General features: G+C 44.4%; 2 protein-coding genes across 4 annotated transcripts; one reads left to right on the forward strand and one right to left on the reverse strand.

Annotated features, from left to right (window-relative positions):
- The first annotated feature begins 18,185 nt into the window (after window positions 1-18,185).
- LIN9 (lin-9 DREAM MuvB core complex component) lies at window positions 18,186-89,007 on the forward strand. Of its 3 annotated transcripts, XM_054508117.2 has the most exons (16): window positions 18,187-18,302; window positions 23,697-23,792; window positions 24,890-24,922; window positions 26,981-27,075; window positions 28,355-28,459; window positions 39,035-39,168; window positions 40,484-40,609; window positions 46,135-46,292; window positions 59,320-59,453; window positions 62,005-62,124; window positions 62,417-62,518; window positions 66,279-66,359; window positions 82,144-82,269; window positions 86,616-86,795; window positions 86,950-87,047; window positions 87,528-89,007. In XM_054508117.2, the coding sequence occupies exons 4-16, from the start codon at window positions 27,073-27,075 to the stop codon at window positions 87,631-87,633; spliced, it is 1,473 nt and encodes a 490-aa protein (XP_054364092.1). In that variant the 5' UTR covers window positions 18,187-18,302; window positions 23,697-23,792; window positions 24,890-24,922; window positions 26,981-27,072; the 3' UTR covers window positions 87,634-89,007. The 3 variants fall into 3 exon arrangements, with proteins under 3 accessions (XP_045733582.1, XP_064450531.1, XP_054364092.1); XM_045877626.2 differs by lacking the exon at window positions 23,697-23,792 and having other exon boundaries at window positions 18,186-18,302; XM_064594461.1 differs by lacking the exons at window positions 23,697-23,792; window positions 66,279-66,359 and having other exon boundaries at window positions 18,186-18,302.
- A 3,216-nt stretch (window positions 89,008-92,223) lies between these two features.
- MIXL1 (Mix paired-like homeobox) lies at window positions 92,224-94,194 on the reverse strand. Its single transcript, XM_045879159.1, has 3 exons — window positions 93,847-94,194; window positions 92,471-92,765; window positions 92,224-92,255 (listed from the first exon to the last, which is right to left on the reverse strand). The coding sequence occupies exons 1-3, from the start codon at window positions 94,192-94,194 to the stop codon at window positions 92,224-92,226; spliced, it is 675 nt and encodes a 224-aa protein (XP_045735115.1).
- Window positions 94,195-119,735: the final 25,541 nt, after the last annotated feature.

The raw sequence follows: 119,735 nt of genomic DNA on the forward strand, positions 1-119,735 counted from the left end.
TCGTGTGGCCCCTGACCTTGATATGCCCTCAATAAATCTCAGCCATTACCGCTAAAGTCCCAGAAAACATTTAGCTGGGGTATAAGTCCAAAGATGAAGCCCCAGATGAAAAAGGGGAGACCCAAGAACCGGGACAAAGACACCAATCTTGTGCTTGGGACAGGGGAGCTGGATGGTCTCTGGAGGAAGAGTCCAAGGCTGAAAAGGGGCCACATACTCCCTGCAATCCCTCATGAGACCTCGCCAGGACACCAGCCTTCCCGCTCAGTGTGGCCTCGTCCTCCCATGCCCTCCCCCCTGCCCTGTCATCTGTTTGTCCCAAAGGGACCAGACTCCAGCGCTGCCCCCGCCAAGGCCCGGCCCCACTTCCAGGAGGGCCTGCTGGGGCTCAGAATAGCCCAGCTGCTGCCTCAGCAGATGGCCGGGCTAATTTTAGCCACGCGGTGCTCACCCAGGGACCAGGCTGGGCCTTTTAGATTTGAATAAGCCAGTGTGCAGCTTTGGTTTGGAGCCAACAACAAAGCTCTGAGCTATTGTGATCTGTGTGTCTGCCTAGCACGTTACAGGCATTCCAGAAACACACTGCTTAGACGATTTCGTTTCTCTGAACCAGCAAGAGCCCAAACTACGGAGCTAGCAGGTGGTGAAGCCTGTGGGGGTGCCGGGGATGAACCGGAACACCGAGTGCTGACAGGCAAGTGGCAGGTCCTCGGTGTTCCCGGGCACCCTGGCTCTCTTGCTGTCTTGGCCAAAATGAAAGAAGCAAGCCAGCTTCTTAGCTCCCCGGCTCCTTGTCGGGACCACTCCTGCATTTTGATGCTGGGGGAGGACAGATTCGGAAGTCATCAGCCACACGTGCCAGCAAGGACCTGGGGACAACCCAGTGTGAAGTCGGCAGATGTGGGACCTGAGGCTCACGGAAGCAGCAGACTCCACCCAGGGGCCCGACACAGGTTAACATTGAGCTGGTCTGGGGACGCCTGGGTGGCTCAGTCGGTGAAGCGTCTGCCTTCGGCTCAGGTCATGATCCCAGGGTCCTGGGATCGAGCCCCGCATTGGGCTCCCTGCTTGGCAGGAAGCCTGCTTCTCCCTCTCCCACTCCCCCTGCTTGCATTCCCTCTCTTGCTGTGTCCTGTCAAAAAAAATAATAAAAAATTAAATTAAATTAAAATTAAAAAATAAATAGTTCAGCGAGGGCATCTTTCTCCTGCACCCATTAGAACATCCTGTAGGCAGGCCCTGTGCCTCTTCCATAAAGACAGATGGCCTTTCACACCCCACGATGACTCAGAGATTCACACAGTTTCAACTTCTCTCCACGCACTGATCCCGGACATGGGGAGGTTCTAAGAGTCATAGAACTCTTCTCAGACTGTTTCCTCTGCATGCCCGTAGTGTTGTGAAGTCTCCCTTGTAACTTCAATCCGACTGCACACCATTTAATTTTACACTCGCACCAATCCTGGGAAACTGAGGCACAGTGTGGTGGAGTGACTTGCCCAAGGCCGTACAGCTAAGTACATGACTCAGCGAAGTTCTAGACATGACTTTCGTTGCCTGACCCCTACACAGATCCTGCTGGGTGGGGGACGAAGGGAGAACCCTCCTCACCCAACCCAAGGTCAGCAACGGATGACCACTGCTCAGTCACTTGTACAAAGAATATCACACCTGCAAGGAAGCTTCTGGGGGTGATGGAGACGCTACGGATCCTGGTTGTGGCATCATAATCACTGAGTTGCACACTTTATTTTTTTTTAAAAGATTTTATTTATCTATTTGACAGAGAGACAGAAGAGCACAAGCAGAGGGAATAGCAGAGGCAGAGGGAGAAGCAGGCTCCACACCGAGCAGGGAGCCCAAGGCGGGACTTGATCCCGGGACCCTGGGATCATGACCTGAGCCGAAGGCAGACATTCAACCATCCGAGCCCACCCAGGCGCCCCTGAATTGCACACTTTAAATAGATGCAGTTCATCGTAATTAAGTGACCCTTCAATACAGTTGATTTTTAATCTTTTTGATTTTTTTTTAAGTAGGCTCCACACCCAGCATGGAGCCCAACGTGGGACTTGAACTCAGGACCCTGGGATCAAGACCTGAGTTCAGATCAAGAGTCAGATGCTCAATGGGCTGAGCACCCCCAGGTGCCCCTACAGTTGATTTTTAAATACCAGTGGGTTAAGTAGTCATAATGGCCTCTGTCCTCAGTGGCAAAACCAGAGCGGCATCGGCGGCTGGACTGGACTCTGCGTGATGAGCTCGTGGGAGTCACCAAAGGGGACAGAGGTGTCTGGCAGATTTCCAGAGAAGCCACGTGACCCTTCCCAAGGGGGAGAGAAGCCCAGCTCCTGACACTGCCTCCCCCTTCCTGTTTCCCACAGAGCCCGAGCCCCTCTGTTTCCTTCCCGGTGAACTCCCACACACTGGCTATGAGCCCCCAGGCCGACGCCTGGGGCTGAGCGTGGTCCCCGCTGGCTGCCAGGGCTCAAATCCTGGCCCGACCATCTGTGAGCCCCAGGGCTGCTCACTGACCTCTGCGCACTCCCTCTTCTTCATCTGGAAAGTGGGGCCTACGGCACCTGCTCACGGGGCTGTTCCAAGGACGGTTGGGTCTTTTTTATCTCGTTTTCGCGAGTTAATGGGCGTGAAGTTCTTAGATTGGTGCCTGGTACACGCTTGTTGGCGTGTGGCCACGGCAGCGAGGACCACGTCCCCCCACACTCAGTGGCCATGGCACGATTCTGCCCCCCCCCCAGAGGGGGTTCAAACATTTCTTTTTTTTTTTTTAAACATTTTATTTATTTATTCGACAGAGAGAGAGACACAGCGAGAGAGGGAACACAAGCAGGGGGAGTGGGAGAGAGAGAAGCAGGCTTCCCGCTGAGCGGGGAGCCCGATGCAGGGCTCGATCCCAGGACCCTGAGGTCACAACCTGAGCCGAGGGCAGACGCCCAACCGACTGAGCCACCCAGGCGCTCTGGGTTCAAACATTTCAACCATTGCACTTGCTTATCACCCCATCGACATGTATTAGTTTTATTAAAATTGAAATTTGTTTTAAAATTTCTTCGATGCTGTGTCTTACATTTTCGAAACCTGTATCATGCAGCATAATGCAATTCTGTGAGGGAAAAAAATTAAAAGATACACGCCTAGAAAAAATGCTTAAGAAGAAAACCGCGAGATGTAAAAGTAGTAGTGTCTCTAGGTGGTTGGCTCACGGGGGATTTTTCTCTTTTGGGTTTTTCACTTTTTTTTTTTTCCCCCATAAGAAGCCTTTACAATCAGGTCCTAGAAACGAATGTCTTTAATACGGTTGGGGAGTCTCTGCTTTCTGGCCGCACTCTCCTTATCCCTGCTGCGGACCACAGATGAGCCCTGGTCCCGGGTGCACCCCACCCCTTATCTTTCCCGACTTTTCCCCGGGGGGGCCGGCCCCAGAGAACTCACTGTTGGGGGGGCCCGCGGGCACCATGGCGGCTCTCTGCCGGGGTCCCCGGGCCTGGCCTCCACCTGCTGGCCCCTCAGGCACCTCCGCACCGGTCAGGGCTCCCTGACTCCCCAGAGCACGTGCCTGAAGGCTGGCCGCCAAGCTCGGCGCCCCCAGAACACTTCCTCCGGGCCTCACTGCCCACTGGGCAGATTTTCCCGCACTTCCACAGGACGGGTTGGCTTTTCTGACTGGGAAGTTGGGTGGACCCCGAGGGGAGGGAATCGGTGAGCTCTTCGGCTGATTTGGGCCTAGGGACAGCTGAGCAGGGGCGGGGGCCCTGCTGTAAGACCTGGAGAGCTTCTGGGGCCGAGGGGACTTCCCCACATAGGCCCTGGCTGTCAACAGGGACCGCTCCCATAAGGATCAGCAGGACACTCGTGTGATGAAGAAGAAAGAGGGGAGCAGGCATGTCTGGGCTGACTCCTCTGCCCCCAAGGGGCCCTAGAGGAGTGGAGACAGGTGGAGGGCCCCAGCCTGGCCAAGGGTGTGCTGGGCCTGAGCAGTAGGGCATCCAGGATGGGGGGTCCCCAGCAGAGTCCCCGTCCTAAGTGCCCCCCGAGAAGGTGGTTTAAATCCCAGGCCATCCCCCTTTAGGGGTGCTGCGTGTCCAGTGAGGCTGCCGGGCACGGGGTGCACGCAGGGAGCGGTGGCTGAGCCCTGCAGTGAGGACACGGGTTTGGCTTCTGCTGTGAGAGACAGTATGGCACCTGCATCCCAGCGGTGGGCTCCTTGTCCGTTTTCCGCCGAAGAGGGAGGCCCGGCCACAGCCACACGGCTTTGCCAGTCCTCACGTGGATGCCGGCTTGCTGGGCGGTGCCTGAGCCCGTCCCTTCTCTCCACAGCCCCTGCTGGAGACAAAGGTGACCTGGCGGGCGGCAGACGGTCACCCTGGCACCATCTCCGGGCCAGGAAAGACACCGGGCCCAGTGTGCTTAAACACCTCTGCTCCATGGGTATCTTGCCCCAGGTGCTCAGCTGAGGCGTTCCAAGGCAGGTAACCAACTCTCTTGGAGGGCTTTCCCCTTGGATCTCTCAAGCCACCAGACTGACAAAGCCTTGTTACCTCTGAAGCCTCGAAGCACCTGCCTCTCGGTTTTCAAGAGAAAATCGTTAGTAAGAGGTAATTTTGGATGCACCCAGCTGCCTCAGTCGGTGGAGCGCGCGACTCTTGATCTCAGGGCCGTGAGTTCGAGCCCCCTGTCGGGTGTGGAGATGACTGAAAAAATCTTTGAAAGAAGTAAAGAAATGATTTTGTAGAAAATCTTGAGGGGCGCCTGGGTGGCTCCGTCGGTTAAACGTCTGTCTTCGGCTCAGGTCATGATCCCAGGGTCCTGGGATCGAGCCCCATGTCGGGCTCCCTGCTCTGCAGGGACTCTGCTTCTGCCTTTCCCACACCCCCTGCTCGTGTCCTCTCTCTTTTCTCAACTAAATAAATAAAATCTTTTTAAAAAATCTTGAAAAACACCTGAGTCAAATATTTAAATATATTCTGTTCTTTGTTATTCCAAGAAACCCTCTTGGAATCATCACTTTGGAAATAGTTGGTATTTAATGGAAAGCAAATCAGTTACTGGGCTGAAATGAAATAAGGCGTCAGAGGATGGGTGAGTGGCTCTGGGCCCAGACCCTGAGAACCGCCTCCTAGCCATAGGGGCAGGCCTGCTGGCCCCGTGTCAGCCTGGAGGGCTGTCTGGAAGCCTCAGCCCTCCATCCACAAACGTCAGGGGCTCAGCGCCTCTGCTCTGCTTTAGAAAGAAACTGAGCCATATGGTGAATGGCATGGATCTTGGATGGAAAACACAGAAGGCAGGGAGGGAAGGGAGGCGTGGAAGCCGGGGCCCCAGCTAAGGCTGGAGCCAAGCCCTCAGGTGTTGGTTTTGGTGGTGTTACCTGTCCCTGCAGATTTCCTGATCACAGGTGGTAAGAGCCCATCTGTTACTGGAGCTGGATGGGGCCTCGGGGTACTTAACACAGGGATCCCGGGCCATCTCAACTTTAACATGGAAACTTCTGTTGTATGTGGGAGTGTTGGTTTTAAAAGGCGTCCACAAATTCGTTGTGGATTTTCCCCTCGAACGAGAGCTAACTTGTCTTCCCTTCAACGTAGGCGGTATTCGGTGAATTGCTTCTAGAAAAATAGGGCCTAAAAGGCAGTGTGGCTGCCTCCTTGCTTTCTCTCTTAATTCGCTCTGGGGGAAGCCAGCTGCCAGGTTGTGAGGACACAGGCAGCCTCGGCGGCTGCATGAGAGAACCTCTGAGAAGGAGATCCTCCGGACCCAGGCAGGCCTGTGGATCAGGGTTCTCAGCCTTGGCACTATAAACATTGGGGCTGGATACTTTTTCTATGGGACAGAGGGTGGCTCTCCTGGGCCCTGCAGGGGGCTGAACAGCACTCCTGGCCTCCACTCACTGATGCCAAGAGCACCTATACACACCCCTCAGTGACAATCACAAATGTCCCCGGCGGGACAAAGTCACCCCCTGTTGAAAGCCACTGCAGCCCTGGTCAAGATCATGACTTCCTGCTCCGTGAATCACCCAGAATCATGAGCCAGAAGCACCCAGCTAACCTGCCCCACAGAAACTGCGAGGTAAGATACTATGTATAATACATAAAATATGTAATACATAATCTATACAATATATAGCATATATATAATATATAAAGTTCTTGGGGGTGGTTTATTGTGCCGCCATAAATAACCAACGGACATAGGAGTTTTTCAGAGGAAAAGAAGGGTCTTTACCTTTCTTCGGGTTCTCAGGGGGCCCCTGACCCCAAAAGGTTTAAGGATCCCAGCTCTAGTCCAGCCTCCCCGCCGGTGTAAAAATCCTCTTCACTGCATGCCTTGAGCGCTGGTCAAACTTGGACTGCTCGAATGGTCCCAGTTCTCCTACCTCCTAAGGTCACTCAGCCCGTTGTTAACAAATCTGGCTGTGGCGTACCAAGCCAAAACCTGCTGCCTGAGCTCCGGCCTGGGAGGCTGGCCTGTTTATTCAGGTTTCCTCACCAGCTCCTCAATCCCTGTCAAAACGTAGCTTCTCTGTGCCCTTCTATTCCTCCTCCTCCTCCTCCTCTCTCTCTTCAGACTCTTGTTAACTAGCGAACTAATTCTTGCTACTCGGAAAAGATCAGCTAGCAAAAGAGCGTGCATATCCTGTTTAGCACTCCTGGAAAGAAGAGTGTCAGACCAATCATTTCTGGGAGTGCTCCCTGCTGGGGGAGGTCCCCACTTGTGTTCAGGGCTGCAATTGCTGGGCCTTTCTCTTCACATCCCCTGAGATCATGGACGTGCGGCAAACAGTTCCTTCCTGCCTGCAGACTTGGGCTGCGGCAACGTTTATGATCTCCTTCGCTGAGTCCGAGGACTCCGGCAGGCATTACTCCCGGACGGCCACCTTGAGGGCCCCTTTAGTCTCTGTTGCAATCCAACAGGATACTTCCCCTTTGTCACAGGTCCACCCCCATGACTTCTAAAGCCAGCCGTTGTGGGTCAGAACCACTTGCCAGAAACAAAACAGATGCAGAAAGAGAAACCACAGAGCAGTGAACCTCTTTCCAGAACGCATCCTGCTAAGGAGAATGCAGGATTTTCACTGGCTGAGAGCTCATGCCCGTGCTCATTGGCTCAGGGGGCACAGCACGGCCGGCTCTGCTTGGCTAAAAATGCACGCAGGAAGGGGACTCTCGGAGCAGGGGAGAGAAAGTAATGCAATACCGTGAAAATGTGGGTGTGTGTTTGTAAAAGAAAAACATTTCTAAAGACAAGTAACTTTATATTGAGTGCTAGCGGGATGGCATTATGTACGAATATGCACATATATCTGCTCTCCTACTTAGACAATAGACTAACCAAATTAAAAGCATTTGTCTCCTGAAAAGCCGTAACAATTTATTCTAATGGTAGAACTTTCAGATGCCCTGTTTTTACTTTGGCCACCTTGGATAAACTTGACAGACTCTCAAAAGCAGTTGGTATGCTTGCCTGTCTCTGTCTCTTTTATTTATTTTTAAGATTTTATTATTTGACAGAGAGATAGAGAGCACAAGTAGGCAGAGTGGCAGGCAGAGGGAGAGGGAGAAGCAGACCCCCCTGCCGAGCAGGGAGCCCAACGCGGGACTCGATCCCAGGACCCTGGGGTCATGACCTGAGCCGAAGGCAGACGCTTAAGCGACTGAGCCATCCAGGCGCCCCTCTCTGTCTCTTTTAGACTGCGATCCTAGCAGGCAGGACCCATGTTCTGTTTGTATTCCTCAGTCGTCCATGTACAGTTAATGAGTTTGTACACTGCACAAGGATGCCCAGCCAGGGCTGAAATCCAGCCTGCTTCTCTAATCAAGCTCCACAACTTGGGGTTGTGTCTGCCCAGAGGACTGTACTTCTCCTATTTTATCTGACCTATAGGTTTTCCTTATTACCTAATAGTGCCCTTTGATTTCTCATCTCCTTAACATTGTGGGAACCCGATAAATGTTTGCAGAAAGAGGAAATGAATCAAAAAAATAAAAAATTTAAAAAATTAAAAAATTAAAAAAAAAAAGAGGAAATGAATCAATGAAAGAATGAGTGGACATACTCTGCTTTCAGGGAGGTGATTTTTTTTTTTTTTTTTGACCAGTCCAACAATCATCCCCCACTTTCCCTGCCCCACTTTTTTCCCTGCTATCCACCCCTTTCCCATTCCTCTACCCCCATCCCGTACTCAGGGTGAATCCTGAGGAGTCTAAGGCAGTGGTACTGAATCTTGGCTATGCATTAGGGATTTTTACAATCCCTATGCCCAGGGCCCAGCCCAGCCCAGTTGAAGCGGACCGTGAGGAGGTGGGCATCAGGCCTCAGTGGTTTTAAAGCTCCCCAGGTGATTCCATGCACACGAGGCAGACACCACTGATCTAAGCCAGTCATGGTGGTCCCATTCCCCTCGCTGACATGCAGGTAGGACAAAGCATGTGGCCCAATTCTGGCCCATGAGGCTTGAGGGGAGGCTGCCAGGGGCTTTCAGAAAAGAGGTCCTCACTGTGGTGGGCTGGAAGAAGTGGCTCCTTCCCTTGGGCTTTCTGCTGTCCGGGTGTGTAGACGTGGTAACCATCAGTCACGGTAAGAAGAGCTCTCTCATTCTCCAGGACAAGCCAATGTGCTGAGGAAGGCGGGCTGAGGAGACGGGAGGGGCCCAGGTCCCTGGTTATGGCCCCAAACTGCACGACCCCCAGCCTGAAGACACGCCATTTCTTTACCATTCAAAATCATTTGAGTGAGGTTGTTTGTTACTTAGAAAGGTACAACTGAGACAGTTAAGAGCTCTCAATATATAAAGGATTTTATTTTATTTTTTTAAAGATTTTATTTATTTATTTGACAGAGAGAGATACAGCGAGAGAGAGAACACAAGTAGGGGTAGTGGGAGAGGGAGAAGCAGGCTTCCTGCCAAGCTGGGAGCCCAGTGTGGGGCTCAATCCCAGGACCCTGGGATCATGACCTGAGCTAAAGGCAGACACTTAACAACTGAGCCACCCAGGCGCCCCTATATAAAGGACTTTTTTTTTTTTTTTAAGATTTTATTTATTTATTTGACAGAGAGAGAGAGAAAGCACAAGTAGGCAGAGAGGCAGGCAGAGGGAGAGGGAGAAGCAGGCTCTCCACTGAGCAGGGAGCCCGATGTGGGGCTCGATCCCAGGACTCTGGGATCACGACCCGAGCCGAAGGCAGCCGCTCAACCGACTGAGCCACCCAGGCGCCCCTATATAAAGGACTTTAAAAGATTTATTTCATTGGAAGAAAAGTCCAATGAGAGTGCGTGTGTCTATGAGAAACAATGCAGAAGAGAAAGAGAGAGAGACAGAGGGAGAGATTGTGTGTGTGTGTGTGTGTGTGTTTCGCCCCTGAGGAGAGCACAGGTGAGGAGCAATTGAGACACAACATGAAAGCAGAGCGGGGAGGGAATAAAAAGCCAAGAGCTAAGGGCACCCGGCTGGCTCAGTTGGCATGGGACTCTTGATATCGGGGATGTGAGTTCAGGCCCCAAGTTGGGTGTAGAGATTACTTAAAAATAAAATCTTTAGAGGCGCCTGGGTGGTTGCATCGGTTAAGGGTCTGCCTTCGGCTCAGGTCATGATCCTGGGGTCCTGGGTTTGAGCCCCGAGTCGGGTTCCCACCTGGCGGGGGGGTCTGCTTCTCCCTCTCTCTCTGCTTTTCCCCCAGCTCGTGCTCTCTCTCTCAAATAAATAAATAAAATCTTAAAAAAAAAAAAGAAAGCCAAAAGCTATATATAGACAAAAACCCATATACACAGTTTGGGAGGAAATTAAGCTTTAAAAGAGGAACTAGAGGGATGCCTGGGTGGCTCAGTTAGTGAAGCTCTGCCTTCGGCTCAGGTCATGATCCCAGGGTCCTGGGATCAAGCCCCACGTCAGGCTCCCTGCTTGGTGGGAAGCCTGCTTCTCCCTCTCCCACTCCCCCTGCTTGTGTTCCCTCTCTTGCTGTGTCTGTCTCTCTCTCTGTCGAATAAATAAATAAAATATTAAAAAAAAAAAAAAAAAGAAGAGGAACTAGAATCATAGACGAAGAAGCTGGAGGAGGCGCTAAACAACATGAGGACGTAAAAATGCTGGTGATCGATACAGTCGCAAAATGGTTGCTGAATACATAGGTCCAGGGGGAGGGTTAGAGCCCAGGAGCTAAGGTTGTAGGAGAAAGAACGAGTTCCGGGACCGGGGGTGGGAGCCAGGGAATGCACCAACAGTTAGTTATTAACACCCACTCTGTGTACTCACGCAGCTGACACCACGAATCCAAGAACACTTGCAACCAACATGCAAGGTTTCCTCTCAAGAAGCTCCTGGAGAGCACTCCATCCTGCACATAAGATGCATGTAGTAAATATTAGTTGGGACACCTGGCCCCAGTGGGTTGAGCACCCAGCGCTTGGTTTTGGCTCAGGTCATGATCTCAGGGTCGTGAGATTGAGCCCCAGGTTGGGCTCCCTGCTGGGTGGGGAGTCTGCTTGAGATTCTCTTTCCCCCTGCTCTCTCTCCTCCCCACTCTCTCTCCCTCTAAAATAAATAAATCTTAAATAAATATATATGGGTTGAATCAACCAGAGACAATATATGATCAAGCAGCAAATTGTTGGTTCGAGGCTATTGTGTCTTTGGGATGCAGAGGAAGGGAAATTGGCAGACTCGCTGGAGTGATTCTGGAAAGAACCATGGAACATAGGAGCCCGGTCTTGACATGTACAGAGGATTTACACGGGCAGAGAAAATGGGCAGAGGCTCAATGACATGAATTCTCAATCACGGATTCCTGGCAGTTGCTACAGGCCAAGTAATTCCTATCATTATGATCCAGAGACAAGTACACTATCGAGGCAATCGAATTTGATGTGTGACTAATTGTTTTTTTTAAAGATTTTATTTATTTGAGGGAGAAAGAATGAGACAGAGAGAGAGCATGAGAGGGGGAGGGTCAGAGGGAGAAGCAGACTCCCTGCTGAGCAGGGAGCCCAATGGAGGACTCAATCCTGGGACTCCAGGATCATGACCCGAGCTGAAGGCAGTCACCCAACCGAGCCACCCAGGAGCCCTAATTGTTTTTAATTTGAAAAAGGCAAAGTATTCCATTCAAACAGAAAACTGTATGAAAAAGCTGGGAGTAATTAATAAAATCCTTATGCCGCTCTTTTCAATGTTAGCAGTTTTTACATTTTTACATGAACAAACGGGCACATGTAGAAGCTGTGCTGAAAGAGCCTTTGTGAAGCTTGGTTCTCCTTCTGTTGACAGACTGGACCCGCCACTGTCACTCTGGGCCAAGGGACACCAGCTTACTGGCTGTGAGATCCTGGAAAGTTTCCTAAACTCCTGGAACATCAGTAAAATGAGGGATAATCATGGTGCTTCTCTCAACAGGTTGTGAGATTAAGGGAGAAAATTGCAGGTAGTGTTACCTAGTGACTAATATGTTGTGGGTATTCTGTAAATGGTAACTACAAGCTATCATATAAATGCAAAATAACCACTACCATGAGCATGCAGGTAGTCTAAGGCTTAAAATCGAAGGAAAAAAAATAACCAATAATTACCAAATAATCACCAAATAACCAAAGCGAGCAGCTATTAACATTTTAGCACATTTCCTTCTGGTCTGTTTTCTAGCTAAAATGTTTTGGTTGTAACCCTACAGTAAGGATAATTTTGCATCCTACTCTTCTGAAAGAAATTAAAATAAATAAAATCTTAAGAAAAAAACTAACCCAAAGGTTTTCAATTGAGACAAAACCCCAAAAGTCTGAAAATACAGTTTTTCTTCTAACAGGTTTATTGAGATATAATTCATATACCATGCATGTCACCTATTTAAAATGTACAATTCAGGGGTGCCTGGGTGGCTCAGTCGGTTAAGCGTCTGCCTTTGGCTCAGGTCGTGATCCCAGGGTCCTGGGATCGAGCCCCGCATCGGGCTCCCTGCTCAGCAGGAAGCCTGCTTCTCCCTCTACCACTCCCCCTGCTTGTGTTCCCTCTCTCGCTATTTCTCTGTCAAATAAATAAAATAAAATCTTTTAAAATAAATAAATAAATAAATAAATAAAATGTACAATTCAATGGCTTTAGTAGAGTTGTGCAAACATCACTGCAGTCAGGCAATTTTAGAACATTTTCATCCCTCCCAAAAGAAACCTTGTACTCTTCAGCAATCCCACACACCCGCCACACCCCAGCCAACCGATGGTCTACTTTCTGTCTCTATTTGCTTATTCTGGACATTTCTTATAAATGGAATCATACAATATGTGGTCTTTTGTGACTGGCTTCTTTCACTTAGCATGTTTTCAAGGTTATCTCTGTTGTAGTATGTATTAGTACTTAATTTCTGAAGAATATTCTGTTATGTGGACATCGCTTTTTATTATTTTTTTAAGGTTTTATTTATTTATTTGACAGAGGGGGGTGGATATCACAAGTAAGCAGACAGGCAGGCAGAGGGAGAGGGAGAAGCAGGCTCCCCGCTGAGCAGGGAGCCCGATGCAGGGCTCGATCCCAGGACCCTGAGATCATGACCTGAGCTAAAGGCAGATGCTTAACCGACTGAGCCACCCAGGAGTCCCTGGACATTGCTTTTTAAGAAATAGCTCCTTTTAGGGGCACCTGGGTGGCTCAGTCGGTTGGGCGTCCGACTCTTGGTTTTGGTCAGGGTTGTGAGATCAAGCCCTACATCGGGCTCCACACTAAGTGCAGAGTCTGCTTGAGATCCTCTCTCTCCCTCTGCCCCCTCCCGTTCATGCTCACTCTCTCTAAAATAAATAAATCTCTCTAAAATAATAAATCTTTTTTTTTAAAGATTTTATTTATTTATTTGACAGAGAGAGACACAGTGAGAGAGGGAAACACAGCAGGGGCAGAGGGAGAGGGAGAAGCAGGCTTCCCGCGGAGAAAGGAGCCTGATGTGGGGTTCGATCCCAGGACCCTGGGATCATGACCCGAGCCAAAGGCAGACGCTTAACCGACTGAGCCACCCAGGTGCCCCATTTTAGCCATTTTTACAAAAGACTTTAAGTCATCTCTACACCAAACATGGGGCTTGAACTTACAACCCGCGAGGCCACGAGTTGCACATCCCACTGACTGAGCCAGCGGATGCCCCCATTTTAAGCATTTTTAAGGGTGGTTTTGGGTGGCATTATGTACATTCGCACTGCTGTGCAGCCATGACCGCCATCCGTCTCCAGAACTGCTCCGTCGTTCTAAACTGAGACTCAGCACCCACTACACACTGACTTCCCCAGGACCCCTGTTCTATTTTCTGTCTCCATGAATGCGACCACTCTATGTACCTCATACAAGTGAAATCCTTACAATATTTGTCTTTTTGTAACTGGCTTATTTTATTCAGCATAATGTCTTCAAAGTTCATCCACGTTTGGGTGCATATTTCAGAGAATTTCCCTCCCCACTCCTTTTTTTTTTTTTTTTTTAAAGATTTTATTTATTTATTTGAGAGAGAATGAGAGACAGAGAGCTCAAGAGGGAAGAGGGCAGAGGGGGGAGAAGCAGACCCCCCGCTGAGCAGGGAGCCCGATGCGGGACTCGATCCCGGGACTCCAGGATCATGACCCGAGCCAAAGGCAGTCGCCCAATCAACTGAGCCACCCAGGCGCCCCCCCCCCTTTTTTTTTTGAGAGTGAGGGAGCACGAGAGTGGTGGGGGGAGGGGGAGGGAGAGAGAGAATCTCAAGCAGGCTCCACGCTCAGCTCGAAGCCTGACACAGGGCTCGATCTCACAACACAGATCACAATCTGAGCCGAGACCGAGAGTCAGATGCTTAACCAACTGAGCCACCCAGGTGCCCCTCTTATATGTCATTTTAAATTGGAATACACAATTAGGGCCTGTGATGGATGTGTTATTGTCATACCACAGAGGGAGAAACTGAGGCAGGGAGAGGGGGCCAGGTTCCTGATTCTCTCACCTGGTCGATGTTGTCTTTGAACAAGTTTCCAGGTTGTTGGGAGAATCAAGTAAGCCAATGACTTAAACTCTCTCTCATAAATATCCAATAAAGAACCTCACTGAAGAGAATAGTTTAGTGCCCTGTTTGCATTCCCACAGTTAATACATGGTCGATATGGGGCTGGGAGACAGCTTCAGGCTTCAGAGTGTGAGAAGTCTCACATTTAGGGTTTTTGTTTAAAATGCAGATTATCAACTATCTATTAGAAAACCTGAAAGACTCCACCCCAAAATGCTTCAATTGATATATTCAGCAAAGTCACAGGATAAAAAATCAATGTGCAGAAATCTGTTGCATTTCTGGACACTAACAAAGAAGCAGCATAAAGAGAAAGTAAGAAAACAATCCCATTTACAAACGCACCAAAAATAATAAAACACCTAGGAATAAACCTAACCAAAGAGGTGAAAGACCTGTGCTCTGAAAACTATAGAACACTGATGAAAGAAATTGAAGATGACACAAAGCAATGGAAAGACATCCCATGCTCATGGATTGGAAGAACAAATAGTTAAAATGTCTCTACTACCCAAAGCAATCCACACATTAATGCAATCCCTATCAGAATACCAGAGTATTTTTCACAGAAATAGAAGAAACAATCCTAAAATTTGTTTGGAACCACAAAAGACCCCAAAGAGTGAAAGCAATCTTGGAAAAGCAAAGCTGGAGGCATCACAATTCCGGACTTCATGTTATATTACAGAGCTGTCATCATCAAGACAGCATGGTGCTGGCACAGAAACAGACACATAGATCAATGGAACAGAACAGAAAACCCAGAAATGAACCCACAACTCTATGGTCAACTAATCTTCGACAAAGCAGAAAAGAACATCCAGTGGGGAAAAGACAGTCTCTTCAGTAAATGGTGTTGAGAAAACTGGGCAGCAACGTGCAGAAGAATGAGTCTGGACCACTTTCTTACACCATACTCAAAATGGATTCAAGACCTAAATGTGAGACCTGAAACCATAAAACTCCTAGAAGAGAACACATGGAGGAATGTCTCTGATGTGGACCATAGCAACTTCTTTCTAGATATGTCTCCTGAGGCAAGGGAAATAAAAGCAAAATAAACTGGGGCACCTGGGTTGCTCAGTGGGTTAAGCGTCTGCCTTTGGCTCGGGTCATGATCCCTGGATCCTGGGATCGAGCCCCACATCCGGCTCCCTGCTCGGTGGAGAGCCTGCTTCTCCCTCTCTCTCTGCCTGCTGCTCTGCCTACTTGTGCTTTCTCTCTCTGTGTCAAATAAATAAATAAAATCTTTATAAAAAAAAAAAGCAAAATAAACTATTGGGACTTCATCAAAATAAAAAGCTTCTGCACAGCAAAGGAAATAACCAACAAAACTAAAAGACAACCTACTAAATGGGAGAAGAGATTTGCAAATAACATATCTATTAAAGGGCTAGTAACCAAAATATATAAAGAACTCACAGAACTCAACACCCCAAACCCAAATAATCCTATTAAAATGGGCAGAAGACATTAACAGACATTTCTCCAAAGATGGTCAACAGACACATGAAAATATGCTCAATATCATTCACCATCAGGGAAATGCAAATCAAAACCACAATGAGATATCACCCTACACCTGTCAGAATGGCTAAAATCAACAACAGGTGTTGGCGAGGATGTGGAGAAAGGGGAACCCTCGTGCACTGTTGCTAGGAATGCAAGCTGGTGCAGCCACTCTGGAAAACGGTATGGAGGTTCCTCAAAAAGTTAAAATAGAGGGGAAAAAAAAGTTAAAATAGAACTAGCCTGCAATCCAGTAATTGCACTCCTGGGTATTTACCCAAAGAATATAAGAACACTAATTCAAAGGGACACATGCACTCCAATATTTACAGCAGCATCTACAATAGCCAAGATATGGAAGCAGCCCACATAATATATCTATTCCGATGTGTGATACATATACACGATGGATTATTATTCAGCCATAACAAAGAATGAAATCTTGCCATTTGCAACAACATAGATGGACCTAGAGCGTATTATGTTAAGTGAAATAAGTCAGTCAGAGAAAGACAAATACCATATGATTTCACTCATATGTGGACTTTAAGAAACAAAACAAACAAAGGAAAAAAGAAAAAAAGACAAACGAAGAAACAGATTCTTAACTCTAGAGAACACACTGATGGTCACCACAGGGGAGGTTGATGGGAGGATGGGAGAAACAGGTGATGGGGATGAAGGAGGGCACCTGTCCTGATGAGCACCGGATGATGTATGGAAGTGCTGAATCACTCTATTGAACACCTGAAACTAATATTACACGGTGCTAACTATACTGGAATTTTTTAAAAAAATAATAAAGTTTAAAAAAACAACAAAAAATAAAAGGCAGATTATCAGAAGAAGAGCCTAAAATTACTTAAACAGCAGACCTGCTGTTATGTGTGAAATCTGCGTTCAGATAAAAGCTGGTTTGCTTTGGCCTAATGATACTTTGACCATGGGCTACTTTGCCACACTTGACTTACCCCAGTCCTCTATTCTTCCATTCTCAGAGTTGACCTTTTCTGGAACTCTCCATATTGGTATGACTTACCCCCACCTGCTGACAGCAGCAGGGATGAGTTGTTTTCGGCTCCTTAGAAGGTAGATCAGGATATGTCTAGAAGGCACAGTGAAGCAAGGGTTACTTTGTAAAACTGAAGTTTCCACCACACTGTTCCCCTTCCTACCTCAGCAAGTGGCACCTAGTTTCCAAGACAGAAGCTGGTGGCACCAGGGAGACCCCCTATTGCAAAGTGGTGGCAGCAATAGCTAACAGTTGAGCCCAATTGTGTGAGCAACTATTTTTTTTTAAGTTTTTTTTTAAAATTTATTTATTTGACAAACAGAGAGAGACAGCGAGATAGGGAACATAAGCAGGGGGAGTGGGAGAGGGAGAAGTAGGCTTCCCGCCGAGCAGGGAGCCCGATGCGGGTCTCATCCCAGGACCCTGGGATCATGAACTGAGCGGAAGGCAGACACTTAACGACTGAGCCACCCAGGCACCCCATGTGAGCAGCTATTACAAAACCTGTACATCTACCAACTCATCGCATCCTCAAAATCCTCTGTGATTATTTGCACTTTCCACGTGAGAATGTGAGGCACAGAGATTTAAGAAACAAACCTGAGAGGGGCCTTGGGTGGCCCAGTAAGTTAAGCGCCCCGACTCTCTCTCCTTTTCTGATCAGGCGGTGATCTCCTGGTGGTGAGATCGAGCCCCTAAACCCGCCCCACACTGGGCTTCTCGCTCAGCGCAGAGTCTGCTTGAGATTCTTTCTCCCTCTGCCCCTCCCGCTGGTGCTCTCTCTCTAAAATAAATAAACCTTTTAAAAAAAGGAGAAACAAACCTGCATTATAGATTATACAATGGCAGCCAGAACGGCAACCAGGCCTTAGGGCCGTAGAGCGCGCCCTCCGACAGGTGCAGACGTCTCTCCCTTCTTTGGCCTGCCCGCCCTGAGGAGCTTCCCCGCCACCAACCATACGTGTTTCCAGGGCCCATGGCACCGCAATCCACTGCCCACATTTTTGTTCTGGAGCACAGATGCAAGCAGGCCACCCTGTTATCAGAATTCGCCTTCTGCATCGCGCTCAGCAAGTCCCAGTGCTGAGCCCGGCCTCGGCTGCCTGCCCCGTCCGCGCTTCCAGTCCCTGGAATTCACCTGTGTTGTCCTGTCCTTGCCTCACTCTCCCCCCGACCCCCTAAATTCCCGGACAGGAAGGCTCGGGGCTCAATAACGTCTGTTACATGAACTGCTGACAGCCACGGCGGCTTTATCACGGGACAGGGCCATCTCTCCCGCAGCGGGACGAGCTGTCATCGCTGTTCCCGGAACACCTGGGGCAGGGGACCTGCCGCCCCGCCGCTGACTCCGGTCGCCGGGCCGGCAGTGCCCCCGTCCCGCCGTCGCAGCCGCAGCCGCAGCGCCGGCGGCGAGCCCCGGACGGCCGGGCGGGCCTCGGCCGCTCCCCGCGCGCTCCGGCGCCGGGCCTGGCGGCGCGGCCTCCTCCGCCTCGCTCCGGCCCGCGGCCGGCCGGAGGCCGGGGCGGGGGGAGCGGCGCCGGGCCCGCTCGGCCGCACCCCTACCCGGCGGCCGCGGGCGGAGCCGGCCCGCCTCAGCCGGCCGCAGCGGGAGCGGAGCCGCGCCGCGGGCAGCGAGCTCCGCATTCGAACCTCCCTCGCAAAGACAGTCTCCGCCCCACAATGCACCGCGGCGGGCAGCCTTTGAAAAAGCGGCGCGGCTCGTTCAAGATGGCGGAGCTCGACCAGTTGCCTGACGAGAGTGAGTAGCACCTCAAAGCGCCCCCCGCCTGCCGCCGGCCGCCCGACCCCGGGCTGCGCCGGCCGGGACGGGCAGCCGTGCTCTCCGCCGGGCGAGCGGGCCGGCTGCCAGCCCCGCCGCGCTCCCACGGTGCTCCCACTCCGGGGTTGCCGCCGCGTCGCCGCCTTTGTTATGGTGTCTGTGTGTTGGTTTCTGGGGTGGTGTGAGCGCCGGGGCCGGAAACCGAAAGCCCGGGGGCCCGGCGCGCGCCCGGCTGAGGCGGGGGCCGCTGTCCCGGCCCGACTCGGGCCCCCGGCCGGGTGGGGGAGGAGCGGCCCCGGGACCGCGGGGGCCGTACGCGCCGCCTGCCCCGCTCGCCCGGCGCCGAGGGACGCCCGGCGGGGTTATGTAACCCGCCCGGCCGGGGCCGCGCGGGGTGGGGGTCGGGGAGGGGCTGCCCGGGCCCGGCGTCGCGTCCTGTCGCGGCTCCTGCCTCTGCAGACGCTCGGGATCCCCGCTGTCCTCCCCCCACCCCCCCTCCGGTGTGTCCACCCCTGGAAGTGTTTCCGTGTCAAAGGGCTGGCCCCTTCTCCTGGGACCACAGGTGGCTGTGGACCTTTCCGGGGGGATCCAGGCTGGGCGCCCCAGTGTGCAGGTAGCCCCTAGCCCGCAGACTTCCTGGTGTGCGTTGGTGCCTTCAGAATCATGGGGGTACCTTTCTGCATGGCTGAGAGTATCAGAGCATGCACACACAGTGCCCTGCCTGACACCCACCCCTGCGATCATCTGCCTTGACGGTGTTTGCTCACCCTGCCGCCTCTGACCTGCACACTCACCCGTGTTTAGTAAGTGCAAGCACCAATTCCGTAGTTTAAGCACGACAGGGCGGAATTTTGTAATTTACAGTGTTGTATGAAGTATGGAAGAAGGCAGGTATTTGAGTTAATTACAGAAGGGTCCTGATCCACACTCACTATTCGGTTTATATGTGCCTATCGTTTGTGAGAGTCTTAGTGTAGCAAAAACAAAAGTCTCAATCACCGCGAAATCCCAACTGTGCAAGCTGGAGGCAAATAGACACTTTTAAAATGAGAGCTACATACAGCCAACTCTGTTTTCTTTGTGGGGTCATGTATCCTTAATGTGTTACAAAGTGGAAAGTTCAAGTTACCAAACTGGTGAAAAGAGTTTGTGTTTTAAATTTGTTCTAGACCAGAGCGAGGTTCCAGTAGAATTTTCTGGTTGATGGAAATACTCGATTTTGTAATGTCCAGGAGGGTAGCCACGAGGCACCCGGGGCTATGGAACTCTCCAGGTGTGGCTAGAGTGACGGAAGAACAGAATTTTAAATTTTATTTTCATTAGTTGAAATTTACGGGGTCACAGGTGGCTAGTGGCTACTGCATTGGACTGGGCACATCCTTGGACCATCCATGAGTTTTGTTGTTTCTTGTTTGGAGAACACAGTTGTGATTTCAGATGCCCCCAAATAAGGGTGGGCCTACTAAACACAACATGCTTGTCATCTGAAAATCTGTGCTATCTTTAGAATTAAGATGTTTTATCGCAGCTTAGAAGTCACACCCACTAGACCTGTTATTTTGATTACTGTGGTCATTCTGTTGAGATGACAGGCATTTTAAGTGGCTTTCTTTTAACTGTCATTTGGAATATTTGCTTGTCATTGTTAAACATTTATTGAGGACTTACTTTGGTTCTTTGTAGAGACTTGGGACTCACAGTAGGGTGCAAATTCCAGCTACATTCTCAAACTATATAACTGACATTTATATTACTTTGTGACATCTGTGGTCCATTGGGGTGTATATGGGCATACACCTGTGTTTGTGTGGTGTAGGTCTTGTTTAGCTAGACCACAACTTGTTGAAAGCAGGAATTGCCTTACTTCGTTGGTCACACAGAGCTACATATTGGGTATATATAAAAACTTGATTTATATGGAATCGAAGGTAGGATAAGAGGCATTCCTTATGAACCTGGAGCAGAGTCTTGGAAAGGAAAAGTGATTTCAGTTTGGTACTGGAAATAGCTGTATGTTCCTCTGCCAATTTTAGTCAAAGGGGCTATCTCATGCATTAGCCAATAGCCGGTATAACATTATCAATGATAAAAGTTACCATCTGAGTACTTACTGTGAACCAGATGCTGTGCAAAGCGTATGATACGCATTTGCTCACTGAGTGCTCATTTCAGTCGACTAAGTACTCTTACAAGCTGGATTGTGTGTATGAGGAATCGGAGGCTCTCTTCTGCCCAGGCCTTTCCTCTGAACTCCCAGACTCAGTATCCCTTGCCTGTTTCACATCTCCTCTTAGATGCCTCAGCAGCCCCTCAGACTTCACAGGTTCAAGACCTACGTCATAATCCAGTGGTTCCTGTCTTAATGAACGGCTCCACTGTGCGTTGATTGAAACCTGAAGGCTAGCTTTGGCCCTTCCCTGTCTTCCATTGTCCCATATTGAAGCCTTTACTACATCTTGTAACTTTTACCTTCTCCATGTCTCGATCTGCCTACTTCTCACCATCTCCTGCCCCAGCCAGGGTGACGCTCCTGTGCACCAGTCACCATTAACCCACGGCCCGCCCCCACCCCCCAGCCTACATTCGGCCTGAGCCGTCCTTCCAGAATGTGTACATGTTATCCTGCTGCTTGGAACAGTTTAGTAGCCACAAGAGCCTTTGGACTCTGGCCACACTCCACCTCTCCAGCTTCAGTTTGTACCACTCTTCCTCTCATCCTGTCCCTTTGGGCTAAATTTGGCCTTTTTGATTCCCTGTACTCCCCAGGCTTTCTTCTTCTTCTTCTTTTTTTTTTTTTTTGCAAGGCCTTTGCACATGCTGCTCTCATTATCTGGAGTGCGCTTCCTTCCCCTCACTTGCAGTTGACAGCTACTTACCCTTCAGATCCCATTTTAAGCTTCTTTAGAAAGTTATTTTCTGTCCATGACAAAGATTACATCTTCTTATTAAATCTTTTCCTACCACCATGGAACTCCTTGGTGGCACCTGTCACAGTTGCAGCTTTACATTTGTTCACGTGATTGGCTAGAAGCCTCCTGGAGAAAATACCATTTCTGTTTTGCTTCATGCTTGCATTTCTTGTTCCATGCATAACACCTGGCTCGCTTCTCTGACCCTTTTCCATGGCCCTCTTCGTTTGCTAGCTACTCCCTAAGCACAGTGCCCTTTCTCCCTGTTCCTTGAATGTTCTAACTGTTCTATCTCAGGTTTTTTTTTTTTTACCTGTTAATTCTTCTGCCCAGACTCGTTGCTTTGACCTCCTGCTCCCTCAAGACTAGTCCTTTTTAGATGTTACCTCCTCAGAGAAGCCTTCCCTCACTCCCCTGTGTAAAATAACCACTTCCCCCACTGAGATCCCCTCATTTTTTTCCTTTATGACAACTGCCATGCATCATTGTCATTTCATGTACTTGTTTCTTGTGTGTCTCCTCCCACGGGAGTGTAAACTCTCAGAGAGCAGAGGCCTTTGTCTCTCTTGGCCTTCAGGTAATCCCAGCCCCTAGAATAGTGCAGTGGCAGGCGTTCAGTGGAGACTTTGTTGTTGTTGATTGATCAAAGTAATGGTAGCAATAAGCATGATCTAAAAGTTAGCCATGTGCTATGTGTATTGTTCTCGAAGCACTTTAACATATGGTAACTTGTCTAATCCCCATTTTACAGATGAAGAATCAGCAGCACAGAGAAGTGAAGTAAATTTCTTAAGTAACTCAGCAAAAAGTGGCCGAACCGGGATTCAAACACAGCTAGTCTCCATGTGTGCTTTTGACCGCTATGCTATACAGCCTCTCAGAGAAAGGGTTAAAAGTGGTGGGTCAAAATCCCCAGGACAGAGTCTGGCCTTCATGGAGCAGGAATGGAGATCCTTGTGGCTCACACCTCTTCCTTCAGATCTCTGCTCAAATATCACCTTCAGAGAAACTACTCATGAGTACCTCTTAGAAAAATAGTCTTCCCTCTCCCAACCCCGGCCTAGATTCCTGTTATCCTGCTTTACCCCCCCCCCCCCCCCCCCCGTGCCCCATAATCACTTGATGGGTGCCTTTGTTTGTCTCCCTTCCCTAGAATGTAAACTCCATGGGTGTGGGGACTTCGGCTCTTTTGCATGCTGTTGTCTCCCCCGTGCCTACAGCAGAGACTGGGGGTGCGGTCGGCACTCCACATATTCACTGGATGAGTGGATGCTACCACTTTTTCTAAAGTGAGCCATATTTCTCTGGTAACTACGTGGCCATGTGCCCTGTCCACTAGCTGCTTCCCAGTTGTGTTCTATGTGAGGCCTTTTAGCTAGACTTTATGGCCTCTCTCCCCACTTCACCCCCACAGTTCTACTTCCACTGGTCATTAAACCACTGTGCCATTTGGAGGCTGGTCAGATGTCCTGTTACCCAGTCTCCCACATCTATGCAAGAGTAGAGTGAGAGCAAGGGTGGCTTTGGTGTTGATGGCTTGTCTGTTCTATAAGCGTCTTGTCCTGCCCTGCAGAGGAAAAGTCAGCTGAAGTTTAGGGATCGGAATGGTATAAAAATATTTCATAGCCAGAACCGCAGTACATTTTCGTTTCTCCTTTAAAGTCTGTTGTCCATTTGTAGGAGTTGTAAATCATGGCTGCTTTTGTTGAACACCAAGGAGAACTAATCTGTCTTCTCTGATTTTTTACCTGGTTCATATTCTTCTTTATTACTTTATTTCCTGGAATCATCATTTACTTATATTTGTGTTTTTATGAAATGCCATGATGGATTGGCTCCTTAGAGTTACTTGCACACATTTTGAACTTGCCATTTAAAAATTTGTCTTTTCTCAGTGCAGGTAAATGACCAGCCTTTCAGATAACAACTACTGCCTGATCTTAGATTATATTCTGTCAAACATAAATGGATGTCACAGTAACTGAGATGAGAACTAACTGGTTCTAAAATAAAGCAAATTACTTTATTTATTTATTTATTTTAAAGATTTTATTTATTTATTTATTTGACACAGAGAGACACAGCAAGAGAGGGAACACAAGCAGGGGGAGTGGGAGAGGGAGAAGCAGGCTTCCCGAGGAGCAGGGAGCCCGACTTGGGGCTCGATCCTAGGACTCTGGGATATGACCTGAGCCAAAGACAGACGCTTAATGACTGAGCCACCCAGGTGCCCCTAAAATAAAGCAAATTTAAAAAATGAGGAATGATACGTAATAATTTGACTATAATAAAAGAAAAAAGTGTTCTAAACTGTTTGGTTTTTTTTCTAAGTTAAAGAGGGAGATTTCACTCAGGTAGAAATCTGTGAATAATTTCCATTTTGAAGCGTAGAAAGGATTTTTTTTTCTGTTAATTTTTGTTGTTGTTGAGCTATAATTGACATTTAACATTGTATTCGTTTTAGGTGTACAGCATAATGATTTGATGTGTGTGAAATGATTGCCTCACCTGGGTTAGTTAACACCCATCACCACACATGGTTACAATTTTTTTTCCTATGGTGAGCACTTTTAAGATCTACTTTCTTAGCACCTTTCATGTATACAATACAGTATTGTTAACTGTGGTCTCTGTGCTCTGTGGCACATCTCCGGGATTTATTTATCTTGTAACTGGAAGTTTGTACCTTTTCACTGCTTTTACCCATTTTGTCCACGCCCCCAGCCTCCACCTCTGGCAACACCAGTCCATTCTCTGTATCTAGGAGTTCAGGTTTTGGGTTTTTGTTTTTGTTTTAAGATGCCACATGTAAATGAGAGACATCATCCTTGATTATTTTTCAAATGACTTGGACTTCTTTGCAATATACATTTTCAATTCTGAGATTTTCAATTTAGTGCTCTCCCTGTCTCATAAAAATGTATTTTCCTGTATTTTCTCCTGCTTCCCCTCACCCCTAGATCCCATCCTTTATTCACACCAGAGCCTGTAGCCCAGTGTGTCTTCAGAGTGGGCCTGAGGGCTACCTGCAATGGAACCCCCGAGGACCTTTATTAATAATACAGCTTCTGCATGCGTGAGGTGCTTCCTGGTTATTCTAATATACACTAAGGCTTGTTTTAGGCAGTGAACCCCTCCATCAGTATGCTAGCCCCTCTGGCTCTTCTGAACTCCCTTTTCCAGCTTGGGTCTTGAAGGGTTGCACACATCTGCATTCTAGACTTTCCGAGGCACTTTGTTGCCTGATACCCACAGCGCCCCTGGATGATTTTCACTTTCTCTTCTCTCTGCTCTATTACTGCTTCCGACCTTTGCTTCAGTAAACATCAGTCCCTGTCTCTTTTCCTTCTCCAGCACCCGAATACTTCTGGATGTGGATGCAAAATCTCTCTGTGCCTACTCTCCCCCTTCCCTCTCTTGGAGAGGCCTCTGGTTCTCGCTTCAACAGGACTCCCGGGTCTCTCTCTCCAGCTCTTCCTTACCTTATGGGACCTCTGGCCGATAGCTTGAACGGCCCTCTAGTTATCTCTGATTGCACATCCCACCGTCACTTCAGCCTCAGCACCACTAAAACCAGACAGGTCACTCTCACCTGGTAGCCAAGTTCTTTTTTTCTCACACTGATTATGAAATAATATTGATTTGTTTTAATTGCAGGCTCTTCAGCAAAAGCCCTTGTCAGTTTAAAAGGTAAGATCATAGCACAATTCTGTAGGTATGGCATAAGCTAGAAATTTAATTCATTAAATTGATTTGGGTATAGTCTTTTCTAAGTTAGGATTCAGTATAGCTTTTAAGTATTCGTTTTCACTGATGATAATTTTAAATTCATGGGCTGTTTTAGGAGAATTGGTCCTTGGTTGTTGGAAATTATTAAGAAAATTTTTCCCCGAGAATTATTGATTACAGAACTTTTAAAAAATTTTTTTAAGTAAGCTCTTTGCCCAGTGTGGGGCTTGAACTCATCACCTGGAGATCAAGAGTCGCACACTCCACCAACTGAGCCAGCCAGGTGCCCCAAGAACTTTTTGTTTTTTTTTTTTTAAGATTTTAAGTAATCGCCACACTGAATGTGGGGCTTGAACTCCCCACCCTGAGATCAAGAGTTATACGTTCCCCATGAGCCAGCCAGGTGCCCCAAACCCCAGGAACTTTTTAATTTTTTTAAAGATTTTATTTATCTGTCAGAGAGAGAGAGTACCAGCGGGGAGAGCGGCAGGCAGAGCAGGCAGAGGGAGAAGCAGGTTCCCCGCTGAGCAAGGACCCCGATGTGGGACTCGATCCCAGGGCCCTGGGATCATGACCTGAGCCGCCGAAGGCAGATGCTTCACTGACTGAGCCACCCAGGTGTCCCCCTCCAGGAACTTTTTAACTAAAAATTGCAAACATCTTACTAGAGTGAAAGCATTTATTGAACAGCTGTGCTCAGCTGTATTTTTGCTTAGGAGTTTATATTTTTAGCGGGGCACCTGGGTGGCTCAGTCAGTTAAGGGGCTGGCTCTTGACCTCAGCTCAGGTCTTAACCTCAGGGTCCTGAGTTTGAGCCCCGCATTGGGTTTCATGCTGGGTGTGGATCCTACTTTAAAAAAAAAAAAAAAGAGTTTATATTTTTGGGAATTCTGCTTTCTAAGTAATAATGCAAGTCTCTTGATATGAAAGAATGACAGTACTTTTTTTTTCCTGAGAACAGGGTTATACATATTCCTTGATCTTGCTCTTTCTTTCTGCAAGTACATTAGACCAAGCCTCTTACTGTAGTTTGTTTTGATTTTTTGCTTGAGCAGGGTTCTGCTAAGTAAGTTAAGTCTGGAACCAAGCTATGCTCAAAAGTTCACTAGTACTTTTAGTTTTTAAAGCTACTGTGTTGTGCTTTGGATTGGTGATTTACCAAATCAAGTTCTGGCTTAAGAACACTTACCTTCCAGGACTACCCTAATTTATTTGCCTAGCAGAATCAACCCTGGTCCAACTCTTTTCTTTTGTACTTAAAACGTACATCTGAAAACGTATTCCATTATTCTTTTCCTCCCAGTATAAAAACTCTTTTTTTTTTAAAAAAAGACTTACACAAGTGATACATTTCTTACAGAAAAAAATTAGGAAATGCTGATGAGCAGCTAGAAGAAATGAAAATAGCTATCTTGTGTGTATTCATCCCAGCTTTCTATGTCTTTCTCTACATAAACATACCCTTTTTATAAAAATTAAACTCACCGTTCTGTATTTTTATAATATGTCTAATCAGTTACTTGATTGGATTTTTTCTGGTTGCATACAACTCTGAAGATATTTCTTTGAATCAAGGAAAACAGAAACACCCACACATTTTATTTTTGTATATCCACAGCTTCACTTATTGAAGCAGGAAACATTTAGAAATATACTCTAAATTCAAGGTTAGAAGCTTTTTCCATTTTTCCACTGCACTGTTTTCAATCAGATTGTACTTAAGCTCCTTAGCAAATTAGAATAAAGGAATTACTAAAAACACAAAGAAACCACACATATTTTAATATGAGAATTTAATACTTTCACGATGCAGTGCCTTGTCAAATTATGTAGAGTTTGACCAAAAAAAATACAGAAGAGATTTTTCATTTGTAATAAACCAAAATTACTGTGGCCAGTATATTTTTTCCATATTCGTAAATATTTCAGATATATTGCTATAAATAAAAAGACAATGTTCATTGTATAAAATCCTTTGAACTAAACTTAAATCTTACTAGTAATAATTACTTATTACAGAGGGAAGCTTATCTAACACATGGAATGAAAAATACAGCTCTTTACAAAAAACACCTGTTTGGAAAGGCCGGAATACGGGCTCCGCTGTGGAGATGGTAAGGAATTAGTTTTTCTTACTCTTTAGAATATGATAGCTAAATTGTTTGTATGATTGTCACGTGCGCAGCTCTTACAGGACAGTAAGAGTTTCCCAAGGTTCTCCCCAACTACAAGCATTTGAATCTTTTACGTGTCACTGAGTGTAGTATACGATCATACTTAGTCTGTAGCCTTTGATAATCTGGTCACCAGTAAGCATTTGTTAAGTAATTGCAATTTCTTTAAATAGACAGGATAAAAAAAACTCTAACAACCCCAAATCATGCTTTATTTAGAATATAAAAAATTTCATATGGTTCTGGTCCCTGCAGAAAGATACATAAATAAGTGGTAAGATAATAAAATCTTGTATAGGTCAAGGGTAAGTACATGTAGGGTAGAAGGGTAGAAGGGACTTCTTTCAGGGCTGTGGAGTATTAAGACCCTTGGTTGGTTTAATTTCAAGGGTCAGTACCTCTAGCCTTACCCGATTGGATGCTGCCCATATGTTGTTAGCCCTCTGTACCTACCACCCTTCCAACTGGGCACGCAAGTCTGTCTGCAGTGATGGAGAAGGATTTGAAACAGGATGTTGGTATGATTGGGATATTATTTCTGTTGTTCTTCTGCCTGAATGAGGCCTCTGAACCTAGGGTGGACTGTAAAATTGTTCATATTACAGACCCTTTAGTGAACAATGTCCTTTGGGTACTTCAACAAAAGTTAGTTCTGGTTCTGCAGCCTAGTTTAGGCTACAGTCACTTACCAAATACCTGTGCCAGGTGTCTTGTACTTTTATTCACAGATAGAAATTCAGTTAACAATTTTTGACAGGGCATCTAGTGCATTATTATACATTGAGATTGACTCTCTAGAGTGATCTAGTAACTTTGTCCAGCCCAGCCCCATGTGGCCAACACAGCATGTGATACACCCAAGTACTATTAATCCAAGCACTAACATAATGAGAACTGGAATTTCCAGAACTTGTTTTCCTCTCGTCCCCATTCAAGGATGCTAAGGAGACTTGGGTTCCAGTTTTAATCATCAGCTAGGTGTTTCATTTAGTCATCAGCTAGATGTTTTGATTGTAAACAAATTGCATAAATATGTACTACTTTGTAAATCTAAGATTCTTTGTATTCGACGTGTTCTGTACTTTGTATTACCCATCCTTATCCTTCCAGGCTGCTGATAGTCCAGCGTTAGCTGTGTCTCCCAAGTATAGAATTGTATTTTGGAATAAAAATGGGAAGTGTTCAGTCTTTTTATTAACTAAACAAATTTCTACCATAGCCTTTCAGAAATTCAAAACGAAGTCGACTCTTTTCTGATGAAGATGACAGACAGATAAATACAAGGTCACCCAAAAGAAACCAGAGAGTTGCAATGGTCCCACAGGTATGTGTGTCACCAGCATTTTGTTCCATGTGAAAGGAAGTGAAAAATTGCTCAACATAATAAGGTTTATTTTTTATTTTTCTGTTACATTTTGAGTAACAAGTTCTTTTTCTTGAGTCAGTGCTCCAATTCAGCTCCTATATTAGTTACCTAGAAAGGCCATTATTTTATTGATGGACTTTTTCCGGGAGTAGAAAGCCGGTCCTCAGTCTTACAAATGCACACTTTTAAGCACGGAGAGGAGAGTGGACTTTAAGCAGATGGATTTGGCAATAGGGAATCAGTTTGGAGTTTTTCATGGAAATGAGACGGGGGGAAAAACATTTTACTTTATCACTGAGGAAAGTGTGTTGAAGACTTCTTATCCAAAAGAAGAAACTATATAGCATGAAGTCATACCTTCTTTTTCATTTTTGGCATTTTTTTTTTCAGTAAAAGATTAATTTATTTGATTTCCTCTCATTAGTTTTTTAACTTTTTTTTAAATTGAAGTATAATTAACAGACAGGGTTATGTTAGTTTCAGTTGTATGGTACAATGATTGAACAATTCTCAGTGCTCATCATGATAAGTGCACTCTTTTTTTTTTTAAGATTTATGTATTCATTTGAGAGAGAGAGAGCAGGGTGGGTAGGGACAGAGGGAGAGGGAGAATCTCAAGCAGACTCTGAGCTTAACATGGAGCCCAACACGGGGGCTCAATCTCACAACCCTGAGATCATGACCTGAGCTGAAACCAAGAGTTGGACTCTTAACTTAGTGTGCCACCCAGGCGCCCCATGATAAGTGTACTCTTAATTCCCTTCGCCTATTTCACCTATTCCCCCACCCACCTTCCTGGTGAACACCTTTGTGTTCAAGAGTCTGGGTTTTTTTTGGGTTTTTTTGGTCTATTTTTTTTCTTTGTTTTGTTTCTTAACATCCATGTATGAGTGAAATCATATGGTGTTTTTCTGACTAATTTCATTTAGCATTATATTCTGTGCCATTACCAATGGCAAGATTTCATTCTTTTTTATGGCTGAATCATATTCCATTGTATATATACGCCACATCTTCTTTATCCATTCATCTATGGATGGACACTTGGGCTGCTTCCATATCTTGTCTGTTGTAAATAATGTTGCAGTAAACATAGGTATCTATCTTTTCGAATTAGTGTTTTTGTTTTCTTTGGGTAAATACCCAGTAGTAGGAATTTATTTATTTGTCAGAGAGAGAGAGTGTGCAAGCAGGGGGAGCGGCAGGCAGAGGGAGAAGCAGAATCCCCGCTGAGCAGGGAGCTCAATGCGGGGCTCAATCACAGGACCCTGGGATCATGACCTGAGCTGAAGGCAGACGCTTAACTGACTGAGCCACCCAGGAGCGCCTCCCCTCCAACTATTTATTAGGAAAATTTTCAAACCTACAGAAAACTTGTCTCTATGACTGTGAAACCATCCTGCCCCATCTCTGTCCATTCTCCTTCCCCCAGGCACGTCGTTCCTTCTAGAGCTAGTTTACAAAGTGCTTTCTGCTTCTGAGCCATATGGAGCAGATATAAATAAGACAAACATGATATGAGACTCCTTCAAATATGTGAAAAGTCTTTATATCCTATGAGTTTTCTCTTTTCTTCTTTTAATATACCTATTTCTTTCCATTTTTCATTTATGCGACATGGCTTGTTCTGTTCCCCTTCTAGTCTCAATCTGTTGGATTCTCTGGGTTTCTTTAAGGAGCCCTGTCCTGAACTGACTAATTGTAAAAACAACTTTTACTGAGTACTTAGTGTGTGCCAGATTCTGTTTTAAGCACTGTGTATACATGGCTTTGATTTGGTCTTCAGCAACCCTGATGACCTAGGCTACTGTCCTCTCCCGTTTTTCAGCTGAAGAAGCAGACACAGGGAAGTATCCTGCTCGCAATCCCAAAGATAGCAAGTGAAGGCTGCACACAAATGACCTGCAGCCTGTCTCTGGGGCCTCCTTTTTTCTGTTGTCCTAACAGCTTTATTTTTATTTATTTTAAGATTTATTTATTATAGAGCATGCGGGGGGTGGGGAGAGGCAAAGGGAGAGGGGAAGCAGACACCCCGCTGAGCATGGAGCCTGCTGCGGGGCCTCCCTCTCACAACCCTGAGATCATGACCCCAGCCGAAAGCAAGAGACACCCAACTGATTGAGCCACCCAGGCATCCCCTAACAGCTTTATTGAGATATGATTCACATGCCATATGATTCAACTATTTAAAGCGTACCATTCAGTGGTTTTAATATATGTACAGACTTGTGCAACCAATTTTAGGACCTCTTCATCACCCCAAAAGAAACCCTGTACCAGTGACTCTCTGTTTTCCGTCTGTTGAAGAAACCCCTAAAGTGTGATTGCTACAAGGATATTTACATTTAAACTTTGGAAGATACTACTATATATTCATAGAAGGGGATCTTTAACACAGTTATATAGCCAATGAGCCACTAATACCCTATTTAAATAAAATCTGGGTCAGTAACTCAATAGAAAGAAAAATAGCACTTTTTTCTGATAATAATATTTTATAATAATTTGGTTATTTATGCTACACAACTCCCAGCATACAAACTTTTTTTTTTTTTTTTACATTAAAAAGTTAATTTTTTAAAGTGGCATGTGCTATCCTGAATTGTATTCTGGGACAGAAAAAGCACATTAATGGAACAACTGAAGAAATGCACATAAAGTCTGTAATTTAGTTAATAGTATTGTACCAGTGTTAGTTTCTTAGTTTTGACAAACCATGGTTTTTTAAGATGTTCGCATTAGGGAAAGCTGGGTGAAGGACATATGGGAACTCAGTACTATCTTTGCAACTTTACTATAAATTTAAAATTTTCCGAAGTTAAAGGCTTTTAATAAAAAAATAAAAAGTTAATTTTTACCTCTACCAATTCTCCACATCTACCTCCCTCATTAACTGGTAACTACTGGAATTAGTTTGATTAGCCTTTTAGATCTTTATAGACCTTTCTTAAAATTTTATATGTGTATTCATAGATATCATCATTCTGTAATTCAGTTTTTCATTTAAAAGTCTGGTTTTGAGATTTGGCCATTCTGATTGATTCAGATCGATGACAGATAGACTTCAATATTTTGTTTCTCAACAAAATTATATATATTATTCAGCCTTATGGTACTGTAGTTTATACATTCTTCTACTTATGGGCATTTAAGTGGTGTCTAAGTTGTTACTATTACAGACAATGCTGTAGTGAACACCCCAAGCATGTTTATATAAATTTGCAAGTGTTTTTCTAGGACAAATGCCTGAAGTGTGGAATTGCTGGATCATAGGATATACACATTTAAACATTTTAAATTATTCTCCAAGGACATTGTACTGGTCTATATTTTCTTCCTTTTTTTTTTTTTTTTTAAAGATTTTGTTTATTTATTTGTCAGAGAGAGGGAACACAAGCAGGGAAAGCGGCAGGCAGAGGGAGAAGCGGGCTCCCTGCTAAGCATGAAGCCCGATTCAGGACTTGATCCCAGGATCCTGGGATCATCACCTGAGCCAAAGGCAGACGACTAACCGACTGAGCCACCCAGGCATCCCTGGTCTATATTTTCTACCAGCATTACATCATAGTGCCTGTTTTCCCAAATGCTTGCCAGCTCAGTATATTAACAAACATCTAGATTGTTGCCAATCTGATAATAGCATCACGCTGGTTCTGGGTGGCATTTCATTTATGAGTGACGTCGAGGTACTTTTCATGTATAAAAACGATTTCTTTCCTGTAAACTGTTTGTCTTTTTTTCTTATTTTCTGTTAGATTCTTGGTCATTTTCTTATTCATTTGTAAGAATTTTATAATATTCTATAATTAAGAATATTAGCCCTTTGACTACTTAAATTGGTTGTTATTTTTTTCAGTTTGTAGTTTGTCTTTTGACTTTGTTTCTGTATTTTTACTATGTAGGATTGAAAAGAAATTAAGGGTCAGATAAAACTGTCTTTCCTTTTATGACTTCTTGGGTTTATACTTACTCAGAGAGATCTTCCCTAGTCTAAAATTTATACTTTTTGAATTCACTCAAATTTATTTCTTAATACTTAAATTTTCAATCCATACTGAATTTATTCTGGAATAAGGACTGAGGTAATACTGCAACCTTGTGTCTCCCCCACCCCCCGAAGACTATTTAGTTGTCCTGATAACATTGAGTGAGTAATCCATTTTTTTTTTTAAAGATTTTATTTATTTATTTGACAGAGAGAGAGATCACAAGTAGGCAGACAGGCAGGCAGAGGGAGAGGGAGAAGCAGGCTCCCCGCCGAGCCAGGAGCCCGATCTGGGGCTCGGTCCCAGGACCCTGGGATCATGACCTGAGCCGAAGGCAGATGCTTAACCATCTGAGCCACCCAGGCGTCCCGAGTAATCCATCTTTTATACATTGATTTAAAATGCTACCTGTATCACAAGCTAAATTCCTGTGCATATTTGGGGTTATTTCTAGACTTTCTATCTATCTATGTCTAATATGTCTCTGTATGTGCTAGTGCCAAATTGTTTTAACATGGCTTTATACAATGTTTTAATGTCTAGTAAGACATTATTACATATCCTTTTTTTAGGTTTTCCTAAGTATTCTTGCACATTTGTTTTTCCGTGGGTACTTTAGAATCAACGACTAGGAAAAAAATCCTGTTGGGATTTTTCTTGGCATTGCACTAATATTATGAATTAATTTATGCTATGTGACATGTTTGTAACATTGAGACTCTCTATCCAAGAACTGGTTTTAGTTCCACTTATTCAAGCCTCAGTGTCCCTCTGTAGACTTTAAAATATTTTCCCATGTTGATCTTGAACATTTGTTAAGTGTATTCCTGGGTATTTAATACTTTTGTGCTTGTCACTTTTGCTTTCATAAATAAACAGGATATTTCTTCTGCTTTATTGTCTGTAACTAGTTCCCACTTATACAGAGAAAAGTAGTGATTTTTTGGGCGCCTGGGTGGCTCAGTTGGTTAAGCGACTGCCTTCGGCTCAGGTCATGATCCTGGAGTCCCGGGATCGAGTCCCACATCAGGCTCCCTGCTCAGCTGGGAGTCTTCTTCTTCCTCTGACCCTCCTCCCTCTCATGCTCTCGGTCTCTCATCCTCTCTCTCGCAATTAAATAAAATCTTAAAAAAAAAAAAAAAGAAAAGAAAAATAGTGATTTTTTAAGATACTGATTTGTATGTTAACTTTGTATTTGCCCACTTTATTAAATTCTGTACTATTTTAAATGGTTATAGTTGTTTTCTTGAGTTTTCGAGGATAATCATATCACCTTCAAATAATGGTTTTGTTTCCTCCTTTACAGTTTTTATTCCTCTTATTGGATAATTCCATCAAAACGACGTTAAAAAATTGTGGTGATAGTCAACATCTTGGTCACATTCTTCACTTTAATAACAATGTTTTTAGTATTTTAACATTGAATATGATAATGACTTGGATTAGAATGAGGAGAAATAAATTTTACAGGTTAAGAAAGTATCCATCTAGGGGCGCCTGGGTGGCTCAGTCATTAAGCGTCTGCCTTTGGCTCAGGTCATGATCCCAGCCTGCTTCTCCCTCTCCCACTCCCCCTGCTTGTGTTCCTGCTCTCGCTATCTCTCTCTGTGAAATAAATAAATTTTAAAACTCTTTAAAAAAAAAAAAGAAAAGAAAGTATCCATCTATTTTTGTTTTCTTGGTCAGTAGAGCTAAAGGTCCATCAATTGATATTTGCAAAGAACTTTTGGGGGTGCCTGGGTGGCTCAGTCGGTTAAGCATCTGCCTTCAGCTCAGGTCATGATCCCAGGATCCTGGGATCAAGCCCCGTGTCAGGTTCCCTGCTCAGCGGGGAGTCTGCTTCTCCCTCTCCCTTTGCCCCTCCCCCTCCCCCTGCTCTCTCTCTCGTGCACTCTCGCTCTCTCAAATAAATAAAATCTTTTAAAAAAAGAACTTTTGGTTTCATCATTTTGTCTCTTATTTTTCTGTTTCACTTATTTCTGCTTTAATTTTTATTTTCTTCTTTCTGCTTGCTTTGGGTTTTCTTTGCTCTTCTTTTTCAAGCTTAAGGTGGAGGAATAGGTTATTTATTTGAGATCTTTGTCCTTTCCTAATATAGGCATTTACCTTATAAATTAACCCCTCTCCTGCCTCCCCTGCCCCAAACACTGCTTTAACTGTATCATTTAACTTTTGGTATATTGTGTACTTTCATTCTGTCTAATTCTATTGAGAGTTTTTGTTAATGAATATTGAATTTTATCCAGTATCTTTAGCACCAGTAGAGGTGACTACATGATTTTTATTCATTAATAATGACAGACTATATTAATAGTTTTCTTTTTTTTTTAAGATTTTATTTATTTATTTGACAGAGAGAGAGCACAAGCAGGGGGAGCAGCAGGCAGAGGGAGAGGGAGAAGCAGACTCCCCGCCGGAGCAGGGAGCCCGATACGGAGCTCGATCCCAGGACCCTGGGATCATGACCTGAGCCGAAGGCAGACACTTAACGACTGAGCCACCCAGGCGCCCCTATATTAACAGTTTTTTAATACTGGACCACCCTTGCATTCTTGACACACATTCCACTTGATTGGGTGGTATTCTTTTGATGGTCCAATGATGTTTATCTGGTACCTTTTTTTTTTTTTTAAAGATTTTATTTACTTATTTGAGGGAGAGAGGGAGAGAGTGTACACGAGAGGAGGTAGGGTCAGAGGGAGAAGTAGACTCCCCACTGAGCAGGGAGCCTGATGTGGGACTTGATCCCAGAACTCCAGGATCATGACCTGAGCCGAAGGCTTAGATGCTTAGCTGACTGAGCCCCACAGGTGCCCTGGTACCTTTTTTTAAGCTTTTAAAAAATTGAGATAATATTGACATATAACATTATATAAGTTTCAGGTGCACAACCTAATGATTTGATATTTGTGTACATGGTGAAATGATCACCACATTAAGTATATAGTTAGCATCTGTCACCACAGTTACAAATTTTTTTTCTTGTGATAAGAACTTTTAAAATCTATTCTGAAAAAAATAAAAAATAAAAAATAAAATCTAGGGGCACCTGGGTGGCTCAGTCAGTTAAGCGGCTGCCTTCGGCTCGGGTCGTGATCCCAGGGTCCTGGGACCGAGCCCCGCATCGGACTCCCTGCTTGGCGGAGAGCCTGCTTCTCCCTCTCCCTCTGTCTGCCGCTCTGCCTACTTGTGCTCTCTCTCTCTGTTAAATAAATAAATAAAAATCTTTTTTAAAAAGAATTCTTTAAAAAAAAAAAAAAATAGGGCACCTGGGTGGCTCAGTTGGTTGAGCGACTGCCTTCGGCTCAGGTCATGATCCTGGAGTCCCTGGATCGAGTCCCGCATCGGGCTTCCTGCTTGGCAGGGAGCCTGCTTCTCCCTCTGACCCTCCCCCCTCTCATGTGCTCACTCTCTCTCATTCTCTCTGTCTCAAATAAATAAATAAAATCTTTAAAAATAAATAAATAAATAAAATAAATAAAATAAAATCTATTCTGTTAGCAACTTTTAAATATGCAATACAATATATACTATAGTCACCATGCTGTACATTACATCCCCACGACATACTGATTTTATAACTGTAAGTCTGTACCTTTTGACCCCTTTCAACCCATTTCACTCCCCCCTTCCCAGCAACCACCAGTCTGCTCTCTGTATTTATGAGTTTGGTTTGTGTATGGGTTTTTTTTTTTTTTTTTTTGGTCTGTTTTGTTTTTCAGGGGAGTTTTTTTAGATTTCACATTTAGGTGAGATCATTTGGTGTTTGACTTTCTCTGACTTATTTCACTTACCATAATGCCCTCAAGGCCTATCCATGTTATCACAAATGGCAAGATTTCATTCTTTTTTTATAGCTGAATGATATTCCTGTGTGTGTGTGTGTGTGTGTGTGAGTGAATGTATATATATGTATATATACACCACATTTTCTTTATCCATTCGTCCATTGATGAACACTTAGGTTGCTTCCATGTCTTGGCTATTATAAATTATACTTCAATGAACTTTGGGGTGCAGATATCTTTTCAAGTTAGTGTTTTTGTTTGCTTCAGATAAATACCCAGCAGTGGAATTATTGAATTATAAGGTAGTTCTATTTTAAAAATTTTTTTGAAAAACCTCCATACTGTTGTCCACAGTGGCTGCACCAATTTACATTCCCACCAGTAGTGCATAGGGCTCCCTTTTTTCCACATTTGCACCAACACTTGTTATTTCTTATCTTTTTGATTCTAGTCATTCTAAAAGGTATGAGGTGATAATCCTATTGTGAATTTGCATTTCCCTGATGATGAGTGATGTTGAGCACCTTTTCATGCACCTGTTGGCTATCTGTAGGTCTTTGGGAAGATGTCTCTTCAGATCCTCTGCCCATTTTTTAATTGGGTTAGTTTTTTGCCATTCAGTTGCATGAGTTTTTATATATTTTGGGTATTAACTCTTTATCAAATATATAGTTTGCAAATATTTTCACCTATTCTGTAGATTGCCTTTTCATTTTGTTGATTTCCTTTGCTGTGCAGAAGGTTTTTAGTTTGATGTAGCCCCACTTGTTAATTGTTTCTCTCTTTTTTTGATGCCTTTGCTTTTGGTGTCAAATTCGAAAACATCATCACCAAGACCAGTGTCTAGGAGCTTACCACTTACATTTTTTCCTAGGAATTTTATGGTTTCAGGTCTTACATTTGAGTCTTTAATCTATTTTTTTAAATTTATTCTTTTATTATGTTTTTTTAGAGAGGGGGAGGAGCAGAGGGAGAGAGAGAATCTTGTCTTAAGCAGGCTCTGTGCCCAGCATGGAGCCTGATGCGGCACTCGATCTCAACGCCTTGAGATCATGATCTGAGCCAGAATCAAGAGTTGGATGCTTAAGTGACTGATCCACCCAGGGGCCCCAAGTCTTTAATCTATTTTGAGCTAGTTTTCATGTATGGTGTAAGATAGTGGTCCAGTTCATTCTTTTGTATGTGACTGTCCAGTTTTCCCAACACCATTTTTTTTTAAAAATGCTGAGGTTTTTTCTTTTAATTTTATTTATTTGAGAGAGAGAGTGAGAGAGAGAGAGCACAAGAAGGGGGGAGGGTCAGAGGGAGAAGCAGACTCCCTGCTGAGCAGGGAGCCCGATGCGGGACTCGATCCCGGTACTCCGGGATCATGACCTGAGCCGAAGGCAGTCACTTAACTGACTGAGCTACTCAGGCACCCAACACCATTTTTTGAAGAGACTGTCCTTTCTCCATTGTATATTCTTGCCTCCTTTGTTGTAAATTAATTGACCATATATGCATGCATTTATTTCTGGGCTCTCTATTCTGTTTTATTGACCTGTGTTTCTGTTTTTATGCCAATATGATACTATTTTGATTACTATAGTTTATAATATAGTTTGAAATTAGGGAGCTTGATGCCTCCAGCTTTGTTCTTCTTTCTCAACATTCTTTGGCTATTCAGGATCTTTAGTGATTCCATACAAATTTTAGGATTGTTCTACTTCTGTGAAAAATGCCACTGGAATTTTCATAGGGATTGCATTGAATTTTAGATTGTTTTAGATAGTATGGATTTTTTTTTTTTTTTAAAGATTTTATTTATTTGACAGAGAGAGAGCACAAGTAGGCAGAACAGCAGGGAAAGGGAGAGGAAGAAACAAGCTCTCCACTGAGCAGGGAGCCTGACGTGGGGCTCGATCCCAGAACCCTGGGATCACGACCTGAGCCAAAGGCAGCCGCTTAACCGACTGAGCCACCCAGGCGCCCCTAGATAGTATGGATATTTTTAACAGTATTAATTCTTACAATCCATGAGCACGGAGAATCTTTCCAAGCATTTTCTAAAATTCATGCAGCAGGGCCTGGGTGTGAGGTTCAGTCGGTTAAGTGTCTGACTTCAGCTCAGATCACGACCTCGGGGTCCTGGGATTGAGCCTCTTGTTGGGCTCCTTGCTCAGCAGGGAGTCTGCTTCTCCCTCTCCCTCTGCCCCTACCCCCACTCATGGGCGCTCTCGCTCTCTTTCAAACAAACAAAATCTTTAAAAAATAAAAAATAAAATTAATGCAATTGAGTGTTTTTTTGAGATTTTCTTTTATTATACTTTGGTAGATTTTATCTGCTTATGCTGTCTTGATAAAAATAATTGTGAAGCTCTTTTTTTTCATTGAATTAAAACATTTTAATAGCATTGGTGCTGTGATTGATACAGAATTCACTGGTGAAACCTTCTGGGCCTAGTGCTTGTTTGCTTGCATTTTCTCTGTCTCTTGTTTTCTTCCTACATACCTAAATTGAAATTGGACCTCAGTACAAACATGGTGGAGGCAAATGTTTTCACTTTCCTTGTCAGAATATCTTATGAAACTGGAGACTTTAACTTCGTAAGAAATAATCAGAATGTTTATTTTGTTAAATAATGACAAAAAAATTTTGTGGTACTGAATCTTTTTGAGTACTTAACCATAATCTACCTTTTTACAAATGTATTCGATGTTATAGATGTTCATTTTTGCATGATGGACCTGTAATTAATCTCTATTTTTTTATTGTATAGAAATTTACGGCAACAATGTCTACACCAGATAAGAAAGCCTCACAGAAGATTGGTTTTCGATTACGTAACCTACTCAAGCTTCCCAAAGCACATAAATGGTGCATATACGAATGGTTCTACTCAAATATAGATAAGTATGTATCATGGCTTACATTGTGGATATCACTTGAGCCAGAAATTTAAGTTTTTCAAACGTTATAAGCTATTTTCTTTTCTGTAGGTCTGTTTTGATTCTTTTTTTTCCTGATTTCTTTTTTCTGTTCTTCATTCTACTTTGATCCATTTCCATTCCTCATAGTTTGCTTTTCCCCTTCCTCCTTTCAAAAGTGGTTATACATTTTTGTGAAAACTCAAATGAAAGTATAATCTGTATTATAATTTACAAAGACCGTGGAGTGGAGATGCCCTAGAACAAAGCTCCCTTATTTGTAATAAAAGAGACATGTTTTTCTCTTTTATTTTTTTTAAGATTTTTATTTATTTATTTTAGAGATAGCATGAGCAGGGAGAGAGGGAGAGGAGAAGTAGACTTGGAGAAGTAGACTCCCCGCTGAGCAGGGAGCCCGATGCCGGGACCCTGGGATCATGACCTAACGCTCTAGAGTCTTCCAATTTTCTTTTTTCTTTTTTTTTTTTTTTTAAGATTTTATTTATTTATTTGACAGAGAGAGAGATAGAGCAGGAACACAAGCAGGGGGAATGGGAGAGGGGGAAGCAGCCTTCCCGCTGAGCAGGGGCCCCAACGCGGGACTCGATCCCAGGACCCTGAGATCATGATCTGAGCCGAAGGCAGCCGCTTAACCGGCTGAGCCACCCAGGCGCCCCGAGTCTTCCAGTTTTCTAAAACTGATTTAATCTGAGGGCACCTGGGTAGCTCAGTTGGTTAAGCGACTGCCTTCGGCTCAGGTCATGATCCTGGAGGCCCGGGATCGAGTCCTGCATCAGGCTCCCTGCTCGGCAGGGTGTCTGCTTCTCCCTCTGACCCTCCCCCCTCTCATGTGCTCTCTCTCTCAAATAAATAAATAAATAAAATCTTTAAAAATAAAAAAATAAAAATAAATAAAACTGATTTAATCTGAAAGAGGACTCCTTGGTGTTGGGACAAAGATACATTGTAGCTAACATTGTTCATCCTCACTGGATACAATGACAGTGCTAGGATATACTAGGATATACTCATACATGAGATTTAACAAAAATCAGTGTCTCCTTGAATCTCTAGCACAGACAATATTTCTTGAGTAACTTATATACATTGGTTGTTTCACAAATGCCACTTTTAGTTTTAGCACTTTGAATTTGTGCCTCTTTTGTATATGTTCTGGGTAGAAGTGAAAGAACATTTGATGATTAGTATAATGTTGAAAATTGGAAAGCATATTTTGAAATTTATGCCTCTGAAGTAACTCATTGTATCTTAACCATTAAAATACCATTTCTGTTTTACAGACCACTTTTTGAAGGCGATAATGACTTCTGTGTATGTCTGAAGGAATCCTTTCCTAATTTAAAAACAAGAAAGTTAACAAGAGTAGAATGGGGAAAAATCAGGCGACTTATGGGAAAACCACGGAGGTAAAAATAATATTTTTATTTAAAATAAAATCAGTCAGTTAATTGTATAATTACCACATTGATTCTTTTTCATCTTCACAAAGACTAGTCCTGAAAGATAACTTTTCAGAATAGTTATATGTTAAATATATCTGGTTAACTAGCGTTAATGTAGGTCCTTTTTATACCTATGCATCTTACAATTAAATGTACAGTTCCATTTTTGTTCAAATTACAGGCTTTGCGTATAATTTTCTTACATTCTCTATGCCCCACTATGTTCCAAAAAATATTTAAGAATGCACTAGAAAATATAGCTGATCCTTTAACAACATGGGGGTTAGGGACACCAACCCTGCAGAAAAATCTACATATAACTTTTGACACCCCCAAAACCTAACTACTAGTAGTTTACTATTGACTGGAAGCCTTACTGATAACAGAAACCATCAATAACACATATTTTGTATGTCATGTGTATTATATACTATGTTCTTACAATAAAGTAAGCTAGAGAATAGAAAATGGTATTGAGAAAATCATAAGGAATGGAAGATATGTTTACAGTACCGTACTGCATTTGTCAAAAAAAAAAAACATGTACAAGTGGATGTGGGTGGTCATATCCATGTTTTTCAGGAATCAGCTGTATTTAATGAAGCTCTCAGGAGCTTCATTAAAAAGTTAGGGATAACTTTTAATCCCTAAAAGTTATTATCTTTTAAAAAGCCGTTTAGTACTGCAAAAGCCTTCTTAGAAGTGCGTATTTTACTTTATATAAAAATGGGATAAGGGGGTAGGTGAAATGGGTGAAGGGCATCAAAAGGTACAAACTTGCATTTATAAAGTAAGTCCTGGCGTGTTGCGGATAGTGTAATGACTATAGTTAATAATACTATAGTTGCTGACAGTGGATCTTAAAAGTTCTCATCCCAAGGAAAAAAATGTTTTATCTATATATGGTGTCAGATGTTAACTAGACTTAGTGTGGTAGTCATTTCACAATATATACAAATATTGAATCACACTGTTGTACACCTGAGGGTTACAAAGTGTGTTATATGTCTATTATACTTCAATAAAATAAAAACACATGCTATCTCAGAAAAACAAAACCCCAGAAGGAAAAATCAAGTGAATCTATCCAATGTGTTGTTTTCTGAAAATTACTTTTCATGTGAAATGACTTTTCCTTTTGCAGTGTTATCTTGCTTTCTAACACATTGGAAAACCTTATATTACTCTTGAGTGAAGTTTTGAAATCTGTTAGATTATTTTCATATTATGTCTCTGCCTAGTAAAAGCATATACAAAAATTTTTCAATTTAGATGGTGGGAATATCCAGGAAAGGCATGGAAATATAGTGACTTGGGCAAGTAGAAACAGAATTTAATTTTAATGATTTCTGTAGACAGTGATGAAATGCAAGGAGAACTTTTAATTGAACTGGTAATATTTTATTTCTCTATTAAAAGATGATGTTGCTGATGATGTTTTTAATATTTCCCTCATTTATAAGAACACTTGCACACACGCACATGCACACACACACACAATGGAATACTACTCAGCCATAAAAAAGAGTGAAATCTTGCCATTTGCAACAACATGGATGGACCTCGAGCATATTATGCTAAGTGAAATCAATCAGACAAAGAAAGACAAATACCATATGATTCACTCATGTATGGAAACTGAAAAAAGAAAAAAAAGAGGCACATGGGTGGCTCAGTTGGTTGAGCGTCTGCCTTCGACTCAGATCCTGGGGTCCTGGGATCAAGCCCTGCATCGGGCTCCCTGCTCAACGGGGAGCCTGCTTCTCCCTCTCCCTCTGCTGTTCCCCCTGCTTGTGCTCTCTCACTCTCTCTCTGTCAAATAGGTAGATAAAATCTTTAAAAAAAAAAAAAAAGGACAAAAACCCAAAAAAACTCTTAAATACAGAGAACAAACTGGTGGTTACCAGAGGGGAGGTGGGTGAAATAAGTATAGTGAATTAAGAGGTACAGATTTCTAGTTATAAAAAGAACAAGTCATGGAGATGAAAAAAAAAAAGTACAGAATAGGGAATATAGTCAATGATATTGTAGTAACGTGGTGACAGGTGTTGACTGCACTTATTGTGGTCAACATTGAATAGTGTATACAATTGTCAGCTCATTATGTTGTACACCTGAAACTAATATAACACTGTATGTCATTTTCATGTCAATGAAAAAAATGCAAAAAAAAACCCAATTAATAAATTGCTAGATGATTTCAATAGATGCTTCACCAAAGATACAAGGATGTCAAAGAAATACTAGAGAAGATATTCAACATATTAGTCAATAGAAAAATGCAAATGAACCCATAGTGTCTAGAATTTACAAGATTAAGCATACCAAGTATTGGTGAGGCTATGGGGAAACTTGGAATCCTATGTGCTGCTGAGGGGAATTATAAAATGGTGTAACTGCTTTGGAAAACTGATGATTTCTTGCTCTCTTTTTTTTAAGACTTTTTTTTTTTTTTTTTTTAGAGAATTTTAGGTTTAGAGCAAAATTGAGAGGAAGATAGATTTCCCATATACTCCCTCCCCCAACAGATACACAGTGTTCCCCGTAACAATATCTCGTTAAGATAGCGATACATTGTGGTGAGTCTATATCAACACATCATAATCCCCCAAGTCCATAGTTTACATTAGGGTTTACTCTGTGGGTTTTGAAAAATGTGTAATGACATATATTTATCATTATAATGTCATACACAGTATTTTTACTGCTCTAGTAATCTTTTGCGCTCCACTTATTCCTTCCTCTCCTCATGGCCCCAATTCGTGGCAACTGCTGATCTTTTTACTGTCTCCAGAGTTTTGCATTTTCCAGAATGTCATATGTTGGAATCATACCATATGTAGCCTTTTCAGATTGGCTTCTTTCACTTAGTAATATGCATTTCAGGTTCCCCTGTATCTTTTCATGGTTCAATAGTTCATCCTTTTAATGCTGAATAATATTCCATTGTCTGAATATACTACTATTTTTTTTATCCTTTCACTTACTAAGGGACATCTTGGTTGCTTCCAAGTTTTGGCAATTATGAGTAAAACTGATGTAAACATCCATGTTAAGGTTTTGGTGTGGACATAAGTTTTCAGCTCATCTGGGTAAATACCAAGGAGTGTGGTTGCTGGATTGTATGATAAGACTTGTTTAGTTTTATAAGAAACCACCAAACTATCTTCCAAAGCGTCCATGCCATTTTTACATTCCCACCAGAATGAACGAGAGTTTCTGTTGTTCCACATCTTGCCAGCATTTGGTGTTGTCTGTGTTCTAGATTTTGGTCATTCTAATAGATGTTAGTAGTGTCTCAATTTGCATTTCCCTGATGACATATGATGTGGAGCATCAAAGTGGCTTATTTGTCATCTGTATATCTTCTTTGGTAATATTTGGCTTCTTTGGTTTCTTAAAAGGTTAAACATACACTGATCATATGCCCCAGCCATTCTATTCCTAAGTATTTAGTGAAGAGAAATTAAAGCATAGATTATATGAAAACATTTCTATACAGAAATGTTCGTATCAACTTTGTTGTAATAACCCCAAACTGGAAACAGTGCAAATGTCCACCAATAGGTGAATGGATAAACAAATTACAACACATTCAAAGAAAAGGATACTGTTCTCCAATAAAAAGAATGATCCATTGAGGGACGCCTGGTGGCTCAGTCAGTTAAGCATCTGCCTTCAGCTCAGGTCATGATCCCAGGGTCCTGGAGTTGAGTCCTGCATTGGGCTCCCTGTTTAGTGGGGAGTCTGCTTCCCCCTCTCCTTCCCACTTGTGCTCTCTCTCACTGTCTCACTATCTCATTCTTAAATACATTATTCAAGAGAAAGAGGAAAAGAGGGAACGGTGAGATGGATGGTCTGATTTCAAGTTTTTTTTTTTTTTAATGTTTATTTGAGAGAGAGAGCATGAGCAGGGGAGGAGCAGAGGGAAAGAGAGAAGCAGACGCCCCACTGAGCAGGGAGCCAGACGTGGGCCTCAATCCTCTGTCACTATCTCTGTCTCTCTCTCTCAAATAAATAAATAAAATCTTAAAAAAAAAAAAAAAGAACCATTGATACATGTAACAACATGGATTAATCTTGGCATAATTATGCTGAGTGAAAGAAGCCTGACAGAAGAATTCATACTAGATGATCTCGTTTATATAAAATTTTAGAAGATAGAAACTATAATGACAGAAAGCAACTTAGTGATCGCTTGAGAAGTGGGGGTACAGAAGTGGGAGGGATGCAAAGGAGGGATAATCGAGTGCCACAAGGAAACTCTGGGGAGTGATTGATGTCTTCAGATGTTCATTATCTTGTCTGTGATGGTGGTTTTATGGATATATATTTTATGGCATGAAAGCTATGTTTAAGTTACTTTGGTTCATCCCAGTATTTGAAAATAGAAGTAAGATAGGCCCTAAAGATAAGGGTAAATTCAGTATTTATGCTTTAAGGCAGGAAGTATGATTAAACATTTACACAGTGGTAAGCCTTGTCTTTAGTTCTATATTGGCGTGCTCTCTGGGTCATAGGGAAAATATCATGTTCTTCTAAATAGAATATTATAGTTGAACTTTTTCCCAGGAGGAGACCTGGCATCCAGATGCAGTGTTGTCAAAGGATGGTGAACAAATCCTCCTGCTTTGTAGGGAAGGATAATGTAGACTTGCTTATAACCCTTTAAGTCTTGCAAAGCCCTATTTTTAAAAAGATATAATTTACTTTGAAGAGAAACAATTATTATTTCTAAGAACTCAAATACATTATTCAAGAGAAAGAGGAAAAGAGGGAATGGTGAGATAGATGGTCTGATTTCAAGGTTTTTTTTAAATTTATTTTTTAAAAATGTTTTATTTATTTATTTGAGAGAGAGAGCATGAGCCGGGGGAGAGAGAGAAGCAGACTCCCCACTGAGCAGGGAGCCAGACGTGGGGCTCAATCCTGGGACTCCAGGATCACGACCTGAGCCAAAGGCAGACGCTCAACCGACTGAGCCACCCAGGCACCCCTGTTTGTTTTGATTTTAAAGATTTATTCACTTGAGGGGCGCCTGGGTGGCTCAGTTGGTTAAGTGACTGCCTTCGGCTCAGGTCATGATCCTGGAGTCCCGGGATCGAGTCCCACATTGGGCTCCCTGCTCGGCAGGGGGTCTGCTTCTCCTTCTGACCCTCTTCCCTCTCGTGCTCTCTGTCTCTCATTCTCTCTCTCTCAAATAAATAAATAAAATCTTTAAAAAAAAGAAAAAAGAAAAAAGATTTATTCACTTGAGAGAGAGAGTGTGAGCATCAGATAGGGCAGAGGGAGAGGGAGAGAGAAACTTTAGCAGACTCCTCGCTGAGCTTAAGCGCGACCTGGGCCTTGATCTCACGACCCTGAGATCATGACCTGAGCCGAAACTAAAAGTCAGATGCTCAACCGACTGTGCCACCTAGGGGCCCCATGATTTCAAGTTTTTGTATAGGATAGTTATCAGTTTATATGATTTTTATAATTTATTCTAGATGTTCTTCTGCATTTTTTGAGGAAGAGAGATCAGCATTAAAACAGAAACGACAGAAAATAAGGCTCTTACAACAAAGGAAAGTTGCAGACGTTTCCCAGTTCAAAGATCTCCCAGATGAAATTCCTTTGCCCCTGGTTATTGGAACCAAAGTTACAGGTAAGTAAGTGAACATAAGCTCATTCATTTTGCTTTATAATTTTTCACCAAGATAACTACTAGGTAACCACTAGACAAATGGCTTTTAAATTTTAAAAGCTTAAACTCTAGTTCTATAGCAATGTACTACAGAAGTTATTATTTCTTCTTCTGTGGCATTTGGTTTTTAAACTACTTGGGAAAAAGTGTGGTGGTTCAAAGCAATGTCTACTACAACATAAACTAAAGCAAACTGCCACAAAGATGAAATTTAAAATTCACTGGAATAAGCATAGCTAGACATTGTTTAAATTTCTAAAATTTTAAATTGTTCTGTCTTTTGGTTTCACATCATTTATTTTCCTTCCTAACCAATCTTAAATGGTTAGTTCACAAGTACCATTGTTTTTGTGCTCTTTGGGTTTGGGATAGTCCATTTCTAATGACTGAATAGTAGGTAGTTTGCTCAGAATTTTATTTTAAGGGTGTAAATTCTGTCAACTCGTAGATGTGAGTCTGTGTGTTCTGTTCAGTTATGACATGGAAGGAAAGTACCACCAAAACCTCAAGTTTAAATTAATCCTTAATAACTTGGTAAACTAAAATTACAATTTATATAACACAGGAAATAACAAGGTGTTAAGTGAGTAGGTAAATTAGTAACTATTGGAAGGGATTAAAAAATGGTTGGATTAAAAAAATGGATTTATCGAAGAATATTTTCTGGAGGAAAGGTAACCTTGAGTTACATATTAATATCACTTTTTCTGGTTATAAAAGTGGTACATGTTTCCATTATATTATAAAAAATGGGTAATTAAATGGAAAGGTAGATTAGAGAGAGGAGACTGTATCATGCGTATAAAATGCAGGTAGAAAAGAGAAGAATTGATTTGGTCATAACTTACCATGACAACTTAACCATGTACAGAGTTATAGATGATCTCTCTCTCAACAAAATTAGTCTGCGGGTGAGATTGGAGATGAAGTGAGGGAGAGATTGTAGTCTTGAAAAAATACATTAGTTCTAAAACACCATATAAATAAGTACAGATATAAAGTCTGCAGTACCACTACAAATCAGAGAAGTTTGGAATGCATAGAGTGACATAAAAGTTAATTGTTTCAGAATTTTAAGAACTGGCAGTTTTATGGAGGGTCTATAAGTAGGTTATTCTTGTTACAATGGAGAATAGGTTGGACAGGATGTATCAAGATATGAGAAAAGGGGGTGCCTGGGTGGCTCAGTAGGTTAAGCATCTGCCTTTGGCTCAGGTCATGATCCTGGAGTCCCAGGATCGAGCCCTGCGTCTGGCTCCCCACTCGGTGGAGAGCCTGCTTCTTCCTCTGCCCCTTACCTGGCTTGTTGCGCTCTCTCTCTCTCGTGCTCTCTCAAATAAATAAATAAAATCTTTAAAAAAAAAATATGAGAAAAGTTTGGGGCGCCTGGGTGGCTCAGTCGGTTAAGCGTCTGCCTTTGGCTCAGGTCATGCTCTCAGGGTCCTGAGATTGAGCCTCACATTGGGCTCCCTGCTCAGTGGGGAGCCTGCTTCTCCCTCTCCCTCTGCCCCTCCCCCTGCTCATGCACACACACACTCTCTCAAATAAATAAATAAAATCTTTAAAAAAAAAGAATGATTTTTACATTTTAATTTTTATTTTAAAGATTTTATTTATTTATTTAGAGAGAGAGCACGAGCAGGGAGGAGAGGGAGAAGCAGGTTCCCTGCGAGCAGGGAGCCCAACTCGGGCCTCGATCCCAGGACCCTGAGATCATGACCTGAGCCGAAGGCAGACGCTTAACCAACTGAGCCACCGAGGCACCCTGAGTTTTACATCTTTAAATGGCTGAAAAAAATCCCAGTAATAATATTTTGTGACACATGAAAATTATATGAAATTCAAAGACTTCATTAAGGAGGAAAGATGGTTCATAACTGAAACAGACTAATAAGAGGAAGCAGGGCAGGGCCAAAAAAAGTCTGCCAATAATTTTTTGTTTACCATACTGTCCAGTATGCAATACAAAATTACTAAACCTATGAAGAAACATGAAGACCGGTTCTGTAGTCAAAAGAAAAAGCCATCAGTAGAATTAGCTGAGATGGCTTAGATACTGGAATTAGCAGTGGCTTCAAAATGTTTGTTATAAACTTAATGTAAGTGTCGTCATAATGAGTGGGGAAATCTGAGAGATAAAGAGGAATTATTTAGGTCTAACAAATTTAGAAGTAAAAAGTACAGTATCTGAAAAGAAAAAAAATTTTTTTTTTTTAGAGATTTTATTTATTTATTTGACAGAGAGTGAGCATGAGCAGCAGAGGGAGAGGGAGAAGCAGGCTCTCTGCTAAGCAAGGAGCCCAATGCGGGACTCGATCCCAGGGCCCTGGGATTATGAACTGAGCTGAAGGCAGATGCTTAACTGACTGAGCCACCAGGCGCCCCAATAATGAACTTTTTATAGAAAATGGCAAATATGGGGGCGCCTGGGTGGCTCAGTCGTTGGGCATCTGCCTTCGGCTCGTGTCATGGTCCCGGGGCCTGGGATCGAGCCCCGCATCGGGCTCCCTGCTCCGCGGGAAGCCTGCTTCTCCCTCTCCCACTCCCTCTGCTTGTGTTCTCTCTCTCGCTGTGTCTCTCTCTGTCAAATAAATAAATAAAATCTTAAAAAAAAAAAAAAAAGAAAATGGCAAATATGTGTAAAATGGAACAATCATGTTGCAAGCTTCTTGAATTTGTTATGAGAGCATACGATGTTGACTATGAGTAGATTGTAGTAAGTAAAGCTTGGGTATTCTGATCTGTAGAGTATTGAGGTTCAAAACCTTCCGGGTGCATCAGAATTACCTGGAGGTTCTGGATGAAACAAATTGCCCTTCCACCCTCCGAGTTCTGATTCAGAAGGTCAGGGGTAGGGCCTAAGAATTTGCATTTTAACAAGATTCCAAGTGATGTTAGGGCGCCTGGGTGGCTCAGTCATTAAGCGTCTGCCTTCATTTAGTGGTTAAGCGTCTGCCTTTAGCTCAGGTCATGATCCCAGGGTCCCTCCTCTGCGGGAAGCCTGCTTCTCCCCCCTCCCACTCCCCCTGATTGTGTTCCTGCTCTCACTGTCTCTTTGTCAAATAAATAAATAAAATCTTAAAAAAAAAAAAAAGATTACAAGTGATGATGCTGCTAGTGTGGGGCTATACTTTGAGAACTAGTAGAAGGACCTACTTTTTTTTTTTAGAGAGAGAGAGAGTGGGGCGGGGAGGGGCAGAGGGAGAGGAAGAAACAGACTCCTTGCTGAGGGCAGAGCCTGAGGCAGGGCTGGATCTCACAACCCTGAGATCATGACCTGAGCCAAAATCAAGAGTCTGACGCTTAACCGACTGAGCCATCCAGGCACACCAGGACCTACTTTTTAAAAAATGCTGAGAGGCGCATACCTAAAAAGCCAACAGAGAAGTTAATTTTGAAATTCTAGCAAATAATTAAGTGAAAAGATGATGGGAAATAAAGGACGGGAACAAAAACCATGGGATAAATAGAAAATAAACAGCAAGATGGTAGACTCAAGTCTGGTCCTGTTTTCATTATATTAAATGTCAATGAACTAAGCACAATACTGAAAAAGTAGAGATTATCAGACTGGATTAAAAAAAAAAAAAGAAATGTCTGGTGCGTCCGGGTGGCTCAGTCTGTTAAGCATCTGCCTTTGGCACAGGTCATGATCCCGGGGTCCTGGGATCCAGTCCTGCATCAGGTTCTCTGTTCAGCAGGGAGTCTGCTTCTCCCTCTCCCTGCCGCTCCCCCAGCTTATGCTCTCTCTCTCTCTGTTAAATAAGTAAATAAAATCTTTTTTAAAAAATGCCTAACAGTATGCTATCTTTAAGAATTATACTTAAAATATAAAATCACCAATAGATTAAAAGCAAAAGGGTGAAAAAGATATGCCATGCAGCTATTGACCATAGAGAGTTGAAGTGGCTGTATTAACATTAGACAAAATAGATTTCAAGACAAGGAGTATTACCAGAGAGAGAGAGAGGAATGTTTGATAATGATAAAAAGGTCAATTCAGCAGAAGAATGCAACAATCCTAATATACATTCATTAATAAGTCCTTCATAACAGAACTTTAAAATACTTAAAGCAGGGCACCTGGGTGGCGCAGTCGTTAAGCGTCTGCCTTCGGCTCAGGTCATGATCCCAGGGTCCTGGGATCAAGTCCCACATCGGGCTCCCTGCTCGGCAGGAAGCCTGCTTCTCGCTCTCCCACTCCCCCTGCTTGTGTTCCTGCTCTCGCTATCTCTCTCTCTGTCAAATAAATAAATAAAATCTTTAAAAATAATAATAATAAAAATAAATAAAAAAAAATACTTAAAGCAAACACTGAGACAACTAAAGGAAGCCATATACAAATCAACAGTCATAGCTATAGATTTTAACACCTCTCTACCAGTAACTGAGAAGAAAAAAATCAGTACAAATATAGAGAATCTGAAAAACACTGTCAATTATGATGATTCAATTGATAAATTTTTTAAAGATTTTATTTATTTGAGAGAGAGAGAGAGGAGGGACAGAGGGACCATGAGATCATGACCCGAGTTGAAGTCAGAAGCTTAACCAACTGAGTCATCCAGGTGCCCAGATCCAACTGATATTTTTGAACGCTAAGCCCCAAAACTATAGAATACATATTCCTTGCACATGCACATGATTTGTTTGTCGAAATAGACCATCTGATGGCAATGTCAATAAATTTTAAGAGATTGAAATCATACATAGAATGTCTCTGAACACAACAGAATTTAATTAGAAAGCAAAACAATAAGATCCTGAAGACATTCAAATATTTAGGAATTAAATATTCTACTTGTAAGTAACTCCTAAGTAAAAAGAGAAAGTTCAAGGGAAAATAGCAAATACTTCTAATATAAAAATAATAAAAATATGACATAAAAATTTGTGGGGTACAGCTAAAGCAGTAGTTACAGGAAAATTTACAGTTTTAAATGCTTATATCAGAAAAAAATGCTTATATATTTTTAAAAACTGTTTAAATTTGCATTTTAAGAAACCAGAGAATAAACCCACAGCAAACATCATACTCAACAGGGAGTTGAACTAATAAAAACTACTGGAACTAATAAATTCAGTAAAACTGCAACGATATAAAATCAATATACAAAAATTGTTGCATTTCTGTATGCTAATGTTCAAAATACTTGAAAAAGAAAATAAGAAAACAATCCCGTTTATGATGGCATCAAAAACACTAAAATACTTAGGAATAAAGTTAACCAAAGAAGTGAAAAATCTATACACTGAAAACTGTAAGACATTGATGAAACAAACTGAAGACACAAATAAATGGAAAGATATCTCAGGCTCATGGATTGGAATACTCAATATTGTTAAACTGTCCATGCTTCCCAAAGCCATCTATAGACTCAGTGCAGTCCCTGTGAAAATTCCAGTGGTAGGTGCCTGGGTGGCTCAGTCAGTTAAACGTCTGCCTTCAGCGCAGGTCATGATCCTGGGGTCCTGGGATCAAGTCCCGAGTTGGGCTTCCTGCTCAGTGGGGAGTCTCCTTCTCCTTCTCCCTCTGCCGCTCCCCCTGCTTGTGCTCTCTCTCTCTCTCTCTCTGTCAAATAAATAAATAAAATCTAAAAAAAAAGTTCTGCCAAGATTAATCTGTTGAGTCCAAATCACAGCAGACATTCTTTTTTTTAATTGAAATTGATATGCTTATTCTAATATTTATGTGGAAATGGGAAGGGTAGCCTAACTCAGAAGTGGATCCACACATATGTGCAGTTGACTTCCTAAAGGCATCAAAGCATTTCAATGGAAAGGAAGGGCATTCCAACAATGCTGGAGCGATTAGATATCCATATGAACCTTGATGCTTCCTCACACCTCACAAGAAAACTTTATCTAAGATGGACCAAAGGGCTAAACATAAAAGCTAAAATTATAAAGCTTCTATAAGTAAATATAGGAAAATAGCCTTGTGATTTGTAAGTAGGCAGATATTTCTTGGATCTGACAAAATAACAAAAGAAGATGATTTTTAGGTTTAACTTAAAAACTTTTGCTCATTAAAAGTGACCATTAAGGAAATAAACAGGCAGGCCACATATTGGGAATAAATATTTCCAAAATGTATATCTGAAAAAAGACCTGTATCTAGAAAATATAAAGAACTCTGTAAGTTAGTAATAAAAAGATAGTCTGGTTCAAATAACTAGATAAAACACTTGAGTAGACACTTCCCAAAGGAAGATATATGAATGGCGAATAAGCACATGAGAAAGTACTCAACATCATCAGTCATCAGGAAAATGCAAATTAAAAGCACAATGAAGTACCACTACACATGCCCCAGAATGGCTAACCCTGAAACAACTAGTAACACCAAGTGTTGCCAAGGATGTGGAGCTACCATAATTCCTGGACTTTTTTGGTGGCGTTGTGAAATGGTCTACTACTTTGGAGAAAAGTGTGCCAGTGTTTTACAAAACTAAACTTATGCCTGCCCTATGATCCAGCTCTTCTCCTCCAAAGTATTTCCTTAAGAGAAGTGAAAACAGCTGTCCCAGAAGGATAGCTATGTATAGAATGTTCATAATTTTAAAGCCAAACCTGGAATCAACAACAGGAAAATGGATAGACATAATATTTTCTTATGATGGAATACAAATTAGCAATTAAGAGAAACTACTGACATATAGATTAACTTCAGACAATATGCTGAGCAAAAGAAGCTGAAAGCTATAGAATGCATATCGTTAGGTTTTCATTTCTATGAAGTAGAACGAGCAAAATTAATTCATGGCAGAAAAATATCAGAAAAGTGGTTCTGCTGAAGAAGAGATTGATTGGGAAGGGGGAACTTTCTGGAATGATAGGAATATTCTGTGACTTGATAAAGGTTTGTTCTACATGGATATTTGCCATAATTTATAGAATTATACACTCACATTTAGATTTCACTATATGTAAATTTTACCTAAAAAAAAGTGCTATAAACAAAATTCCACATTCCTTACTGTGAAAAATTTTTTAGTAAACAAGTAGTAGTAGACCAGTTCTTCCCCCAAAACAATGACAAAATGGATTTTATTTTATTATTTTTAAAGATTTATTTATTTGACAGAGAGACACAGCGAGAGAGGGAACACAAGCAGGGGGAGTGGAGAGGGAGAAGCAGGCTTCCCGCTGAGCAGGGAGCCCGACACGGGGCTCGATCCCAGGACCCTGGAATCATGACCTGAGCCGAAGGCAGACACTTAACAACTGAGCCACCCAGGCGCCCTGACAAAATGAATTCTAAACTATTGAATTCTAAACAATTGGGGGTTTTGCAGTAAGAGCAGAGCAGGCAGGTAAAAAGTGACTGGGCTTTGTAAATGGTTCGTCGTGCAGTGGGAAGAGCAGAGGAGTTCTGACAAACACCAGGGTGCTCAAAGTGATGGGAAGTCTGAGTAGTGGAGAAGTTTGGGGGAAATGTCTAGAGAGCACAGTGTAGCCACACTGTACAGGAAAGTGTTCATTAGGTGTCCATTACTCCAAAGGGCTCTAGAGCTAGAACTCTGTGTAGTCAGAGAACTCAGGGTATGAAAAAAGATTTTGAAATCATTTGTTTGTTAGGAAATTGTAAGAATCTGAAGTGTCCCAAAGGTAATGTAGTTTGTCTAAGTCAAAGGGGTAAAGGGAAAGAGACCGCCACGAAGATAGGGAAGATGTGATTTATAGAAATAAATAGAGTTAAGATTTGACAGCTTCTTGTTAACCCAAACTCGAGTGCTAGCCCATAGCCGAGGCTCTGACCCATAATCTTTAAAGCTGTCCCTTGATGGCTAATGAAATTACTTTCTAGACTTTCAGGATGCCATTGGGTATATTCACCACATTACCAGCAAACCATCTGCTGTGCTTAAAGAACTGCCTCTTGGGGTGACTGGGTGGCTCAGTCGGTTGAGCATCTGCCTTCAGCTTAGGTCATGATCCCCCAGGGCATTGGGATCCAGCCCAGCATCGGGCTCTCTGCTCTGCAGGGAGTCTGCTTCTCCCTCTCCCTCTCCCTCTCCCCCTCCTCCCACTTGTGTGGTCGCTCACTCTTTTTTAAAGATTTTATTTTTTTGAGAGAGAGAGGTGAGGGACAGAGGGACAAGCTGAGCAGGGAGCCAATGTGGGGATCCGTCCTGAGACACCGAGATCATGATCTGAGCCAAAGGCAGATGCTTAACCAACTAAGCCACCCAGGCACCCCTTTCTCTTAAATAAATAAATAAAATCTTAAAAAACAAAAACAAAAAACCCTACATTTGGCCGTACACAAATCCAAAGGAGCAGAGTGACCATGTAATTTATTACCCGAATGGGCATACTTCTGAATGTTGTTAATAACTGAACTAGAATAACAGGTGTGAATGAACATTGTTCTGGGCTAACCAGCTAATAGGGTCATTCTCCTTAAAGGATGTATTTGAAAATTTTTCTTATTATTAAATAATCTCAGAAGCCGTAGGATAATGCTGATAATCACAATAACGTGTTTTTTCTTATATTCCTGAACTTGGCATTCTGACCTAGAGTCTACTTTTTCCCCTGAGTGATCATGTATACTAATGTAGGTTGCTGCTCTTGTTTTTTAATTTTTTAGCTTTACATTGTCAGCACAGTGATCCCATACAGAAATGACTGTTAGGGGGCCCCTGGGTGGCTCAGTCGGTTAAGTGTCCAACTCTTGGTTTCGGCTCAGGTCGTGATCGCATGGTGGTGGGATCGAACCCCGAGTCAGGCTGTGTACTCACTGCAGAGTCTGCTTGAGATTCTCTCTCCCTCTCTCTTGTTTGTGTGTGTGTGCTCTTTCTCTCTAAAATAAATAAATCTTAAATAAGAAATGACTGTTAAGGAGAAAGCTACATTAGAGACAAAGAAGTTTATTTATTTTTTAAAGATTTTATCTATTTTTTGACAGAGAGAGACAGCGAGAGAGGGAACACAAGCAAGGGGAGTGGGAGAGGGAGAAGCAGGCTTCCTGCCGAGCAGGGAGCCCGATGCAGGGCTCAATCCTAGGACCCCGGGATCATGACCTGAGCCGAAGGCAGATGCTTAACCATCTGAGCCACCCAGGCGCCCCGAGACAGAGAAGTTTAAACCAAAATATTTTTTAAAGTTTTTGAACCAGTTAAGTAGAACTGAATAGAAGTTATCCATCGCTTGAACAGGTAAGTACTCCTGTAATAATAGGGGAACCTGACTTGCACTTCAGATATAGATCTGTGGAAGAGGGGCATAAAGTTCATCTGCAGGGCACCTGGGTGGCTCAGTCGGTTAAGCATCTGCTTTAGGCTCAGGCCATGATCTCAGGGTCCTGGGATCGAGTCCCGCATTGGGCTCCCTGCTCAGTGGGGAGTCTGCTTCTTCTCTTTCCTCCCTGCTCGTGCTCTCTCTCACTACCTCTGTCTCTCTCAGATAAATAAATAAAATCTTAAAAAAAATAAAATAAATGTTATCTTCAGATAATATATTAAAAATGTGGCAATATTGTTTTTCTTGATTTATGAAAGTAATACATACTCAAAAAAAAAAAAAAATCCCCAGAAGTGCAGAAGTGATACCCTCTTCCCCCAGTTTTATATTTCTCTAAAGTTTGGTGTATTTAGTCCTATAATATATGCCAAAATATAAGCTTGTCCTCCCTCCCAATTTTCCCTTGAGAAAAATATATGCTTTATATTCAAATTCTTATATTTTTCATTTTACAAGTATCCTCTCAGATTATTTTACATACCCAAGCCCAAGGGCTTTTTGGTGAAGACTCACTGATTTCTAACATAATTTTGTTGTGGTTTGAGGATGTACTGTGTATGATTTCAGTTCTTTTAAAGTTACTGAGACTTAGGGACGCCTGGGTGACTGAGTTGGTTAAGTGTTTGCCTTTGGCTCAGGTCATGATCTCAGGGTCCTGGATCGAGTCCCACATCAGGCTTCCTGCTCAGCAGGGAGCCTCCTTCTCCCTATGCCTGCCGCTCCCCTGCTTGTACACTCACTCTCTCTATCTGTCTCTGACAAATAAAATCTTTAAAAAAATAAAAAATAAAGTTATTGAGACTTGCTTTATAGCCTAGCAGATGGTCTGTCTTACAAAATGTCCCATGTGTGTTTCAGAGGAATGTTTCGATGTTGGGTCAAGTGTTCCATATATGTTAGTTAGACATAGGGTTGAGAGTTTTGTTCATATCTTCTATACTGCGCTCTGACCTTCCTTGTTTCTGATGAGATTGTTTCTGATGAGATGTACCTATTGTGTTGCTGTTCTTCTATATGTCATTTTTCTCTTGATGCTTTCAGTATTTTCTCTCTGTCCTTGGATTTTGGAAATTTCACTGTGATGTTTTAGGTATGATCCTCTTTGTATTTCACTGAGCTCCTTGAACATTCAAAGCATCTTGGATTGGTAGGTTAATTTTTAAATCAAATATGCGAGATTTTTTTACCACTAATTCTTCAAATATTTTTTCTGCTTCTTTCTGTCTTTTGGGACTTTCATTACAAGTATGTTGGTAACATGATATCTTCCCATAGGTGTCTCTCTTCTTTTTCTTCCAATATTTTTTTCTCTGTTCTTTGGATTGAATAATTTCTGTTGGTCTCTTCTTAATAGATCATAATCCAGACTTCTACAATACATTATTTGAAACATTCAGTGATTCTTCTGCTATCTCAAATTTGCTCTTTACCTCTAGAGTTTTTCTTTTGTAGGTTCTGTTTGTTGAGATATCCTATCAAGTATTGTCATCTTTCTTTTAATTCTCTGAACATATTTATAGTATCTACTTCTGAAGTCTTTGCTAATCTATCATTTCTGACAATTTCTACTTAATACCTCTTTGATCCTGAGTAAGAGTCATGCCTTTTTATTTCATTACATGTCTAGTAATTTTTGGTAGAAAACTTGACATTTTAGATAATGATCATAGTAACTCTGCCTTCTAATTTTTTTGATAGTTGTGTTTGCTTCAGTAACTTGTCTAGTGCAACCACTGATGTCTCTGCTCATTTTTTTTATTCTTATATTTTTAAGCTTGGCTTCCTAGGAGTTGCACCTGTGTCTGTATAACTTAGTGATCAACCAGTGACTTTGGCAGAGGTTGTGCTCAAGCATCTTAATAAGAAAGGCCTCCGATTAATCCTTGTGTGAGTTGGGAAATACAGACAAAGTTGCTGTCAGTTTTCAAGTGAACCTTAGCTTTTACTTTTTGCCAGGCTTGCTTACATCTTCTCTACCCATTCATATAGTTTTCCAGTTAGCTAGAGATTTATGGAGAGCTTTCAGCCCTTTATGGCTCTTTAGTTTCCAGAATCTCCCTGTTCTGCCACGCCCCTTAGCCAGGACTACACTTTGGGCTTACAAAACTGTGGGCTTCTCTTATTCTCTCCTTATCAAGTTTACCACTTTTAACTGGCAGGGTCACAGGTTTTACCTGTTGGTCCACATTGAGTCTGCCCCCTTTGGCAATCACATTCCTGTTTTCATGACCAGCCATTCACTAGTAAAACAATTCTTACCAACCAAGGTAGTGGTGATGGCGGGGGTATAAACAGCCTCATGCAAAAGGCCACTGACTTCCCTTGTCCTTACCTGAAGCTTTATCAGTTTTTTTAACAGTAAATATTTATTTTTTCTTTAAATATTTACTTATTTATTTGAGGGAGAGCATGAGGGGAGGGGCAGAGGGAGAGAAGTAGACTCCATGCTGAGCATGGAGCCCGACGCAGGGCTTGATCCCACAACCCTGAGATCATGACCTGAGCCGAAATCAAGAGTTGGACACCCAACCAACTGAGCCACCCAGGCACCCCAAAAGTAGACGTTTCATAATTGTTTTTTGCATTTGGTCCATTTCCAGAGCCCTGAATCGGTTGTCTTCGACAATCACAGTTCAGATGCAGTACATCACCTCTGTTAGTATGGGAACAGTGGGAGCGCTCCTGAAATTCTTTTGATAGTTGCTTTGAAAGTCCTCGCAGGCAGCACTTTCTAAGGATCGCAGTCTTAGGCCTGCTGTATTAATCTTTTCTGAACATCATCCTGGTCTTTTTTTGGTAGTTGAACTGCTCCTAGTGTTTCACTTCAGTATAATAACCAAAATTCTTCTGTTGACTTTTTTTTTTTTTTCAATTTGGGGTTTAAAGCAATGATTTAAAAATATTTTCCCCTTGGGTGCCTACGTGGCTCAGTCAGTTAAGTGTCTGCCTTCAGCTCAGGTCATGATCCCAGGGTCCTGGGATTGAGTCCCGTGTCAGGCTCCCTGCTTAGCTGGAAGTCTTCTTCTCCTCTGCCCCTCCCCCCTGCTCGTGCGCTCCCTCTCTCTCTCTCAAATAAATAAATAAAATCTTTAAAAATAAATTTTCCCCTGGTAGATATATGATTTCATTCGTATATCAAATTAGCAATCATCATTTTTTTTAAAGATTTTCTTTATTTGGGGCGCCTGGGTGGCTCAGTTGGTTAAGCAACTGCCTTCGGCTCAGGTCATGATCCTGGAGTCCCGGGATCGAGTCCCGCATCGGGCTCCCTGCTCAGCAGGGAGTCTGCTTCTCCCTCTGACCCTCCCCCCTCTCATGTGCTCTCTCTCATTCTCTCTCTCTCAAATAAATAAATAAAATCTTAAAAAAAAAAAAAGATTTTCTTTATTTGACAGAGAGCGAGCACAAGCAGGGGAAGCAGCAGAGGGAGAGAAGCAGGCTCCCTGCTGAGCAGGGAGCCTGACGTGGGGCTCCATCCCAGGACCCTGGGATCATGACCTGAGCCAAAGGCAGAGGCTTAACTGACTGAGCCATCCAAGCACCCCGCAATCATCATTTATAGTTGTAGTTTAAAAATTTTGTTGTTTCTCTAAACCTAAAATGAAGTGCATGCTTTTTTTGAGACTAGAGTAAACAATAATACTATACTTTCTACATTTTAAATTACATGCTTGGAGCAATTTTGACAATTTATTATATCTTCCAAATATCTTAATGCCTTTTTGTTTCTTTTTCCCAGCTCGATTACGTGGTGTTCATGATGGTCTCTTCACTGGACAAATAGATGCTGTGGATACTTTTAATGCTACTTATAGAGTAACTTTTGATAGGGCAGGGCTTGGAACCCATACCATCCCTGACTATGAAGTTCTTGTAAGTATTTCATAATACACTTGTGTCTTATGCCTATTAAATATGTTACATGGGGCGCCCAGCTGGCTCAGTCAGTAGAGCATGTGACTCTTGATCTTGAGCTTGTGAGTTCAAGTCCCACGTTGGGTGTGGAAATTACTTAAAAATTAAAAAAAAACCTTTTTTTTTTTAAGATTTTATTTATTTGTGAGAGAGAGCATAAGCATGGGGAGCAGTAGGCAAAGGGAGGAGCAGGCTCCCCGCTGTAGGGCTTGATTCCAAGACCCTGGAATCATGACCTGAGCCAAAGGCAGATACTTAACTGACTGAGCCACCTACATGCCTCAAAAATTTTAAAAATCTAAAAAAAGAAAAAACCACAAAGCAAAAAATAAAAAACAACTGTGTTGTGTAGAATTTTCTACAGACTGTATTTTGTGATAGAATCAAGACTTCAGGTCATGGAGGAAGAGATCCTTAGGAGTTCGCAGACCTGCCTCCTAGGCCCCTAGACCAGAACTCTACTCAAGTCTTCAACATTGTCTAGACGTGAACATCCCTCCATTGTACCTTACCCACACACCATTTTAGTGTGACAGAGCTGATCACTCCTCACTCAATTACCTTGGGGAATAAGCAAAATGACACTTTTATTCCAGCTGTGTTGTTAAACTAAGGTCATCTTGCAAAATGATTTTAAAAGTATGAAGTAACATCTTGCACATTAGGATTTGTTCTCTTGTTTTATCCTCAGAATTATGCAGGGTGGCTTTTAATTATTCTCACTTTTTGCACGATGAAACTTAAGACATAATACATTAAGTGGCTCTAGAGCTGGTTTCCTGGCAGGCTGAGACCAGAATCTGGATATTCTGAATTCTTGAATCAGTCCTTTAAAACTAGGCCATTATTTCACCATTTCATGTCTGATTTAGCAATGTCATGAGAGTTATGCACCTTTCCAATAAGTCAAAATAATTTTAAGAACTAAGGCAACTCTGCAATCTAATGAAGTTTTTTAAAAGTTGAATGATGAACTTTCTTTTTTTTTAAGGTTTTAAAGTAATCTCTGCACCCAACGTGGGGCTCAAACTCACAACCCTGAGATCAAGAGTTGCACACTGTATTGACTGAGCTGGCCAGTGCCTCAATGATGAACTTTGTATTTTTTATTTTTATTTTTAAAATTTTTATTTTTATTTTTCAAAGATTTTATTTATTTGACAGAGCACAAGCAGGGGAGCAGCAGAGGGAGAGGGAGAAGCAGGCCCTCTGTTGAGCAAGGAGCCTGATGCGGGACTCGATCCCAGGACCCTGGGATTATGAATTGAGCCTTTAAAAGTTCAAAAGAAAGACGCTTAACTGACTGAGCCACCCAGGTGCCCCAATAATGAAATTTTTTTAACAGAATTGTTTGCCACTAAGCATTATGGAAATTAAATTGTTCGCTTTTAACGTCCCTTTTTTCATTTCTGTTATAAACTTGATTTTTAAGGTTTATGACCTTACAATTAAAAATCAAAATTTCTTGGGGCACCTGGGTGGCTCAGTCGGTTAAGTGTCTGCCTTCGGCTCGGGTCATGATGCCGGGGTCCTCGGATTGAGCCCCACATCGGGCTCCCTGCTCAGGGGGGAGCCTGCTTCTCCCTCTCCCTCTGCCTGCCGCTCCCCCTGCTTGTGCGCTCTCTCTCTCTGTCAAATAATAAAATATTTTTTAAAAATAAAAATTTCTTTATCTCCTTAGTGCAAATATAGAAGAATTTTCTTTTTCTGATACATACTTTTTAAAAATTAAGGCTGTTTATTGTGAGGCTTTCCTTTTCAAACATACTTTTTAGAGAGGAGAAATAGAAGAGAAAGAAAATTTGGACTACATTTGCAGAGCAAAGTACACCAACCTTAAGTGTTTTTCCTTAAAGGATGCAACCTTTCAACCTCCCCTGTCAGAAAAGGAAAACTGCTTTTCCAGTTCATTAATGTAATTTCCTTTAGGAGATCATCCAGATATTCCTCCCCGGCCGGGTAAGAGTGCACTGTAAGTGCAGTAGGTAATATTGAGCCAGCTTTTAGCACACAGCAAGCACCGGTAGTCCTAGGACACTTGAAGATTAATCTTTCAGGGTGCCTGGGTGGCTCAGTCGGTAGGCATCTGCCTTCAGCTCAGGTCATGATCCCAGGGTCCTGGGATGGAGCCCCGCATTGGGCTCCCTGCTCGGCGGGAAGCCTGCTTCTCCCTCTCCCTCTCCCTCTGCCCTTCCCTCCCACTCCTGCTTGTTCTCTCAAATAAATAAATAAAATCTTAAAAAAAAAAAGATTAATCTTTGATTTCCTGTTTCGATCCAGTGGTCTTTTTCTTAATTATTCTGTTTTGTGAGTTCAGCCTTTGATGGCGAAGTAGTATTTCCATATTCTGACTTACGTTTTAGGCCTTTGACCTTTGTAGGATAATAGATTCTGTGATAAATCATAGCTCATGAGCGGGTGCGTGTTTCCAGCTTCAGTGTCATGTTTGTAAAGCTCAGATGGTCGGTAAAGTTCTTCAAGACTTGTGGGCTTTCCTCTTTTCTCAAAGAGTAATGAGCCTCATGAGACGATGCCAATTGCTGCCTTTGGACAAAAACAGCGGCCTTCTCGATTCTTCCTGACCCCACCACGGCTACATTACACTCCCCCTCTCCAGTCACCCATTACGGTAAGTGCCATTTTGTAAGTGTCGGCAGTAATGTAAATGAGTATTATGAGCGTGAGTAATGTTTTTATGAAATACACATCTATTACAGCAACTTCAAGAGGTAGCTACATTATTTTAAGTTGTCTGTTACTAAATAAAATAAGTAAATCGTTGTTGCAACTCTGGAAATATTTTCCTTTTTGTAAGATTTTTGATGTAATATTAATTATAATCAGATTTACTTTTTATCTAAAAATAAAATGCCTTCTTTTGAACAGTCAGTGGTTAAATGATTTCCCTCTTATTCCCATAGGATAATGATCCTTTACTAGGACAGTCACCTTGGAGAAGTAAAATTTCTGGCTCTGACACTGAAACGTTAGGTGGTTTTCCAGTAGAATTCCTTATCCAAGTGGTAAGAATTGCTCTATCTTGGCTTGCTTATGAAGAAAACTCAACGTCTTTTGTGTTAATTAAAATTGAAAATTTTTCTGACCAAATAATTTTACTTTTTTTTTTTTTTTTAATCATTGTGTTGGTTTTAAGAACCCTGTTATTTCCAGCAAAGCTTGAAAATAAAAGTCAGGGCGCCTGGGTGGCTCAGTCAGTTGAGCATCTGACTCTTGATTTCAGCTCAGGTCATGATCTCAGGGTTGTGAGATCAAGCCCTGTGTCAGGCTCAGCAAGGAATCTGTTTGATATTCTCTCTCTCCCTCTGCCCCTCCCATCCACTTGTGCTCACTCTCTCTCTCTCTCTCTCTAAAAAAAATAAATAAATAAAGTAACCTTAAGGAAATAAAAGTTATAACAGCCAAAAAAGACTTAGAGGTCTTTTTCGTTGAGCTCTTCTTGCTATGTTAAGGACTCTAACATTACACCATATGCTCTGTCAAACCTGAATGGTTAGCTGTTAATAACTTGTGTAAGTACAAAGGCCTTTATTTAGTGACCTCAGTGCGTCCTGCAGTTATCAGTCAACTGAGCAGTTACAATGCGTTGGCTTGCTAACTAGTGATAGACACTGAGAAATATAAGCCTCACCTGAAACAAGTGTAGAATTATTATGTAGAACAATATTCCTGAAAAGACCGACTCATCAGAATGTAATGAGCTGTTCACTTTGAAAATTAGATTAAATCAATCATTTACTTTGAATCATAGTCTAATGTTTGATTTCTTTTCCTGTTTTGAAGAGAAAAACTGCTTTGGCTTGGGGTAAGAGTATAAATAAAAATATTTCTAATATAATCCATTAAAATATTCAGTGTTACCACTTGCAATTGATGTTATTTTAAGGAAACATTTTATCATTTAGTTGCAAATGTATAGCATTTTGTATTCCTTGATCATACCTTGGTGGTTATCCTTGCAATGCAGATTTTCTTTTGCCTTTTGGCTTTCAAAGATAGATAAGATATTTTTATACGAAAAGTTGAAATTATGAATAGAGCGAAGCTTTATCCTCTTCACAAATAGGACACTTGTTTTTTAAAGAAATACTTTCTTTTAAGTAATAGAGGTAAAAACAAAACTAATATGACCTATTTGGGGCTGTGTGTGGGTGTGTGTGTGTGACAGAGAGAGAGAGAGAGAGAGAGAGAGAGAGGGCGAGAGGGAGAGAGACACCAGCAGAGGGAGCCAGAAGCTAATTACTACTACAGTACCTCTGAAGTACTGATATTTTTACCAATGCTGAAATATTTGGCTTCAGTGCTTAATTTTAACTTCAAAAACTAGGTATAAACCCTAGTTAAAACACTACTTTCATTATTGTTTTAAGCTATCTAAGAGGTAAAAATAAAAGTTCTTTTATGTACTTGTCTTTTATAGTATGTAAGGTTTTATGAAGCTCAAGTTGCTCTTGTTAATATTAAGCTTTGAAGTAGATGTGTGTGTGTGGTTTATTTTTTTTTAAGTAAGCTCTATACCCAACATGGGACTTAAACTCACTTTTTCGGTTCTTAATATTTTTTTCTTATGACAAAAGAAGTATTAAAAATTTTTTGCAAGTTTCGGGGCGCCTGGGTGGCTGAGTCAGAGAAGTATCAGACTCTTGATTTCTGCTCAGGTCAGGATCTCAGGGTCTTGAGATTGAGCCCTGTGTCTGGCTCTGTGCTCAGCAGGGAGCCTGCTTAAGATTTTCTTCCTCTGCCCTCCCCCACTCCCCCTCTCCGCCCCTGCTTGCCCTCAAAAAAAAAAATTGCAAATTTCATAATTCATAGTTTACAATGAATTTTCTTTTTGAGGAAACTTTTTATTTCCTGGGGTTAGGGATTTTGAGGAATCTAAAGAGACTGATCAGCTTTGTTCAAGACGACTCAGTTTTGAAAAGAATGAAAAGGAAACAGCTGAGATTTTTTATCAGAAACAAGCAACACCACACTTAATAGAAACAAAAAAAGAACAGTTGCCTTCATTCCATCTTTTACTGCTTCCATCTCTAAAGAATGACACATATTTCCATAAAAATCCAACAATTTATAAGAGAAGGGAGACCTGTCCCCAGCTCTGGGCCTGCTGAGCACTAACTACAGTCTGTTCCATAACAAGTATGGGGCATATCTTACTAACTAGGCCCTCTGCCTGTATCAACTTAGGCCAATTCTTAGGATTTTTTATTATTGAAAATTTAAAGCACATAAAAGCAGACAGAATTGTTTACTGCTCCTCTGTGTACCCATCATCGAGCTAGAACCTGTTCTCAGCAAACTCCTGGTCAGTCCTATTTCATCTGTCCTTCCACCTACTTTCTCCCTTTTGCATTATTTGGAAGCAAATACCAGACATTGTATCATTTATTTGTAAATATTTTATTACATATCTCTGAGATAAGGGCTTTTTTTTTTTTTTTTTTTTTTAAGAACCATAACTAAGGGACACCTTGCTGGCTCAGTCAGAGGAGCATGCGACTCCTGATCTCGTGTTGTGAGTTCGAGCCCCACATTGGGTGTAGAGATTACTTAAAAAAAAGAAAAAGAAGAAAGAAACTATAATACCATTATTACATCTAAAAAGTAAACAGAATTGCCTTTTAATATCATCAAATGTTGAGTCAGCATTCAAATTTTCTACTTGTCTCTTAACCATTGAATGCTCTTTTCCCTGTACAACTTACTTGTTTGAGAAACTGGATTATTTGTCCAAAGAGTCTCCCACAGTGGGTTTTACTGACTGAATCCTTGTGGTATCATTCAATGTGTTCTTTTGTCTTTTGTCTTTTATGTAAATTGCTCATTGGATATAGAAGTTTGATTAGATTTGGGTTTTTTATTTTGTTGGTTCATTTATTTTATGTAACTACTTTTGTAGGAGGTTTTGTGTTCTGATAGACCCATGCTATTTTATATTTTTTATATAAACTTAGCTGCCACTGATTATCAGTGCCTAGATCCAGCCATTCATTAGGATTGCGAAATGGCACTGTTCTCGTTCTATCATTCCTCTTCATTTACTAACTGAAATAGTCTCTCTTTTTTTTAAGATTTATTTATTTATTTTAATTTTTTTTTTTTTTTTTTTTTTTTAGAGCGAGAGAGTGGGAGTTGGGGTGTAGAGGGAGAGAGAATCTCAAGCAGACTCTGCCCCGAGCACAGAGCCTGTCTCGGGACTTGATCCCATGATCCCGGCAGAAATCAAGAGTCGGATACCTAACCGACTGAGGCCCCAGGTGCCCCTGAAACAGTTTTATAAAGAAAAGCTTCCCCTAACCTATTATCTGGTTACCTAATGGTATAGTTTGTGTAGGAAAGGCAGGATAAACACGTGATTCTTTCTCTTTGTCTTCCAGCTTATAAAATAATGAGTTTGGTCACTGGCATTCTCCAATAATGGTTAATTTTTATAAAGTATCTGTATGAACTCATAAATTTTAATATATTTGTACTTCGGTCCATCCCAGTGGTTATTCTTACTGGTCCCTGAATGATCCCACGTGGGCCAGTGAAAGCTTGTTCAGACTGACTCCTGGGTCCTTTTGACATGTTCCGGTTAGAATGGATTTTAAGAAAATATTTTTCTGCTAGCCAATCAGATTTATTTTTTAAAATGCATGTGCTGTGTTTATTTATATTGAAACACTAAAATCTGCTAAAATATCTTAGTGAAAAATTGGTAATTTGATGTTTGTTATACCTAAAGGCCTCTATTCCAAAACATCTCTTTTTCTTTGTCTGTAGACCAAATTATCAAAAATTCTCATGATTAAAAAGGAACATATCAAAAAATTAAGGGAAATGAACACAGAAGCAGAAAAATTGGTAAGGACATTTCTCTTTTTTCTTTATTTGTCTACTTTTAAAATGGCAGAGACTTCTGTATCTAAGGAATTAAAAATACTTTATGGACGAAAACCTTGAGATAAATGAGATAAATCTTATTTTTAAATCCTCATTTGCTATCTTTATCTCTTGTTATACCGAACACATGCTAAGTAAATTAGCAGTGCAGTGCATTTCATTACCCCAGACCTCATTATGCCACTGACTCTCCGGTTGGATAGGATTAATGAGTGGGCTGGGTTCTTGACAGTTTGCATGAACGTAGAATCCCTAGCACTGGTGCCTTGACTAAGAGAGTCATGTTAACAGAGGTTATTAAAAGTGATTCAGAATAAATAAATCAAGAAATATATAAGTTGACATATTCGGGTTATCTTGACAGTGCTTTATATCCTATTCTATTAATCTAGTCAGTCCAAAAATATGAGCGTCAATTTTAGTCATTGGAGAGAATTATCAGAGTTTTTTTTTTAATGTAGAAAATATTCACTAAGAAAGTTTTTGAATTGTACTGAAAGTCATAACTTGCTTATGGATTTGTAGGATGGCAAATAGATTTCATCCCAAGTACCGTCTCCAAGTGACTGCAAATGGCCACATGGAGATTTGAAAGTAAGAGAGAACTCAGTCACTAGACACGGGCAAGCGCTGTAGCTCCTTACTAACATCTGCCTTGAGCGCAGGACTAGGGAGTCATAGCATCGTCATCTCTAGTGCGTGTGGGCCAACAGATGGATAAGGGATGCCTAGCTGAAAGAGGAACAGTCTTCTTTTAGGATGATGGAATTTTATCTGAACTTGACTTTGAATTTTCTAATTTGAACCTCCATTTTATGGAATTGGAAAGTGGAAGACCAAAGATGTCAAGGAATTTCAGTCTAAGATCATCCTGCTATTTAGTAGTACAGATACCAAAACAGCCTTCTTGGGGTGCCTGGGTGGCTCAGTTGGTTAAGCGCCTGACTCTTGATCTCAGGTCTTGATCTCAGAGTCATGAGTTCAAGCCCCACATAGGGCTCCAAGCTGGGCGTGGAGCCTGCTTAAAAACAAACAAACAAAACAGGCTTCTTGGTCCCAGCTCAACTCATTTAGGCACAATATGAAAACAGTATTGACAGATACACAGACTATCAAAGATAGCAAAAAGTTAGTCATAATGTATTGCCATTATACACCCTAAACATAAAAATGTATATATTTGCTTCTTTCCTTAATTCCTTTCTTGATTTCCAGCAGTTCTACTTCTACCATTTTCTCTATGCCTTTTCATTGCTCCCCAGCAATGATCTCTTCTGATCATTTTATCATCTCTTTCATCTGTATGCATAGTCTAATTATGTCACTTTCATATCACTAGTTAGGACTGCTCTGTGTTTGGGTTCCACACCTTAAAGTACTGGGCTTGCCTTAGCCTGGTTAGTATTACCTACTTTGAATAGAGGCCTGATTTGATGTTGGCTCGGCTCTTGGGCATGTGAGAATTTTGTAGAAGTCTAGATGGCTTGATATGTTTTATTACTTGTTTTGTTTATGATTAAAAACAATTCCCATTATAAAAATTCAAATATTTTAAGACTGATGACAACAGTTCTTTATAGTGCCTTCCCCATAGATGAATGTTACTTAGCTTAGTATATGCTATAAATGTTTATATGTTAAGCATATGGACTTCTTCTTCTATGCATGTACAGTCCTATATGGTTTTGAAAATTATTTTCTAAAAAAATTTAATTCTGTCATTATATTAACTTAATACAGTCTTTAAAAATTTCTGTATTGTGCCATAATTTAGTTTATTAATAGGTATTTGAGTTATTTTCCTTATTTTTCTAAAATAGTGGTAAAGGGCACCTGGGTGGCTTAGTTGGTTAAGTGTCTGCCTTTGGCTCAGGTCATGATCTCAGGGTCCTGGGATCAAGCCCTGCATTGGGCTCCCTGCTCAGCGGGGAACCTGCTTCTCCCTCTCCCTCTCCCGCTCCCCCTGCTTGTGCTCTCTCACTCTTACTCTCTCTCAAATAAATAAATGGAGTCTTAATAAATGAATGAATGAATGAAAGGAGGAAAGAAAAGAAAGAAAGAAACAAAAGAAAGAAAAAAAGAAAGAGAAAGAAATAGTGCTAAAGTAGGGCACCTGACTAGCTTGATCTCAGGGTCATGAATTTGAGCCCCACACTGGGTGTAGAAATTACTTAAATAAATATTAAAAATAATAAATAAAATGGTGCTATAGTAAATATCCTCATCTGTATAGTTTTGTGCATTTGTCTGTGTCTGTAAGATAGATTCTTAAAAAGTAGAATGGCTGGGTCAAAGTATATGAACATTTTAAAGATTTAATGAAACTTCTGGTTTAAGGTGGTAGGCTGAAAACATGTTTTCTTCCTATCCCCTACAATTTCACATAAAATAAGATGTACAAATAAATAAATAGAATAATGGAAGCAGACTGTTTAATAATGTATGCAAGATTTTAAAAATTGTCCATGTTGGGTGAAACACGGCTGAGATGAAACATGGCTGAGAGTCTGTATGTTGGAACCCTAAAGAGGCTCCAGGCCCAGAGTTGCACATTTGATGGAGGAATGCAGAAGTAATGTGCACCACTTAGAGGAATTGATTCAATGTCTGTTTCCTCATTCCCCGTTTTCATCCTAATGACAGAACTGGGTAAATGTGACATTTACCCAATGTAAAAAGAAGGGAACAGATGCTCCTGTAAAGAATTTGAATATGGAATTTGGGGGAAATTTAAGGCTTCTGCTTTTAGTAATGGTAGACTAGGTAATTTGGATTAACCTTTCTAATCCAAATAGTTGGCAACAACTATTTCCTCTGGAATAAAATATAAAAATAACCTGTTTGAAGACACTAGAGCATTAACTAGATCTTAAAGAATTATAGATAGATAGAATCTGGGAAAAGAAGTAAACTCAGAATGGGGAACCTGGCATTTAGCATTGCTTTTTTCTTGAGGGGCTTTCCACACTTCCAGAAAAGGTAGCTGAGAAACTGAGTGGCATTCCTGAAAGGTATACAAGGGGAGGGAGGACAAAAATTAGAGTCCAGAGACCACCAAGGGTTAGGGGAAGCTGGCAAACCTTCCATGCTCTGAGCTGGAACCCCAAAAGGCAACGCTGGCCCACCTTCAAATTCTCTCATCTCTAAAATGGAATTAAGGTGATCTTGAGACCCTTAAGTAGCCCACCAGAAGTAAATATTCCTCTTAGTGAAACATAATACTACCCTAGGCTTCAAATTATTTCTAAACTTCTTAATATACAGTGTCTAACACTCAATTTTATTTTTTTTTAAGATTTTATTTATTTGACAGAGAGACAGCAGGAGAGGGAATGCAAGCAGGGGGAATGGGAGAGGGAGAAGCAGGCTTCCTGCTGAGCAGAGAGCCCCCCAAGACCCTGGGATCATGACCCGAGCCAAAGGCAGATGCCCAACAACTGAGCCACCCAGGGCACCTCCTAACACTCAATTTTAAATCTCAGACACAAGAGGAGACAAGATAACCCTAACAAAAACCAAAAGAAAGTATAGACAATTGGCAGATTCTAGATAATGGAATTTTTTAGACATAGATTCTAAGTGCTTAATTTGTTTAAAGAAATGAGACAAAATTGAGAATTTTAGAAGTGAACTGGAAACAACAAAAAGGACCAAATGAAAGCTCTAGAAGTAAACTACAACAATCAAAATTAAGAACTCAGTTGGAAGGTATAACCACAGCAGATTAGGAACAGTTGAAGAGAGCTAGTCATTGAAAATAGATCAGAAAATATCCAGAATGAAGCGTAGAGGAAAAACAGATGGAAAATACAGAAGAGTAGAGAAATAAGGGACATAATGAGAGGTCTAACATGTATAATGGAATAACAGAAGGAGAAAAGAGATGATGGGACAGAAGGAGTATTTAAAGGCATAATGACTGAAAACATTCCAAAACTGTCAAAAAATAATAGACCACAGATTCAAGAAGCCCTGTGAATCTCAATGGGATAAATAAAAAGATAAGGACTCTAAGGCACACAATCGTAAAACTGCTAAAAACTAAACACAAAGTAAAAAATATTTAAAGTACCCAGAGCCAGGGGCACCTGGTTGGCTCAGTCAGTAGAGCATGCGATTCTTGATCATGGGGTCATGAGTTTGAGCTCCACATTGGGTGCAGAGATTACTTAAATAAAAAATAAATAGGGACGCCTGGGTGGCTCAGTCGGTTGGGTGTCTGCCTTCAGCTCGGGTCACAATCCCAGGGTCCTGGGATCGAGTCCCACATGGGGCTCCCTGCTCAGCGGGGAGTCTGCTTCTCCCTCTGCCTGCCGCTCCCCCTGCTTGTGCTCTCTCTCTCTCTGTGACAAATAAATAAATAAAATCTTAAATAAATAAATAAATAAAGTACCCAGAGCCAGATGGGTACTGGGCAGCAATTTGTTTGACATCTGACTTCTCCACAGAAACAATAGAGAACAGAAAATGGAATGACATCTTCATGGGGCTGAAACAAAATTGCTACCAACCTAGATTTCTATACTCAATGAAAACTCTTTCAAGGTAAAGTAATATAAGGACTATTTGAAGACAAATTTATAGAATTTGTTACCAGAATAACTATACTAAAGGAAATAATAAAGCAAAAGAAAAAACTTGAGGGGCACCTGGGGAGCTCAGTCAAGCATCTGCCTTGAGCTCAGGTCATGTTCCCAGGGTCCTGGGATGGAGTCCCACATCAGGCTCCCTGCTCAGCAGGGAGTCTGCATCTCCCTCCCTCCCGCCCCTCCCCCCTGCTTGTGTGCGATCTCTCTCTCTCTCTCTCTCTCTCTCACTTTATCTCAAATAAATAAATAAATAACTTGAAGTTTCAGAAGGAATGAAGAGAAACAGAAGGGATAAATATATGGATTAATCTAAGTGATACTATATAAAATCATACCTCATGACATTTAAAATATAAAGAATTAAAAATACAATCCACCTGGGGCGCCTGGGTGGCTCAGTCGTTAAGCGCCTGTCTTCGGCTCAGGTCGTGATCCCGGGACCCTGGGATCGAGCCCCACGTCGGGCTCCCTGCTCCGCGGGGAAGCCTGCTTCTCCCTCTTCTACTCCCCCTGCTTGTGTTCCCTCTCTCGCTCGCTATGTCTCTGTCAAATAAATAAATAAAATCTTTAAAAAAAAAAAATACAATCCACCAGGGGCACCTGGGTGGCTCAGATGGTTAAGCGTCTGCCTTTGGCTCAGGTCATGATCCCAGGTTCCTGGGATCAAGCCCCACATCGGGCTCTCTGCTCAGCGGGAAGCCTGCTTCTCCCTCTCCCACTCCCCCCTGCTTACGTTCCCTCTCTTGCTGTGTCTCTGTCAAATAAATAAATCTTTAAAAAAAAAAAAAATCCACCAATTGCTTATTGGTCAGAGAGTGGGGGTGTGTGTATACGTATAGACTTTGATAAATCAAGGATGTACATTTTAACTTCTGAGGCACCTGTTAAAATAATAGTAAAAGATGCATAACTACCAAGCTAATCAGGGTGAGGTGGGTAGGGAAATGGAACAATAAAAATAGTCAATCAGTCGGGGTGCCTGGGTGGCTCAGTCATTAAGTGTCTGCCTTCGGCTCAGGTCATGATCCCAGGGTCCTGGGATCGAGCCCCACATCGGGCTCCCTGCTCGGCGGGAAGCCTGCTTCTCCCTCTCCCACTCCCCTTGCTTGTATTCCCTCTCTCGCTGTCTCTCTCTCTGTCAAATAATTAAATAAAATCTTTAAAAAAAAAAAATTCAATCAGTCTTAAAAAAAAGACAAAGGAAAGAAAAAAATGACACCAAATGGGGACAAATAGAAGGGAAATAGTAAGGTGGTAGATTTAAATCTAAATATATCAGTAATAGGGGCGCCTGGGTGGCTCAGTCGTTAAGCGTCTGCCTTTGGCTCAGGTCATGATCCCGAGGTCCTGGGATCGAGCCCCACATCGGGCTCCCTGCTCGGCGGGAAGCCTGCTTCTCCCTCTCCCACTCCCCCGCTTGTGTTCCCTCTCTCGCTGTGTCTCTCTCTGTCAAATAAATAAAATCTTTTAAAAAATAAAATAAAATAAATATATCAGGGCGCCTGGGTGGCTCAGATGGTTAAGCGTCTGCCTTCGGCTCAGGTCATGATCCCAGGGTCCTGGGATCGAGTCCCACATCGGGCTCCCTGCTCCTTGGGAGCCTGCTACTCCCTCTGCCTCTCTCTCTCTCTCTCTCTCTCTGTGTCTCTCATGAATAAATAAATAAAATCTTTTAAATAAATAAATAAATAAATATATCAGTAATAATATTAAATATAAGTGGACTAAATCTTCTGAATAAAAGGCAAAGATGGCCAAACTGAATGAAAAGTAAAACCCCAACTCTATGATGCATATAAGAGACACATTTAATATTAAAGGATCCTGAAAATAAAAAATTTTAAGTGTATGAAAAGGTATACAGTGCCAAGTTTTTAAAAAGCAGTAGAAGATCTGATAGCTATAGTAATACCTGACAGTGAAAGTCAGGGCAACAAATATTATTGGATATAAAGAAGTGTGCTCCTTAATGATGAAAGGTATCATTTCAAAATAATTTCAAAGTTATATGTACATAATTATGGCTTCCAAATTCATAAAGCAAAAATTGGCAAAATTCAAAGGAAAAAGGCATTTCCACTATATAGATAAAACAACTAATCAAAAAAATCTAATAAGGAGGGGCTCCTGGCTGACTCTTGATCTTGGGGTCATGAGTTCAAGCCCCATTTTGGGCATAGAGCTTACTAAAAAAAAAAAAAAAATCAACTGGATTTAGTAAAAATTTTTTAAAAATCAATGTTTTTTAAAATTTTATTTTATGGTTTAATATTTTATTTACTTATTTTACAGAGAGAGAGAGCACAAGCAGGGAGAGTGGCAGGCAGAGGGAGAGGGAGAAACAGACTACCCGCAGAGCAGGGAGCCCAACATGGGGCTCGATCCCAGGACCCAGGGATCATGACCTGAGCCAAAGGCAGTTGCTCAACCGGCTGAGCCACCTAGGCGCCCCTGAATGAGTTCTTCCAAACCAGTGAATTCAACCAAATAGTTACTATTTCAAAAACTTTCAAACATCCACTTTCAAAAACTTCTTCTAGAGAATGGGGGGGAGGGGAAGGAACACTTTCCAATTCATTTTATAATGCTTGAATAATTTATCAAAATCTAATGAATTGCAAGAATCCTAAATAAAATATTAACAAATGGGAATTTCTGTGTTTAGAAAAGTATGTCAGGGTGCCTGGCTGGCCCAGTCAGTGGAGCATCTGACTTCGACAAAATCATGATCCCAGGGTCCTGGGATCGAGTCTCACACTGGGCTCCTTGCTCAGCGGGGAGCCTGCGTCTCCCTCTGCCTGCTCTGCCTGCCGCTCTCCCCGCTGGTGCTCTCTCTCTCTCTCTCTCTCTGACAAATAAATAAAATCTTTTTTTTAAAAAAAGAAAGAGGGGCGCCTGGATGGCTCAGTTCGTTGGGTGTCCACCTTTGGCTCAGGTCATGATCCCAGGGTCCTGGGATGGAGCCCCACGTCGGGCTCCCTGCTCAGCGGAGAGCCTGCTTCTCCCTGCTTGTGGTCTCTCTCTGTCAAATAAATAAATAAAAAGAAAGATGAAACAGATAGCAATTGATTTTAGGGGATCTCCAGGTTGTCATAAATCAACAACCTTCTACTCATGTTAATATCTTGATTATTACAATGCAAAACACTCAAACATTTAACAAAAGAATTCCAGTTGGTAAACATAACCTGGTCATTGGTAATAAAATATTTAAAACACGCACCCTCACGACATCTGGCTAGCTCAGTTAGAAGAGTGTGCAACTCCTGATCTCAGGGTTGTGTGTTCATGCCCCATGTTGGGTGTGGAGATTACTAAAAAATAAAGTCTTTTTTTTTTTTTTAAGATTTTATTTATTTATTTGTCAGAGAGAGAGAGAGAGCACACAAGCAGGAGGAGAAGCAGACTCCCTGCTGAGCAAGGAGCCCAATGCAGGACTCACTCCCAGGACCCCGAGATCAGACCTGAGCCAAAGGCAGATGTTCAACTACCTGAGCCACCCGGCCGTCCCTAAAAAATAAAATCTTTTTTTTTTTTTTTTAAAGATTTTATTTATTTATTTGAGAGAAAGAATGAGATAGAGAGTACGAGAGGGAAGAGAGAAGCAGACCCCCTGCTGAGCAGGGAGCCCGATGCGGGACTGGATCCTGGGACTCCAGGATCATGACCTGAGCCGAAGGCAGTCGCTTAACCAACTGAGCCACCCAGGCGCCCCAAAAATAAAATCTTTAAAAAATAAAATAAAATATAAAATAAAATACACTCATTATGTTTCCAGACAACAGGAGGAAAAATGTACCATGGTATTTTTTTTCTCCTGTCAGGGCATTGTCATTTAAACGTAAACCTGGAATTCAGGTTTACAGGATAAGAACAAGGCAAGAAGTATCAGATTACTGTAGAATAATGTTTGTTTCCCAAAGAAGGAAAAGCATAAATCACAGTTTACTTAGTGAGAGAGTTGAAATTTAAATTGTTTAAAGTAGCAGGTAAGGGGCATCTGGGTGGCTCAGTCGTTGGGTGTCTGCCTTCGGCTCAGGTCATGGTCCCAGGGTCCTGGGATCCAGCCCCTCATCCTCCTTGCTCGGTGGGGAGCCTGCTTCTCCCTCTCCTACTCCCGCTGTTTGTGTTCCCTCTCTCACTGTTTCTCTCCCTCTCTCTGTCAAATAAATAAATAAAATCTTAAAAAAATAAAATAAAGTAGCAGGTAAAATGAATGCTGTTGCAAATTGTGTTGATTTTTGAAGAGATGCTAGCGACTAGTGGTATCAGAAGTATGTTCAGGAATGTTTTTGATACCTGTATTACAAACAAATGGTGGAGCAGGATGGATTTATTTCAAAGTACCTCCTTTGTATTACATATAACAAACAAACCATACCTTTAAGTGGAATCCTCAAAAAGTAAACAGATGTATGATCTGTGATTTGGGGATTAGTCTTGGAATGTAAACAAAATGTGGCAAATATCCTTAGAGACTGTGCCAGTTCTAATATATTGATGTAAAATATGTATAGCACCTTGTAGAGTGGTAAAAATCAAATGCTATCTTTTAATCTTTATTTTTAAGATTTTATTTATTTATTTATTTATTTATTTATTTATTTATTTATTTATTTGAAAGTGCAAGCGAGAGAGCACAAGCAGGGAGAGAGGGAGAGGAAGACTCCCCGCTGAGCAGAGAGCCCAGTGCGGGGCTCGATCCCAGGACCCTGAGATCATGACCTGAGCCGAAGGCAGACGCTTAATTGACTGAGCCACCCAGGGACCCTGCTATCCTTTAATCTTAACATAGCTATTACTCATCCTGTTTTGTACATTACTTGTGAATTGGAATTTTACAGAGTATTTCAGGGACAAATACAAATGATTCAGTTCCTTCTTTGCAGAAGAAAGAATCCCAGATATTATGATGTGAGATTTTATTTTAATATCTACAGAACTATTATTTTAAAAAACCTTCAGAAATATAACAATTCTTTCAGATTTATGAATTATAAATTTTCTGGGTATACATTCCATTTATTCCTTATAACTTTCTTCCTTTTTTTTTTTTCTGAAGCTTCAGGTTAATGACAGGAAACTAACTGAACATTTACACTGCTAACCCCTAATGTTTTTAGCACCAAGGAGGAGTGATTTTATCTACCTTATCTCCACCCAGCCTCCACCCTAACAAATATTCAATTTTATTTAATTAATTTAATTTTGAAGTTGAAAGCTAAATTATGTTCTATTTTTACCAATGTCCTGATAAGTTTATTGTTTTTCGCCTCAAAGGACTGGGCATACTGCTTTGTTCAAAGTTTATTTTCTTATGGAATTTGCAAAGAAAATAAAATATTGGCCTGATGAAGTCTCCTTTGAATTTAGAAAGCTTAATTGTTTATCTTATACTTTACTCAGGAAAAGCAAACTGAAACCAAAGTAGTCAAAATATGAACTCAGATGTTCAAACTTTCTATTTGTAAAGTGAAAGGAGAAATTACGTTAGCTTATATTAAAATGCTTAGTCACTTTTATAATCCAAAAAAGACAAATTTCTCAATCATACACCTGAGACGTTTTTATGGAGTTCATTGAGAGTTGAAGCTTTGAGCAGACTTTTCTAGGGCAAATTATATAGTATATTAAAGTCAGTGAAAATTTGAGGTTATTCATTTCAATATGCCAATATGAATATCTTAAAAATACACTCACAAACAATAGTGCATATGGTATTAATTAAAATAGGTTTGAATTGCTCCAGCACTATATAAAAGTAGATATTGAACCAGTAGTCTAATAATTACTTTCCCACTTTGAAAATATCTCTTGTCATACCTGGAAGTTAGTAATAATTCAAGAGTAGGAAAAGGGATCTATCCCTGAGAATTCCGTCTTAACCATGTTTAAAACCTCGTATCAGTGGTTCTCTGGGTAATATGGTCTCTGTGCTTCTTCCCACTGTCCTGTCCACCACTTTGTAAGTTGGTTTTCTTGTCCAAAATGTGTTGTCAGAATTGTCCCTGTCATGTTCGGTTCCAGGACCCTGAGATCATGACCTGAGCCAAAGGCAGATGCTTAACTGACTGAGCCACCCAGGCACCCCTATAACAGCTTTATTGAGGTATTAGTCACATACCACACAATTCACCCATTTACAGAAAGTGAACCATTCAGTGGTTTTGAGTTTATAGTTCAATTGACGGGTTATACGGCCATCATCACGGTTAGGTTTTTTTTTTTTTTTTTTTTTAAGATTTTATTTATTTATTCATGAGAGACAGAGAGAGAGAGAGACAGAGGCAGAGGGAGAAGCAGGCTCCCCGTGGAGCGGGGAGCCCGATGTGGGACTCGATCCCAGGACCCTGGGATCACGACCTGAGCCGAAGGCAGATGCTTAACCGACTGAGCCACCCAGGCGTCCCTGGTTAGTTTTAGAATATTGTCATCATTCCCAAAATAAACCGCATAGTTTTTAGCAGTCACTCCTCATTTCCCCTCTGACCCCCCACCCCATACCTAGGCAACCACTAATCTAATTTCTGTCCACCTATTCTGGATGTTTACTGTGAACGAAGTCTTGCAGTACGTGGTCCTTTGTGACTGGGTCCTTCCCTGTGGCGTTGTGTGTGTATCGGTACTTTTCTTGACAAATAACATGCCAGTGTGCAGACTCACCGCATTTTTATCCATTCCTCCATTGATGGTGCTTGGGTTGCTTCCACTCATTGGCTGCTAGGAGTAAGGCTACATGAACATGTGTGTATAAGGTTTTATGGAGACATATGTTGTCAGTCCCGTTGGGTCCGTGCCTGAAAGTGGAGTTGCTGAGTCATGCGGTAACTTGATGTGCCGGCCTTGGAGGGACTGCCAGGCTATTTCCCAAAAGAACACAGATTTGGATGTGATTTTCCTTTTATCTGTTTGTAAAGTGGACAAGCTTGTAAGAGTGTATTAACCTTTAAATTAACTACAAAAATGCCTTAGATATTTATTTAAAAGGCTAGCAGGTAAGGGGCGCCTGGGTGGCTCAGTCGGTTAAGCATCGACTCTTGATTTCGGCTCAGGTCATGATCTCGGGGTCATGAGATCGAGCCCTGCCTTGGGCTCTGGCCTGAGCATGGAGTCGCTTGAGATTCCCTCTCTCCCTCTGTCCCCCTCTCACACATGCTTTCTCTCTCTCTCTCAGAAAGTAAATAAATAAATAAATGACTCTTTCTCTCTCTCTCAAATAAGTAAATTTTTTTTTAAAAGATTTTATTTATTTACACAGCGAGAGAGGGAACACAAGCAGGGGGAGTGGGAGAGGGAGAAGCAGGCTTCCCGCCAAGCAGAGAGCCCGATGTGGGGCTTGATCCCAGGACCCCAGGATCATGACCTGAGCCAAAGGCAGACGCGTAACGACTGAGCCACCCAGGCGCCCCTCAAATAAGTAAATATTTTTTAAAAAGAAAGAAAAAGATAGGCAGCCTAATAGAAAACAGGAAAGAGAATTGAACAGATACATTTTAAAAAGAGGATATTCAGGGGCGCCTGGGTGGCTCAGTCAGTTGAGCATCTACCTTGGGCTCGTGTCATTGTCCCAGAGTCCCAGGATCGAGCCCTGTGTCAGGCTTCCTGCTCAGCGGGGAGTTTGCTTCTCCCTCTGCTCCTCCCCCGCTCGCTCACTCTCTCTCAAATAAATTAAATCTAAAAAAAAAAAAAAGAGGATATTCAGATGTACAAAAAATTTTTGATAAGGTACCCAGCCTCATTAGTAATAGAGAAAATGCGAATTAATACCACAAAGAGATATCACTCACACCCTCTAAAGTGGCTAATATTCAAACACTTAAAATATCAAAGATCGGAAAATATGTCAAGCAGCCAGAACTTTTTTTTTAAGACTTTATTTATTTGAGAGAGGGGGTGGGGGAGGGACAGAGGGAGAGAGAGAATCCCAAGCAGAGATTGTGCTGAGCATGGAGCCTGATGTGGGGCTTGATCTTGCCACCCTGAGATCATGACCTGTGCCGAAACCAGGAGTCGGACGTCTAACTGACTGAGCCACCCAGGCATCCCAGCCAGAACTTCCTTATTCCATCACTTTGGGGAACTCTTTGGCTCTGTCTACTAAAACTACACATGTGGGTACCTAAGTACAAAATGTCCTAGAAGCACTATTCATATTGACCAAGAACTAGGTGCAGCCCTATTATCCAGTAACAAATGGAACCAATAGAATGGCTGATTATATCATATTTCTACAAAGGAATTTCTACACCACAGTGAATGAACTGTGGATATGCACAACCATGTGGATGAATTTCACAATGTTAATTGAAAGAAGCTAGGAACAAGAGTATATACTGTATAATTGCATTTTAAATAAATTTCAGAAGTCAAACTATGATGTTTGATGTCAATAAGGTTGCTTTGGAGAGAAAAGAGAGAAAGGATTGTAAGGTGATATGTGGGGCTTCTTAGCAGTGTTCTGTTGATGTAGTGGATTTTTCCCATGACTTCCCCAGCTTTGTTGAGGTATAATTGGTGTACAGTAAACTGTATCTTTTTAAAATGTATGGTTTGATCAGATATATGTGTGTGCCCATATACACATACACACCCATGAAGCCAGCACCACAGATGAGGTTACCAGTATTTCTGTCTTCTCCCCTCCTCACCAGATTTCCCTAAGCCCTTCATAATCCATCCTTCCCTCTACCCCAGCCTCCAGGCAACCATTGATCTACCTTCTGTCATCTCAGATTACTTTGCATGCTTTTTTTTTTTTAAGATTTTATTTATTCATTCGAGATAGAGAGAGAGCATGAGCAGGGGGAGAGGCAGAGGGAGAAGCAGGCTCCCCTCTGAGCCAGGAGCCGGACGCGGGGCTCAATCTCAGGACCCCGGGATCATGACCCGAGCCGAAGGCAGATGCTCAACTATCTGAGCCACCCAGGCACCCCTAGTTTGCATTTTCTAGAATTGTATATAGATGGAATCATACAGTGTATATGCTTTTCTTGCCCGGCGTCTTTCATTCAGTATAAGGATTTTGATTCATCCACTTGGTTGTGTGTTCCACAGTTCAAGCAACATACTGTAATTCTTTCTTATTGCTGAGCAGTAGCACATTGTGTGGATATTCCACAATCTGTTTATCCATTCACCTGTTGAGGGACATTTGAATTGTTCACATTTTTTAGCTATTACAAAGAAAATCGAACATTCATGTACAAGTCTTTGCATGGACAAGTGTTTTCATTTCTCTTGGATCATATGGTAGGTGTAGGTGTTTAACTTTTTTTTTTTTTAAAGATTTTATTTATTTGACAGCGAGAGCAAGAGCACAAGCAGGGGGAGTGGAAGAGGGAGAAGCAGGCTCCCCGCCGAGCAGGGAGCCCCATGTGGGGCTTGATCCCAGGACCCCGGGATCATGACCTGGGCTGAAGGCAGATGCTTAACCGACTGAGCCACCCAGGTGCCCCGGTGTTTAACTTTTTAAGAACCGGTGTTTGCATTGTGATAATTCACTGAATTGTATATGTATATTTTGTGCATTTTTCTCATGTTATACTTTTTTTTAAAGATTTTAAAGTTTATTTATTTGAGAGAGAGCACGCATACATGGGGGGAGGGGCAGAAGGAGAGGGGGAAGCAGGCTCCCCGCTGAGCAAGGAACCCAACATGGGGCTCCATCCAGAACCCTGAGATCATGACCTGAGCCGAAGGAAGATGCTTAACCGACTGAGCCACCCAGGCACCCATCATGTTATACTTTTCAATTAAAAAAAAATACTAAGTTACAGGGTGCCTGACTGGCTCAGTCATTGGAGCGTGCGACTCTTGATCTCTGGGTTGTGGGTTTAAGCCCCATGTTGGGTGTGGAAATTACTTAAAAATTTTTTAAGTTTTATATAGCGTGAAGTTATACCTGAGAGGTCTCATTCTGGCAGGCTGGGAGCCCACAGCCTGACAGGTTCCCCTTCTCCACTCACCCTGACACACAATCTGACAGTTGACATATCCCATTATATGCACAGGAATGCAAATATATTTTCTATTCCAAAAGAATTTTAAATATTTTCAATAGAAAGTTAAGAAGAACAAGTTGAGGGGTGCCTGGGTGCTCAGTCGGTTAAGCGTCTGTCTTCAGCTCAGGTCATGATCCCAAGTCTCTTGGGATCAATTCCCCATGTCAGGCTCCCTGCTCAGCGGGGAGTCTGCTTCTCCCTCTCCCTCTGCTGCTTCCCCTGCTTGTGCTCTCTAGTTCTCTCTGTCAAATAAATAAATAAAATCTTAAAAAAAAATTAAATGGCAAAAAGAACACACCAACCCAAGCCCACCAATAAAGGATAGATTTAGCTTTTTTATTTATTTTTTTAAGATTTTTATTTATTTATTTGACAGAGAGAGGGAGCACATGCAGGGGGAGTGGGAGAGGGAGAAGCAGACCTCCCGCGGAGCAGGGAGCCCGATGCGGGGCTTGATCCCAGGACCTTGGGATCATAACCTGAGCCAAAGGCAGCTGCTTAACAACTGAGCCACCCAGGCGCCCCAGATTTAGCTTTTTTAGAGAAAAAAAAAAGTGAATGGTAGATGTCCCGATGCTCCTAAGAATAGTCTCCTAAATAACAATAATACTGTTTTCACACACAAGAAGTAGAACATTGAGGACAGACAACTTCAATAAACTTCTGTTGTTTTGGAATAGTCAGATCTCATGTTAGATCACTGAAAGTGCACTGCTCAAAAAAATCCTTATCGGGGTGCCTGGGTGGCTCAGTCGGTTGAGCATTGAACTCTTGATTTCAGCTCAGATCATGATCTCAGGGTCGTGAGATCGAGCCCCAAGTTGGGCTCCTCACTGAGAGTGGCGTTGGCTTGGGATTCTCCCGCTCCTTCTGCCCCTCCCCCCACCCCGTGTGTGCTGTCTCTAAAAAAAAATCCTTTTCAAAATCTGATTTTTGGGACGTCTGGGTGGTTCAGTCGGTTAAGCGTCTGCCTTCAGCTCAGGTCAGGATCCCAGAGTCCTGGGATCAAGCCCCACGTCGGGCTCCCTGCTCAGCAGCGGAGTCTGCTTCTCCCCCTCCCCCTGCTCATGCTCTCCCTCTCGCTCACTCTCTCTCTCTTCCAAATAAATAAATAAATAAATCTTTATTTAATAAATCAGATTTTTTTCCTTGCAGAAATCCTATTCCATGCCCATCGGCATTGAATTTCAGCGGAGATATGCAACAATCGTTCTGGAGCTTGAGCAGCTCAACAAGGACCTCAACAAAGTTTTGCATAAAGTTCAGCAGTACTGCTATGAGGTAGGTGATGTGTATAAATTTCCCCTGAGGGCCTGTGCCCCCCTCCCCCACTCTTTTATTTGAAGCTAAATACTGTTATTTACCTTCACATTTTAGAAAATTCAAACTATAGCGGGAGGGGAAGAATGAAGCGGGGGAAATCGGAGGGGTGGACGAACCATGAGAGACGATAGACTCTGAAAAACAAACTGAGGGTTCTAGAGGGGAGGGGGGTGGGAGGATGGGTTGGCCTGGTGGTGGGTATTGAGGAGGGCACGTTCTGCATGGAGCACTGGGTGTTATGCACAAACAATGAATCATGGAACACTTCATCTAGAACTAATGATGTAATGTATGGGGATTAACATAAGAATTAAAAAAAAAAGAAAATTCAAACTACACCAACATCTCTATCAGGTCCTTTAGCAGAACCGGATTTTATGTACATTTTTACTCATTTTAGCATTAGTGTCAAAGAGTGCTTTACACACAGTCAGCTCTCAATTGTGTTGATTTTTGTTTCAATTACAAATGGTATTGCTCTTGAAAAAAATATAGAAAAATCCAGAAAAATGATTACTCTTAAACTCTTAATTCCACAATCCCAAATACTGTATTTTGGTTTATTTCCCCTTAGTATTTTAGATAGATAGATAGATAGATAGATAGATAGATAGATAGATATAATGCTTTTTCTCGCAAAGTTATGATCATGCTGTGTATACAATTTTGTTTCCTCCTGCTTTAAATTTTACATTAGAACTATGGATTCTTGAACCAAGTATGTAGAGCATAGGGTTATTTGTGAATTATTATCGTGTACATAAAATTATATGTATGAAGGCAGTTCAGTGGTTTCACCTCAAATGTGATTTTCTTACAACAAGGTAAGAAGTGACAGATGAGTTTAGAATGCTCCAGCACTTGCATTTTTAGAGGTTTTATGTTTCCTGTGAGCCACGTCCATTTGTGACATGAGGTTCTTCAACAGTTAGCTCTTTATGACACTAACCTCCTAATTAGTCCCGAAGATCTGCCGTAGGCCATGTTATCAACCTGTCCACCTGGAGCTGAAGGAAATGAACTGTGTTTGCCTGGAACTACACTCTGAGACTATTTTGCTCATTCCTCTAACCATCATTATCATTTATTTTTATTTTCCCGGTAGTTGTCCCCTACAATAGCAGTAAGCGTTGTCCTAGTGATTAGATTTCTCCCTCCGGGCCAGCTACTAACCCACGAGAGATGCAAACCAAGCAGTCCGAGACCGCGCGGAGCAAAGTTGACAACACGCGCCGAAGTGGACTGTTCATCACTCTTGTTGTGTAATTTCAGTATGTACACAGGGCCTTTTGTGATAGGTCCATTTCCCCATGAAGTAAAATGATTTCATTTTCACAAAGCTCTTGGGGAAGTACAATATTGATTTGATTTGCTTTTTAAAGATTGATTGATTGATTGATTTGAGAGAGAGTACGTGTAAGTAGGGGCAGAGGAAGAGAGAATCTCAAGCAGACTCCCTCCTGAGCAGGGAGCCCAACACAGGGCTCGATCCCAGGACCCTGAGATCATGACCTGAGCCAAAGGCAGACGCTCAACCAACTGAGCCACCCAGGAGCCCCTACAATATTGATTTTAAAATGCGTAAACAGTATGATTAAGCAATTCTATTTCTGATATATACCAAACAGGTTTGTGAACTTCTGTTTACCACTAGAATGTTCATAGCACCTAAAACTAATAGAATTTTTTTAAAGCGTTAGAGAAAGGTGATTCATTGCAGCATTCCTGGTATTTGCAAAATATTAGAAAAAACATGAATGCCCATATATAGGGAATTGGCTAAGTAACTTATGGTACATCCACACCGTGGAGTACCTTGCTGCTGTAAGAACGAACAAGGAAGCTCTCCATTTACTGATATGGAGTGATTTCCAGGATGTATTAAGTGAAAAAAATAAAGTACATGGAAGTATATATAGCAATTGTTTCCTTTGGAGTAAGCAGAAATATGTAAAAATAAAATACACATATATCCTCTTAGTTTTTCAAGAATAAACACAGGAAGGATAAACTAGAACTAATTTGGGGATGGGGCAGGGATCGAGGAGTGAGGGGAGTGACATTTCTCTGAGTGTTTGTTTTCTCAATAAATACAGATGAACTCCAAAATGGAGTATAAATAGAAGTAAACGAACCTAACTCTATGTCAAAGGAATAACATAAACACTAAAGGAGACAAAAATGAATCCAAATAACCTGAACTTAGTATTTTGACCCTATACCCTTAGTCTGAAGATAAATTGAACTTTAAATAAATAATGAACTCTAGTTAGTAAGGTTTTCACTCCTGGTGGTATGGATTCGCAGTTCTGAAACTCTGCATTCTAGGATGGAGCACATGAGTAACTTAAGTATATCGCAGATCGGGGAGGCCTGCCCTCTCACCTCTGAAGAAGGCAGTTATGAAGATGGGAGACTACAACAAACCCTGTGGTGTTGGGTTAGAATAGGGAGAATTGGTCTGATTTCGTGATTCATTTTGTTTTTATGACGTAGCTACGTGGGTGTGTGTGCGCGCGGGTGCACGCACACGCTGAGAGAGCCCAGAAGCACACACCTGACGGCACTGAGCACGCCCAGCACTCGATCATGGTTTCCAAATGCTGCTCTCCAATAAAAGGAAGCAGGGCTCCTTGAAAAAGAGACTTGATTCCAGAGGCTGGACCATCTCACTGTGCCCCCCAGCTTATGGGAGCGTGTCCAACAGGACCGGCTGGACACTATCCCCACTGACTAGATCTGGGGCAGTTTGGGCGTCAGCATAAGTGACTACACTCAGAGATTAGAACCCTTTGAGTAAAGTAAGAATCCATGAGTTCATACTAATATTAACCACTTAACCAATTAATTTTTTTTTAAAGATTTTATTTATTTATTTGACAGAGAGAGAGACAGCGAGAGAGGGAACACAAGCAGGGGGAGTGGGAGAGGGAGAAGCAGACTCCCTGCAGAGCAGGGAGCCTGATGCGGGGCTCGATCCCAGGACCCTGGGATCATGACCTGAGCCGAAGGCAGATGCTTAACAACTGAGCCACCCAGGCACCCCTAACCAATTAATTTTTAAGGGAAAGTTCTTTTTTTTAAAAAAAAAAAGATTTTATTTATTTATTTGAGAGAGAGAGCATGAGAAGGGGGAGGGTCAGAGGGAGAAGCAGACTCCCTGCTGAGCAGGGAGCCCGATGCGGGACTCGATCCAGGGACTCCAGGATCATGACCTGAGCCGAAGGCAGTCACTTAACCAACTGAGCCACCCAGGTGCCCTTAAGGGAAAGTTCTTAGAGTAAAATGCCAGCTAGCAACTGTAGGAGGAATGGTAGAGTGAGAGGAATGGCGCCTGGCAGCCATCACCGCAGGAACTGGTAAAGGCAGGGTGCTCAGTAAAACTTGAGGGTCAAAGGGTGAGGACGAGGAGCCTCCAAATCTCTCTTCACAAATTCTTACTCGTTCCAAAGGGGAAAATCCCGTCCTGTGGGGAAATCTGGGCGACACCTGACTCCCTTAACCGAGTGATCAGAGATACCGCAACCAGTAATGGGACAGATTGGCATCAGAGGCCTCCTGACCGAGATGCCCTGAGCAAGAACTCAGCATCACTCTTGTATTCCTCCCCAAAATGCATGACTTCAGTCTAATCACGAGGAAACAGACAAACCCATGTTGAAGGACAGTAGACAAAATAATTGGCTGGTACTCTTCCAAAATATCATGATATTTCATGAAAGAGGAACTGTTCCAGAATAAAAGAATCTACAGAGACATGACAACCAGATGTCTCTGGCGGGGGGTGGGGCGTGGGGGGGACTTACGTGTTGGGATGGTTGATGGACTGTGCACATGCCCTTTTAGAAGAATATGGTCTCCTGTCGGTGGGAAATTTCCCAGTTGTGACAGTTGCCCTGTGGGAATGTACTTCGGAAATGCAGACTAGAGTGTTTAGGGGGAAAGAGGCACAGTGTTTGCAGCTTATTGTCAAATAATTAAGGGGAAAACATTACATCTGTTATACAGAGAGAGATCAAATGTTGCCACACGGAATAAACAAGAAACTGAATCTGGGTAAAAGGTTTTTAGGAGTATTTTTTCTATTCCTTTTTAGCAGTTTGAAATTATATCAAAATTAAAAGTTGCCAAAAATATAAAATCAAGAAAAGAAAACCAAGAAGAAACATTTCTTCTGGTGTGAGGCCCATTTTCGTTATAAAGGCTAGTTTTGGAAACACCCACATCTGAAGACAGGGCACGAACACACAGACATCGTCTGGCCTGGTGACCGTCCATCTCATGTTGGAATCCTCTGTTTCCAGCTCGCTCCAGACCAGGGCCTGCAGCCTGCGGACCAGCCCACGGATATGAGACGGAGGTGTGAGGAGGAAGCCCAGGAGATTGTCCGGCACGCCAACTCCTCCACTGGACAGCCCTGTGTTGAGAACGAAAATCTCACAGACTTAATCTCCAGGCTCACCGCTATTTTATTACAAATTAAGGTACATCTCCAAGAAAACATTCTCTTCATTTTGATACCTACACAAACTGCACTAATTTGTTGATAAATTATTATAATACACAGATTATATCAGGTATTTTGTATCTGTATTTGAACTATAATTCAATTAAAATTTGAAATATTTTTTCCTTTAGTGTCTGGCAGAAGGAGGAGACCTGAATTCCTTTGAGTTCAAATCACTTACAGATTCATTAAATGATATCAAGAGTACAATAGATGCTTCTAATATCAGGTAATTCGTTAGGTGGACTCTAATCATTTTTCTAAGTTCATGGGGATTTCCAGTAAAGTTTTAAGAATTATGCATATTTGTGAAGCATTCCTATAATTTTTACCCTGTAAATAAATTCCAAAAGGACTTTTCAGTTATATCCCGTCTATTGACAGAATAGAAAGTTCACATGGATTTGGTTTATGTAAAGGAATCCGAAGACCTACGGTATTTGGGTTTGGGTTGGTGTGGGGGCTCCACTGAGTAGTTTCCCCAGAGAGACACTCTCACCCTTGCCCGCACCCCCGCGGCTCCTTTGCCCCCTCCAGCAGCCCTTCCCGTCACGGCTGCAGCCGGGGGGTAGCTGGTGTGATGGGGGCTTTAGTCCTTCCTCGGGTCATTATCTTCGCTGCTTTTTGGACTAAAATTCGGCTCTTCCTTTGTTAACAAGTATTTTCCTAACGTCGCGAAATAAGGGAGTGAACCGTGTTTCTTCTTCAGTTGCTTTCAGAATAACGTAGAAATCCACGTTGCACACATTCAGAGTGGCCTGAGCCAGATGGGAAACCTGCACGCCTTCGCAGCCAACGACACCAACAGGGACTGAGGAGGAGCCTCCACTGTTCGCGCTGCACAGGACATGGCGCTCCCTGCACCGAGGCTCCCAGCACCAGATAACCAGATAACCCAAGCGCTGGAAAGCAAGGGAAATGTAAATCTCCAACTAGGGCGTTTTAATATACTATACTGCTTCGTAAACCAGCATTGCTGACCAGCATTCTATTTATTTTTCTTTTTATTATTCAGCTGCAGTAGCATCGCTTATGTTACATGTTTATAAGCAAGTATTTTAAAACTGAAACTGAACGTAATAGGCTTTCACGGAAGAGTATGCTGACCCTTTTTTGAACGTGCATGAATTCAGCCCAGCACGCGCAGACAGCTGCGTGGGGGGGGGGGGGGGCATGCGCAGACACGGGCTCCTTGCGCTGCCGGGGGCAGTCCAGAACTCCGTCCAGAGGACTGCGGCGCAGGCTCCGTTAGCTCCTCACCCTGCCAGTCTCTGGAAGAGAGCACCCTCGAGAAATGGGCAGGCACGTGTGCAGGAAGCCTCTGGAATAGCAATGGGAGATGCGGACTTGACAAGTATGCGGGACGGATACTTGCAGTGTGACACGGCTCGAGAGATCATTTTATAATAATAACTATTTTAATTTATCATAATTTATAAAAGAAACCTTTGTTGTTTGTCTGTTGAAAGAAAATGAAGGAGCAGGAAAAAAATAAATTACTTGCAAAATGCTACATTTCAGCAAGTGGATTTGGCATGACTTTTCCCGTCAATTCAGGACAAAAAGTGCTATTGTTAGGAGACTTATTTAAAAAGACTGATAACACACTATTTTCATATTTTGTTTATTTGCACAACTTTTGAACCAGATGACTGGTTAAAATCCAACCGTATACAATTTATAAAGTCAAAAGATTTTATAAGGAAAACAAATAAAATAACCAGTGCTGTGAAATGCAGAAAAAAAGGTTTGTATTTGGTTGTGGGGTTTTTTTGTTGTTTTTTGGTTTTTTAAAGGAAAAACCCTGCCTAAAATGTTAATCTTGTAAAAAGTGTGTATTTGGAATTTTCTGTTTTAATATAGAATATTATAAAGTCAAAATATAATAAAATTGTTTTCAGATTTGGAGTTTAAGATATAGCTGTAGAAGTGGCTTTGATTCTTTTAGATGTCTCATAAAATGGGACTTTTTATATGTTAATGTATTATAAAACTAAAATGAGATTATTTTCCATTTGAAATTTTTGTATAGTTTAAAAATGCTTCCATATTCTTTGTTGGTCTTGTGCCACTGCAGAACTTTAGTGCAGAGTTTATATTTAGCTAAACTGTTAACGTTAATTAAGAAATGCATAAATCCTCTATTCTTAATATTTGTAATTCTAAATAAATTGATCTATGAAAAGTAATACTGCCTACCATTCTCATTTAATTAATACACTTGATAAGTATTCCTTGTTTGAAAAGTTTTAAGGAACTGTAATTTCCACTGTATTTTATATATACATATGAATATATGTATATTTTAAGATTTTATTTATTAGAGAGAGAGCGTGTGTGAGCGAGAGAGCAGGAGCACGGGGTGGAGAGGAGAGGCAGGAGCAGGCTCCTCGCCGGGCAGGGAGCCTGATGCGGGGCTCAATCCCAGGACCCCGGGATCACGACCTGAGCCGAAGGCAGATGCTCAACCAACTGAGCCACCCACATGTCCCTTCCACTGATTGATATTTTTAGGGGAAACAATAGAGATTAATCACCAAGTCATCTTGAATTACGATATCATCCAATCTGACTTTAAGGGAGGGGGTTTTTCCATCTGTACAAATCACAGTGAAAAAACACTTAACCAGTTCTTGGCTTACTGTAGACCCAGTGAGAGGTTGGTTTTAATACAGTCCGCCTAGGGGCACCTGGGTCACCATGCTGCCACGGCCCAGCACATTTTGCAAGTTCTAAAGAGCCATCAATGCTACATGCTGTGTAGGTTTGGTTCTGAAAGACTTTCGCTGAGTCCCCCAAAACCAGATTCGCTTCCACCATTGAGAATCTACCAAAAGATTTGCCTGTTCAATTCTTTCTCTTAAATTCAGGCACTTTCTGAGCCTGTGTCATTACCACCTCTCTCGCTCGGCCCGGCCGCCATCCCCGCCAGTCCGGAAGTCTTCGGTCATCCCTACCTTCTCTGCAGTGTCCACTCTGCCCCCTCAACTGCGACATTCGGGCAGTGATAGTCTTAAACTGCAGAATAGGTCATGTTCTCTCCATCTAAGGCCTTAGGGCTCTCAGAACAAACTCAGAACGCTTCCACAAGACCCAGACAGCAACGTATGGTCTGACATCCTCAATTTCTCCGTCCTGCTTCTTCCGCCACGGGGCCTTTGCACGTGCACTTCCCTCTCCTCACCTTGGTGACTCCTGACCATCCTACACGTCAGTTTCTCAGCTAAGCTTTCCTTGACCACAACACACCGTCTCCAGGTCCTCCTGTATCTCTGTATGCAGTGCGTACCACATTTGCAATTTTACATTTCTTCTTGGGTCTGCCTGCTGGCCTCTCTACTCCTGGCTTGGCTCACCATTTTATCTCCAGGCCCTGATAGAGTACCTGTTCATAGGCAGCAAATGTTTGTGCAGTGAGCAAACAAAAGTTTCAAAAGAGCTCAAACCAACATCAGTGTCACTAGAACCAGCATGGGGTTTTCCATGATGATTGCTTTGCAAGATGAGACTACTCCCTTGGATGCAGAAATTCTGCTTTGGGGGGTTGCCTTTAAGCATTATCACTCGTCCTGGTCCTGACTAAAAAGGCCAGGCCAATACAGGAGGCATGATTTGCTGGTGGAGAGATGGGTGGACGGAGTCCCAGGTTTGAGTCACTTCTGATCTGAACCATAAAGTTTCTTGTTCTTTAGAACAGTAATAGCCCCTGCCTTATACGGCATGGTAAGGATTAAACACACAGTGCCTGTAACACATTTAGCAGTTACGTCCCTTGAGAGTTCAAGGGAGGTGCAGACTAATGTTCTTGGAGGGTCCCACAATTTTTTTAAAAATTAAAAATAACAAGATTTAAATGTTTATAGATTTTGTAGGTATTCGCTAGGGAAAACACAATGTAAGGGCAATAATCCAATTAATTAATAAGCTCTTTGCAAGATTTACCTCTACGTGTGACCCTTAGTGGACTCTAAGTTCCGAGTGTCAGGTTTTCAGTCTTGTGGGTGTGAATGTCTGTAGTCTCGCACCTGTCCGGGTCACCTGTCCAAATGCAAAGGGACTGCGGAGCAGGATGCGGGGCATGCGCAAGCACTTCAATAACCGCAGCTAACGTTTACCATCTTGTGTTTGGTTTCAGACCATTTTCAAGGGTTCGGTAGCCAGGTCTGCCACTAAAGCCCGAACTGTCTCCCGCTGCTTCTCGCAATGCATTTGCTACGCTGAAACCTGCAAGTCACTTGAATAACACCTCTGGGAAAATGAGGGCAACCGGCCTGTGCGATCTCAAAGACATTCCAGGGCGCTCAGACTGTTCCAGTAACATCGGGACAGGAGTCCTGGCCTTAGCCACGGCTCCTGCGGGCCTCCTCCAAGGCGCCGCGTACAGAGACCCCCCCTCCATGGCCACCCCCTGTAGACAAAGTCTCCCTTGGCCCTCAGGAGTTTGAAAACCCTCAAAATATCAAGACAGGATTTTAATGGATCTCAGGCTAACTTACACCCTAATTTGCATATATTCTAATGTGTACACTGGGAGAGAGAAATCAGAAGCCAGCAGTCATGCGACTAATTTGAACAAGCTCTCAGCACAGCGGCCTGATGACCAAAGGCGAAGGGCCACATTTGCAGAGACTGTTCTTTCACAAGCAATGGAGGATGGCGCCGCACGACGTGCTGTCCAAAGGACCGAACTCATTTCAACAGAATGACAGTGGAGCATTTGTGGAAAGCATTTAATAACCCACTCAAGTTGCACCAAGTACAATTACAAGTGCTAAGGGTAATGTGGGAGTGACTGGAGTAAAACGTACAAAATCAGGATTCGAGGAAGGTTCAGACTCCGGGGGAGGGGGACCTCAAGTGTCTGAGACAGAGTAGTATTCATTTGGTCCTCAACAACGATGGACAGGAGGGGCTCGGGGACAGGACCACGCTGTGCACGGGTGACCTCAAGAAGATTTGCACGGCCGCCCCTTTGGCTGGAGATGTTGGAAGGGTATACCACCCAAAGCTTTTTCCATCTGGTGGCCACAGGAGGCTACCACAGATTTCTAGAGAGCGATGTGTGAAAATCTGAGAAGCCAGAGGCAGGGGGTTCTAGAAATAATCTGCATGAAGAATCACCGGAGCGACGAATGAGTGTAAAGATGATGGGCCACACACACAGAAAAGGAGTCGATCTCGGGGACAGGGTGAGGACTGTGTCCTGATGAGTTCAAAGTCACGAGCCTTGGAGGAAGGCGAGAAGCCGGCAGCTGGGGCGCACAAGGGGAGGGTGAGCCTGGCCGCAGTGTTCTTGGGAAGGGGAGAGGGAGTTCTGACAAAGCAGTCTGGAAGGGAAGAGGGGGACCAGCCACATGGAGCGGGATGCAGATGGAATTGGAGGTGCGGGTTTGGAGGCACCCGGGTCAAAGGACCGTGAGACTCCCGGGGAGGGGCCCTGCGGAGGGAGGAGAAGGGGTGAAAGGCTCACAGGCGAAGGGGAGGGAGCATCACAGGGGAGGGCGCCAGCGACACCTTCACTGAAGTTAACGGGCGAGTGTCCCTCGCCCCGGAGCCAGAAAGGACAGCCTTCTGATGTGTGTGTCCTCGCCTTCAGGGGCGCGGGGCTCCTCGGAGCTTACCCTGACCTCACCCAGATTCCTCAAGAGTTACCAAAGGCAGAGAAGATGTGTTCCTCCCACGAGTCCAGCTTTGAACCAGTGTCTTCAGAGAGGGGAGAGTAGGCTTCGAAGCGCTGACCCTGGCAGCTCGGGTGGGGGATGCCCTCCCCAACTCTGTTGGGATCGGGCAGGCAGTTCACGTCTACTTCAAGAGGCGACTGGGGCTTCAAACATTTCACTTCGGGTCCCTGCACAGCATGGTGGAGGAAAAGCTGGGATCTGGCCGAGGGCTGAAAGGCTTTCCCGCTCTGCCGCCTTGACTTGGCCCGCCGGTTCTGGAACCACACCTGGAAGAGGGCAGAGAAGCAGCTTTGGGTTGAAGTCCTTAACGCTAGTTCACCGTTCCCGAGTTCCCGGTCAACGTGTCCTGCTTCCCTGTCCGGAGCTTCCCGCTTTCCAGAAAGCACTTGGGCCAATGGGCGGCCAGGAGTTCAGAGGCCCTAGCTCTCTCTGCCTTACCATTTCCAGGTGCCAAATGGGGAACCCGCCTTGTTCTACCTGGGCATCAAATAGGGATATCTGCGATGAAAAGTGGGGTGGCAGAATGAGAAGCACTTAGCATTTGAGGATAAAAGGCTTCTAGCCTTGGAGATGACAGGCGGCAAGAGAATTTAGAAAATCGATTTCTGGAAGTGTGGTCCCTTGTCAAATCAATCAAGAAGGGGTTTTTGCTCTGCGGACTTCACTTCTGTGAATACATTTTTCTGCTCACCGTCTCCCAACAAATAGCGAGGGTGTCCTGCTTACGAAGCCTGTGCACCACCGGTTGGGGCCGACGGACGGATTCCACCAGGGACGCAGGAAAACAAGCCCGCTCCTCCCAGGGGTGAAGTGAGGGCTCCTACTTAAAACTGCATGTGGACGCAGACCATGCCCAAAAAGGCAGGCTCTTCGTCACCAGCAAGCTCCCGAATTCCGATCTCAATCCCTTTGCAATAAACGCGCCTGGCACCGGGTTTTTCAAACTGTGACAAGAAGCCCCACGTGCTTCAGGCTTTACCCCGAGATGCTACACCCCTTCGAACCCAATACCCGCCAAGAGAGGGGCCTTAGGGGCGCTGGGGGCCATTCGGAGACTCAGCCAGCCCTGCTCTCTCCCAGAGACTGGGGTCCCACCGGTGGAAGCCTCAACCGTGCCTCATCTGTCCCTTCCTGGATCGAGAAAAAGTGTGAAAGTGCTCCTTCTCACCCTCCTGCTCGGGAAGGACGTTCTGACCCTTTCAAGGGGCCGGCGGGCGTCCTCGGAGGGGCCCCGATCGTACTGGACGCCGACGGAGGGAAACGGCTGCGTGCGCCCCACCCCATCGCCCCAGCGACGGGTCCCGACACCACCCCCCGGGGGCAGCCCCTGCCCAGCGCGGGGCTCACCTGGATCCTGGACTCGGGGAGCAGGGTGAGCGCGGCCAGGCGCTCGCGCAGGTGGATGTCGGGGTACATGGTCCGGCGGAAGACTAGCTCCAGCAGCTGCAGCTGTTCAGCGCTGAACGACGTGCGCTTGCGGCGCTGGGACGCCGACGGGGCGGGCGCGCCTGCGGGGGGCGCGGGAGGCGCGCGGGGCGGTGCGGGGGGCGGCGCGGCGGGCCCAGGGCCCGCGCCGAGGAAGCCGGCGAAGGAGCCGGGGCCCGGGGCCGGCGGGGCGGCGGCGGGGCCGGGCGGGGGCGCGGGCAGCGCGGGAGCGGCCCCGAAGCCGAGCTGCTGGGACCGAGCCGCGGCCATCGCTGCGCGAGCCAGTGCGCCACCCAAGGGGCGCGGGCCCCCGGTTATAGGGCGCGGGCCGAGGGAGGGGAGCGGCGCGCTCAAAGGGCCGGGCGCGCGGAGACCCGTGTCCCCCCCGGGGGCCGGTCCGCCCCCAGCCCCGCCAGACGCCGTGGGAACTGCCGCTTCCGCCGCCGGGGGCGGGAGGAGGGGAGGTGTGAACTTGGGCCGCACCCCCCACACACACACACCGCCCACCCCCGGCGACCCCCGCCCGCCCGGCCCGCCGGCCGCAATCCACATCCCCGGGCCGGCCTCCCGCTCGGCGGCGCGCCGGGCCGGGGCAACGACCCTTGCCCGCGTCCTCGGAGCTATTTACTTACCCCGCCCCCCCAGCCGGCTACGTGCCAGACCAGGTACCAGGTTGGTCAAACAGCCCAGCCCCTGCCCTCCGCAAGCCGCCGCCGCACATCCTGAATCGGAAGGGGGTGCAGATTAAGGGGCGGCAGAGGGAGGCAGCGGCCTCACCGGGAGCGAGGCGCGGACCCTTTGGAATGCCCGCGGGCCGAGGAACAAGGGTCCCCTGGGCGCGGCGGGCCTGAAAGCGCGCCCACGTTTACAGACGCGTGCCCGGGCCTTTCCAACGATGCTCACGGACCGTCTGACGGACGGGGCCCCGGGAAGTCTCCGCGCCAGCCTGCCTCTGCCCCGGGGGGCCCCATTCCAGGTTCCCGTTTGGTCCTGACGTGTGCTCTGGCCCTGGTTTGCGTCTCTGCCTCCCCTCCTAGACTGTAAGGTCTGAGGGCGCAGGCACCCATTTCTCCTTCTCCTTCAAGTCCAGACATCCACTGTGCGTGAGGCACCGTGCCGGACCTTCCCTGCACGCCCCTTGCACTGGGTGCCTCTGAATTCACTTTATGGGGAGAGAAACGCAGGGTCCCGTGTGGGAACCGCTCCGCCCAAAAGAGGAGTCGGAGGCCCCGGGCTTCCTGCTCCCAGAACCTGAGCCCCGACTTGGCCAGGACGGTGAAAGGTTGCTCTCTGTCGGGAGGGTCCTTCAGGGCAGTGTCCCTGCCTGTCTGTCCATCCTGGAATACTGTAAGACCACCCCAGGAAGGCCTTGGATGTTTCCGTCCTGGAAGGACGTCCTGGGTGTCAAAGCAGAAAGCCTGCTGGGGACAGGAGCTCAGTGCTTGATTGGCTCCTGGTGGGTGGCTGGGGTGTCAGGGACTGTTTCAAACCCCTGAGGCTCTTCCGGATAGCCTGCTTCTCCATCTCCACCCCCACGCCTTCTCTCTCTCTCTCCTGCCCCCCTCCTCTCTCTCTTCCTTTGCTGGGTCATCAGAGTCTTCAAGCAGAAGGCATATGGGATAGGAGGTCAGACCCTCTATTTTGCTATGCTCCGTCATTCTTTCATTAACCCAAAAACCTTTTTTTTAAAGACTTCATTTATTTATTTGAGAGAGACAGAGAACGAGAGAGAGCATGAGCGGGGAGAGGGGCAGAGGCAGAGGGAGAAGCAGACTCCCCGCTGAGCAGGAGCCCAACACAGGGCTCCATCCCAGGACCCCGGGATCATGACCTGAGCCAAAGGCAGACACTTAACCCACTGAGCCACCCAGGCGCCCCCAGCCCCAAAACTGTGAAGCTTCTGTGGGCAAGGCCATGCTACACATGTGTTTCTATGAAGCGGGTACTCTCATCCCAGTCTTACAGGTCTGGGATAGTTCCACAATCCAGACGAGGCCCAGAGGTCAGAGTCACTGAGCGGCCTCCGGATGAAACTCCTGTGCTCACTGCTCACTTCCCCTGCACCCTCCGGAGGGGGCAAAACCCCTGTCTCCTCCATTCTTGCTGGTTGTCTTTCAGGCCCAGTGGGCTCATTAGGGTCCCAGTCGCAGGCAGCGGTGATAGAACCAGACCCACGCAGACCCAAGTTCCCTAGCTGTAGCTGAGCTACCAGGACCAGAAGGCCAGCCTCCGAGGGAGGCAGAGGTTTCCCGGCTGCTAGCCGCCACTTGAGGTTTAACAGCCGGAGATAGCCCAGCGAGCCAGAAACTGCCCAGGGCCAGGAGTCACAGGAATTCTCCGGCTGTGTGGACACCCCCCCGCCACACACACACAGCCCTACATCCCAGCCCCGTTCCTCGGCGGGGGCCCAGCAGGCCAGCAGGGGGACCTGCCCTGAGGAATGAGGTGCCTGGTCATGGGAACCAGGGAGGGTTTGATGAAGCCGCCTACACAGGAGGTCTTCGCTGCTTTTGACCTGGCAGTGAGCGATGCCAGCACTCGGTGTGGCCACGTCACCCAGCAGACCGACTAAACACGCGTTATCCTTCCTGACTTTTCTGGAGAGCTTGTGGCATTATAATCTTCCGCAGTAGAGTAAGATTTCAGCCTTTCCCCCTCTCAACTCCTTTTGCTCTTAATAACGTTTTCATGGTGTGTGCCTGCGTGTACTGAAGGCATCACCTCGGTGGGGCCACGGCGGAAACCCAGGACTGCAATCCCGAGCAAGGGCTTGGAGAGGGAGACTTTATCTTACACTCCCCGGAGCTGCTTTATTATGATTTTTTTTAATCATGTGCCTGATGGCTCTGTGCAATGTGGTATTCTGGGTTGGATCTTTTTTTTTTTTTTTTTAAGTAAAGTCTACACCCAGTGAGGCTGGAACTCACGACCCGGAGATCAAGAGTCGCATGCCAGGCGCCCTGGGTTGGGTCCTTAGGAAAGAAAAAAGGACATGAGCAGGAACACTTAAAATTGAATGTTTTTAGAAAACTAACGTTACAATACTGAGGCAGAGGATGCAAGTAATGTGTCTGGAAAGAGATACTGCTTTGCTGGGAATGGAATTCCCATGTCCGCCGTGGACGCGGACCCGGGTTAGGAAGTTCTAAGCTTCCACAGGTCTCTTCAGAAGCTCTCCTGTGTCCACTCACTCAAAATCACAGGTACTTTCCGCTCCTCTTGGGTGTGACAGACACCTCTAAAATCATAAGTGGTTTCCACAAAACCCAAGTTCTGGATGCCTTACTCCGTTACCCTGCTGCAAGCCTACAGCAAATATTTTTGTGAATTCTTCTATACCTGTTTCCTCAAATGGAAAACGGAAAGAGCCTGATCCTTGACAAGAGCTTAAAAAATAATTATGGCAAGTTATTTTCCCAAAATACACAATCTGTGAAATTTAAGTGCTTTTAAGAAATGTATTTTTTTTTTTTTTTGATAGAGAGAGAATGAGCACGGAGAGAGCGGCAGAGGGAGAGGGAGAAGCAAGCTCTCCGCTGAGCAGGGAGCCCGATGCGGTGCTCGGTCCCAGGACCCCGGGATCACGACCTGAGCCGAAGGCAGACGCTTAACCATCTGAGCCACCCAGGTGCCCCTGCTAAGTACATTTTTAATAGGCTCCAGAAGGTACTTTCCTGTACCAAAGCTAGTCAGGTTACCAGTTTCAGAATCCACGCTGAAGTTCAGGGTTAGCCGAAGGCAAGGGTCACTGAGATCAGCAACTCTTGTCCACACCTGGGCTCCGCTCACTCACCACCTGACTTGCTCAGGGCTTTGGTCCTTATTTGCATTTGTTCTGTTGGTAACATCTGGTGAAACAGATAGAAAGGGAGAGCAGGTGACCCAGAAGACAGTCCTCAGAGAGACACACCCTGTATCCTGCGGGAAGGCCAGTAGGGACTTGGTAGAAAAAGCAACAAGCTTAAAAAAAAAAAAAAAGTATCATTTTTTGGAGCAGCCCCAGTGGGGAGGCGGGAGCCACTCGGGGTGACGGTCCTGCTCTGCATCCTTGACATTTCCCAGCAGGGCTCCCGTCCCCCCCCCCCCCGCCCCCGGCTCCCCCAAACATTACAGACACCTGCCTTTCCTCACCAAGTGCTAAGTACCCTCTTCCCGGCTTTGTTGTTCAAGTCGGGCGTCCGACCTGTGACCTGTGCTGAGACCTGGCCCACGCTCCGAGCTGGGTGTTTATTGACCAGAGAACCAGGAAAAGGAGAGTTGATGGCTCCACTCCCACCCGGAGCCCCGAGCTGTTTGCCCCTTTGATCCTGCCTTTGACTTCCTCTCCTCTAACCCGGGCCTCCTGAGTTTCTGAAGTGTATTCCAGAAGCAGAGGTTACAAGAGATTGAGAGGCGACATCCCCCAAAAGGTATTAATGCACCAGGAAAGTGATAAAAGGTGAAGGAGCCTCTCTTGTTGTTTGGTTAACACCAAATAAGTTCCAATAACAAACGCGAAATACATTTGAAACCCAACACAGTGAGTTTTTTAAAAGGCCGATTCCTTTTCTTCTTTCAGTTATTTCTATCCAAAGCCTCTGGGCAGTGTCTTTTACCACCCAGACTCACACAAGCGAGGAAGTCAAAGAAACATCTCAACCTCAGAGAGAGAAAACCATAGAATCTCCAAGTTCGTGTCCACACGCTTGATAACCAAATCGACCAGCAATGGGGCTAGTGCCCCTGAACTGGGTTCTTGGGGGGTTTGTTTTCTTTTGTTTTTTTACTTTATTTCATGTTAACTGATTTAAATTTAAGCAGCTGAGTATGGCCAGTGGCCACCGGATTGCAACAGGAAAGCTCCGGGTCACCATCCAGCAAATTCCTCTTCTTTGATCGTTGCTTATATGTAGATCCAAGGAGGTATTTAGTCGGCTCAGATTCGTACACTAGATTTGAATTCTGCACTCTCGTTTTGAGTTGCTTAAACAAAGCTCTGGATCCTCAAAATGACGATCCCGCCTTCATACCGAGCAGTCCCCCAGAGATGCGGCCACCCATCAGTGCGTTAAATGTTGCCGTGGTCTTTCTTCAAAAATGTCCATGCTGATGAGAGCTTTGTGATGCTGCGGGTTTCTTTAACATGGTCATTGGGCTCGAACCCCGAGTCGTTCTGATCATTTTGTTCTCTTCCAACCATAGCGTGAAACTTTGGTTGCCTACCCTGAGTGCGGCCACACTGGACAAGGACAAATAGAGAGGCATCGGGAGAACACAGAATCTGCCAACACCTGTCTTTTCTACTCCCAAATAATTTTTTCTAAAGATTTTATTTATTTATTTATTTGACAGAATGAGAGAGGGGGAGCACAAGCAGGGGGAGAGGGAGAAGGAAATTCCCCACTGAGCAGAAAGCCCGACGTGGGGACCCTGGGATCATGACCTGAGCTGAAGGCAGATGCTTAGTCAACTGAGCCACCCAGGCGCCCCTCTACTCCCAAATAATTTGTTAAAGCGTTAGCAGATGCCCAGGGTAACCTAAGATCAATTCCAGACTTGGAGTTCCAGCCAGCAAGTAGTGGGAGTGTATGTCCAAAATACTTCCTTTTACTGCATATTATTGCCCACAGTAGATGAGAGACATCTGAGCGAGTAAAATGCCACTCTAAGTTGGTCCCATCAGACAGAGACTCTCGGATATAGGTGAGAAAGCACTTCCAAGTAGATACTATTCCATTTTAATTTGCACCAGGATGTATGGTTTTCAATAAATGGTTCCACTCTGGGCCTCTTTCAGATTGCACTCAATGTGCTCTCAGGGCCAACTCCGTGCATGGCACCCGGCTCTGAGACCGCGAGGGGGGTCCCCTTACCACTGGGCCTTCTGCTCAGCAGCCTGGCTTCTTGGGTGAGCGACCATCCTGCATCTGTGGAGGCCCCCGCGCCCCCCGCCCATGCATCTGACCCATGACTCCGGGGAGCGGGAGGACGTAGACCCAGACTCAGCCCACTCCCTTGTGATGCCCCAAATACGCTTTCGCTTTGGGTGTATCGCTTGAACAATGCCAGAGAGGGCCCTGCTTTTAACTTGGTTGATTATTCTGGGATTATTTAAACTCGTTCACTGCAGACTGTGGTCTCTCCACACCATTTCCAGTACAAAGGAGGGAAAAATGCTCCTTTGAGAAATGGCTCATTCTAGGTCAGGGGCAGCCAATGCATGAGTCTGGAGTATTCAGTCACATCTGCAGAGGACAAAACTATTAAACACCACTGAGCCAGCCTCTCAGGAAATAAGATGAAGAGGCTCCCACTGGCCAAACAGGACAATTTGAGCGCCAATAAGAATAATGAAAGCAATAGGTTGAGACACATCAAATATATTAAAATCGGGGTGCCTGGGTGGCTCAGTCGGTGACGCATCTGACTTGGGCTTAGGTCATGATCTCGGGGTCCTGGGATCGAGCCCAGCTTCTGCCTCGAGCCCACTTCTGGCTCTGCGCTCCGCGGGGAGTCTGTTTTTCCCTCTGCCCACCCCCACCTGTACTCTAGCTTTCTCAAATAAATAAATAAAATCCTAAAAAGAAAAAAAGAAATGAAGTTTTCTTTTTTTACATTATCTCTTTGTCCAACATGGGGCTCGAACTCACAACCCCAGACATCAAGAGTCACATGCTCTACCGACCGTGCCAGCCAGGCGCCCTGGAAGTGAATTTTCACAGGTGGTTTGTTCTCATCAGGATCCAAACACTGCATCGAGTTGATAGGGCTCTTTGGTCCCTTTTAGTCTACAGATGGTTCCCTCTGTGTCTCCCCGTCTCTCTCGTCATCATCGATTTGATGAAGCAGCGGGCGTTTGCCCTGAATTCCCCCGCGGTCTGGCTTTCGTTGATTGCTCCGCTGTTGCTCCCTGTGCCCTCCTACTCTTCCCTGCACTTCTGTGAAACCGGAGTGAGTTCCAGTCGTGGGCTCGCATTCTGGTTCTGTATTTTGGGGAGAATGACTCATTCATCAGCGGTGATGTGTGTTTCTACAAGGACGGAGAGTTAGCAGCCGTGACGATCACAGGGCTCATTACGTCATCAGACGTTGCCAAATGAGGGTCTTCTAACTCTATCGTTCCTTCTCCGTTTATCAGCAGAACACGTCCATAAGGAGAAACTTTTCTTCATCAACAATTTGTTTACCTGGCGCTACAGTCATACAGAAAAGGCAGGATAAATACTTGCTTCTTCGTTTACCAGGCGCCTCAAGAAAAATTCATTTCTAAGACCAGCTGGGACCTTTGAACCTTAGCTATGAGATGATATTAGGGAACCGTGGTTAATTTTTTTTACTTATGATAGTGATTTTGTGCCATGTTTTTATTGTCTTTCAGAGATACATAGAAACATTGGCAGATGAAATAATACAATGTTTAGGATTTGCTCCACAATAATCTAGTTTGGGGGCAGGGGGATACAGAAGAAGCAAGACTGGATATGAATTGACAACAGCTGAAGCTGGGTCAGGACCATGGACTATACCATTCTCTCTACTTTTGTATGTGTTTGAGGTTTTTCCAGAACGAAAAGTGAAAAAAAAAAGAAAGAAAGAAAGAAAGAAAAGCAAGAGTGAGTGTCTTTGAAATTCGTGGAAGAAGATACTGAACGTGAGGACAAGAGCATCGCTCCAGGAAGCCAGGGTCTGCTGCTTTGTGAACCGGGCAGAGGAGGAGGGGAGCCACAGGTCAGTGTTGAGTGTGCACCGGGTACGCTCCCTGGACAAGGGGCAGAGGTGGGGTGTGGGTGCGCTGGAACAAAGCCATGGGGAGAAGAGCTTAGAAACAAAGGTACAAAGGCAGGAATATTGTAGGACTATGGGGACCAAGGCAGTGGGGCCAGCAAAGGCCCTGAGTGCTGACCTGCACCTCATCCCTGGCTGTGCGCTTGGCCCTGGGCCTCTGGACCCACCAGAGGTGAGGTATGGGGCCTCTTCTGGCGGTGCGGGGCTGAGGAGCCCACTCCAGGAACTTTCCAGAAGAGGCAAGGCTGCCCTTGGTTCATGGTCGCCAGAGAACCTGTTGTAGGTTCTGCACGTGTTGCCCCCTGCAGGCCTCATGCTGCCCAGCATGGGGGTCCTGGGTGGGGCTCCCCTTCCCAGATTTGGGCTAAGGGTGCTGGGTTCCTCCTCCCAGGTCTCAGGCTCCTTCCAAATCCGCCCGCCTTGCAGGCCCTGTTCAAGCCCTCCTTCCGTGAACCCAGTCTCTCCGCTGTCCACCCCCCCAGTTCCTGGTGTGAGTCCTCCTCCCTTAGAAATCAAATGCAGCCACAGAGAAAGGGAGAGACCCGTAACCTATCTGGGGGCGACCGCTATCAGTCCTTTCGTGGAAAACCATTTTCACGAGTGGGCGTGTGTAAGGTTTTCATACCTATAGCTCTACAAGAAAACCGTATATGCATAGTTTTTACACACACGTCTTATTTACCTAACCTGAGAATAATTTCTCTGTGAGCATGAAGGTGTGTTATTATTTTGTGCCTAGCACACCATCAAATCTGGAAGAGGCTCTCGATATGTATTTGATTGATTTGCTCAAAGACATCTCAGAGCCCACAGTCCAGACTTGGTGGGCAGGCTCGCCTGCAGGGGGAGGGGTTGAAAATGGGGAGAGGGGCTTTCACGCTTTACCTTACGTGTGTTTAAAATATCTGTATTTCAGGACGCCTGGGGGGCTCAGTTGTTAAGCGGCTGCCTTCGGCTCAGGTCATGATCCTAGTGTCCTGGGATCGAGCCCCATGTCGGGCTCCCTGCTCACCCGGGAAGCCTGCTTCTCCCTCTGCCGCTGCCCCTCTCTCACTCTCTCTCCCTTAAATAAATAAAGAAAATCTTAAAACATAATAATAAATAAATAAAATTGTTAAAAAGAAATAAATAAAATACCTGTATTTCTCGTGCAGCAACCACTCAAACTCTTGTGGGTGTTCTAGGTTTGGGAGGACTGGGGCCACGTGCGGGATGCCCCAGGGGAAATCCCTGGATGCTCCCATCCTGGGAAGACCCTGCGTGACCGGAACCAGCCCTGCTTTGAAACCACCGGACTCTGGCTCTGCAGGTGGGCCAAGAGCGCGATGCCCTTCACCCAGAGCCTGAGAGTCTGAGCTGGGGCCTTGGGGATGGCCTTTGTCTTAACCCCAAGATGTTTCAAAAGCCTTTAGGGCTGGAGAGGATCAGAAACGTGAACCTCCTGATCAGGGAAGGGCTTGCTTCGCTGACAAATTTGCATCTCCTACTCGGGGTCCATGAGACCCCTTGAATCTGAGGGCTGGGGGTGTCATCCAGGGCTGGCTGAGGAGGGGCTGGCTGGGCCATTTGGCGAGCCTCCGTCGTAGACTCTGGAAGTCCTCTCCCTGTTCTGGCCCCACAGCTGTTCCTCGAAGCCGGAGTTTGTTCAGGAACAATATTGAGCCTTGAGCCGGACAGGGCAGCCTCCTCCGGTGCACAGCCTCATCCAAGGGACACTCGTCCTCCCACGCAGTCGCCAAATCTCCTGGCCTGGGAGGGATGGCTTGGGGCTCCGTCCCACATGGAAGTGTGGGAGCGAACACCCAGCAGCAGTCCTGGCCCCAAGACCCAGTCAGGGTCTTCTGCAGTTAGGGGCGGGGTGGGGGAGGAAGGGTCCTCTCCCAGCCCCCCTGCCTGCCTGCCCCTCTCCCCTGACCACTGCCTTCCCTGCGGACTGTCAGGAGCTGGGTCTGGCTTGTTCTCCACCCCCCACGCCAGCCCGGTACCAGCTACCTCACGAAGGCTCAGGGAACGTTTCCTTATGAATAAGCATTCAGGGGCCAGGGGGCCACCATGCTCCACGAGCTCGGGCAGACTACTCCCAGACTCCCACACCAGGAAGGGTGCAGATGGTGACACTTGTCTTCCCTCTAGTCCCTTCTCCATTGTCAGAGCGCAGGCAGGTCCCCTAACCTCTCAGAGCTTTGCTTTTCTCCTCTGCCAGATGGGCTTCCAGGAAGCAGAGCAGCTGACCTAAGAGAGGGCTCACCTGGCCGGGTAGTCAGGCCAAGTGCACACCATGGCCGACCTGCGCGTGGGAATGAACGCGCTCCAGAACACCGCCCCAGGGGCCCTGCCGATCCTAACGGTGGCATTGGCGGCGCTGTCGATCGGGTAAGGTGGAGGGGTCCTGTGCACGCTCTTTGGCTCTGCGGTGCCCCCTCCCCACCCTCTGTGGCCTGGCCAGGCTCCCCTGGCGCCCATCCTGCACGGCTGTCACATCCCCCTTGTGGCGTTGTAGTGTTTTCCCAGGTGGGTTCATCTGGGCGCCAACCTGGCCTGCGAGCTCCCTGGTGGAGCGGGGGAGGGCAGCTCCCCAGGGGTGCATGGAACTCTGGGTCCTGCTCAAACTGTGCCTGAGGGCTGCGAGTTCCTGAGGGTGCAGGAGTAAGGAGCATGGCCCCCATGCAGGGTGCTGAGACAGCGGACACGGGAGGGTGTCCATGCACGAGCAACCCTGGGCTTCACGGGCTCTTTCTGGAAGACCCAGTGGGGTCTCTGTCAGTACCTGCAGATTTCTGTCAACTGCTTTATTCAAGAGGAACTGGGGGTGGGGTCTCAGCGGGGGTGACTGACAGCTTCCCCCAGAGCCTCGGTTTTGCCAGCAGAGAAATGGGCAAAGTGGTACCTGCCTCCCACCTTCTTCCTGGAGGTTCTCTGACAGTTGAAGCTTTTTCAGGGCACTTTAAAAGGCTCAGATGAAAGGCACGGATGGGATGAAAGGTTCTTGGGGCCATATTAAGTTCCTCGCAGTTTTGAAGCCTCAGAGGAGGCTGGAGGAAGTGGTCAGCTGACAGGTACTTGTGAAGCCCCAGAGGGTGATGCGGTGGAGAATTAGCATGCCAATCAGCCACACCTAGGGTGGGAGGGGGTGGGGAAGCTGGGGGCCCTTATCTGGAGTGAAAACCTGTCATTTCTCGGAGGAGAGGGGTTTGGGGTAAGGTGCTGAGGACACTGGGCCCAGGGGTGGAGGCCAGAAAGGCAGGGGCCTTGGACAAGGACTTCTCTTCCCTTGGGCCTCAGTTTCCCCACGTGGGAAAGAAGGAAGCCAAGCAGAGGAATGTTCCCCCAACTTGGCTGCACACCGCAATCACCTAGGAAGATTTTCTTTTTTTTTTTTTTAAAGATTTTATTTATTTATTCATGAGAGACAGAGAGAGAGAGAGAGAGAGAGGCAGAGGGAGAAGCAGGCTCCCAAGGAGCAGGGAGCCCGATGCGGGACTCGATCCCAGGACCCTGGGATCATGACCTGAGCCGAAGGCGGACGCTTAACCATCTGAACCACCCAGGCGCCCTAGGAAGATTTTCTTTTGCTTCTTTTATTTCTTCTTTTCACCTAGGAAGATTTTTAAAACCCCGACACCCGGCTGCACCCCGGATGGAATAAAGCTGAGCCTCAAGGGGGTGGGACCCTGGCGTCAGAAGCTTTTAGGGCTCCCGGGGTGATTCCGGTGTACAGGCTGGTGTGAGGACTGGACCAGATTTCTAGAAGTATGTGATCGTAATGCACTTTCCCACCACGTGAGGAGTCTCAGGTGAGGGGCGTTGGTGGGGGGGTTCGGAAATTTAACCTGTCTGAGCGCCCTCTCAATGGGAAGGCAGAACAGGGCCGCGCCGAAATCCGCCCCCCCGAAATCCTTTTAGAACTCTCGTCAGTTGGGTTTCGTTCTCCTCCCTGACCTATTCCTTTTTTAAAACAGGGCTGCGAGTAGATAATCCCATCAGCCCGTGTTGGGTCCTCACTTGCCTCTTTTCTACTGACCCTCCTTGGTGGGAACCCCCCTGGGCAGTGGGAGGGGACCCCAAACCAGCGGCCAGGAGCCTGGAGGTGCGGGAATCCGCCACCGAGCGTAGGTGGTCCGCAGTGGGAGGGGCTTCAGCCTGGGGCCTGACTCCTCTCCTCTCTCTGCCCGGGAGACCCCACGTCAGGCCTCCATCCCCGCCCAGGAGAGCTTGGAGGGGCGTGGGCTTCAGATTCTCTCCGCCTCCCACGAGGGGCTCTGGACCTGCCCCAGGACCCTGCGCACAGAAAGAGAACAGCAACGCCTACGGGCAACATGGCTTCTATGATTGGCCAAACTTTAGTCGGGCTCCTGAACCTTCTCCGAGGCCCATCTGTGCACTTCCCTGTAAAATCCAGTTTTGGGGGGGCGCCTGGGTGTCTCAGTCGGTGAAGCGTCTGCCTTCAGCTCAGGTCCTGCGATCGAGCCCCACTTCGGGCTCCTCGCTCAGTAGAGAGTCTGCCTCTCCCTCTGCCGCTCCCCCTGCTTTTGTTCTCTCTCTGTCAAATGGATAAATAAAATCTTTAATAATAAACAAATAAATAAATAATAAAATAAAATCCAGTTTTGGCAAGGACCCTGCTGGGTCGGTTTGGCAAGAACATGCCCTCCCTCCCCCCAGTATCCGACCCCAGTGTTCTCCACTGTCCCCAGGTGATGTCCCGTCCCCTTGGCCTGTCTTCAGCGAGGATCCTGTTGGGTAGATTCAGCCAGAATCCCCCTCCTCCACATAATTTAATGTAATTTTAGTACTGACCTCTTAGTGACCTCCTAGGTGCTGCTCCTTGGCTGTACCCCTGACTTGCCGAGGCTGTGTTCACAGCTGAGACCAATCCCTGTCCCTCCCCTGCAAAATGCTATTGTATCCAGACTGTCCTGAATAAGGTCTGCCTATCTATTTTTAACAAGTGTCATGCATCATGTTTCTTTTTTTTTTATGATTTATTTATTTATTTTAGAGAAAGAGAGAGAGTGGGGGAAGGGGCAGAGGGAGAGAGAATCTCAAGTGGACTCCGGGCTCAGCACAGAGCCCAACGTGGGCTTCTGAGATCATGACCTGAGCTGAAACCAGGAGTCAGACACTTAACTGACTGAGCCACCAGGCACCCCCATATTTTTTTCTTTAACCCAGAGGCCACTTGTGAGAGTCTGACCATTTCGAGCACTCCATGCTGGGACCTCCGGACCCGGAGCGGCCCTGAGGCCGTCTGTCCCCATGGCTAAAGGGACATGGGAAAAGAGTGAGTGCTGTGTTTGGAGTTGCAGGGACAGAGGGGGCAGAGGTAGCCCAATACCCAGTGGGCTTTTCTTTTGTACCAAGTTCTTTGGTCCTATTGCTAGGAGCACTGTCTGCCCCTCCTGGCTATTCCAGAATTTCCCCCACCCTCCACGTGTGAGGCTCTGTAGCAGGCCCTGGGGGACAGCCCCGGCCTATGTCACATCATACAACAAGGCTCTGGTGGACCGAAGCTGGCCCTCGGCTGTCCAGGCAGCCCCCTCCTTGCCACCTCTGTCGGGACATGGAGCTGCGTTGCTGACTGCTAAAAACCCTTAGGACGCCAGACATGGACCTTTTACTCCAAAATCTTCTCCTGAACTCTGACCAATAGTGTGCTTCACCGCAGACCTGCGTAGGTGACTTAGCTCCCTGCACATCTGTCTAGAAACCGGTGTGGCCAGGCCCCAGGCTGAAGCCCCTCCCACTGTGGACTACCTGCGCTCGGTGGCGGATTCCCGCACCTCCAGGCTCCTGGCCACTGGTTTGGGGTCCCCTCCCACTGCCCAGGGGGGTTCCCACCAAGGAGGGTCAGTAGAAAAGAGGCAAGTGAGGACCCAACACGGGCTGATGGGATTATCTACTCGCAGCCCTGTTTTAAAAAAGGAATAGGTCAGGGCCTCTGGGTGGCTCAGTCAGTGAAGCATTTGCCTTCAGCTCAGGTCATGATCCTGGGGTCCTAGGATCGAGCCCCTGCATCGGGCTCCCTGCTCAGCGGAGAGCCTGCTTCTCCCTCTGCTGCTCCCCCTGCTTGTGTTCCCTCTCTCTCGCTGTGTTTCTCTCTGTCAAATAAATAAATAAAATCTTTAAAAAAAATAAAATAGGAATAGGTCAAGGAGGAGACTGAAACAAGACAACACGCGACCTCTCCCTTCTCTCAACTCCTGCTGGTTTATATTCACCCTGTGAAACTGCACGTGGTCTCCTGCCATGCTTGGTCTCCGTTTGCAGGTGGTTGGCATCCCCAGGACACCCTTGCCCTCGCTCGACCCAGAACAGGTGCGCGGGAAACACCCGCTGGTCGGTAACTTGAGCCCCCCACTGATTTGGTCATAGACCAGCGCCAGGAGGATTGGTTGGGTAAATTATGGTACATGCATAAGATAGAATATTATGCAAACATTAAAAGTTGTGTTGTGGGGCGCCCGGGTGCTCAGTTGATTAAGCGTCTGCCTTTGGCTCAGGTCATGGTCCCAGGGTCCTGGGATCGAGTCCCGGGTCCACCTCCTTGCTCAGCGGGGAGCCTGCTTCTCCCTCTTTCTCTGCCTGCCACTCTGCCTACTTGTGCTCTCTCTCTTTCTCTGATAAATAAATAAAATCTTAAAAAATAAGAAAATAAAGTAAAAAAAAATCCATCAGTTAGATGGATTACTCCCCAAAGAAGCCACCTCAAAGGCTGCTCACTACCCCCACCTACATTTCTCCTCGTGACACAAGAGGGGGTCCCCCCTCAATGGTTTCAAAGCTCTCCCCAGGGCAGGAGAATCCTTCTCTGCGGGAAGGCTGGGGTGCTGGGGCATGAGGTGGGGAGGGACCAATGCCATAGGGAGGGTTGGCGGGTCCGCGGGGCTGTGGGGACTTTGGATCCAGTATGGTTCCTCCAGCAGCTAGCAATGACTTGGCCAAACCTTAACCTCAGGTTTCTCACCCATGTAGTGTGGGCATCGGACTCCCAGGTCCCTTCTAATTCCATGACTCAAACCCTTACCTAGCTAGCATGGGGAGAAGGGGTAACTACAGAGCAGGAACGTGGTCCCCCTGCCCTTCCCCAGGCGTGCCGGAGAGACGCCTCCATGCGTGAGTTCATCCTGTCCAGTCTGCTGTGCCCTGAACCCCGCAAGGTTCCCGAGCGTGCCCACTTCCTGGTTAAATAAACAAGGGTGCATCTGTTCAAAGGAAATCTAGACCCAGCCAAAAAGAATTTGTAGTTCTAAGTGTACTATCATGGAAAGAAGTCCTCCAGGATATTGTGAAATGCAGAAAGCAAATTGCCAAACAGGATGTATACTAGCAGCACATCTGTGTTTTTCAAAAGGCTCTATGCTGTATATACATGTGTACATTTGCATATGCACAGAAAAAATTTCAGGGAAGGTTGCATGAGAGACTCTAACCTCTGGGATGTGGAACTGGGCTTTTACGGGTGGGGGAGGGGAATTTCACTTTTCATCTTCTATCCTTCGGTGCGGTGTGAATATATTTTTACCCCAAATATGTGCTATTTTGTGATTACTTAAAAAGTAAATATATTAGGGGCGCCTGAGTGGCTCAGTCGGTTAAGCGGCTGCCTTCAGCTCGGGTCATGATCCCAGGGTCCTGGGATCGAGCCCCGCATCGGGCTCCCTGCTCGGCGGAGAGCCTGCTTCTCCTCCTTCTCCCTCTGTCTGCCGCTCTGCCTACTTGTGCTCTCTATCTCTGTTAAGTAAATAAATAAATAAAAATCTTTAAAAAAAAAAAAGTAAATATATTAGAGCGCGGTGAATAAGGAGTAAAGACTATTCCTTTAGTAAGGATACATATTAATTATTATTGATATTTCTAGAATTATATTAATGCTTATCTCAAAGGTATATATTTGGTATTTGTTAAAATACAACATACATGGAGATGTACAAATGATAATTAATATTAGGAAAGATTAACAAATAAAATTTATAAGGAATAAAAAGAATAACAAAATATTGCCTGCTCCCACCACCTGGGTTTGACTGATTATGCCCTCCGGTGCTCTCGCTCTGTTCCATACCCAGACGTGAGAGCTTCATAGCTCTGCTTCCCAGGTAGCTTAAAAAAAAAAAAAATATATATATATATATATATATATATATTTTTTTTTTTAATAAGTAGATATAGCCTGGCACACAGCCCTGTGCCACGGGGGAGGCCATAGCTTGCACACCCGTGGTACTTATTTTAGGGTCCTTCATAACAGAGATTTTATCTGATTATCACCTTGATGTCTGCTTCAGCTGGGGATCCTGCTGTCTGACACCTGAAAAGCCAGCCCCCTGGTCCCCGCCCTGGGGCTCGTACACCACAGTTTCTCCTGGGGGTCAGGACTTCCTGCTGCTGTCTGAAGATATGCAGTGTGACAGGGCTGTCCTGATTCTTCAGAGGTCCTGCCCCCAAGCCTGCTGGCCGCCCCAGACCCAGTGCTCCTAACGGGCAGTGCCTCCCCTCCAGGCAGTTCTGTTTTTCTCAGCCTTGGTTGATCTGTGGGCCGGGTGGAGAACACTAGCTGTCTGTCCTGCCAGGCTCCGATCCTTCACCTGACCTCCCACTTCCTGCTGGAGAGTCCTAGAGACAAAGAACCGGTCTGTAGGGATCTGAGCGCAGAACCTGAATTTTGCAAATAAACAGTGAATTTTTTGCACGGTTTTATTTTTGTTAAAGATTTTATTTATTCATTTGAGAGAGACAGAGAGAGCACAAGCAGGGGGAGAGGCAGAAGGAGAGGGAGAAGCAGACTCCCCACTGAGCTGGGAGGCAGACGTGGGCTCTATTCATCCCAGGCCCCGGACTACGATCCGAGCTGAAGGCAGACGTCCAGCCATCTGAGCCACCCAGGCACCCTGCACAGTTTTTTTTTTTTTTTAAAGATTTTATTTATTTATTTGACAGAGAGAGACACAGCGAGAGAGAGAGCACAAGCAGGGGGAGTGGGAGAGGGAGAAGCAGGCCTCCTGCGGAGCAGGGAGCCCGATGTGGGGCTCGATCCCAGGACCCTGGGATCATGACCTGAGCCGAAGGCAGACCCTTAACGACTGAGCCACCCAGGTGCCCCACCCTGCACAGTTTTAACACACACTAAAATTTCCAGGGAAGGATCTACATGTAAAGTGATTTTTTAGAGGTATTCACGATTTCAAAAATCGTCTCAACCCCAGCAACCCCATTATCCATCTGCATTTGTGGCAGATGATTCCAAAGTGGTCCCACGTACAGGGAAAGCTTTGGAGAGCTTCACTCATATCCTGGAAGTCATGCTCAAACGCACACACTTTTGTCACCAGCTGCTCTGCCTGCATTTCTGCTTTTAAAACCTTTAAAAAATGATTGTGTAGATATGCTCTTTTATTTGTGGATTTCTTTCAGATAGTAAAAGAGATACTAAAAATGATCCGATTTATGAAGAAGCTTTGGGTCTGATAGGGTTGAGATCGACAGCACTGGGACGCGGTCCTGTTTGGCACACCCTGTCAGCTTCTGCACCTGGAATATATGGTAGGTGGTCAATAAATATTTGTTGAGTGAATAACTTAGCTATGAAAATAATTCAGGGAAGTTGACACCAGCTCCTTATGTAGTAAGTGACCAATAAACGCTTCTCAAATGAACGTGTGGAAATGGTTGAGTTTTGGGGAGAAGAAGATGGCTATACAGATGACATTTAAGATAACCTTGGTGGGGGGGTGCGCCGGGGGCTCAGTCGGTGGAGCGTCTGCCTTCGGCTCGGGTCACAATCCCGGGGTCCTGGGATCGAGCCAGCCAAGTGCCTCAGAAGATTACTCTTAGTATAAGAATAGAAGATCCATGTATTTTTAATACAAGAATATGCAATAGGAAGATTTTTAAAATTATCCCTAAGCTTCCTTCCCAGATAATCCTCAGTGATGTTTAGAAAACACAGTGCCCAGGGGACACCCAGCGGCTCAGTCAGTGGAGTGTGTGACTCTTGACCTCAGAGTCCTGAGTTCGAGCCTCATGCTGGGTGTAGCGATGACTAGAAAGAGTTTAACAAAATAATGCCCCGTGTAAGATTAGAAAATTCACACAGGTAGAAAATGAAGGGTTAAAGCCTCCCTCACATATCTCATATATATTGATTTCTGTAGCTGCATAGATATTCTAACCCAGAAGAACCATATTGTGAACATGGCTCTGCCCCTTGCCTTTGTAACATAGTAACATTTCTGAGATCTTTCCACATTTGGGGCATCATTTTTTTTTCTTTAATTTTATTTTTAAGTGATCTCTACACCCAACATGGGGCTCGAACTCACAACCCCGAGATCAAGAGTTGCATGGTCTGTCTACTGAGCCAGCCAGGCACCCCCATATTGGGGCATCTTTATTCGCAGCTACTGGAACTCCAACTGAGTGCAGTTACCGTTATGTATGACGCCTGGCCCTTATTGCTGGGCACTTTGGTTGCTACTAATATTTTTTTTTTTTAAAGATTTTATTTATTTGAGACAGAGAGAATGAGAGAGAGAGCACATGAGAGGGGGGAGGGTCAGAGGGAGAAGCAGGCTCCTTGCCGAGCAGGGAGCCCGATGCGGGACTCGATCCCGGGACTCCAGGATCATGACCTGAGCCGAAGGCAGTCGCTTAACCAACTGAGCCACCCAGGCGCCCCTAATATTTTTTTCTATTAAAACACTGTTGGGGCGCCTGGGTGGCTGAGTGGGTTGAGTGTCTGCCATCGGTTCAGGTCACGATCCCTACGTCGCTCTCTCCCTCAAATAAATTTAAAAAATAAAATAATAAAATAAAATAAAATAGATCTTTAAAAATAAAACACTGTTGTAATAAACATTCCTGTGCCTGTATGTTGGCACCCTCTTTTTTTTTTTTTTTTGAAGATTTATTTATTTATTTGACAGAGAGAGAGACATCGAGAGAGGGAACACAAGCAGGGGGAGCGGGAGAGGGAGAAGGCGGGAGCCCAATGCGGGGCTCAATCCCAGGACCCTGGGATCATGACCCGAGCCGAAGGCAGACGCTTGACGACCGAGCCACCCAGCTGCCCCAACTCTATGTATCTTGGCACCCTCTTGAGGGGCTCTCTGCACCTCTTGCCAAGTGACTGGAATCAAATCTTGTCCTAGCCTGGCCAGTCCCAGGCAAAGCCAGGGAAATGGGAGGGGGACTTTGTCTCTCCAACAGCAACCTCTGCTGGGCTTGGCCAGGAGAGCACAGTGTTAGAAACCACAGAGACACTGCTAATAGAACCTGTGTCCACATGGCTCTCTGGGAGGCAGAATTCTGCATGATTGTTTTTCTTTTTATTTTGTATTAAAATTTTCTACAACAAACACGTACTTTTACACTTAGAAAAAAAAAGCAACCTAGACTTTATCTTATATGATTTTTAAAAAATTTTACTTATTTATTTGAGAAAGAGAGAGAAAGAGCCAGGGGAGAGGAAGCATACTCCCCGCTAAGCAGGGAGCCCAACGCAGGGCTGGATCCCAGGACCCCGAGATCATGACCTGAGCCGGAGGCAGACGCTTAACAAGCTAAACCACCCAGGCGCCCAGGTCTTAAATAATTTTATGGCGTGTCCTAGAGGGAGGTAAGAATACCTTTCCTTCCTGCGAGGGTTCCTTGAAATGGCTTTACCTGCGGCAGCCCAGATGTGGGGTAGGAGCTGGTCTGGAGGTTTGGTGACAGGATCTTTCTCATCCCCTTGTTGACTCGGGACTCTGGGAGGCTTCTATAAAAACATTGATAATAAAAGAACAGACATTTATGGAGAATTTCTTGTGCTAGTTGCTATTCTAAGTGTGGTTATGCGTGTTAACACATGCTCTGATAAGGTACTATTATTATCATTTGCAGCTGTAGAAACTGAGGCACAGAATGGTTATATAGCACGCTCAAGATCACACAGCTGGGATGGTGGGAGAACGGGCTCCAAAATTGGGCAGACTGGCTCTATAATCCCTCCCCTTTCTGTTAAATAACGTTCTATTATTATAGATCTCCCTGGCTCTCTATTTTCTCTTCTGTAAAATGGGTTCATAACATCTACTTAATGAGATTTTGAGAAATAAGTGAGATACAGCATGTGAAGTGTTTGGGGCATCGTATGTGAGAAATAAAGTAACTGACCATCGTTAATACTGTTGGGGTCCCTTTTACCAGGGTGGGGGTTCCAGAGGTGGATTGTTTGTGGGCCCGGTCCTATAAGGACACATCCCCTTGAGGAACACTCTTTTTTTTTTTTTTAATATTTTATTTATTTATTTGAGAGAGAGAGAGCATGAGGGGGGGAGGGTCAGAGGGAGAAGCAAGCAGACTCCCCGCTGAGCAGGGAGCCCGATGTGGGACTCGATCCCAGGACTCCAGGATCATGACCTGAGCCGAAGGCAGTCGCTTAACCAACTGAGCCACCCAGGCGCCCAAGGAACACTCTTGATCTGCTCTGCGGAGGGATGGTGACAGCTTGTGGGGGCTTCGGCTCTGTAGCACCAATATTCAGAGCACAGAGAAGCTGTGTTTGTGGTGTCCAAACTGACCATCGGCGACACAGCCTGGCCTTCCCAGCAGCGCCTCCTCCAAACACGTGCGTACTCTGTATATGAAACGCAAGACTCAGAGGTCCGGGCCGACCTGGGCTGGAGGCACCTGATGGAGCTTCGGAGCCAGACAGACCTGGCCGCTAGGCAAGGACCTGCCAGGTGCTTCACCTCCATGACCTGGTTTCCTCATTTTTAAATAGGGACAGTGATGCTTATCTCAAACAGTTACTCCGAGGCTTAAATAAGACAATGTATAGAAGGGGGTTGGCCTAGCTCTTTACACATACATGTTCAGTAGCTACTATTGGCTCTCTTCAAGGATGAGGTCAAATTTTAGAAAGTCTTCCTCTTAGTTGAAGTTGGCCTCCTTCATGAAAGTTCCTTGCATTGCTATGAAATGTGCGTGCCCTTTCAGTCTTTCAGCAAACATAGATTGGGCACCTTCTGTGTGTGCCAGGGTCAGGCCAGGCCTGTGAGCACATCCAGAATTTGTGGGGCTTGAAGCTTATTCAGTGATGGGAGGAAGGGGAGTTCTTTAAGACAAAGAATAGAAAATCAGGTACAGAAATGAATGTTTATTTAGAATACAAAATGAAACCCAAATGAATCACAAATGTTAAGAAAGCTGACTGGTATGACAAAATTCAAATGACACAGTAATAGGGGCGCCTGGGTGGCTCAGGGTCCTGAGTTTGAGCCCCATGTCGGACTCTGTGCTCAGTGGGGAGTCTTCTGGAGATTCTCTCCCTCTCCCTCTGCTCCTCCCCCTGCTCACAGTCTCTCTCTCTCTCTCTAATAAATAAAATATTTTTTAAAAATGACACAGTAATAATAACCACTATTATTCATATGACTCAACTTCCTGATAGATCTCTATGCTTATTTTTCTTCCTACCTTTTTTTGGGCTGCATATCCTTTGTTGTCTATGTGATAACAATTTCAAAATTTAATTTTCTATTGAGGGGATGGAAAGATAATTCAGTCTTTCCTTCAGCAGGGCTGATTGAGTTTGGGTTTTTACATCCATCATTTAGAGAAGTGTCATGGTGCTCGGTGTCTTGCGTGGGGCAGACCCGCCCAGAGCCCCAGCCTTTGTTCTGGCTCTGCAGGTCCCAGGTGGGGCCACAGAGGCTGTCCCCACCCCCCAAAGCCCCCACCCCCTACCCCACCTTGGAGGTGGCTCCGGCGCAAGGGTGAGTCCACCTGTGGCAGCATTTCTGCATCTGGCAAGCAGGTGGCGCTGAGGGTCTCTAAAGCTCAAGCACTGGTCTCAGCATCTTGGGAACAGATCCTTGGAATCAGGGGCCTCTCGTTTCCTAAGCACTTCACCTCTTCCTACTGTCAGTGGAGGATACTACTTAGTCATAATTACCGGTATTATTATTATGTGGATATTAGCATTTGCAAACAGGAGAATGGAAGGCTGTATCCCATGTTGCTAATGTTGGTTGGGATTATGGGAGGCTTATTTTAAAAAATATTTTTATGTCTTTAATTAGACCCATTTTTACCTTTGCACCTAAACAAATGTGCATAATTTCATAATGGACAATGACCCTTAAGAATGTTTGGATGTGGGGGCGCCTGGATGGCTCATTCGGTTAAGCTTCCAACTCCTGATTTCTGCTGGGGTCATGGGCTCAGGGTCGTGAGATCGAGCCCCGGATCCGACTCCGTCTGCTTGAGGCTCTCCTGCTCCTTCTCCCTCTGCCCCTCCCCTTTCTCTAAAATAACCTTTAAGAGTGTTTTGAATGTGAAGGTCAGAAAGTGGTGGTAACAGCAGCTACACGAATCATATCTTACCTTCCCAGGAATTTAAAACACTTTCACAGATATAATTATTTTAGGCCCATTCCTATATCAACATCTTGTGATGGAAGCAAGGCAGAAACAATTTCTACTTCTTACAGATAAAGAGACAGAGATCCAGAAAGTGGGCCTAAGTTTACAATGCCTAAAAGGGGCCAGATTCTGTCCCTCTGCCTCCCCGATCCTGGCTGGCTCTGTGGGCTCCGGGTGCATCTTCTTGGAATCCATTTCTTCTTTGTCGTGTCCCTACGCTGCCCCTTCTCAGGATCTTGTCATCTTGGCCTGGGCTAACAGCAGCTTCCATCCCGAGTTCCCTACTGCCGGCCCCCCGTCTGTTTCTCCTTCTACCACTGCCTGCAGGCCGAGTCCTTCAGGCAGTTCTGGACTCCCCTTTTCGGCCTTCCGCATCTGGCCCCTGCCGTCTTCTTGAGGCTCCCCCCTCCCCACCACCCCTCCCCTTGCTGTTTCTGCTCAGGCCAAGGCTAAGCAAGCATGCCAGGTTCTCGTGACCCACAGGGTGTCAGCGAACGGTACTCCCTCTCCCTAGAATGTCATTTCTACCTTCTTCAAATATAAACATGCATAGGGATCCACAGAATGACCTCCTCAAAACTTCCAGGCAGGATACCATCTTCTCCTATCTTAAGGAGTCACGAACACAAAAGCCTGCAGTGGCCAGGCAGGTGGCACTAGAAATAGATAGTGTTGGCCTAAAATGATCCCTGGCATCTCCTACGGGCCCAGGATAAATAGCAAGGACGGTGTCCATCACAACGGGGTGGGGCCAGGGGGATTGTGGCAAACTTGAGACCACACGTCCCTTCTCAAGGAGGCAGCCTCCAGCTCACTGTTGTCCAGCGCCAACACCAGGCCCACATCTTAAAAGGCCAACCACCAGTTCACTGCAGGTGCCCCCTCTTGTAAGCCAAGGCAAAGACCACACGTTGGCCGACTTTCTCCTATGAGCCTCCCAAGAGCAGCGTCTCCTCGGCATTTTAATGAAATGTGGCACACAGCAGTGGCCCGAATTTCTGAAAAGCTTGGTGTGTGCCAGGCGGGTCCTTTCCTTAGTGCTTTACATGTATTCACACATCCTGTCTTCTCAGCAGCCCAAGAGGTGGGTGCTATTATTATCCCCAATGTACAGGGCAGGCGGCAGAAGTGAAGTCACGTGCCCAAGGTCACCAAGTTGGAATCCAGCCCTAATACAGTGCTTCTCACTGATCCCACCTACTGGACCACAACTCCTTGGGTTTAGACACCAAACACAGCCCCTCACCTTTGTATTTCCCCCAGCGTGTGGTGCAGGAGTCACTCCTTAACTGTACGTTGAGCTGAATTGGTATTGTATGGAACAGATGGAATTGGGCCTTAATTCATCCACTCAGTGAAACATTCTGAGTGCCTGCCCCTTTCCCCATCCTCTGTTAGGGACTGCAGGAGATCAGAGGCCGTAGCCTTTGCCCTCCAGATGCTTGCAGTCAAGGAGCACAAAATAATCATCACTACTATCGTGGTCTGCTTTACTGAGACTAATGGCAACATGTACTGAGTACTGATTATCACCAGAGAAAGCCAGAAATTGAACTCAGTCTCTGTCTGGAAATCTAATAATATTTCACAGAGAAGATGAACATAATGTGGAGGGAACAGTTTCCTCCCTAAGATTTAGGGAGGAAACTTCAGAAAGCATTTCAAAAATGGTAATACTTACTTGGCGAGTGTTTGAATGAATGGAGCTTAACTGAAATTCACATGGCAAAGTTGGCTGGTTGGTTGGAAAGTACCCTTGGGTCCTGGGATCAAGCCCCGCATTGGGCTCCCTGCTCAATGGGGAGCCTGCTTTTCCCTCTCCCTCTGCCCCCCCCCACCCTGCCCTGCCGCTCATACTCTCTCTTTCTCAAATAAATAAATCTTAAAAAGAGAGAGAGAGAGAAGTACCCTCAGGGCGCCTGGCTGGCTCAGTTGGTAGAGCATGCAACTCTTGATCTCGGGGTTGTAGGTTTCAGCCCCACATTGGGTGTAGAGATTACTTAAAAATCTTTAAAAAAAGAAGAAAAGAAGTATGCCCTCTTTTGTATAGGAACAGACGCGGGGAAGATATTTGAAAGGTTTTGGAAAATATACCATTTTGCTAACTCTCTGTGCCTCCACATATAAAAGAGAGAAATATGGGAAATACAGGTGGTTTCTCTGAATTGTTTTATACAAGTCAGATTCTATTGTGACAAGGACATTAGAACAAAAGTCTATTGAAAAGTCTAGGAAGAGTGATAGATATGTTATCTTGATCGTGGTTAATGGTCTTACAGGTAGGTGTGCATGTCAAAACACATCGCGTTGTAAACTTTGAGTATTTGCAGTTTGTTGGACATCAATTATATCTCAATAAAACTGTGCAAAAAAGTGTCCTAGACTCTTGCTATTTCAAATGTCTACAGACAGCTGCAGCCCAGGAGGCTTATTAGAAATGCCTCCCTTCTGACTCCCTTCTGAGTCCAAACGGGCAGTTTAACAAGCCATTCAGGTGATTAGCCTGCATGGCAAAGTTTGACCTCTTGTTCCAGTGAATGTCTGGAACTCACTTCCCATAATGAGTAATTAAAGGGAAGTTGTATTCCCTAATCTTTTTAAGCTCACTAATAGCAACTACCTGCAAGACGGTTCTTGATGGCTCAAGTAGGGAGAGGTTTAAATGTTTGATACAAAGGATGTTTCGAGGGGCGCCTGGGTGGCTCAGTCGTTAAGCGTCTGCCTTCGGCTCAGGTCATGGTCCCAGGGTCCTGGAATTGAGCCCCGCATCGGGCTCCCTGCTCGGCGGGAAGCCTGCTTCTCCCTCTCCCACTCCCCTTGCTTGTGTTCCCTCTCTCTCTGTCTCTTTCTGTCAAATAAAATAAAATCTTAAAACAACAACAACAACAAAACCAAAGGATGTGCTGATTTTTCAAGTCCCCTGTAACTAAAAGCAGGTTTACCGTAAATTCATGAAGCTTGTTTCAGAGCTCTCTGAAGGTCCTTCCAAGGCCTTTGGAAGAGCCCTAGCAGTATATTCACCTGGTCCAAAGTTTCTGTAAAAGTATCTAAAGTAAAATATTTAAACCCACTGTCTCTTGGCATTCTGACTTCCGTGACTCCTCTTGTGTTTGATGCTTTAGGAATGGCCAAGGGCTTTTTTGAGATCTGGCTAAGGGGACAATGATCAATTAAGGGATACATTTTTCTTTTAAGATTTATTTATTTTGGAGAGAGAGTGAGAGCACAGGGGGAGGGAGAAGCAGAGGGGGAGAGAGAGAGAGTCTTGAGCAGACTCCATGCTGAGCACAGAGCCCAACACAGGGCTCCCATGACTCTGAGATCATGACCTGAGCCAAAACCAAGAGTTGGATGCTTAACCAGCTGTGCCACCCAGGCGCCCGGAGGAAGGGATACGTTTAACTGGGGCTTAGCGGCATGCACTTACGTGATTTGCAGTCATTTCCGCGTACTGTTAAATCAGCGCTGTCCATGGGTGGAGGAATGGCTTTCTGAAATACACCTACTGCCCATTATGCCAACTCAGCCAGCACTCATGTCACAAAGGCACAGGGCCAGAGGGCAAAGGAGCTCTGTGATGCCCAGCCCTGAAAATACATGGGCGGTGGAGGGGGAAACAAGATGTGAAAGAAAAGGAGAAA

Source organism: Mirounga angustirostris, unplaced genomic scaffold (genome assembly GCF_029215605.1).
Source record: "Mirounga angustirostris isolate CCGP_5_RB_7025 unplaced genomic scaffold, mMirAng1.0.hap1 SCAF_6, whole genome shotgun sequence".
Lineage (NCBI taxonomy): Eukaryota > Metazoa > Chordata > Mammalia > Carnivora > Phocidae > Mirounga > Mirounga angustirostris.

Excerpts from the sequence above, each read along its gene's own strand:
- LIN9 (XM_045877626.2), top strand. The coding sequence starts at position 18,224 with ATGCACCGCGGCGGGCAGCCTTTGAAAAAGCGGCGCGGCTCGTTCAAG. Across the intron at positions 39,169-40,483 it reads TTCTACTCAAATATAGATAA|ACCACTTTTTGAAGGCGATA; the intron begins GTATGTATCATG and ends TCTGTTTTACAG. Across the intron at positions 87,048-87,527 it reads ATAGATGCTTCTAATATCAG|TTGCTTTCAGAATAACGTAG; the intron begins GTAATTCGTTAG and ends TTTCTTCTTCAG.
- MIXL1 (XM_045879159.1), bottom strand. The coding sequence starts at position 94,194 with ATGGCCGCGGCTCGGTCCCAGCAGCTCGGCTTCGGGGCCGCTCCCGCG. Across the intron at positions 92,766-93,846 it reads TCCCCGAGTCCAGGATCCAG|GTGTGGTTCCAGAACCGGCG; the intron begins GTGAGCCCCGCG and ends GCCCTCTTCCAG. Across the intron at positions 92,256-92,470 it reads ACACATCTTCTCTGCCTTTG|GGCCCCTCCCCGGGAGTCTC; the intron begins GTAACTCTTGAG and ends CTCCCTCCGCAG.